The sequence below is a fragment of the Telopea speciosissima genome, chromosome 6 (genome assembly GCF_018873765.1).
Source record: "Telopea speciosissima isolate NSW1024214 ecotype Mountain lineage chromosome 6, Tspe_v1, whole genome shotgun sequence".
In the NCBI taxonomy this organism is placed as follows: domain Eukaryota; kingdom Viridiplantae; phylum Streptophyta; class Magnoliopsida; order Proteales; family Proteaceae; genus Telopea; species Telopea speciosissima.
The window spans coordinates 44,690,597-44,811,341 of record NC_057921.1 but is presented as its reverse complement, the minus strand read 5'-3'; the positions used below and the strand labels follow the sequence as shown (position 1 = coordinate 44,811,341).

At 39.2% G+C, this 120,745-nt stretch overlaps 8 protein-coding genes and 2 long non-coding RNA genes across 13 annotated transcripts; 6 read left to right on the top strand and 4 right to left on the bottom strand.

Annotated features, from left to right (window-relative positions):
* Positions 1 to 2,009: 2,009 nt before the first annotated feature.
* Positions 2,010 to 15,954, bottom strand: LOC122665132 (proteasome subunit beta type-6). Its single transcript, XM_043861200.1, has 9 exons — positions 15,935 to 15,954; positions 15,686 to 15,798; positions 15,402 to 15,478; positions 12,412 to 12,467; positions 11,235 to 11,307; positions 8,357 to 8,468; positions 5,391 to 5,464; positions 2,618 to 2,692; positions 2,010 to 2,247 (listed from the first exon to the last, which is right to left on the bottom strand). Exons 2-9 carry the CDS (start codon positions 15,786 to 15,788, stop codon positions 2,128 to 2,130), a joined length of 690 nt encoding a protein of 229 aa, XP_043717135.1. The 5' UTR covers positions 15,789 to 15,798; positions 15,935 to 15,954; the 3' UTR covers positions 2,010 to 2,127.
* LOC122665133 lies at positions 15,685 to 23,320 on the top strand. The gene is made up of 3 exons (XR_006333437.1): positions 15,685 to 15,892; positions 21,198 to 21,201; positions 23,310 to 23,320. It is a non-coding gene; the product is annotated as an uncharacterized LOC122665133 (long non-coding RNA).
* Positions 23,321 to 30,179: 6,859 nt separating this feature from the next.
* LOC122666333 (F-box protein At3g07870-like) lies at positions 30,180 to 32,022 on the bottom strand. Of its 2 annotated transcripts, XM_043862533.1 has the most exons (2): positions 30,895 to 32,022; positions 30,180 to 30,765 (listed from the first exon to the last, which is right to left on the bottom strand). In XM_043862533.1, the coding sequence occupies exons 1-2, from the start codon at positions 31,999 to 32,001 to the stop codon at positions 30,733 to 30,735; spliced, it is 1,140 nt and encodes a 379-aa protein (XP_043718468.1). In that variant the 5' UTR covers positions 32,002 to 32,022; the 3' UTR covers positions 30,180 to 30,732. The 2 variants fall into 2 exon arrangements, with proteins under 2 accessions (XP_043718468.1, XP_043718467.1); XM_043862532.1 differs by lacking the exon at positions 30,180 to 30,765 and having other exon boundaries at positions 30,824 to 32,022.
* Positions 32,023 to 51,254: 19,232 nt separating this feature from the next.
* LOC122665797 (probable amidase At4g34880) lies at positions 51,255 to 52,660 on the top strand. Its single transcript, XM_043861933.1, has 4 exons — positions 51,255 to 51,781; positions 51,881 to 52,095; positions 52,288 to 52,530; positions 52,588 to 52,660. Exons 1-4 carry the CDS (start codon positions 51,290 to 51,292, stop codon positions 52,658 to 52,660), a joined length of 1,023 nt encoding a protein of 340 aa, XP_043717868.1. The 5' UTR covers positions 51,255 to 51,289.
* A 155-nt stretch (positions 52,661 to 52,815) lies between these two features.
* On the top strand, positions 52,816 to 54,240 carry LOC122665796 (probable amidase At4g34880). The gene is made up of 2 exons (XM_043861932.1): positions 52,816 to 53,058; positions 53,661 to 54,240. The coding sequence occupies exons 1-2, from the start codon at positions 52,816 to 52,818 to the stop codon at positions 54,039 to 54,041; spliced, it is 624 nt and encodes a 207-aa protein (XP_043717867.1). The 3' UTR covers positions 54,042 to 54,240.
* Positions 54,241 to 57,886: 3,646 nt separating this feature from the next.
* Positions 57,887 to 60,000, top strand: LOC122663808 (major pollen allergen Ole e 10-like). 2 transcript variants are annotated; one of them, XM_043859457.1, is made up of 4 exons: positions 57,887 to 58,045; positions 58,258 to 58,285; positions 58,385 to 58,641; positions 59,869 to 60,000. In XM_043859457.1, exons 1-4 carry the CDS (start codon positions 57,961 to 57,963, stop codon positions 59,895 to 59,897), a joined length of 399 nt encoding a protein of 132 aa, XP_043715392.1. In that variant the 5' UTR covers positions 57,887 to 57,960; the 3' UTR covers positions 59,898 to 60,000. The 2 variants fall into 2 exon arrangements, with proteins under 2 accessions (XP_043715392.1, XP_043715391.1); XM_043859456.1 differs by having other exon boundaries at positions 58,258 to 58,292; positions 58,389 to 58,641.
* A 2,988-nt stretch (positions 60,001 to 62,988) lies between these two features.
* LOC122665795 (probable LRR receptor-like serine/threonine-protein kinase At3g47570) lies at positions 62,989 to 66,580 on the top strand. The gene is made up of 2 exons (XM_043861930.1): positions 62,989 to 65,692; positions 66,177 to 66,580. Exons 1-2 carry the CDS (start codon positions 62,989 to 62,991, stop codon positions 66,563 to 66,565), a joined length of 3,093 nt encoding a protein of 1,030 aa, XP_043717865.1. The 3' UTR covers positions 66,566 to 66,580.
* A 9,244-nt stretch (positions 66,581 to 75,824) lies between these two features.
* On the bottom strand, positions 75,825 to 109,321 carry LOC122666226 (probable amidase At4g34880). Of its 2 annotated transcripts, XM_043862380.1 has the most exons (6): positions 108,745 to 109,321; positions 108,435 to 108,649; positions 107,994 to 108,242; positions 107,474 to 107,672; positions 106,532 to 106,805; positions 75,825 to 75,955 (listed from the first exon to the last, which is right to left on the bottom strand). In XM_043862380.1, the coding sequence occupies exons 1-6, from the start codon at positions 109,231 to 109,233 to the stop codon at positions 75,840 to 75,842; spliced, it is 1,542 nt and encodes a 513-aa protein (XP_043718315.1). In that variant the 5' UTR covers positions 109,234 to 109,321; the 3' UTR covers positions 75,825 to 75,839. The 2 variants fall into 2 exon arrangements, with proteins under 2 accessions (XP_043718315.1, XP_043718314.1); XM_043862379.1 differs by lacking the exon at positions 75,825 to 75,955 and having other exon boundaries at positions 106,245 to 106,805; positions 108,745 to 109,320.
* On the bottom strand, positions 76,296 to 98,484 carry LOC122666228. The gene is made up of 4 exons (XR_006333513.1): positions 98,472 to 98,484; positions 95,265 to 95,270; positions 89,909 to 89,915; positions 76,296 to 76,971 (listed from the first exon to the last, which is right to left on the bottom strand). It is a non-coding gene; the product is annotated as an uncharacterized LOC122666228 (long non-coding RNA).
* LOC122666227 (dirigent protein 4) lies at positions 93,919 to 114,056 on the top strand. Its single transcript, XM_043862381.1, has 3 exons — positions 93,919 to 93,925; positions 95,008 to 95,018; positions 113,448 to 114,056. Exon 3 carries the CDS (start codon positions 113,469 to 113,471, stop codon positions 114,042 to 114,044), a length of 576 nt encoding a protein of 191 aa, XP_043718316.1. The 5' UTR covers positions 93,919 to 93,925; positions 95,008 to 95,018; positions 113,448 to 113,468; the 3' UTR covers positions 114,045 to 114,056.
* The last annotated feature ends 6,689 nt before the right edge of the window (positions 114,057 to 120,745 follow it).

The window sequence follows — 120,745 nt, the reverse complement described above, 5'->3', positions numbered from 1 at the left end:
TGATACCCCTTAAGGTGTCAGAATTTTCAAAAAAAAACTTTTGTTTTACTTTAATGTTGTTTTTCAGTGAGGGTAAAACTTGTCATTTTACATTGATACTCAAAAAATGTGCAAGACATTGGCAACTCTTGAAAATTACATAATGGTAAGTCAATATCAAATAATTTTGAAAATCATTTTTTACCCAACTTAAAAAATTTCTAAGAATAAAACAGAGGGTAGTAAAAAAGATTGTTAAATATTTTAATACACCTATAGAAGTATCATTTAGACAACCTCAAAGAAAATATGTGAACATTTTGTCTACACCATAGTTTTTTATGTAATACTACATTATTTATTGGGCATATTCTTAAAATTTTTTTTTTATGGGTAAGATAACCCTAACTAGTCGTGTAGCCCCTGCACCAGCACAAGAACCACATGACAGTTAGCGTTATTTTTCCCTTTTCTTATACTCCTCAAATTGACTAGGGGTCAAACACTCATATGGGTCTTTGTCTAAAACCCATGTTATTTTTTATTTATTTATTTTTTTTATGAAAACAAGCAAAAATATATTATTAAACATTAAGGAAAGCTACATTGTCTTTGTGGTAAGCATTTTTTGCCAAGTTTTTGGCTATAGTTAGACATAGATTATCCTTAGTATTCCTAAAATTTATATCCTGAGTAAGATCTGAAATATAGAGTAAGTCTTTGAACAAGTTCCACGGCCATGGACATTTGGTTGGAGATGGAAGAAATTCAGTGATCCACTTATTATCACACCAAACTTCTTTAATCTTCAACCCAATGTAGGCAGCATGGTCTAATCCTTTACGAATTGTTAAAATGTAGGAAGCCAATTCTTCCATGTATCGAATATTTCCTGCAGCAAAAAATTTAAGTGTCATCTACCAAAAAGATATAGAACCACCCTGCAACACTTAGTCCAGATATATTGTATCCTGCACAGATTAAAACTGGAGAATCGCAAACAGGTAAGTTACATGATGAAATGTTGAGAGGGATCACATCATTATGTTCCATTACATCCTGGGACGAAAAAGAGGGGGGGGGGATTAAGTTTTGATCAGAGATCCATTTGTGGATAATATTCTGTACCCACATTGGATTAGGCTTCTCCGAGCCAATTACCACTTTGTTTCTAATTGTCCAAACATAATAAGAAGTAATAATACAAACACTAAAAACCCAAGACACCAAATGTTTATCAATCCTGAGCTGAAGAAAAAAAAACCAACAAAAGAGTTTCAGATTACCAAAATGATCGAAACCCTAACTGCCATATTCAATTTAGTTTCATACTTGTTCATTTGGATCATATCCAATAATTTAATGTTGGATGCCAAATACAGATATTTTAATTATTTGGTATCCATATGATTAAGATACTTAATTCGGATCATATTCTTATCCTATTTACCATCATTTATTGCATATTTTTCATTGTAATTTCAACAACCGAAATTCGTCGCATTTCAAAATTGTAAAAGTGAAGGATGAAATTTTCCTCCCACCTTCAAATGACTGCCCTAAACAATATTTCACCTTCTCAACCATGCCTCATTGCACTAAGAGAGTATTCTCTTTCCAATCTGTGCAGCCCATATAGCCCTAGATTTTTCAATGCTTTATTTTGCCACTTAACCATAAATTAGCCTGAGACCAAAAATATAAGGAGGGGACTTGAGGTCCACTTGTCCACAAAACATCAGCACCCATCCGAGCTGCCATGTTGTGGTTATTAGGGGTTTGCTGTTATCGAGCGCATGGCAAGTACATTGCTCAGATCTGGGTGTGGTGAGACACGAAATACTAAAAGATCCTCTCTTTGCTTTCTCTCTCGACTTCATATAGGTTCAACAGAATCCAATCCAAACCACATGGGCAGGTTTGTGTTGAGAACATAGCCTGTAAAACATGGAAGAAAAAGAAACAAAAGGGAAAAGTCCCAAGAAGAGGAGGAAGGGAAGCATGGTCTACGAGGTAACCAACAGCAGTTTATCCACAAAAGTGAGTTAAAACAAAAATGGTTCAAACATGGTGAACAAGCATAACCCCACTAAAAATAACATAAGTGTTGATTGTTACTAGCGTTTCTTGGCTTATGAAACAATCATCTTATTGAGAGTCCTCTGGCATCAGCGTGTCGAGCAACGAATTCTGGGGCTCCAACTCTTCATGCCATATGGGAAGGGTGTCTCCTGGGTGGAACTTCCTCGACACCCCTTCTGAGTTTATCTGCAAGTCACAAACCAAATATCGGAAACAAACAATAATTGACAAAACCAAAGCATATAGAAGTGATGACTCCCATCTGAATGAAGTTCAATGAGAACTAAATGCATTCTGCGAAAGAGGATCCTTCAAGTATGATGCACAATTTTATAGCATGGGTGAGATCCCCATGATCTCAGAGAGTGAACAGAACTATATCAATTTTAAAATGCACCAGATTAACAGAGTCCAACAGTAGCTCATCATTTCAAATTGGTATTGGACAATGGACATAGACTTGGTTTTTAGCCTACCAGCCCGTTTTTTCTTTTTATTTTCCTTTTTTTAGCTCGAGATGCTTGTAAACAGAATGCAACAGAAAGAATAGACTCACAGTGACGGTGCGAACAACACCTCCACTAGCACCATCTCGAGCAATGGCAAGGGAGACTGCCTTCACCACTAGTTCCTGCAGCAAGTTAAAGTTTCCATTTCAAGATAAAAAGAATACTGAAACCTATTAGAAAACATTTGGATACAATTTCCAGCTAGCAAATAACAGCCACCATAATTTGGCAAATTGACAGTTGCAGTACCTAAAATATATAGAGCAGAGATTTTGTACCTGGTTAATTAAGCAACAGTCATTCCAAAAGTCATCATTTCGATCCTAATTCAACTTTTTTGTGGATAGGATATGTCAAATTGCTATAGCTAAAATATATTGTAAAAGGATGGGCTACTGACAAGGGTATACACAGTTGGAATAAATCACTTGATTCAACCAAGGCATTGAGCTAAAGCACTAATTTAAGCTTAAGAAGGCCTACAAATTTCTGCCCCCCCACCCCCCACTCAATCCACAATGTACATCAAGTCTTTAAGGAATTTCTTACTTCTCACAACCGACTGCATGAAAACATGAGTGGGAAGTGTGTGTGTGTGTGTGTCTGTGCAAGTATTTTTACCACATTGGATATTAATCTTTCTATGGGCACCCACTTTGCACCGATATTTAGCCTCAACTGCAACCTTACTCAAGGAATCTGGGATTTCTTGGAGTTTGGCAGTTTATCATCCTTGGCAACAGCAGTAAGCTTGTGTGAAGACTCAGGTTTTCGGTAACTAGATTTATGGAACGAGAGGAATAACAGTACATTTAGAAAATGGCAGAGATCATCCAGGGGAGTGATGAAGCTGCTTATGTTGAGGACAACTAGATGGGCCAGTACCTTGGAAGCATTCCATGTCATAAACATTGATTACTTTCAAACATTGGGATTTTGTAGCATTTTCTAATGTGATAACTATTCAATCCATCATACAAGAATGACTCAACCACCTGATATAATTGAGCTCAATGCTGATGATAGTTCAATTGGCATCATTGGCCAGCTGGTATTTGAGGTGTATTCAGAAATCACAATAGGCAGGACGGCAGCTCATGTAGACTTTTATAGGTTTTGTTGGGTGTACTGTTACTGCAGAGCTGACAGAAATCATTAAGGACTGGAAGTTGTGCAATGGATGAATACAATCATTGAAGATCCAAGGTGGAAGATTACATGGCTTCAAGTCCTTCTATCGGGTCTTAGCAATATCATTATCTTATTAAAAGAGCTAAATCACTGTGCCGTCAAGGGTAGTTTACATTTTCTTGCGAGGAAGCAATCTACCAACTCCTCACTAAATTACTGCATTGACTAGACAATCCTATTTTGTTTCCTACCCTATTTTGTAACTCTCTATGAGGATTCTTGGCTTTGGTGATGCACTTACACAGAAATATTTACGCTATTTTCTTTTGTGTTTATTTGTAATTTTTTTGTCCTTTTATTATGTTGATTAAGTCATACAAGGTAAGGTTGTGGAGTTCGATTCAAACTCTACTCTTCATTCATTGTGTTTTGGTAGGATTAGCTTTTTTAACAAGTCTTTAAGTACATGTATGTAACCAACAGTTATACATCGTTGCCGTGGCAACGTGACCGAGTTCTCCTTCTCTGTTCCCAGATCCCTAGGTTCATCTTTCTCTTCATTTCTTCTTATGCTCTCTCTCATTTCTTCATTATTATTCTTCCTCTTATATTTCTTCTTATTATCGTGTGATTTATTCTTGTCTTTACTGGTCGTTCCCTGTTTCTGGTTAACCTAACAGTCCCAATATAAGTTGATCGATCTCCTCAGGGAGCAATTGGTTTAACCTGAAATTTTGAGGAAAAAGAAGCTCTTCCATAAACAACCTAAACCCTAGAATCTTGGCCCCTCTAAGTCACTCCGCTTTGAACTTTGACATGAAATCAAACTTGGTTGCTACAGTAGCACCTCCTCTGGTTTCAGTAATTTTTTGTTCATTTTTAGCTTGCTGAGAGTCCTACAGGTTGACAACCTTGCCTGAAATTTTGAGTCGAGCAGTGGTATATCAATTGAGATCCTTCACTTGAATTAAAACCAAGTTTACTGCTGGTTTCTAGTCTTCGAAAGGAATAAGAAACATACTTTTGATAGTTACAAATAAGTCCAGCAACTTTCAAGAATTACTTAAAAGCCCCTCCTGAAGGCAGTGACTATATCAACCGCAGGTGGGCTTAGCTTGCCAACCCTATCAAACCATTTGGAGGAAAAGGGTATCCAAGGGTATTGATGTAAATACATTAAGGATAGGTAATCATCTAGAAATACACCTTCCGAAACATCTGCCATGTGGCAGAGTTTCTGGACATTTGTTCTTGTCATCATATCCATCTTTTAAGTTTCAGCCTGATGGTGTTCCCCCACATGGCAATATAATAAAGCTTTGAGAAATGGTTGAAAATCATCAATAGCATCTTTGGTTTAACAGCTATAAGATATATGGTGGACCATATGGTTGAAATGGGACCCCAAACATGTAATCTGGGTAATCCAAGGGGCATAAGATACACCCAACAGTCATTTTGATCAAATCTGTCACTCCGCATGGCTCAAGAAGGTGGACCATGAAGAATATTATTAACTTCTTGGTTACTGATTTGCATCAAATATCATAAAAAACAAGAGACTTGTTCCAGATGCATCTACCTATACTAACACTGATTCAATTAACTAAAATCAATAAACAACCAAATAAAAGATGAAGCAAACAAAAAATAAGACTTTTACAACTGCAACCACAAGAGATTGCATACCTCCGCTTCATTCTGGGACATTCCTTCCCTCCATGCTTGATCAAAGAATCCATACAAGTAGCTGGAGCCAGATCCTTAAAAACATAAGATTATTTTTAGAAGAAGTCCAATATATGATTGCAAGGATTTAACTAATATATTTTTAGAAGAAGTCCAATATATGACTGGAAAGATCTAACTACCAAAGCCAATTCCAAAAAAAAAAAATTGAAAGTTTTCATCCTGTAAAAGGACTTCATCAGCGTTGGAAATGTGTCAAACCACTTTTAACTGGAATTGTACTTCCATAAAATAATTCATGATCACTGACAAGGTTTACAAGTTTGGAACATTCAAACAGCAGTTGCTATATTTCAGATAATGAATAAATAATTCAATCGCAATATTTGGATTCGAAATGCTTGCGAGGAAACAAATCTTAGATGTGGATATCAGATCCAAGGAAGAATTGGTATTACAAAAATAACAAGTGTAATAACATAAGTGGCAGACATTTTACACAGATCTCATGGGAAAAAATTGAATAGCAATTTTCAGTTGCACATTTTGTGCAGAAAGTTTCAGTCAACTACACGAGCATGAGAAAACTAACAAGGCTACATGGAAGTACAGAAAATGAAGATTAATTGAGACTCGAGGGAGACCATGATCTCCATACATCTGCATGGAAACTCCAGCTCTAAGCCTCTAACACTATAAACTAAAAACACAGAAATGAGTAAACAAATTCACTACCAGTTTCTTATACAGGATTCACATGTACTCAGCATGTTAAGCCATTTGGCAAGAATAAGGATAACAAGTAAAACCATGGCAATACAAACTACAAGTAAACAACAATGACAACGAAATGATGTCATTGATACTTCCTCTACTATAAGAAGCAAGAGGTACAATTTGGCCAGGTGATCCTAGAATCAGTTTAGCATTTCTCTTCCACTCCACATTGAACTTTTTACTAGTAAAGGCAACAAATTGGCACCCATCATCTTTTTGGTTGGGGAGAGCCAGATTGAAGGATTTTACAATTGGATGTGGCACTTGGCCCAAATATCATGCATGTGGTGCTAGGCCCATAGTGGTTCAGGGTTGGACTTCAACTTCACATAGTTGTCTTCCTTTTCCTTTAAATGTAATAGGTCAGATAAATGTAACAATCACATACTATTATTTCTGTAACCTGGGTGCTTTTCTCTCTTTTCCTTAATAGTGTTATTTTTATAATAATAACTAGACCCTCAATGGGCATTACTGCCCCTTCTGCCAATCTCTTCACAAGTACATACCTCTTGTTTCTCCCACCATAATTTTTCTTTTGGCAACTAACTTTATCCACCGTATCTATTCACTTGTTTGTGAAGTAGAAAAAGAAAACCCCTTAACAGTTTTGATGGCTATCTGCTTTGTTTGGAAGGAGAGTAATCAATCAGGTGAACATGCACCAAACCATAGCTCGACACATTAAGAATTAAAATGGAGAAGCACTGTTTTAATGGTTCGAAATATTATCTTTACTTAAATTTTCTTCTGTCCAATGCATAGTTGTCAAGGCGGCAAGGCGACCCAAGGCGGTGGAGAGGTGCCTAAGCGCTTAGGTGACAAGGCGCCTGCCTAGGCGTCACCTAGGTGACCAAGGCGCGCTCAAGTGTTATTTTTTATTTCCCCCCTTTTCTAACATTATTTAGTGTGCTACAATATTTTAGTATGCTACAATATATACCTTATATCATCAAAAATCAACATTAAGTCTCCTTAAGTCATCAAAAATCAACATTAAGTCATATCAAGTCATCAAAAATAATATTAAGCCACATCAAGTCATCAATATTAAACCACATCAAGTCATCAAAAATAGCATAAAACTAGAAGACAGCAGAACTGAAGAAGCAAGCTATTGGAAGTTTGAAACAATTTAAACATACATTTGGTTTATACTGTTCTTAGAAAATATGATCTTATCCATAAGTAATTAAATTGCTCTCGATTTAGAGAGATGTTCTTGTTCTCTAAGAAGTTTGACTACCCAAATGATTTTATTTTTACATAAGACTTTTTGTATTAGTTAAAGCACAAAACCAGCTTTCCAACAAATCCAAACTTGCTTAAATCTGATTTATATTGAAGAAGTTATGTTCCGGTCAAACCTTATTTGGTATGTGTGAATGCTGTCAAAATCGCTCTAAATGAAAATTATTTTTTTATATATCAAAATAAATGAATATTTTACCGCACTTTTGGTTTTATTAATATTTATAGAATTTTTAGATTTGAGAAAAACCCCAGCATTTGGAAGTTGAACATTTCACCTACCTCCAAAAATCCAGCTTTTGTTCTTGAACTGGGGGTTGACTTTTTATCCTTTTGGAATTTGATTTTTTAATTATTTTTATTGGATTCAAATAAGGGGGTATTTGCTTCTTTATGAATAATATCTTAAGTAAATGAAATTATAAACATTTACTTAAATGATATTTGGCGTAACTAAGGGCCAATACCGGGTTCAATACCAATAAAAGCCAGTGCAAGGCGCTCTGCAATAAGGCGACTGTCGCCTAGGCCCCAACAAAACTGCCTGGACACCTTGACAACTATGGTCCAATGGGAATGCAAACATTTTACATCCATAAAGACTACAAATTCTTGGGGCGTAATTTCACAGTAAGCAGTACTTTTCAGTACAGGACATGGACCAATTTTACAAAAATGTTAAGAGACTAAATGGGGGCCTGTAAAAAAGTGGACCTATAAATTCCATATTCTGTAGGGGTACATGTAGTAAGTATTCATCTACATCCACCCCTCCATTGAATTCATTTTGTTCTGTTTGGCGACCTTTAATTAAAACAAATATACCTTTCAGACCCCCTTTCACTTGTTCATTCAAATTAAATTGAATTTATAAGAATCTTATTTAAGAACTACTTTTCAACAAAATCTTCTCTTAGAACCAGGTAGCAATGGCATACCTCCAATTGCAAAAGGTTGCTCCAAAATTGTCCCACCAAGAGGCACTGAATAAATTTTACCTCCTTCATACCGGTCCCATCCACCAATAATCAGGCCAGTTTGTAGCATATTCTGCCAATATCATCAGACAGAGATAAAGTACATTGGAGATGGAGATTGGGACCGCAGAATTTAGTGTAAAGTGATGGACACAAAACACATAAAATAAAAGCAATTTCTCATTATAACATTCCAGTAACCCTTCAAAACAAAAATGGGGTGGAACCAACCTATGTCCACAGAAGACATAGGGATTAAGAGATGGGACGTTTATACTCTTTCGGCAGTGCTCCCGCAAGTGAGGTATCACAAATACGAAGGAACATCCTCCTTTCTCCTTTGATAAGAGGATGATCAGCACAGAGTGTCCAAGAAAGCAAAAGAATTTTTAGGAGAACATAGATAAAATCCAACCTTAAAGGGTAAAAGAGTGAGTCAAGATTCTTCTCAACTCTTCAGAAGGTACCTCATTGGATATAATAAAATGGCCAGCCATAAGTATTCGACAGTACAATATTGAAGCCATCAAAGCTTGTAGTGGGGATAGGGTATCAGGTATAGATATGTAGCAGAAAAAACTTCAAGGGAACTGTATGAGAAAAATTATCTAACATTTGGTCTACAATTTTTAGCATTATAATCCAGCAAGCATGAGAAACACTAGAAGAAAAATAGAAATAGGAAATTTTATCAAAACTATAGCCAAGAGAGTTACTTTAAATATGGATAGGCTGCGATTGAAGTTTGGGAGTAATTGGTTAGGATGTTTTATAGAAAGAGATATTAAAAGTTTACAAATAATAGTAACTTACGAGCTTCAGCAGACAGTTTTAAAAGGTGAAAATAGGGTTTGGGATGAGATAAAATAATAGGCTTAAGTTTGAGAGTTTTTGAAAGAACAAACAAAGAAAACTACAAGGAACAATAGAAGCAAAAGAAGATTAGAGAAGAAAGAAGGAATATGTAAGTGAATTTCTACTGATTAAATTAACTTCTGATACTTCTAAATCCACAAGGCACTTCGACTAATCAGTCCTATATGGAAGCAAAAACAGCAGCACCAACCAAGAAAACCTTTTATTTATCCATACAAAAAAAGGCTTTTCATTTATCAAAAGAAATGACAGCAGAGTTAGTGATGTAGATCAAAGCATGAAGAAAAGGGCAAAATAAGGTACTGTTCACATGACCAGTGATATGGGCCTCATCTGGGCTGTTAGGTTTTTATATTAATAGACTTTTATTATGTTTCCTATTTGAATTGCAATTCTAATTGGGAATCCTAGTTAGACTCTAGTTTCTATTTTGTTGGGATCCTAGTTAGACTGTAGTTTCTATTTTGTTGGGATCCTAGTTGGGAATCCTAGTTAGAGTCTAGTTTCTATTTGTTTATTTTGTCTCAGCCATTGGGCTCTATATATATGTAATCAGCTCTCAGGAGCAGGGAAGATTTGAGTGAAAAAAAAAATTAGAGTTGCTTTGCTTTGGCAAGTGATTGTCCTGTGAGAGGATTGGCTGTGAGAGCTAGGGTGAGAGACCTACTTCCTTATTTCCCCTTCCATCATTCTAATCGATCCCCCTTCCATCCTTTATTATGTGAATTGAGTCGACTAATGTTGCTGTACTACTGCTTGGTTACATACATACATCATTCATCAATCAACAAGTTACTGGAATATCCATCAAAGTTGCTGAAGATCAGAGAGTTCTCCACCACATCGCGATCTAAACCTTTCAGGGTTTTCAAAACCTAAAAAATTCAAATTGACTTCTCAGATCTATTTGAGTTTTGCTTGGATTTCTTACAAATTGCCTTCAGCAATCTCTTGGGGATTTATCTACAACGACTGCTTCTAAATTGCATCATCATCAGATCATTATTTCTCTTTCAGATCACCCATATCGACTTCACCAATTAGGGTTTCAGAACATTGACAGCCAAGATCAGTTCTGTTACTTGGCTGATCAGAATTGCATCAGGTTTTGGGTTTCTTTCCCTCATCCAGGGCCCTACTCAACTAAAATAGCAGTTCCTCATTGCAGTTAGTTTGTGAGTTATTCCTACTTCTCTTACTTCACTGCTGTTTGGGCCTATATTTGTGATCCTGCCTGGGATTAGACCCTTTCAGATTCTAGTCCTACATTAGTTAGGATGCTAGCAGAGCAGCAGATAACAAAGAAAACCCTTTCATTTACCAAAACTCATATGACAGAACAAAGTAACAATAACTTGATTTTAAATTCATGAAATGGATAAATTTGGGAAAACTTGCAAATTTAATGGTATCATTTAAAAAATTCACTAATAAACTATTTAACATACAGGTATTTTGAAGGTTGGAAGGCATTTTTACTCTTATTCAATGAACTCTCTGTCAAGGGAGAAAAAGGAAAAAAGAAACGATTAAAGGGAGTAGAAATATAACTTAGACTTTTCGAAGGTTGAAAGGTATTTTATCTAATTAACATTCACTAGGAGGAGAAAAATCTGTCAGAAGAGTATTTGAAACCTATTTTTCACCGTTCAAGGATGAAACCTTTTAGTTACAGTAGCCAAAAACTGTACATGAGAGATACTATGCCAAGAGTTCTAAACATTATCTAACACAGGAGAAGATGGATCCAGGGAAAACAAGATAACAGTAGAAGTTAGATTATAGTTTTTATTCCTTCAGTTTTTTCCTCTATTTTAAGGAATTCTTTTGTACCATTGCATCTCTATTTTTGGATGTCCATAAATTCACCGAACAGAAAGGATTACTATAATCTTCCAATATAACTTTGAGGTCCACACGTATATTACATAAGATCCAAACTAAAAGGGCAGTTTAGTCAAACCTTATTGCTATATGACAAAAGCCTGACTAGGTTTGCAGCGACTTTGACAGTTGCAGGCTGCCCAAGTTGTATTCTGAACCAAAGGACAGCATGTCAGAGTCAGTAAATAAAAAGGTTGAAAAGGTAACTACATAAACTTGATGTCTAAGTACCATGCCAAACTAAACATATTAAAATACAGAAGGAACAGTTCACTAACTCAAGCAATCTCATATGGTTGGATTCATGGGGGATGTCCTCCGGACAGGTAACATGAAAAAATTTGTGGCCCACCTGGCACCTAAGAACCCATGTATATGACTCTTCTCTTCTCCTAGCATTTTTATTGTGTCCCATTCATTCATTACAACTGGACTTATCAGCCAATTCTCAGGCGTTTATTCTCACACATTTGAAGTCTGATTGGAAAAACTGACTAATGGGTAGAAGATAAGGTGGACAAAATGTCCACAAAGTTTGAGTGCCAAACAAACTTCCATGTGGCGGATTTACCCACCAGACAAGGAATAGCTTCCCTGTGACCCTGTCCACCTCCAAGAAAAATCAATCCCTTACATCAATGATAATGCAACACATTATCAGAACATGCAATTGCAAAACGTATCTATTCACTGTAACAACTGTGATTAGTCTACGCTTTGACAGCATCTATCAAAAGGCCATTATAAATAGAAACCTAAGAACAACTAGCCCATGACCCAGAAAACCCAATTGGGTTTTGAATTTGGACTAATCAAGCCTAATCGAAGAGTTTTTCAGCCTCTGCCTGCATCATTATCTGGAAGAAAAAAAAAAAAAAGAGAACCCAAAATGACCTATTTTGGAGATTTCCATAACTAATGGACCTCTTTCTGTCTTTTTGGGGGCTTGGCATGTCGGACGCTCTGTCCATTTGCCCAAATCGTTCAGGAAAATAATATCATAATTATAAATATATTTACACGTGCAGAAAAATGCCAAACCACAAAATTATTCATGTAATAATCTACAGGTATATGTGCATAAAATTTATGGAATCCTAAAACCCATAAATCCATTATAAACATGCATACACACATCCATGAATCATTAACCATCATTTGATCAACTGGGTCCAATCAAACCCTACTCTTGTTTGCACTCCCAGTTCATTATAGAAATAATTAATTGCCACAGGAAATAACATAAATTTGCTCACATGTGCTGATGAAGAAAGTAACGGACATAATCAGAGACAATTTGAGAGTCTGCAGCCTGCAAATGACAAAATTGCAAATGATTAATGATCACCAAGCAATTGAGCATTGTTGCTTAATCCACCAAATATAACAAAAAAATAAATGATACCACATGGGAATAGGTGACATTGGAAATAAGAAGACAATAAACAGAAAAAACATTAAAAATTAGAAATTCAATATAATAATAATAAAAGATAGAAGAATCTTATGGATAGAGAGTTAAATAGATAAAGCGGTAATATAAATGGCAACACTCAATGAGTAGAATACCTTCCATTTGCTGCTTCAAAACTGAAACATACAAGTGCTTTGCCGATACAAACCAATACTAATAGATTTCACATCTTAGATAAAGCAGACAATTACACAAAAATGCAACACTGTTAGCACCATTTCACAATTGTCCAATAAAAGCTATAAGCAAGCCAAAGTTGTTTTTGCTATTTTTTTTATTTTAAGACACTGCATGTTGAGAACAAAATTGTGTAAAATATTGAGCCGCTGAACCCAAATTATACAGAAACGGAGCACAAATTGTCCCAACCCAGTGAATATCATGAAGGAAAACCCATCTTTGTCAACCAAATATGAGAAAACAACTGGTTAGCTAAAGCATCCCATGCTAAGTAAGTGACTGATATTTCGTTGTGATGTCTTCGGAACTTGACATAGCAGCAAAATATTGACAGGCAAATGAGTGGGAAAGTTTGCCAGTGGAAGATAGGTTTCTCAAAGGGAATTTGACCAGCAGCACACATTCAAGTTGAGAAGGAGCTTATACATTTCCTGGCAACACTTAACTTCTGACGGCCATAACTGATTGTCTACAGGCTACAATCAATGCTATTTAGTTTAGTTAATAATAAGGATTCCCCAGAAACCAGTTGTATGAAAGAAGCTGAAACTCAGTGATGTCTCCTACTCTCAGATGGCATCTTAACAAATGGGATTATACCAATATGGAACAGTTATCCATTCTGGAAGGGGTTTGAATTGAAAAGTGTGTTGATGATGACAGAATATGGAGATCTCAACGTGTCTAATCATTCCAAGCTCTTGTTCTCTTTGATTGGGGTGATGTTGGTCCTTGTGGATTTGCTTATGAGGTATGAACAGAGACGATTTTCTTGGATCATATGCAAAAGATTTTATTTTAGTTAGAAGCCCACAGGGTATAAAACTTTGGGTGAACTTGCTGATGCCATCATGTCGATGTAAAGAATTGAAGGACATATGAAGGTTATACTCTACCTGATTAGCGGCTACATCACCAGCATACTTCAACTTACAAGTCATACCCATGTCAATTACTTCATGTAAGCATTGAGAATGCAAGGAATGGAATCTTTGAAGCAACCTTTTTTGTATCAGTTGCTGTGTGTAGGTAACATAACTTAAGGGATGGTGGCATGCAGTAGATTTGGCATTTCATGGCCATCAAGTTCAAAATAATCCAGAGATATACAAAGTACATGAACATGTGGAAACTGGATAAACTTCTTTGCCTCCTGCTTTAAATGGCATTTTATGGCCATCAAGTTGAAAATCATTCAGAGACAAAGTACATGAACAGGTGCAAACTGGATGAACTTTTTTGTCTCCTGCTTTAACTCACCCCGCTTTATTCCATTTATCTAGGTAAGCTAAATCTGCCATTGTACTGTACTCAAAGCCATATAAGCAGGTAACCTTTGAGCAATCAAATTCCTGACCAGCTACCATTGATCACATAAATTCCTCCCTATTACATATAAAATCAACTCCAATTAAATTTTAATAAACTAGGTTTTTACTGTACTTCTAAACTAGTTATTCCAAAGACACTGTTTGTTTCATTCCAAATTCAGGCCCAAAAAAAAATCCAATAAAGGCTTTTAAGTATTCTGATTTGCAATTGGTCCGTCTTTCTGTGGTTAGGCCCTTGCTGAAGAGGGGCAAGGGAGGATTTGGTGCTAGCATACAGAAACTTGATACCATACATGTGATGCTCATAAAGTATGTTTTTGAGACTTAGATGTCACAAATCTAATCATGTAAAAGTGATACAAAGGATCAAGGGTGAAGTTCTAATCTCTCAAGAATGCAAACGGGCATGGATGACTTAGCATGTGGGATGGGGAGGTAAATCCCATCCCATCACATGCATTTCCCACATTGTACACTTCACCACTACAGAGATGGAAACTCACAACTTAGGGCACTGTCAAGGACGAAACCATGAGAAATAAAGCAGATTGCAGGGTAATTATTAACCAACTAAATCAAATGAGAATCAAAATGAAAAATGAGGAAAAGCCCAAATCAGGCTTGTGTCACTGCAACATGTGCCACCCAAAGCTTAAGAAATGTGACTTATTTGTGAATTCCAGGATTGGATTCCATTCCAATAAAAATTTCAGCAAGATTTGGTTGTTGATTGGATACCAACAATTATCGATTTCCAAAGTTAGTTGCTTTATTTCAATATTTTCTGGTGAGATATATCTATTGTAAAGGTACTATACTATGAGAAAAATATAGCTGTCTACAACCCTAACTCAAATTTCTTGTAGTAACAATGCAGAAAATTTGACACATCCTAGAGAGTGGTATGAAGAACAATCCACCATGGTTAACCAAATATATAAATGGGAGTATTTTGAGGGCATCCTATGGTAGATTATGTGCCCCCCCCCCCCCCCTCCAAGAACCCCAAATCAGTCTGAGTCAATATTTACAGTAGGCATGTATCTTAAAACCCCACCATGAATTAGACAATTCTCCAGAAAAATTTAGCTCAATGTACGAAGCAACTATGATAGACTAACAATAAAAGTGAATTATAATAGAACTACGTTCAAGATCAAACTATGAATACAAATCCAGAAGACAATAACCAATAACAACTAGGATGTCATAACACAAGCATTCAGAAATAAAAAAGAACAATGAAATCTGAGGACATTACTGAGCCAGAGCGACACAGGTAAACATTATCTGTCAACTGAGTGATTTTGTCTGATGCCCGATTAGCAACGTACATTCCTAAAACACAAAAGAACAAAATGAAATATATATAACAATATAAACTATCTACAAAGACAGCAACTATGAATTGAAACACAATTTAACTAAACCAAGCCTTTTCCCAACTAATTTTTTTCGTGGGCTTTCATATATGCAAAAACCCATATGAGAAATAAATGTAAAATTAAAATATCAGAAAGAAAAAAGGGAGGTTAAGATCAATACCTGTGCTTGTCCTAGAATCGGCACCGAGGACAACGCCTCCGTTATAGGTTACTCCAATGATGGTCGTTCCCATCGAATGAGGAGCATCTAGATGAAGATCCATTGAAGCAAATCGAGCGTCGAAAACCCTAGATAGCAAAGAAATCCAAAGCCCTTGCAGCTGAGAAATTGATATCGATCGAAAAAAGAGCCCTCAAAAAAACCCAAGTTGCTGCAGAGAGACCGGTTTTATAAAGGGAGAGAGCTTAGCTTTTCGCCCAAGTCACTGCAAAAGTGCTCAGCCCCAGTGGTATCTCCTAATACTCAACAAAAATGGGAGCGCGCGCACGCCCTGGGCGGGATTTCCGCTTTCATGACCGACACCCATTTTTTACCGATACGATACTGGTCCAGTGATCTGAAGGTCGTGCTTGGCACGTTGGTCCAGTGCTCACTTGCTGAAACCTTGGTCAGGGTTCAAGTCCTGGAAACAGGGTAAGGTTGCATACATTTGACCTTCCCCAGACCCTGCTAAACGCGGGAACCTTGTGCACTGATACGGCCTCTGAAATTTAAGGGTAAAAATAAAACTAATGTGCAATATTCACTACCAAGTCGGCGTGGAACGTACTCAGCTACACAACTTTATTTTCTATACAGAGTAGGAGGTCCCTTCAGAGCTTCGTCGTATCACTTGGGAGGACAAAGCAGGTTTACTATTTACATGTGTTTAGATTGTAATTTCTTTTGGCTTTGATTAAGGGTTAGTTGTTTAGGCTGAGAGTGTTTATCCTTTACTGGGTTGGGGTAAGGCGGGTTAAGTCCCTCTTGTATTGTTTTTCACAATTATTAATAAAATTTTAAGAGTTTCTCCGGGTCCCAAATAATATTCGAGTTGAAAAAAGTAAAAAAATAAAAATAAAATCGTTCAATCTAGATTGATACAGACCAATCTAGATCGGTATCGTATCGATATCGGCCAAGAGCAATACCGATCCCGATAACAATTACTATACCCTGCTCCAAGTTGGTAAGAAAAAGAAACGGTAGAGCTTTATGGTGATTTGTTTATTGAGTAGTGATTAGTGTTGTATCCATGGGTGTTAATTTAGAAGTGAAAACGAAAACTACCATTTAAATCCAAATTGAAATAAACCGGTTCTATTTTGATTTCAAAATCTGAAATTTGTTCTTCTTTGGATTTCAAGATTGAAACCGTCAAAAAATAATATAGAACAATACATAACATCACAATAATGATATATAGAAATATATAAACAGAGAATTAAAATATAAAATTTATGGAAAAATTAATATACCAAAAATTATGAAAATGCCCCTAACGCTACATGTTACCCTAAATATCAAAAGAAAAAAAATATATATATATATATATATTATGATTACTAGAAAACGTCAAATAATACATGAAGAAGGATACGATAAATGATGAGTATGAGGATATAAAAAAACATATAACAGGAAACTCAAATTACCATGCGGAATGAGGATGAGATAAATAGATGAAAGAACATGAAGTATAGAATCCTACATGCAATATGCATTGAGCGGTGCATATAACGTAGGGTTTTTTTTTGTTCATGCATGTTTTCTTCATCTAGTTTCAATGTTTTCAAGCATTTTTTTTCATACATGATATTTTGGGATCTTTTACATTGATGTCTTACATATCGATGTCTTGCCTTCCCTTTCATTCATGATTTTTTTACCATTAATATAACATTGCATCGGTGATTTCTCACTCTTTTCCGACATTATATTTTCATGCTCAAAACTAAGTGATAATGCACATAAAACATATTACTAAAATCAAATTGAAGTAAATAAAATGTATACCACTAGTACCTAGTGAGATAACAATGACATACACCCCTTTAGAACAAGGTAACAAGTAATATATTCAACCAAATAATTTAAGATCAAAAGAGAAGTTGAAGAAGACTCACCTAAGATGAAAAAGAACATGAGTATTGGGGTAGAGAACACTCACAATCAATGGAGATTCAAACTTCTAATGAAAACCCTAATTCTCAAGATTCAGTTTTGGGGCTCACTTGTACTCTCCAAGAATATCTAATGACATGGGGGAATTCTCAATTCATAGACTTGGGAGAACTTCTTAGCCTTTCAACGATATAAGGGATCGAAAACCATCAGATTTCAGATGAAATTAGGGTGATTATTCATCTCTAGTCAGAATTGGGGATAAACATTTTAATCTAATTAAAATTGTGTTTGATTCATGAATAATCATGGTTTTCAACTTGAAATCAATCTTAAGACTCTAAAAAAGCAATCCAAACCATCTATATATCGGCAATGGGAACCTTGGAATGGAAGAGTCCAACTTATGAAACAAAAAAAAAAAAAAAAAAAAAAATCAGAAATCAATGTTTAAATGGCTCAGCTCAACGTCTAATTCATGAACTTCGACATCGAGCAAGTGTCAACAGAAGTACGTTAAACGTCGACTCGGGGTTGCTTGGCAAAAACCAAGGATCATCCAATGTCGATTTTGCTTAATCCGCTACACTTTTGGATCTGTTTGGTTCGAGTTTTGAATTAGGCCAAACTTGACCTAATCCAAGTCTATTAAATCTTTGAAAATTTGTATCTTTTGCTTACCCAAATTCAAATTTAATGATTGAATAGACATTTTGAAGCTTGTTCCAAATACTTATAAATGATATGAAATTTGCAGACTATTTTGGTGAATAAAAATTACCTTTAAACCAAGCAAAATTCAAAGGGGGATTTCTACTATAGGATCTATAAACAATATTATATCTTTGCTTAATGCTTAAGTTTTCTTTTATCATAAAAAAATACCTTTAAAGAAAATCCCAAAAGGCTAATGGAATCTTTTCCAATTTAAGTTTCAAATGAACACATTTTAATTTTTGAGTATGAGGATATTGATTATGAAAATATTTTTATTCAAAAACTTGGATCAATTTTATAGTAATTAGACTATGTTTTAACATTGCGAACACCTTAGAGGTATTTTGGTCATTTTACTAAAATGATTATCAATACATCTGAGGTTATGTAAAATCTCTCAAACCATAAAATTAGACCTTCCCACAGCTCTCAATTGTTGGACATGTATGGTAACCCATGAGGGGTGAATTGGATGTTGGTTAAGCAATTGACGCTTTTTCAACTCTTTCTCTCTCTCTCAAGGAAGGTAGAGAGGGAATAAAAAGCAAAAGACAAATCTGTCGGGGGAAGACAATGATTTAGAGTGGTTTGGGCCTCTTGCCCTACATCCACTACGAAGTGCTCCTCAGTCTTGGCTTTCCATGATCTCAATTGGATTTTCTAAAGTTGCCAATTAAACCTTTACAAAAGTTATTTCCCGAGCTCACAATAAACCCATTTGTTTTCTAGAATCATAACCAAACCTAAGAGTTTCCAAGGCTCGGTGTCAACCGGTCGGGCTCGGTTGGTCACGGTCGGGCCTAGCTGGGCCTCACCAATTTTACAAGCTGCACCATGTCCGACCGTTTAGGCATTTGGGCTTGTCTTGGACGGGTATAGTACAGTTTCATTGCGATCGATCGGTGTTCGGTCTTTAATCGGGACAGCCTTATTCGGGCTAAACGGGCCTAAACCAGATCTAAAACGAGCTCATGAGTCGTTTAACTCTAAATGGTCTCTAAACAGTGTGGACTTACTAATTGACATAAAAAACCTAAAACTAAGCCTCATGTAACCTACGTTAAGTGTATCTAACCAACAAATGTCAGAGACCAACAAAGAAACAAACAAAAAAAGGAAAATTTGGAGGGAAGGGAAGGGGAAGTTTACAAGTTAAAGGGTCAATTGGGTCGGGCTATAGTAGGGCTGTGTAGGTCAAGCTTGGAATCGGTCGGTCCAGCCGGGCGCCCGACGGGCTAGGAACCCTCATCGGGGCCGCCCGATTACTAAATGTGTCGGGCTTAAGCCTGACATGTTTAGTAATCGGGCCGGGCCGAGCCGGGCTTTAACCGGGCGGGCTAGGTCGGGCCTGGCAGGCCGAGCCTAGAATTGACACCCCTAGCTCACACCTAACCCAATCTCCACACAATTTTTCACTAGTGTATGAGTTTTCAACTCAATATATAATGCCTCAAATGTAAGCGGATAGATATACCAATCAAAGAACACAAATAACCCTCTTAGTACAGTGGATATACAAATATAAGAAAACTAGATTCCCACAATGCATTTGGCTTTACAATGCTAAGTATAGCATAAGTTGATGTGTGGCAAAATGACCTTAAAATTTATATAAGCCCATTTTCTAACTGTTTGAGGCTTTCAGGGTCTACCTCAAACTCCTCGCAGTCGGCCTAAGCAAGAGCCATTGCTCAATGAATTTGTTTTTGCCACTAAAGACCCTATAGTCGACCTCACTTTTGTTGCTATCCACCTCGCTATTTCATGGTCGACCTCGGCCACTTGAAGTCCAACCCTTTAGCCACGGGACTCTTTCTTCTGCGGCTGGAGTTTGCCCTTGTCGGTCAACCGCCAATTTGGCAATCGACCCCAGGTGCTCCCTTGATGCTTGAATGCCTTCATATATTTCAGATTTGGGCATTTCTTCAGGTGGGTGACTAGGCAAAACTTTTCTGATATATCTTAAAACATGTTAGGTCATTTTGACTGGTCCAATTATTGTCTACCATTTTATGTGAAATTGGTCAAGTTTTGATTAAATCCCAATCCTGGGAGGGCTTCTACCTTTAGTCCCAATTGGACAGATTTACCAACTCACTATGTAGGGCATATTAGGTTGTGTGAACCTCTACAATTTAGGATTACAAGAGATTTACATCATGTAGAATTAACCCCAAGTCTAGAAACCTAAGTGAACTCTTCTAGTCTTGATTTCGTATATAGCTTGATGAAGAGACTTGACATTTTGGTTCTTTGTCACTTGGTCTCCAAGATGTTCTTGAATATTCTTCCATTCAGATGTGTTGGAAATGTTCCACTTGAGCTCCTAGCTCAGTGACCAATTTGACTTTGCTTGGCTTGGTGCTTGATGTCTTGATACTTGAGAATGATCAACTTGAAGTCCTAGTTTTTCAACACTCGATCAACACACATTAGAATCACCAAAACAATAATGCAATATTCCAACATCAAACATTTGTTCTTCATCGTTGTGCATACGTAACTTCCAAGGGGGGGGGGGTGAAAAAGAGATGTTTACATAATACCTTTTTTTGACGAAAATTATAGAATAGTGAGAGGGTCAAAGAAATGATTCATCTCCTTAATTCATCAAGATGATGACCCATAATCCTCCGTGTACCTTAGTCAAGGATACCAGGGGAAAAGCAGCCTATAAACACAAGCACTTCAATGGTTTAAAATTATCAAAAGCAGTAAGGCAAGGTACGGGCTGCAGTGGCCTTCGAGCATGCAAGGGTAAACTCATAGCAGATATGGCCTTCATGACCCTCAACACGTCTTGGGGTACTTCACAGCCTCTTAACTGTCCAAGGGTAAGAAAAATCACAAGAAGCGTGAACTCCACAACCCTCAACCCTCTAGGATTCAATTTGAATGAGATACTCCGGTTGTATACCACTATTAACAAAGAAATGAATCGGCAGATGTATTGTCTCCTTCCGATGAATCCTCTGATTCCTTTCTCAGTTTTTGGTGGTGGTATGTCTCTTATAAGTTACAAGTTATACAACAGTAACCTAGTAACTCAAACAACCACAAATCAAATTAAAAAGCACAACATTTAAAAAAAAAAAAAAACCCATAAGTTTTATTTCTTAGAGACTACGACATCATCAATAGATTCCTAGTAGGCACAATCAAAGAACATTAATGTGAAAGAAGTTGAAGTTCCATAGACTGAAATTCACAGTATGGATACGAGTTCCAATCTTGACCTCCAACTTTAGCTGCATCTTCCCTGGCTTGCTGCGTTACACTGAAGCGATTTCCTAAAGGCCTAGTAGGGCATAGCTATGAGAGTAGTTCTATCGAATAACCAGACAATCGTTACGATACTTCAACTGAGGAAAAATAAAATTAACCCAAATTTTTGGAAGCAAAGAAGAAATATAGAGTTTTCACTTTGAGATTCGACCACAATTGGAGATTTGTTTAGAAGAACTCTTGTTCCCCTAAACTGACTAGCGGATTAATCCAGTCAATTGAAAGAACGTTCTTCTTTCCAGAAATATGCTTCACTGTGAATGACCATTGGGGGAACCATGACACCCATCTTAACAACTGTGCTTGGGGAAGACCTTTCTTTTTGAAATGTAGCATAGCAACCATGGGAAATGCTCCCATGTTCATTTCAACCTGGAAGTATGTCCAAACTAATGGAATTGGAAATTTTCTATCCCTCTTTTGACTGCAAGGAATTCAGCTGGCTTGAAAGATCCACACTTGTATCCAGAAATTCTGCTTTCCTTTTCCTTTTCTTCAAGCACAGCCCAATGTGTATCACTGGCGTCTGTTTCGAGGATCCAAATGCCATCTAAAGGAATTTGGAGAGGAGGGAGATTTTTGAATATCACATCTGGGACCATTTGCAAAGAAGTAACAATATGAGGCTGTAGATACTACCCATCTGATATAGTGATACCCAAGAAATCTATGTTTTCAACTCCAATGATCATATTCTTGGGTGATAGCATAATGTGATATTGACGGACAATCTGATGAAATTGTTGAACGAGTTTGCCGTGAGATTCTATCCTTTTGAGTAGCGCAATATGTAGTGAATATATATCAAAGGTTGAGACTATATAGGTGCAAAGACACGCATCATGGCTGTTTTGTAAGACACAGGGTGTGTTACTCAGTCCAAAGGGCATTACTGTCCATTGATAATGCTGGCCCGGTATGCAAAAAGCTGATTTGGGTCTATCTGCTGGGTCAATTTCAAGTTGCCAAACACATGCCATGAGATCAAGCTTAGAGAAGATTTTTGCTCCAGTGAGCTGCATAATGGAAACTTATCATCAAGGAAGTGGTTTAAATGTTTAAAGGTTGAAAATTGATCACACAAGCCACATCTTACCATGAACTTGCTCAGACTTTTTATTTACATAAAAGATTTTACATGCCCACTAAGGTGATGTGGGTTCAATCAATCCTTCTTGTTGGAGCTGCCTTTTAACTCTTCGGTGGCCAAAACCAGATGCTCTGGGTTCATGCCTGAATGGCTGGCCTGCATGGGGTTGGCATCTCATTTTTATTAAATGGCAATTTGATATAAAAATCAGGATTTTTCCATAAAGATGAAGAGTGCTTGCCAAGGAACTTTGTGTGGGAGTCTACACATGAATTTTGCAAGATTTCTATTTTGATTGGATCCAAGATACACCTGCAAGGAAAAGGTTAGATGTCCATGTCCAAGGAAGAGGGAATTTCTTGTACGGAAGATCAGATGAGACCATCTGACATTGGGGAACTGGTGCAGAAGGTCAAATCCTATAAGAAGGTCTTTGCCTGGAAGGGAAGAACCAATGACCTAATGGAAACCTATAAGAAGCATATTTGGGTTCATGATGGTAATGGCTGCTCCTGTGTCGAAGAAAGCGATAACAGGGATGGGTTTTTCACAGGAACCTGGATTGACATGAACTTTGACTAAGGAAAGTATGGCAGAGGATGAGAAGGATGGTGATAAAGGATGCTGTATAGGAAGTGGGGATGAAGACTGGGTCTGAAAACCTGGTGGGATTGGGTAGAGCGAGAGCAAGTCATCATTCTATGGTTATGTAGAGGAGCCATCAGATTCATTGAGAATAGAGTTTGAAAACTCGAATGCAAACAGAGTTTCTGAGGTCAATTCTTCATCCACAGAGAAGACTGATTCGACAACTGAATCAAAGTCATATGCCTCATGTTTGGCGAGCATATGCATGAATTTCTGCCGCCGTTCTTCGTTTGGACATTTCTTGGCAAAGTGTCCCTTTCTGTCTGTAGATGTAGCACCAATCTGTGGTTTTTCCTTCAACTCGTTTCTTTCTGAGGAATTTCCAATTATTTCTCTTCCTGAATTTCTGCTCATGCCGTGGGAAGAATTGCTTGGTTCTTCTGAAATGCGTCTTCTTTCATCTCCAAGGGGCTCTGGGAGTGAATGGAGGAATGTCTGTTCAAGGTCGACATCATCCATGCCATGTAGGATGTAAAATGTTTAGGATATTCTACCAGTGTTTCTCAAGATCCTTTTTCAGGAAAGAACAACATTTCATCTTGAGAAATTCTTCACGAAATCGTGTGGAATAATGCTCTATGTTTCCCACGAATTCAGAATATAGAGTTGTCAGCAGTAAATCAATACTGGTAGCATGTAAGACTTAAAGCTGTCTGTTCGTATTCACTCTTAATTCCTGTACTGGTGGTAACTAGTCAAATAAAAGTTCATTGAAATTCCTGCAATTGAACTCCGTTCGACGTGAGATTTTGATCAAGGGAAGGGTTTCCATATGCGAACTAAACCCTAGAGTATCCTACCTGAAAGTCCACTCTGTTGTGAGTTGCAGACAGCAACTATTGCTGGTTCTAGCTAATCCGCCAACCCTAATTTGCACAAATATTTTCTGCTCTAAACCTCGCTCCTTGAGACTGTAAATGGTTTGGATTTGGTAGGGCCAAGTGTTATGATTCTATTCTTAAATTTTTTTTCCTATAATTTGGTTCTTGGTAGAGGGGTTGGATCGATCGCAAGGGTTCCATCATTGCTGGTTTCATGAGGAAGAAGAACTCTTCTTCTATATGATATTAAAGGCTTATTTTTAGTATTTACAAATAAACCCTTCCTATTTAAGTTGCTTTTCATTATACCTTTCTTTCCTGGAATTTTAAAACCCCTCCCTTTTTAGCTTTAATTGCCATCAAGTCCTTGTTACCATCCTCCTTGTTTTGAATTTTGGAATAATTATCGCTACTGCTTTCTTGTGATTGGATTTTATTTATTTTTTGGTGGGCCCATAGCAGCTTACAATCAAGGTTATTAAACCCTAGGTTGCATCAATTGGTGTCAGAGCCAAATTTTTTATTCTTTTGTAACCATGATAGGACCCTCTCATATCACCAATCCTGAGCTCTACAAGATATACAAGGAATTACATGAAAACCAACAGAAGAGTGAGACACAATATTACAAGTTCATGGAAGAAACTCAAAGCACTCTTGCTGAGATTCTTGCTTTTATGAAGAGAACTGAAAAGTGAGATGAAGCAAGACCATCTATCTATACCAGTTCCTCAGTTGGGTACTTTACAGATTGCAGATGTGACCTTAAGATAGTGACCCAAATCAGTTATTCCCCAGGGCATCACACGATAGTTCTCAGACAAGTATTACCTCATCAAGGTTGAGGTTCCCGAGTTCGATGGTGAGAAAGGACTCAGGGATCTCCTTGATTGGCTAACCAAAGTCAAGAGGATTTTCTCTTCCAAATCCTTTCCAGAAGATGAGAAGTGTGAGCTCATCCTCACCAAGTTTACTGGTTATGCTTGCTCATGATAGGATTACGTGTTATAGTCGAGGTTCATCAGACGACTTGGACTTATTACTAATTGGGAGGCTATGAAACAAATATTGAACGATAAATTTTTTTTCTCCCAACTAGGAGAAAGTTCCACAAGCTGGTCAACTTCCATCTAGGCAGTAGAGATATGGATACTTACATCACGGAGTTTCAAAAGCTATCCTCCAGATGCAAACTTCAAGAGATGGACCAGCAACGAGAAGTTGAGGTACATTAGTGGGTTGAACACCGAGATCCAGTTAAAGCTTGCTAACGGGGAGTTCCGGTCAGTTGACATGGCAGTCGCATACACCAAGACCGTTGAAGAAAAGTATAGTCACTTGAAAGAGAAGATCAAGAGCCCTTCAGCTTACAGGTTTGCACCTTGTACTAACGAAAGGAAAGTAGAGCCCGGCAAGATTGAGGAAAAGAAGTCAGAATTCTCCAAAGGCAATGAGTGATTAAAGAGCATTGTGTGTCACAATTGTGGTGAGAAAAGTCACTTTAGCAGTAAGTGTCCCAACAAGATCTGTCCTTCAACTACGGTTGAGCAATTGATGGCAAATACGAACAAGGATGATGTGGAAATTCTTGAGCCTATTCCACCTTATCCAAATGATGGCCCCAATGATGGACATGATGATGATATTGAAGCTCATTCTGCTAGTCTCTCATCATTCTCAAATAGACTAGTCGAAAAAGGCTCCCCTATTCAAGCAGAAGGGTATCCTGCTGCACAGTGATGGTTCTACAGATGTTCATACAGTCGATGCTGGGGTAGAAGCAATCCCAAGAAACAATGAATCTCCCCCACATTCTTGGGAGCTTCCCATTCCATTACTGCCTTCACCTTTCCTGGATCAACCTTGATCCTTTCCACTGAAACCACATGGCCCAAGAAGGCCACTTGTGAGAGCCAAAACTTGCTAAACTTTGCATACAGCAAATTTTTTTCTGTTAATTTTGTTCGAGCACTCAACCTCCCATAGAAGCAGGTCTTCAAAAAGATTCATGTGCGAGGTTTCGGACCTACAACTCAAGAAGAGACCAATGCAATAGCTTAGGTACACCTATAATTTGGGTATTACAATACCATGTGCGTTGCCTAGTGCACAGAACACCATCAGAGTTAAGCATGGAGGCCCTATGTACTTGATGCCACCCCACGCGTTATCAGACATGCCTCGTCAACGATAGTCTCCTCCAGTGATACATCGGTGTACTCTCCCTCCTCGTGGAGTCATATTCTACTCATCTACCTTGAGATTTGTGCCACCTCATCGACGAGCGATTTACAAAGGTATCTTGGGAGCACAACCTAATTCGACAGAGTCGAAATCTTCTACGGACGGAAGAGATGATGCAGTTACACGATAGTAGATGAATGGAGGAGAAGCATCGTCATTCCGATTTACAAAAATAAAGGTTATATTATATGTAGGAGATTTGATTGTTATTTAATTTCCCAGTATGGTTTGGTTACTATATTCAGCTTACATAGGAGAATAGCCATCATGCTTATGTATAGTAGATGCCTCTGGTTCAACCTTGGCCCCTCATGTACAATCTCATTTCCTTGAACCTCTCCTTTTCCTTTACTGTTCTGCTTCCATTCTTCCTTCCCTAGGTTTTATTTTCTTTTCCTTGGTATTCTGGTTCATGAGGGCAGACCATGGCGCAACGGTAAGGTTGCTCCATTGTGACCTAGTGGTCACGGGTTCGAGTTGGGAAATAGCCTCTCCACGAAGTGGGGGTAAGGCTGCATGCATTATGACCCTCCCCAAACCTTGCAGTGGTGGGAGCCTCGTGCACTGGGTACACCCTTTTTTTTTTTTTGGTATTCTGATTCATATTCACTCTTATTCCTGTAATGGCAGTAACTGATCAAAGAAGAACTCCAATTGAACTCTGTTTGCCGTGAAATTTTGGTAGAGGGTAGGGCTTCCATATGCGAACTAAACCCTAGAGTATCATACCTAAGAAGTCCACTCTGTTGTGAGTTGCAGAACAGCAACTATCTCTGGTTCCTGCTAATCTGCCAGCTCTACTTTGCAGAGTTTTATTGGCTTACTCCTCAGCTCCTTGAGATTGTTACTCGTTTGGATTTGTTAGGGCCAAGTGTAACGAATCTATTCTTAAATTTTCCTGTGATTTGGGTTCTTGGTAGAGGGGTTGGATTGATCGCAAGGGTTCATTGCTGGTTTTGGGAGGAAGAAGAAGAACTCTGCTTCTATATGATATTAAAGCCCTATTTTTGGTATTTACAAATAATCCCTTCCTATTTAAGCTGGTTTTCATGATACCTCTCTCTATCCTGGAATTTCAGAACAACCCCTCCTTCTTAGCTTTAATTTCCATCTAGTCCTTGTTACCAACTTACCATCCTCCTTGTAATTTAGGAATAATTACCGAATCGCCACTGCTTTCTTGTGCTTGAATCTTATTTATTTTTGGTGGGCCCAGAGCGAGCTACATAACCCTAGGTTGCATCAGAAAGTCAGTTTTAGAAAGGCAAATGATCCTGCAAAGTTGGATCACAATCTTGTGGACAGATTCTCAATTATGAAGAAATCCTGTTGGTACTAGGATTCTAGTTCAGAAAACCAGAATTGCAGAGTTCAATGGCAGGATTTAAAGGAAATAAACCAGAGTTTAGATAGGCAATAGCAGTGATTAATTAGTGATGGAAATCCAGAAACAGGATTAGTTACTGATTTAGAAACCAGAATTTTAGAGAGTTGAAAAGAAGGTTTTGGAAACTAGAAACCAGTACTTAGAAACTGATGGAGAAATTGAGAAAAGAAACAGGAAATCAGAAGGGAAACCAAAAATTATTAGGCAGAAAACTAATTAGCTGCATAGCATTCAATGGAGCAAAACAGAATAAAAATAAGAGAGAAACGACCATGCACGGGATGAAGAAAGTTCAGAAACTGACCTGACATGTGATAGAGAAGAAGAAGAGAAATAGAAGAGAAGACATGGTCAGGAATATACCTGATCTGTAGGGTTGGAATCCACCAGGGTTCCCTACTGAATTCACAGCGATTAAACACTCAAAATCCACTGAGTATCTCCTAAATCCACAGACCAGAACAAAGCAAAGCTTCTTTTCGTTCATGAAATCATTGGGAGGCTTATGCCAGTACATATATTCATAATATTAGAAACAGACCAGAAAAGGAAACAAAAAAGAATTAGAAACTGACTCTAAATCCCCCCAGCCAATAGCTGCTTTGGAGGTTACCTAAACAAGACTGGACTTATAGTAACCTAGTCCAGCATGACTACTAACAGTTTAATAACAATAAAACAAACAAAATAAAGAAAATAAGAACTGAACATGAACGGTAGCCACAGGCAGTCAGGACAACTAGGTTTTGTCTGTCATGGTGTCCGTCGGTGGCTTAGACACTGATAAATGTCTGTGATGTCACAGTCCGTCTTCAAAAAACTGTTTTCTTCTCTTTCCCCTGCTGGAACTTCCTAATTTCTGCAACAAACTGCATCTCAAAGTGCAGTAGGAGAGGTTTGGTGTTCCAATCACACTCCATATATCCACTAAGCAGACTGAACATTTTACCATAAATTTAAAGAGGAAACTCCACAACCAACTACAGAAAGAAAATTAAAAAATAAAAAAAGTGAAAAGAAAAGGTCAATAAGAAATCAAGAGAATTTCAAGATTTGGTGTTCTGATCATGCACACTATCTATGAGCTGCCACAAACTGCTGGATCCAGCAAGGGTGGTACCATTCAAGCTCTCTAAAGCATATTCATTTCTAACAACCTTCTTTAAGAAGGCAGCAACATGGTATATGCCTCAAGTAAAATCACTTTAAGGATGATCCCAAGTGACCAGTTGGCCCGAGGGTAAAAAGATCTCCTAAGTGCAACAACAAACAACAACAACAAACTCAGCCTTATCCCAACTTAATGGGGTCGGCTACATGGATCCAAACAAAACACGGTCAAGAAAACTGAGTTCTAACCAAAAAAAAGGGGAAAGAAAGACTGGAAAAGAGGGATGGGGAAAGAGAAGAGACATGAAAATTTGAATATGACAAATGAAATATGAAAGATAGTAAGAGGCAAGAGGCACAACCGCACAACCCAGTACTTCAGGAGAATTTCAACAAAATGGGGTCTGCTACATGGATCCTTGCCCTCCAATAGGCTCTATCCCAGGTCATACTAGGTACAAGACCTAGACTATGCATGTCCTTCTTCACCACTTCTCCTATGGTCATTTTAGGCCTGCCCCTAGCTCTTTTAGCTCCTTCAAGTGCATTATAGGATATTTAACCATACATTAGTAAAAGGATGTTAGTAAGGGCACGCTAGACCAATTTATTACAGGTTCAAGTTTGCATAAAGTTGACAAAGGAAAGATCTCTATATACAATAACACTTCTCTATTATTAGCAAAATAGCAAGCATTTCATTTTCTCAATTGTCAGACAAAAATAAAACAGGAAGTTATGATGCTGCTATAAGTTTATTGATGTATGGCCATCCTTTTGGATGGAATTGTACTTTCTTTAGAAAACTGTGGATACCTGTATGCCAGCATGTCTCACATATGCATGTTAAGAACCCTCCCCACCCCCCCCCCCCCCACCAAAAAAAAAAAAAAAAGAAAAGAAATCTAACATTATGGGAAAAAAAATACAGGGGAAATATGTAAAACAACTTTACATTACACTGGGATAACAAAAGCTACAGGCCTAGGACCATTTAGGCCACATGCTCTGATTACCTTCAATGTTAACGACAATGTAAAAACACATTAAATTTAAAACAGATTTAAATTGTGATAACAAAAGCAACAATCCTAGAATTGTTTAGAGCAACATCCAATGAAGACATTCAACTTTAATGACAACGTGAGAACATCCAGCAACACAAATGAGAAAACATAAACAAAATGTATCTGTTAAATCAAAAGAAACAAAATTTCAAGTTGTAAGGCTTTAATATATGACAAGCAATTGGGAAACATGAAACCAATCTCTCACGACATTAGATTGTCATTTCACATTCATACAGATTATAGACTGCTCCCCATTCGAGTTTCTGAATGTGTTTACTGAAATTAAATCACTGCCCTTCAGATAGCTAAAACAGAAATCTAGTTCGGGCATTTTATTCAATCCAGAATGAGAGGATTTCTCCCATTTTATTCAATCCAGACTACTTTTCTCTGACACAGGAAGAAATGTATCAATCATTTAATTCTTCTTTTACACATACAGATGGCTAATAAACCACATACACTGGCAACCACATCTGGACATTTAAATAAACTAACATTTGATAAGACTTACAATTCAATGCAAGACAATAATGCACTTTTTACAACAAAACCTATATAGGAAATAGAACCACCCATGAACAAGTTATGAGTCAACATTTTATCCAAGGGTACAAAGGGCGGGAAAAGGTAGACAACAGAATGTGTACACAAATTATAAGAGGTCAATATAGGACAACATGGCATAAAAAATTTGTAATTACCTCCTCTTCTTATTCTTGTTCCTTAGGCTAGCCAACCGTTAGTGAAATGAGGCTCTCAATGTGATTTCCAGAGTACAATCTCTGTGGAAGCCCCTGAATTCCAGGCTCCCTCTCTCAATTACTTTTTACCTCCTCTTCTTATTCCTGTTCCTTTGGCCAGCCAACTGTTAGTGAAATAAGGCTCTCAATGTGATTTACAGAGTAAAATCTCTGTGGAAGCCCCTGAATTCCAGGCTCCCTCTCTCTGTTAGTTTTTGTATCATACAAAACCAGCAACCTGTGATCCTTCTCCAATAGAATTTCACCACCCGTCCAAAGTCCCAACGGCTGTATATAGACGAACCAAGATATTGTTGGTCCTCCAATAACAAACTGCTTAGTCCAAGACTCCTTCAACCCATAGTCCTTCATCATCCAAATCTCTATGCGTTCATCTGAGAAATGGCAAAAAACAGAGAGGCATCCTCCCAGAACCCCAACATGCTTGATAAACTTCTGATTCTTATCTCCATAATTTGGTTGCGGTAACTCTTTGAATACCTCTTGCGCACTATCGAAAGAAATGACTAATTCAGACATTCTACGTAGGTAACTGCAACTGGCTGTCCAATGAACAACTCCATTCACAATTGCCATTGACACTCGTTCATTAATATGGTAAGAAATATCTTCAATTCTTCTCCACTCATCAGTACCAAGAGTATACACTCTCACATCCGACTTTAACACAGCAGTGTTTGTCTCAAAGCGATCGGAGAAGTAAACAACTCTTACCACTTTGTATTCATTAACAATGGGATCAAAACCAAATCCCATGGAAACATAATGGGAAGTGGAGTCAATCTTTGGAAGGAACTTTTGTTCTCTAGTAGCTGGATTCCACAAACAAATAGTGTCCCAACAATACTGCCCCTCAGAGAAACCCAAGCATACCAAACCATTACATGAACCCACAATATCAACCCGATCAAAACATTTCGCAAACGACTCGAATGGGAAATCTAGTTTCGTTGCTTGATTGGAAGACCCATAATCTAAAGTGTAGAGTCCATGATCGTCACCGTCAAAAGCACATCCATTAAGAATTAGAAGAGGGTTATTCTCAGTTGTTCTCTGGATTTGCTTGCTAATGAAACGAGGGCTCTTAATTAGAACACACCAGTTTTTACATACGCACCTGAATCGCACCAGTGACTTAATAGGTAGTCTTAAGAGGATATCCTCCACCAAATCTTGTGGGAGAATTGTATCTCCTTGTTTCTCTTCTTCCCTCTGACCCTTTTTACTGCTCTCCATCCTTCCAAGGTTTCCCCTTTTTTTGTTGGAACTTTATGGCCACTACCGATCATTCAAATTAAATAAAAACATAGACTTTAATTATCTGCAAAACAGATTGTTATCAACACGCAACAATTCAGAATAAATGGATGATCCATATGGTTATAGAAAGAAATGCAGAAACCAATAAAAACAGAGAAGGTTTACAAAGAAAATATCAAATTTTGGGAAGGTATAAACAAAGAAATAAGAGCAGAAAGAATGATCAAACCCACCAGAGGTCGCGACTCGCGAGAAAGAATCCCTATTGCCACTCCTTTGCCATTGTATCTGCTGAAGAAGAAAGGATTCGATCGTTGTACTCAGAGAAGTCTTGGAGAGAAAGCTGAGCTCCGGATCCTGACATGCATTCACCTGTGTCCACTAGTTTCCTGCCACGTGCCAAAAGTCGGAAACGTTGACCAGAAAATCAAGCCACAAAAAAAGAATGGGTCCTACTGATTCAATGGACGGGATGATCGGACCCAATTACCTATGAATAAGCTGCTAAGGTTGTGTTTGGAAGGCGCGAAAAGAAAGAAAAATACAGAACACTCTAGGTTTTTGGTTTTTGTTTTATGAAAGTGTATTCACACAAACCACACATCAATCCCAAAAGGTTAATCGTTTTCTTCAAAAAAATTAAAAAAAAGGATAATCGATTTTAAAATTATAAAAAAAAAGGAAAAACACTCTAGTTATTCACACACAAAGGAACCAGGGACCAATAATACTATATCCCCTTTTTCTCCTTTCTAAAAGTAGAGGAAAGGGATTTTTTTTTTTGTGAGGCAAGAGATCGTTGTCGGGTTGTGTGACCCTTAATCTAGTGCAAGGGCTAATAAGAGCACACGTGAGAGCATTGACATGGATGAGATTTTATATTTCATGGGGTAGAGTAGTAATTTCGTGTACTTCTAGGTTTAGGTGCGCATTGCGCAGGGATCTTCTTCCTTTTTTTTCTTTTATTAAGCATTTGTTGTCAATTTCTAGCTTTCACTTAATTCATTGGGAGGCATTTTCCACACAAGGGAACACCAATGAAATTTTACAAGTGATTGGAATATCATAGAGAGTACAAGACAAAGGAGTGATCAAGCATGAGCTCCCAAGCTCACATTACCATGGCTTCAACAGAGCAACCTTTGAAGAAACATAAGCTATACGAATTTGTTCCGGAACCTCAAATCCCCCATCTCAGGAAGGAGTCATGAGAACCCAACGAAACAGAGTGATTAGTAATTTGTATAATTGTTACAAGAAATTAGGTTTCGTATCTCTCAGAACATTTGGTTGGGATAGTTATGGGACAAGTGGCATTATGTGGTTCTAGCTACAGAATGACATCCTTGGTAGGAGAAAGTTATTGGGGAAGCGTGAACAATACTTCCTAGATTAGATGGAGATCACGCTTCACCAATAACATTAATATATCATAGCTTGTCATAGTTTTATATGTATATATAAAATATTGGGTATTTGGTTTGTTCAAATTTATCATTCTCTTGTGAAACTAGGTTGTGGTAGACTGGTAGGTACTTGGATTTTATTGATGTGGTTATTTTCTTTTTTGGCTTATTAAAACTGTAGATTTTCCTCTCTTTTCATTTGTCAAAAATTTCATTACTTAAGACAAATATAAATATCATGTAAAGAAATCTAGTCAACCTAAAAATTTGTCACATAACATAACAAATGGGACCCAAATTTAGTAGATACCTGACCTCAAGGTCCTTTGCCCACTCTTCAATTTTACCTCAATGGAAGGCATCCAAGTGGCAAAAAAAGTTGAAAATCTAGATCTACGAGAAGACTACATGACAGTGCATGCCAATACATAGATAATTGAAAATACATGGATGCATGGACATAGAAGGGTATTTAATTGAATTTGGGTCTAGAAGTTACATGGTCAATCCAAATGTTGCCCTTCTAACCAATGGTGCAAAATCACATCACCCAAATTACATGGACTGAAAATAAATAAATAATAGGATAAGCTTATAATGTTGAGCTCAGATTGGATTGAACCATGGGCATGGTAGATTTAAGTCCAACCCCAAAGTAAACTTTCATTCCATTTCAACAATAGGATAAGGGAAAATTATCCTCTCGGGTTCTTTGCCTGGTACAATTCCCTAGTGCCTCTAATAAGAGGGGGTGGACCTCAGGTGGTAGTGTGTTCAGACAGGGGGTAAGGTGGCGATTTCAGTCCCCTATGAGAAAAATCTGACGAACTGTACCGGGCACAGAACATGAGAGGATAAAGATCCATAATGAATTTTTCATTGTTTTTTTGTTTTTTTTGTTATTTATATGATTGGTTTTGAGATGTTTGTCTTTGCCCCTTTTTTCTCTTCCCTCTATTTCTCAGCAAACAAACATTTAAAAGAAGCTGTTTCGTCCAAACAGAAATTCGATTCGCGCGGTATTTGAGCTCCACTAATACAGAGTCTCATAGTCTCCTACAATTCTCTGAAACTCAACAGACCCAAATCGTTCTCTGCAAACAAAATTTAGAGAAACTCTCAGAGCCACCAATCTTCACCATCGAATCATGTAAGTGTCCTTCGTCTTCGTCTTCTTCTTCTTTCTTTGAAAATCTTGAACAATGGAAATGAACTTGTTATACATTTCTTCTTTTTTTTTTTTTTTTTTTTCTGATCAGATTTCTTGAAACTATTTATTGTGTGAACTACGAAAAACAGATGAATTTCCCTTCTTTTTTTGGGTGTTTCTCATAGATTTAAAGCATTATACTAGCTTTCTGTTCATCCGTCCCCCCTACCCTGGTTCTCCCTGGATGAACATTTTGTCAAGATTGAAATTGAAAACCTATAAGAAGCTTCAGTGAAAGAAACGAAAGCAAATGTTGCAAGATGCAGGAAGGAACCGTCTCTGCTTTGACTCTGAATTGGGTTCCGATCAAGATTTGAATATGTAATCAAGAAAATAAGATTCACGGTGTATTTGAGGAGCTGAAGTTGAGATTTCCGCTATTTCAAAACCTCTCTCTCTCTGTTTATTGAAATACTGTAATGAGACCCCCATTTATTCATAAAAATCAGATTCTCTGTTTTTTTTTTTTTGCTTCAGTTCCTTGTTCTGTAGGGAATGCCAAATTAAGTTTACCTTAATCTGTAATGCTTTCTTGGTAAAAACTCTGATAATATCTTCCTGAATATTAATCAAATGGGATTGTTAAAGGGATAATTCTCACTCTTTCTAGTATTGTTATTAATTCCTGAACTGTTCTGAACTTTTCCATCTTAGATTGTAAGCAATTAAAGAATTTAAAAAATGGTGACTGCAGACTGCTGGTGATTCTTTAATTCACATGAAATGGAAGATCCAGAAAACAACAAACAAGCAGGAGATGGTGTTGGACCCAATGGCTCCACATCAAGCTCAGACTTTTTTGATTATCTTTTGAACTATAGGAGTAACAGTAATTCATTGGTTGGTCTTGATGAAAGTTACAATCCAATCACATTCAGTGGTTCAGTTAATACAGCTACTGGAACTCCCAGTTCCGACCAGAATAGAACTTTATCATCAAGCTCTAACAGTCCCTGGAACGACTGGGACTTAATGCCCCCCCTTTGGGGTCCCTACGACTCACAAGGTACCCCTGCAAGCATCAGCACCGGGAGAAGTTTCCCACACCCCCCATTCGAATTTGGACCCCAAATTTCATCAAGTCCTAATAACAATCCCCGGGGCAGAAGGGGCAGAAGAATTCCATCGTCAAAACCTAATAACATTCCCTGGAGCAGAGGAAATTCGTCGTCAAGCTCTAATAACAATTCCCGGCGCAGAGGAAATTCATCATTAAGCTCTAATAATAATCCCCGGGGCAGAGGAAATTCGTTGTCAAGCCCTAATAACAATCCCCGGGGTAGAGGAAATTCGTCTTCAAGCCCTAATAACAATCCCCGGGGCAGAAGAATTTCGTCGTCAACCCCTTCTAGGAGTATCCGAGGCAGAGGAAATTCGTTGTCAAGCTCTAACAAGAGTTCCCATGCAACAATGCCTGGCACAAGTAGTGGCCAAGCGCCTGAAGGTAGTCCAGTTACAGGTATGATATCTAAATATGTTAAATAATTCATAATTATATTCTGTGTTTCTATGAATTTGTATTAAAGATTCAGAGAGAGAGAGAGATTGAAAAAGTTACACAAGTTCAAGTACACTAATTTCTTGTAACAAAGCAGTTTGGTTAATGATGGTATGGTTTTCCCAAAAATGCAGGGTATGCTGAACTCAGACACATTGAGAACAAAACTGAAATCACAGGTCCAGATGAAGTGAGACATCTTCTATACCAAGGGCCTTCGAAGGAGAGCAAGGCTCAAGCCGTATTCCATCCTGATATTGGCAGTAATGTTCAATCACAATGGCACCAGAAATAGAATGCTACTCTTTACCTAGTAGCTCCTTGTCCTCCTCAATTGTTTTGGTATTCCATTATGAAGTTGTTATACCCATTAGCAGTTCCAGTGTTAATAGCATAAGCTTCAGTCTTTTATAAGTTAAATGATGGGTTTTACATAGAACAATGGTGAATAGAGACAATTTGATTGTTTTGTTTCAGTATTTGTCAGAAGTTAGTGATGTATTTTAATGTAGGACAAAGGTGAATTTTTTTTTTTTTGGGTTTAAGAACATCTGGTGATTCAGAGGAAGAGAGAAATGTAGAGAATATGAAATTTGTAAATGGGTTTATTACAGTAAGGCTAGTCAATTGCAAATCAATTCAGCTGAACTAATGGAGCAAAAGAGAGGAAATATATTCTTTGGATCACTCAATGTAGTTAAAAATCCTAGTACATGTCATGATAGTATTAATGGTTAAACAAATCAATTTCATGTGGATCAAATTCATGAATGTAGCAACCTCACAGAGTAGTCCTGATGAAAATCTTGGAATATGTCTTTGATCATCGTCTTTTAGACATGTGGTTCAAATTCACAGAAACAATGGTTTGAGACTAAAAATGTTTGTATGATTCATTTATTACCAAAAACAAAAAAACTGTTTCCTTGAAGTAATTTCAAACATAGTTAAACTCCCAGGTGTGACTGTCATATTCCAGGAAAGCTCTCAAATGTGTCTGTCCAATTGAATTCTTAATATAAGTTTGATCCCAAGAGGCCAGTGGGATCTCCTTAATCTTTATATAGGTGAATGAATAGTCACAGAAATTGGGAAAATCCTATTAGACTGTCACTTGCCTTTCAACTCTTGTGTAAGAAATGAGAATATTATCCTATATGGTGGTGGACTAACTCTGTAACAACCACTTCAGTATATATGCTAAGCCACTTGAGCCCTCATGTTTTTTTTTTCCGGGTAAACAGCCCTCATGTGAGTCACTGTCAAATATACCTGGTACACAAGTCAGGGATTCTTTTATTTTATTTGTTTTTTTGAGCAAGAGAAGGCCACCTGGTTGCGGTATCAGCACTAGCACGGAGGCCAATGGGGGGCATGCGCAAGCATCATGGGGACTTCCACCTTTCCATGGGGGTGGGGTGGTCATTTTGTGCTCCTACGTCTAGGTGCAGGGGGCACGCGACCTGGTAGTGTTCTTTGTAATCTTATTTTTTGGAATTGCAGTCTTTTTGGTCAAATTTGGCAAAGCAGGTTTGAACCAGAATCAGGTTCCTTTTTTGGTTCCTCTAGTCCAGTTTTAAAAAACTATTTTAACAGGTTTTTATAAAATAATATAGGTCCAGTTTTCATACACGGTCATGTACATGCACGATCACCCTCATCCTCTAGGGGACTGAACTAGTATTACACGATCACCACTTCATGCGCATCCAACCGTTTTAGTGATAACCATATACACACCGAATAAGGGTGTCAACTCATACCGCATACCGTATATCGATACCAAAAATGTATCGGCTATACCGTACTCTACCATACCGAATTTATTTGGTATGATATTGGTATGAGATACCTGTTCCGAGATGGTATTCGATACGATATTGATATGGACAAAATTGTAAAAACGAACCATTTTGTACCGATACCATTTCAAGCCCAACAAATATATGTCATGCATAAAATAAAATAAACACTTTATTGATTAAACTGGAGTTGATGGACACAAATATCCAACAGCATGCCCATTGGGTTCTATCTACTAAACTCCATTGATGCTTTCGTATTAGCAATGGCTAGTCATTGGGTAGAGGTGATGATTGAAGAGGGGAGGTAGAGGGACTTGAGAGTAAAAATGTTAAAATATTTGGATGAGGGAGAGGTCCCTCACTATTTTGTATAATTTTGTAAAACCTATCTTTATTTTGGGTAATTTAATTGGAGGAAAGATTGACAAGGTAATTTGGTAAACTGAAACCCATTTTTATGTACTTGTGTAATTTTCTCTTGCTTTAATTGTTAAGAATTAACAACGTAGCAAAACAACGATTACAAAAGAAAAAAATGAAAGAGAATCACACACACACACAACAAATTCATATAATTCGCCCAAGATGAGCTCTACAATCGAGCAATAAATCAGAGCTTCAACTATTCTATCTAAGAAATTACAAAACTCTCACACACCTTGCCTCATAAGGTAACCCCCTATATTGAACGTCTCATGTATTACAATATAGAGAAATCATAATTCCTGAAAGTACAAAGCTGCCACCCTAGTATAAACAACTCCCAAAAATTGACTCCCCTCGGCCCATTATTCAGTGAGTGAGACCGTCGGTATTGGGGAAGAGTGAACAATACTTCTTATTTTACTAAAAAAAAAAAAAAGTACTAGTACTTCCTACATTAGATGTAGATAAGGCTTCACCAATAACAATAATATATCATAGCTTCTCGTAATTTTACATGTACATATAAAAATATTGGGTATTTGGATTGTCCGGATTGCTCACTAGTTTTTGGTAGGTACTTAGCTTTTATTGGTATGGTTCTTTTCCTTTTATTAAAGCTTTAGATTTTCCTCTCCTTTCATTTTGTTGAAAATTTCATTACTTAAAACAAATATAAATATCAGGTAAAGAAATCTAATCAACCTAAAAATCTGACACATGACATATCAAATGTGACCCAATTTTTATGGATAGATAGACTCAAGGTTCATTGTTCACTCCTCAATTTACCTCAATGAAAAACATCCAAGTGGCCAAAAGAAAAAAAAAAACATTGAAACTCTAGATCTACAGAGTGGACTACATGACGGTGCCTGCCAATAAATAGATAGCTGAAAATACATGAGTACATGGAGCTATATAGAAGGGTAATTTAATTGAATTTGGGTCTGGAATTTACATGGCCAATCCAAATGCTGCCCTTCTATCTTTTTTTTTTTTTTTGTTTTTGTTTTTTGGGGGGTAAAAGAGAGTCTATTGATTGGCCCGTGACATATACGTGGCAGGAGAATTATAGTTCTCAACCAACCACGGAGTGGATTTGTCCATTCTGTCATACAAGGCATTGACAGGGCCTTCCGAGCTAGGCGATTCCTAAGGACAAAAGAGAACTTACAATCCAGAATACAAGAACTAAGAAATCTGATGTCATGAACAATAGGCTCCACCGTCAAGGGTACCACCTAGGGATGTAAATGAATAGCCGAAATCCGTCCGAAAACTAAACGGATGCGGATATGGATAGGCTATAGGTATCCGAAAAACTATATTTACATGTAAACGGATAAAATATACGTTCCGTATCTGTGTCCGTATCCGTTTAGTACTATCCGAATCCGTCTGAAAGCTAATCGGATGCGGATGCGAATATAACACTATCCGAGCCGAATCCGATCCGTTTACATCCCCAATACCACCTTCTCATGGTTCTGTAAATAGGATATAACGTTCTGGTTATCAGACTCCAAGATGAGACCGCAAGAGCAATTCCCTCTAAGAAGCCTTCTTGAACAACAATGGCTTCTCCTTCCTCGATGTCTCTAAAGAGGACTGGGATAGATTACACCATTGCCCTTCTAGCCAATGCTGCAAAATCACACCATTCTATCATGTGTTAGAATTACATGGACCTAAAAGGAAAAAAAAAGTTTAGCTTATATGGTTGGGCTGAACCTTTTTTTGGCTATTTCCTACTGTTTTGTCCAAACACAAATTCGATTCTCGCGGCATTTGAGCTCCACTGATACAGAGTCTCATAGTCTCCTCTAATTCTCTGAAACTCAAGAGACCCAAATCGTTCTCTGCAAACAAAATATAGAGAACTCGCGGAGCCACCAAATTCTCACCATCTAATCATGTAAGTGTCCTTCGTCTTCTTCTTCTTCTTCTTCTTTCCTTCCCTGTTCCCTTTTTTCTTTGAAAATCTATGAACAATGGAAATGAACTAGCTATATCTCTTTTTTTTTTTTTTCTTTTCTTGATCAGATTTCTTGCAACTGTTTATTGTGAACTATGAAAAACAAGTGAATTCCCCTTCTATTTTTTGGGTGTTTCCCATAGATTTAAAGCATTATACTAGCTATCTGTTAATCCGTTCCCCCAACCCTGGTTCTCCCTGTATGGACATTTTTGTCAAGATTGAAATTTAAAACCTGTAAGAAGCTTCGGTATGAAGAAACGTAAGCAGATGTTGCAGGAAGGAACCGGCTCTGCTTTGATTCTGAATTGGGTTCTGATCAAAATTTGAATATGTAATCAAGAACATAAGATTCATGGTGTATTTGAGGGGCTGAAATTGAGATTTCCGCTATTTCAAAACCTCTCTCTCTCTCTCTCTGTTAGTTGAAATACTGTAATGAGACCCCCTTTTATTCATAAAATCAGATTCTCTGTTTTTTGCTTTCGCTCCCTGTTCTGTAGGCAATGTTAGATTAAGTTTACCGTAATCTGTTATGCTTTCTTGGTAAAAACTCTGAAAATCTCTTCCTGAATATTAATCAAATGGGATTGTTAAAAGGGATAATTCTCTCTTTCTAGTATTGTTATTAATTCCTGATCTGTTCTAAACATTTCCGTTTTAGATTGTTAAGTGATTAACGATTTAAAAAAATGGTGTCTGTAGACTGCTGGTGATTCTTTTATTCCTATGAAATGGAAGATCCAGAAGACAAGAAACAAACAGGAGATGGTGTTGAACCCAATGGCTTTACTTCAAGATCAGACTTTTTTAGTTATCTTTTATATTATAGGAATACCAAGAATTCATTGGTTGGTTTTGATGAAATGCCAATTGGTGAAAGTTGCAATCCAATCCCCTTCAGTGGTTCAGTTAATACAGCTACTGGAATTCCCAATGGCTTTACATCAAGATCAGACTTTTTTAGTTATCTTTTAAATCATAGGAATACCAGTAATTCATTGGTTGGTCTTGATGAAAGTGGCAATCCAATCCCATTAAGAGGTTCAGTTAATACAGCTACTGGAACTCCCAGTTCTGACCTGAACAGAACTTTGTCACAAAGTGCCCCACCCAGCATCAGCACTGGCGGAAGTTCCCCACGACACCCATCCGAATTTGGACCCCAAATTTTGTCGTCAAGCCCTTCTAAGAGTGTCCGAGGCAGAAGAAATTCGTCATCAAGCCTTAAAAACAACTCCTGGGGCAGAGGAATTTTGTCATCAACCCCTTCTAAGAGTGTCCGAGGCAGAGGAAATTCATCGACAAGCCCTAATAACAATCCCCCGGGCAGAAGTATTTCGTCGTCAACCCCACCTATGAGTGTCCAAGGCAGAGGAAATTTGTCATCAAGCCCAAACAAGAGTTTCCATGCAGCACTGCCTGTCACATATAGTGGGCAAGCTCCTGAAGGTAGTCCAATAACAGCTATGATATCTAAATATGTTAAACAATTCATAATTATATTTTGTTTTCTATGAATTTGTATTAGAGATCCAGAGAGAGAGATTGAAAATTTTCCACATGTTCAAGTACACTAATTTCTTGTAACAAAGCAGTTTTGGTTAATGATGGTAAAAGTTTTCCCAAAAATGCAGGGAATGATGAACTCACACTCATTGAGAACATAACTGAAATTACAAGTCCAGACGAAGTGAGACATCTTCTATACCAAGGGCTTTCGAATGAGAGCATGGCTCAAGCCCTACTCCACCCTAATATTGGAAGTAATGTTCAATCATAAGGGCACCAGATATATAGTCCTTGTCCTCCTCATTTGTTTTGGTATTCTCCTTCCCTTAAAAATTTATTACTTCTATGATGCTTTTTCCTACTTCTAACTTATGTTTATGGTGGGAATAACAGATCCAAGAAGAAGTTGCATATACAAAAAGATGGTTGCCAATTCTGCCTCATAGCAAATATTGAAGACACTGGTGATGGTTCTAAGCTGGATGAATTTTCCTTTACTTTTCCCTTCTCTTTTCCATTATGTACTTGTAATACTCATTAGCAGTTCCAGTGTTTATAGCATAAGCTTCAGTCTTTTATCAGAAGTTAAATGATGAGTTTTACATAGAACAAAGGTGAATAGAGACAATTTGATTGTTTGGTTTCAGTATTTGTCAGAAGCTAGTGATGTGTTTTAATGTAGGACAAAGGTGATTTTTTATGTTTTTTTTGGGTTTGAGAATATCTGGTGCTTCAGAGAAGAGAGGAATGTACAGAATATGAAATTTGTAAATGGGTTTGTGACAGTAAGGCTAGTCAATTGCAAATCAATTCAGCTGAACTAATGCAGCAAAAGCAAGCAAATATATTCTTTAGATCACTCAATTTAGTTAAAAGTCTTATTATCCTATATTATGATAGTATTAATGGTTAAACAAATCACTTTCATGTGGGTCAAATTCATGAATTTAGCAACCTCACAGTGTAGTCCTGATGAAAATCATGGAATAGGTCTTTGATCATCTTCTTTTAGACATAGTTCAAATATAGTTAAACTCCCAGGTGTGACTGTCATATTCCAGGAAAGCTCTCAGATTGGGACACAAGCCAAGCCATGTGGTAAAGTTTGGTCCCAAGAGGCAAGTGAGTTCTCCTTAATCTTTATATAGGTGAACAATCACAGAAATTGGGAAAACCCTCTTAGACTATCACTTGCCTTTCACCTCTTGTGTAAGATTTGAGAGTATCATGCCAAGCCCCATGAGCCAACATGTTAATCAATGTTAAATATACCTGGTACACCAATCAGGGATACTTTTGTCTTAGTCCTTTTTCGGAACTGCGGTCTATTTGGTCAAATTTGGCAAAGTAGGGTTGAACCAGAATCAGGTTCCTTTTTTGGTTCCTCTGGTCCAATTTTATTTTTTATTTAAAAAAAAAAACCTATAATAAATAAGTTTTTGTGAAATAATATAGGACCAGTGTTTGAGTTAAAATAGTACCGCAAGCGTACGGATCAATCATAGCTACGGGTCGAACACGAGGAGATATACGCCACTCTATTTAACTAACTTAATAGTAATGCAAAGTGAACCAAATTAAAGTATTAAATTAAACTAACTAATTAAACTAATGAAAATTAATGCATCCTAACTCATAAGGATTTGACAAAATTAAGGGATTAAATTGGCGTCCTAACACATGAGCATCTAACCTATCAAACTAACGCAAATTGAAAGGAATAAAAATGCAGTCACACATAATAACCACATAAAAAGGAATAAGGGAATAAAAGTGCATCCACAAACCACAATCATATAAAAAAAATAAAAGAAATAGAGGGAGAAGAAGAAGAAGATAGAGAGAGAGAGAGGAGAGGGAGAATGAGATTAAGGGTTTAGAGAATGAGATACCTTGATGTGCTTGAATAAACTTACCATGGCTTCCTCTTCTAAATCTCCAAGTCTTGTCATCAACATAGGAACTTAGACTAGGAAGCTTTAAACTAAAACTATTACAACCATTAAACTAGACTTATGAAATCAAAACTACGAACTTGAAGTCAAAACTAACAATTTAGAAGGAAAAGAAGAGAAGAAATTTCACTAATTAATGAGCCAACTTTACAAGAGAGGTAGGGGGTATTTATAAGGGAAAGGGGAGAAGAAGAGAAATAAGGAAAGAGGGGGAGGGGCTCCACGATTTTGGGCTGCTCTCCCACTAAAAATCGTGGAGAGGAGAGAGAGTGTGAGAAGGGAATCCAAAAATAGGAGAAGATTCTTTTCTCCTTCCTCCTTTACAATGCCTTGGCTCCTAAGAAAAAGAAAAAAAATAGAAAGAAGAAAATACAAAAAATCCTAGCTACATAAATCTTCTATTTCTAGAAAAGTAAACTTCTAATTCTAACAAGTGCTTCATTTTCTTTGTAGATATCTTCTCCAAGCAATGAGATCAAAGCATCTTTGACTTTTCAACCTTCCATAGGTGAGAGAATATCTTTCAAAATAAATCTATCCCAAGTAGAATTTCAAAAGTGCCCTTGAAAAGTTGGAGGAGAGAGAGAGAGTGATGACTAGGATTCCACTCAACCAAATAACAAAATCCCCAATGTGTCCTCTAAAAATCTTGGGGCATTAAATGCAGCCCAATAAAAATCGTGGATAGTAGTGGGCCTTCGAAAATAATGGAATCTAGTGGCAGTGTGGGTTCCTCCATGTGGGTAGCAGTCCTTCTCTCTCTTCAAGAATGCAAAATTGCCGAAATGGCCTTATACTTGCAGTAGATTTTCACCATTGCTTAGAAATATCTTCTATAATGTCAAAAATGTTCTTGGACAGTAGTAGAATGACTATGGGCTTGCACTACAGCTTCTTTCTGACCCATTATTCTTTCTTGGGCTGAAAAGAATAATCAACTGTACAGTGGGCTAGACGAATGCATACTTGCAGTCCGTCACATCCAACTTGCTCCAAATTTAATCCTCTTTACAGCTATGGAAAGAAAAATTGATAACTTTACGTGTAACTTGGGACATGCAGCTCCCGATAGTCCAGAATAACCCAAAATAGCCCAAAACCTTAAAAGCACAAGAAAGCACCAAAGTAACTCTGTCCAATGTGGTAAAATGTATGCTTTATGCCCTAAGATTTCACCCATAAATGTGCTCATCAACTAGTTTTCATATACAGTTGTGTACATCCACAGTCGTCGCCATGCATCCTATAGGGGACATAACTAGAATTACACGGTCACCACTTCATGCCCATCCGACAGTTGAAGTGTGATGTGTAAGGGTATTTATGTAATATCCCTTCATATGTTCTAATATAATCTTATTTGTATTAATACTCAGGCTGTGAGGGGCAATCTAGTAATTAGTCCATCTGACCTAAACCCTAGTTTTCCTATAAATACTAGCTGGAGGCAGCAGTCTAGGTATTCCAAACTAGATACTCAGAGTGTAATGCTTTAAGTAACCTTGTGCTTAAACCCTAAACCCTAACAATCTTAAAGCATTAATATTTTCGTTTCTTTGCGATCAAGATCGACTTTGGATTTTCAGATTCACAATTTTGGTTGTGAGAGATCGGTTTTGGCGTGGGCATATCATTCACGAAGCTTTCATGGCAAATATTAGGTGTTAATTGCTAGTGGATATCGCGAAGAGGAAGCCGCAGTTGATTCTTGAAATCGGAATACGGTGGATTCTGTTTGCACCTTTCAACTTTGTAGCTTTGGTTATCGTGCTTGTGCGTGTGTATTCGTAAGTTTTGCCTTTTTATCTTTTGTGTCAAAGATATTCATTGGACAAGAAGGTTCTTGATTGCATTGATTATTGAAAAAAAATAAATAAAGAAAAAGGCCAAATCACGTTGGCAGAGAGCCATCTCTTCAACGAATTGTTTTGATTTGTTTGAGAAAAAAAGAAGAAGGAAAAGTACTTGCAATCCATGTGACTTTACTCATCAAGTAAGTCTTCCTCATCGAGATCCAGGTTCAACTGTTCTTCTCCATCTTCGCCATTCTCTATAATTTGTCAAATATGAATTTCATAAGATAATATGAATTCAATCATTTGCACAATAGTATCTAGTTCAACAATAAGAACTTAGTACATTCCATATATGGCTGAAGATAAATAAAAAACAATAAGCATTATCATCAAGTTTCTTTACAAGAACTTGATCCTATATAGTCTCTATCATAAGGACCATACCATGTTTTCATTTGGAATACTGTGTTCGTCATATCAGTCATAGATTTATGTTGTATCATCAAATTTGGAATGGTACACCATACTATGAAAGGCATAACATCAAATTTGGAATGACATAAAGACTAGCACTTTATCATTGAAACATATCAGATATTTTTCATATTCCTTTGTAGAATAACAAAGTAAGAAAACTTCACATGAAGAATTTACGACACCATCAAATTTGGAATGGTTTCACAAACCCTCATACTTAGTAACTTAACTAAGTTATTTGAAACATGTAAATTGTCCTGAATGCTTACCAAGGCTAGATGAGATTCGAATAATTCAAAATAATACTGGGTTAGGTTAAGACCTGACTAAATGGTCTTTAACCCCATCTCCCCCGTAGTTTTGAATGTTCAATCGTTGTTCAATCCATTTGTAAGGGCATCTGCCGTATTATCCTTCAATCTCACATCAATTAAAGTAATAATTCCTTGTAAATTAAACAAATCTCTCTATGGTCTTAAATAAGCACCTAAATTCTGGCATGAGAAGTTTGACAAGACAGTGAAGAGCCTTGGTTTTCAAACCAGCAACTCGGATAAGTTCCTTTATTTTTTGTCTGAGTCAAACAAGGTCGCGATTATTTGCTTATATGTAGACGACAAGTTAATTCTAGGTTCTAGATCTGGTCTCTCTGTAGTGAGTGACATTAAAGAAACATTGCCCAAAGAATTCAACATGAAAGATCTTGGTATGGTAGACACCATTCTTGGAATGAGAGTAAGCTTCGATGAGCAAGGGATCACCCTTAGCCAATCTCATTACATTGAGAGGCTACTTTCTAGTTGGGGATACCGTGATTGTAAACCGATTGAGACACCCTATGACTATAACAAACGGTTGAAACCTAACACAGGCGACACCGTGAATCAGTTATAATATTCTAAACTTATTGGTAGTCTCATGTATGCAATGAGTTGCACTAGGTCAGACATAGACTTTACGGTAGGCATGCTGAGTCATTTTACTAGTAATCCTGGAAAAGAGCATTGGGATGCCCTGACGAGGCTGATGAGATACCTTAAAGGTATTCTAGGTTATGCTTTATGTTATACTGGACATCCTCCAACTTTGGAAGGATATTTTGATGCATCTTGGTGCTCAGATTTGGGAGACAGTAGATCCACTAGTGGTTATGTATTTACACTAGGAGGAGTAGCTGTAGCATGGAAATCCAAGAGACAGATTGGTATTGCTCTGTCATTTATGGAATCAAAACTTTATGCTCTAGCTTCTGCAGGAGATGAAGCAGAGTGGATAAAGGATCTGATCATAGATATTCCATTGAGGAGTTTTAAGTTAAACTCTATATCTATATTCTGTGATAATTAAGCAATAAAGACGATAGTGAATAACTCACTCTTTAATGGTAAGCGGAGACACATCAGGTTGAAACAGGTCATGCTGAATTATCGAATAGAACAAGGGATTATCATTTTGATTGATGTGAGATCGAAGGATAATACGACAGATGCCCTTACAAAGGGATTGAACAACGATCGAACATTCAAAACTACGGGGGAGATGGGATTAAAGACCATTTAGTCAGGTCTTAACCTAACCCAGTATTATTTTGAATTATTCGAATCTCATTTAGCCTTGGTAAGCATTCGGGACAATTTACATGCTTCAGATAACTTAATTAGGTTATTAAGTATGAGGGTTTGTGAAACCATTCCAAATTTGATGGTGTCGCAAATTCTTCATGTGAAGTTTCCTTACTTTGTTATTCTACAAAGGAATATGAAAAATGTCTGATATGGTTCAATGATATTGTGCTACTCTTTATGTCATTCCAAATTTGATGATATGTCTTTCATAGTATGGTGTACCATTTCAAATTTGATGATACAACATAAATCTATGACTGATATGACGAACACAGTATTCCAAATGGAAACATGGTATGGTCCTTATGATAGAGACTATATAGGATCGAGTTCTTGTAAAAAAACTTGATGATAATGCTTATTGTTTTTTATTTATCTTCAACCATATATGGAATTTACTAAGTTCTTATTGTTGAACTAGATACTATTGTGCAAATGATTGAATTCATATTTGACAAATTATAGAGAATGACGAAGATGGAGGAGAACAGTTGAACCTGAATCTCGATGAGGATGACTTACTTGATGAGTAAAGTCATATGGATTGCAAGGATTTTTCCTTTTGATTATTTTTTTTGGTTTAGTCACCTGCATGTGGAACTTCGGATTTATTGTTGGGTTTAGTTTTGACCTAAAATCCTAGTTTTACTTTTTGATGTTTTCTTATTATTTATTTGATTTATTAGATTATTGATATTCGATTTATTCAATTTATATTGATTCAATTACTGATTGAACAATGGTTTCTATACATGTGTGGTGGATATATGTAGAACATAAGAGGAGATTGTAAGGGTATTTATGTAATATCCCTTCATATGTTTTAATATAATCCTACTTGTATTAATACTCAGGCTGTGAGAGGCAATCTAGTAATTAGTCCATCTGACCTAAACCCTAGTTTTCCTATAAATACTAGCTGGAGGCTGCAGTCTGGATATTCCAAACTAGATACTCAGGGTGTAATGCTTTAAGCAACCTTGTGCTTAAACCCTAAACCCTAACATGATGACCATGTACATACATACATGGCCATATACACAACTTTTCACCAATAATATATGGGAAAAACCACGCTTGATCATGTGGCTCCTGCGCCCAGACACAAGAGCGCATCACAGTACCGCCCTGTTCTCATGAAATCAAATCATATCTATGTTGATGTCTCTGTATGCGTTCTTATTTGCCTCCTGCTGGTGCAAGCACTACACGGCCAAACAACGATCTCTTGCCTTACCTTTGCATGGTAATCAACAGAGTCACAATTGGGAAACCTGAAACAACTCTGAAAGTCTGAATTCTAAAACTGCAGCTAGCCAGCCACTGCATGGAAATGCCCTAACAAATAGTCATCATTTACAGACCACATTATTAAGAAATCTTTTTGTTTCAATGCATTTATGGTGCATTTTGAATTTGACCAACCTACTCTCATGCCTTTTCAAAACCCCACATCTAATTACATGCAATATTTAACACATGAAGGGGGTAATATGGCCATTTCATGATATAAACTATGGACACCTTGGTTTGGTAGGTTTTTTTGAAACGTTTAGCCTCCTTTAGAGTTGCCAGTTGCAACCCACATGCAGTCCATAAAATGGTGATTTCTATTTTGGAAATTCAGCAAGCCTTTCTATTTTAATATTATTGATATTTTACTTTTACAGTGAAGAATAATGTCTTATAGTAATGATGTAAATTATGTAAATCTTTAATTTGAGATTACTTTGATGTACGGACTACGGAGTCAAGGGTAGTTGCAAAAGAAGGAAAGCATGTAAGTTTGTCTTTGTCCACCTTTTACCCTTTTTCTGAAAGCATGAAATTAAATCGCAATTTTCCCCTATTGGTAATTTCATAAATTAAAATTCTAAAAATGCAGTAAATCCCAAAAAATGATGAAAACTGTTTTTGATGCATTACATCCCGCTTCAAATGATTTTTGGAAAGTTTCCATATACCGACATGTCCATTCAAGCTCTTCAATGCATAAAATTGCATTTCTCTACCCTATAGGAGCATTTTGGTAATTCTATCAAGTTAGGAGAAATGTAGGTTTTTACCTCGAAATGATGCACCTTTTAGCAAAACAAAATGTTTTGAGCATAAGGGGGTTTTTCAAAGTCATTTTGGAAAGAAAAACAACATGTCTAGTTGTATTTACCACATTTACCATTCAAGGGTATTTTGGTCATTTGGCCACTATTTTACCGTGGAACTTCAAGAAATATTTTTCATTCATGTTTAATGGCATATCATTTCTAAGTTTAGGTATTTAAACTCTTTCCTATTCGTTTAATGCATCTTAGGGGGTTTTTTTTTCCGCTTTTGCCCTCCAAGGACATTTTGGTAATTGCGTGTGTGATTTTTGTTAGATTTTTTTAAAACATTTTTTTTCCATATTCTTTATATGTTTTTAATAATTAAAAAATATTTTGGCAAATTTTTTGCATCCAAACGAAGTTTTAAGCCTTTTTCGTGCATGATGGCCCCAAGGACAATCTTGTCATTTTATAAATTCCTATGTCTAGTTTCATCTCAAATTATATGTTGCTATCTTTCTTATCATGCTAAACCTAGATTAAGTGCTTAATCATTTTTTCAAATAGACCCTTGACCATAGAGTTAGGATTTCTAATTTAGGAAAATGCCTTAATTACATCAATTAGGATCCATAAATGTACTTAATCATTTAACTTAGAGTTAGTAATTAAGATTAAGACATTTATGTGTCTAAGTGTAGGAGCCACGTAACATTCTTTTCTCCTTATATAATATGTATTATATAATATAGGATGCACGTTCTCTATCCGGGAGCGCATCTGGGTGCAGGTTGTTCCCCCAAAATCGTTTTTTTATGAATCGGATCATGTATCGGCCAAAGTCGGTGGGTGTTGTGATCTCAGGATCGGATCGACTGATATTAATCGGATCAGATCGATCAATATCAATTGGTATTGGTCAGTATCGATCAAGATAATATTAAAAAAAAAAAAAAAAAACTTGAAAACTTTAAAAAATTCCAAAAATATTTAGTCAGATCGATCAAGGATCGGATCGGATTGACCGATCTAGTCAACAATCTAGTCAAACCTTGCCGTATCAGTCTACTATTGGGATCGACCTCGATCGATACTGATCTAATTCGATCGATATCGACCAATGTTATTCAAGATTACGAACCATGCTAGGAGTATTGTGCGCTTCCAGTGGAGAGAACTTTATTCCTGTAATATAATCTGGGGAGAAAGAACTAATTGAAAAAACTAATTAAAATTAGGAAGAAAGTTCTCTTTCCGGGAGTGCGGCCTATACCAGTCCCATAAAAATATTACCCAAATCAAAGACTGCCCAAGTGATGAACACTGCACAGGTTGACTATTATGCTATCATAGTTCTACCAAGTATTTTAGATCGGGAGCTTCAGATTTATTCTCAGTTTCTTTTGGACACGTCATGACTCATATAACTCATAAGGCACAAAAAAAGAAAACATTTACTAATCTTCTCTCATTCAGGGAATCTGCTAAAGAATAGTACGGTATTAAAATCTGTTCATTCCTGAAAGTTTCTTCAATGGTGTTCAAGTTCGAAGAAGCGACCATTGAAGAGATTCAGTCAGCTTTCAAACAAAATTCCCTCACATCGAAACAACTAGTCCAGTACTACAAAGATGCCATTGACAAATGGAACCCTATAATTCATGCTGTGATCCAGGTGAACCCTGATGCTCTAGCCCTGAGCGAGGGAGATCAACGCCTACGAAGATCACAAACCCGCTGCTTCCCAGATTGTGATTGTGAAGAACCCCCAGTCCCAGATTGTGCTAAACTACGAGGGATTCCAGTGCTGCTTAAGGACAATATTGCAACCAAGGATAAACTGGAGACGACATCCGGATCATGGGCACTCTATGGTTCTGTCGTCCCTCGAGATGCAGGGGTTGTTGATAGACTTAGGAGGGCAGGAGCTATCATATTGGGGAAAGCTGGCCTTACACAGTGGGCGGGTGGGAGGTCTTTAACAAAGATCCCGTCCGGTTGGAGTGCGAGAGGTGGATTAGTGCAGGTGAACTTTTATTGCATTAATTTGTATTGGGATATCATTTCCATTGCTTTGATTCCTGACATTGTGTTTTCTTTCCTTATTGGATCCCGATGATGTCAGAACCCATATCAAATAGGCGGTGACCCGGGAGGTTCAAGCACAGGATCTGCAGTTAGCGTAGCAGCAAACTTGGTGACGGTTTCCCTGGGTACAGAAACTGATAGCTCCATTATCAATCCTTGCAGTTTAAATGGTGTTGTGGGCATCAAGCCAACTGTGGGTCTTACTAGTAGGTCTGGGGTTGTACCATTAAGCCTTAGACAGGACACTGTTGGGTAAGCTTGGATTCAAATTTTATATTCCTTTTTGCCCTTTTACCTTGTGATTTTGATGAAATAAGCTGTCAAATTAGAGCTGCTGTATCTTATGGGAAGCTATTTGAAGTGCTAAATCAATTTGTTTGAGGAGAGTCAAATACATAGAGTACATGTTGCTTATTTGATTCTTTCTATCAATTCCCTTGGCAGTCCCATTGCAAGGACAGTGTCTGATGCTGTGCATGTGCTTGATGTAATCGTTGGTTATGACCCTCGAGACCAGATAACCCTTGATGCTGCCCAATACATTCCAACTGATGGATACAGGCAGTTCTTGAGAATTGATGGACTCAGAGGAAAAAAAATAGCAAACCTTTGGTACTATTTCAAGAATGCATATGCAGAGGATTCCCCAATACCGGATATCTTTCAAAATAATCTCAAAACCATAAGGTAAGGATATATTTGTCATGTTGTTGCTCCTTCAGGTTTCTGTCTTTCTTATATTAGCATCAAATCTTCCGTCCGCATTGCACCTCACGTTCAAAACAGCATTCTCTTACTACTAAGGGCTAAGACCTGATCCAGCAGTTCATAACCTCACTGGTGTAAACATTGCGGTCATTCATTGTCCTACATATGGCTCACATCCCTTGGATTTTTAGTGTTAGGACTGTTATATAATGGCACTAAAACCCAGCCACTGCCACTGCCTAAGTTTTTGACATTGTGTAATTCATGCTATCTGATTATGTTTTATCTCCTGTTCGTTTTGATGTTAGGGAGAAAGGAGCTGATGTGTTAGATGATCTTGTGGTACCTGACTTGGAAACAATCATGAATGTTTATGAAAGTGGTGAATTGGTAGCTCTTCAGCATGAGATCAAGCGTGATCTAAATGCTTACTTCTCCAACTTGCTTAAATCCCCAGTCAGGTCATTAGCTGATGTCATTGCCTATAATAAAGAACATGCAACAGCGGTGAGTATTCATGTCATTGGACCTTGTCACTTATTTCTTTAATAGTTTCTTTACCCACGACACAGAAGCAGCCTGTGTCAGTCATGGTATCCTGCACCCATGAACCACTGCCATATGAATTGTTCAACAACTTGATCGTATTTACATCAATACAGTGTCGTTGCTTTTTTATTGTTGTCTATTTATACTTATATTATCAATATTATCAAATCTTGGTTGTTTAAGATACTGAACTCTGCTGACATAGATTGCTGTTTGGAGAACATTTCAGGGAGATGAGTTATTCTTTATGATAGACCCTGTCTGGATTCATAACTTTTTGTTTTTTAATGACCTTTTGATAGCATCCTGCTGGCAATACAATTTCTTAGCATAAAATTGGTCGGTTACACAAATTGAGGACAATTATGCTTCAGAATACAATTATACAACCTTACACTCTACACAAATTTCACAAAGATAAGAGGGGACAAAAGAAGAGAGGTTCAATGCACTCATTCTGTTTAGACAAAAATGAAACTTGGAAGATAAATTTCTTCCCCGTTCAAATACTGAAATCAAATCCTCATTGCCCCCTTACAAATTATTTTTCTTACTTGCAGGAAATGTTGGAAGAATATGGACAGGATTTTTTTGAAGATGCCCAAGAAACTGTCCTGCCAAGTAATGCATACACAGAGGCAATCCAGAAGTTAGAAAACCTTGTAAAGGGCTTTGAGAAGTTCATGATGGATAATAATTTGGATGCATTTGTGGCTCCAGAATCCAATGGAGGATCCATTCTAGCAATTGGAGGGCATCCCGGCATAACAGTGCCTGCAGGTTTTAACCCTAAGAATGTTCATGCTGGTTCTGATCCCAAGGGTGTGCCCATTGGGATCCTGTTTGGTGGGGTTAAAGGATCAGAGGGAACACTGATAGAGATTGCTTATGCATTTGAACAAGCAACCAAGATAAGGAAGCCCCCAATTATACCATCTTAAGCTGCATAATTTGAATTGCTTCGGAATTCTTGTTTGAGGTAAGCAGGAACTCATTTCCATTGCTTCTTCTTAGCCAATATAGTTGAAAGCATAGACTCTGTTCTATCCGAGGGAAAAACTCAGGTACCAACATGTGATACAGGTTCTTGTCTTATACATGACATGATTGCTAGAAACCTGTAGGGGAACTCTTATATCATCAAGAGTAATTATGGCAATTTTCGTATCCCTTTTTTTTTTTTTTTCAGTTTTAATTATGTGACAGATCATAATCTGAAAGATTTAAACAAAGAAAAAAAGTTGTATGACATTTTTAAGTTTTAAATTAAATTTTCTGTTCTGCTGATGTTATGAAATGTATATAGTTTCATTGGAGAATCAATGCAAACTCCACCATTCATGGAGACTGTATTAGGGTGGCAACTGTGATGTTGTGTTGGTTTTGGATTTTGACACAAAATGGCTTGACCTGAACGAACATAAGCCCAAAGTAAAATGGGTCTAGTAGGTCAACTCAAACATGACATGAAAAGTACCTACCCAATCCAAACACAACATGAAACTTCACTTTCAATGAATGAGAATCATTTCTGGATTTCTGTTGCATTAAACAACATACAATGCCACAAAACTTGGAATAATATTAAAAATTGTTAAAACAAGGCCCCCCCAAAAATTGGTTAAATTGGTCCGTTTTCTTCTCAAACCAAACCAAAACCACCCAACCCAAACGCGGATTTAACGGGTCCCTAGATACTGGTGTTTTTTTGTTTGGTCTGAAGGATGCAAGACATTAGATTGATTGGCTTTTATAGGTGAATGATAATTTGAGTCTGAAAAGCTCAAGACTCTTAGGTGGTAGCTGAATTTGCAGTCCCTCACCAGGTCTGGCCAAGAAGCAACTGATTGGGTGATTGTTTTTGTTACTTTGATTTTATTTTCTTTAGGTTACATTACTTTTCATTCTATGACAGTGCTTCTGATTTCTCTGTTTACCATCTATATGAAACTATTAGTTGGCTCCCAAACCCTTGGGCTTGGCCTGGTGGAATGATTAGTCAGAAAGTCATCTGGCTGAATGACTTAGTGAGCTACTGTATACCAGTTTTTAGGCAATGAAATAGAACCTTTGGCCTGGAACTAGCAAAAAGGGAAGTGAAATAGTACTCCCCTTCATCTACCTTTGCCCATCGAATTTCGAATCAAACAGTTTGTGCAACATATCAAACTCAAATGAACTTAGTGAAAGGTGAGTAATTATGACAGTAGATTCATGGATGAAGGAACACTTTCTCTCCTTCAAAAAAATGTTACTGTTTTTTGGTGTTTTCAGTTCTTGTTTTTTCAGGACTAGGCCAGTTTTTTCCAAAATTGGGAATCTAATCGGATTAGCAGAAACTGCATACATGGCACTTGTAATCTGGTTCAATTGACTGGTCTGGCCACTTTTCGAAGTTATTATCTGACCAAGTCTCTAACCTTAATTAAACTTGGAATTAGGACTTCAACTCTATTTAAAATTGGGTACTGTAACCATTATTCTTGATGTGAACCCAAACCTCACCACCGCTAATTAACACCAGATCGAGATGTTAAAGAGGCTTGGCTTTCTATTCAGTTCGTAGTGATTATTTGAAATGAAATACAATATTCCAGGCTACCATAAACAAAATCCCCGTGGTGGGATGGAGATAGGAAAGACATCCCACTTGCTACCTACAGTTGCAAGTCTATAATCCAACTGGTCTAAAATCAAGCCTAAACAGTCGTTAATCGGTCTGAATCGTAATCTGGCCAACATTATACCTTGGTCGCCCCGATAACTCTTATTGCGGTGGAAAATTGCTCGATTTCTATTGTTGTTATCAAGCTTACTTTAAGGAGAAGGAGAGGTAGCCAGAAAAAATATTCAAAAGGAGATCATCTAGAGCCTTGGCTAGCAAAGATGATCGGGTGACCTGAAATATAAGAACTGGTAATGGTGAAATCATCAAATAGATCATCTAGAGCCTCTAGGAACTAGGATGAGTATCGAGTGTTAAATGACTGATCAGTTAGAGCCAATTGTGATTCCATTACCGTTTTAGTTGGTCTTCTTTGACTTGTTCTTTTGCTAGCCTGCTCTGTTTTTGGGTGAATCCCAATCCGTCTAGACAATTTAAGGTTGATATATTAAGGCCTTCACTATATGATGTATATTAGTAGGGAGTGTCTGAATGTCACCTCTATGTGTGTATTTTACATCTTGACAATTTTAATTGTCCCTTGTCTTATTATGATATTAGCAAAAGGTTTCACTGTCATGTACTTTTTTCCGAGTTTACATCTGAAATGATACTATCAGCCTCGTTGAATTGTTTTTTTGTATCATATCAAAAAGGTAAAAAAAAATACGGTTACAAATTATTTGACACCATAAGATTATTGACCCCTAGAGGATTGTCAATAAAAAAAAGCCCATATTAATATAATAATTATCTATATTTTATATGGGAAAAAGTTCTCTGTCTAGGAGTGTGGCTTACGCCAGCACTCCCATGAGTCTATCTCTCTCCTCCCCATGTGAAAAGACACCTTTGCCCCCTTGTTTTAAGGAGGAGAGAGATAGACACATGGGAGTGCTGGCATAGGCCACACTCCCGTACAGAAAACTGCTTCCCATTTTATATATATTCTCGATCAAGCGTCTAACGGCAAGGATGTAAACGGATCGGATTTGGCTCAGATAGTGCTATATCCGCATTCGCATTCAATTAGCTGTCGGACGGATTCGAATAGTGCTAAAAGGATACAGATACGGATATGGATCGGATATTTTATCCGTTTACATGTAAATATAGCTTTTCGGATAGCTATAGCCTATCCATATCCGTATCCGTTTAGCTTTCGGACGGATTCGGATAGTGCTAAACAGACACGGACACAGATACGAAAACGGATTTCGGCTATTCATTTACATCCCTATCTAACGGTTCTGCAATCAAACGGGCCTTGACTCTATGGCGGACATGTTTTGGGATTTCTGTAGTCGGTTCCGAATTGGAGTACTAGTGCGGGCCAGCTTTTGACATCCCTATATGAGGGATTATCTGCAGTGCACCGATCTACTGTGGTGCGGCCTTGCAAGCTTGACATGTGCACTGCAGTGCACTGATTTGGCGGTGCACTGCAGTGCACCGGTGTGAGTTCAATTGCATTTCATTTTTTCTTCTTCTCGAGTTTGGCACCGTTGGATATCGCATCATCCACGTGTTGAGCTTACAAGACCGCACCGCAGTGTACGGCCAGATTGGTGAGGAATTTTTTTTTTCCTATAGGAGACCTTCCAATTCTTCTAGATCTGATCGGTTTTTATCAAAAAAAAAAAAAAAATCTTCTGATGAGTAAGCCTAATGGGTCATTCATTGGCTTACCTTTGCATCTTTGCCGGGTACAGCAGAAGCTGACCCGTGAGAATGCGAAGAGTCTTTGGGAAACCTGAAACAACTCTGAAACTGAAAGTCTGAATTCTGAAACGGCAGCCAGTGCATGTAATTCGTTTTCTTGCATGGGATGTACAAATGGCCACCATTTACTGACCACATTATTAAGAATCTTTTATGGCTCATTTAATTTATATATATATATATATATTTTAGAATTTGACCAAACTAACCTCATGCCTTTTCAAATCCCCACATCTATAATAATAATACAACAATATTTTACTCATATAGGGGGGTAATATGGTTATTTCATGATACACCCATAAACATGTACACCTTGGTCTTAATAGTTTTTTGAAACGTTTACCCTCCTCCTTTAGAGTTGGAAGTTACAACCCACAGATCCTTCTATCGTCTATTTATTTTCTCAACTCTCAGACCCTTGCAGAAGCTTATTACCCATCTCTCTCTTTCTCTCTCTTACTAAGAGAACTATGGAGATAGCAAAAGCCTTCAATCAGGCACTGAGGTTTCTTCCTATGGCCATGGCTTTTTGGCTTTGTTTTGCTGCTTGTACAGGTAAAAATAATACCCATTTCACTTCTTATGAGCCATTTAGCTTTGTAACACTTCAATAATTCTTCTTCAAGGCTGGTGGTAGTTAGCAGTAAAATTTACTTCCCTAATTCTAAAACTATGATGTAAGCAGTAATATTTTACTTTTATGGTGAAAAAATAATGTCTTAAGGTATGTAAAAATCTTTAATTTGGGATTACTATGTGATGTGCAGAGTCAAGGGTAGTTGCAAAAGAAGGAAATAAGCATGTAAGTTTTGGTTTTTTACTCACCTTTTTACCCTATTATCTGATTCCTTTCACTCTCATCATATTTCTTATTCTTGATGATGGGAAGGGATTGCAGGGGAAAGAGATTAATACATGGTGCATAGTTAAACCTTCCACTAATGAAATGAAGCTGAGGGACAACATTGATTATAGTTGCAAACAGGTTGGGGTCGATTGCAGCTTAATTGCAGAAAATGGAATTTGTTACAATCCTATCAATCTTGTTTCCCATGCTTCAGTAGCCATGAACCTCTACTATAAGTCTGTTGGGAAGCACCATTGGAACTGTTATTTCAATGGAACTGCTCTTATTGTTACTCAGGACCCTTGTAAGTCTCTCTACTTCTCTCTCTAGAGCAATCACTCCCTTCAGTTTTTACTTTTCAGCTACCTAAATAGTATTTGGTCTTGCGGTTTACTGGATCTTCGTCCCCTCCAGTGCCCTACCAAGCCCAGGTCCCCCAGTGCCCGTAATGGGGTGGGGGTGGGTAATGACCACCTACCTCTGCCCAAACACTCTGTCGGAGTGGGGTCCACCCCTCCCCCATCTTAATAAAGGCACTGAGGAAACTGAAGGAGATAATTTTCCCCAGTTTACTAGATTCCATGTTTTTTAGTTAAAATTTGTGGTTAAACCAAAAGATCAAATCCAAACCCAGTTTCAGCCCTGCTCTCAAGTTATTGAGCAAAATTTGTTATCTCACCATCCCATCCCCCATGAAATAAAGGATCTCATCCATGTTGATGTCCCTCCACACCTTCTCTTACCCCCCCCCCCCCCATTGGTGCAGGAGCCATGTGACGATGCAGCAGTGATCTCTAGGGGGGGTGGGGGTTGGTTTGGGGAAGGGGAAGAGTATCCTCGCATCTTAGCGATCAAATTTCAACCCAAAACAAACATTTGAAATGGTTTAAATATTCATAAAATTATTTATCCTAAAAGAATTTTATAAATGTAAAATGAAAAAAAAGAAAAGAAAAGTCCCTATAATAGAATTGAGTGGCATTTTCATAATTTTCTATTCTTTGGACTTTTTAAGCATTTTCATTCATTGTTTTAAACGTTGGATTAGAATCAGCTGAATTGGGTGATTCGGTTTAGAATTTTTGGATTGATCGAGGCTGATTCTGATTGAAACCCAATTCTATGCAAACATAATCCGAACAAGTTAAGCCAAGTTAGACCAATTTCCAACTGATTTTAACCGATTTAGCTTGGAATCAGATCAGAATCGATAGAAATCAATTCCATACCCGATTCCAAGTTTTACAATCGATTGTGTTTGGCTTAAAAGTTGAGTAATGAGATTGATGTTAATCCTCTATCACATGGACCCAACCAGTAGATTTGGAACCTTATACCCATGCAAACTGGAAGACGGAAGTCATTTCTCGAGATTAAAAGATTTGTAGTACAAAACTGACCCGAATTACAAAAAACCAACCCAAAGGTTGACCAAGACAGCCACTGCTATAGATTGCATATTTAGTTCAATTTATTATGTTTCTTTATTAAGATAGTTCTAAATATGTATCTGTATGACTTTGTCTTGCAGCTGTAGGTCCTTGTATGTATCCGGTTTAAGTATGGAGAGAGAGAGAGTTTTAACAAAGGAACGAGATCAAAGGATCAATGCCATGTTTGGATATCTGTAACTGGAATTACTTCATAATCCATTTATCCAAAGTGTTTTGTTTGATTCGAAAAGATAATGGTGTTTTATGGCTATAAACTTTGATTATTATGGGGTTAATGAAGTGCAAATGGTAGTTTGAGCCTACATCGAATTTCACTTTGAGAGGAATGGGTTGGCCCATAAAGGCCCAAAATTATGGGCCTGCCTGGTCCCAATTGGTTTGATTCTATGTATCTTGTGAGGTTGTCTTGGGCCTTTTATCCGTCTTAGGAGTGATCCTCTTGTTTTTCTACATTGTTTTACTTTGTTTTCAATAAATTGATATTACCTATAAAAAACAAAAACAAAAACAAAAAAAACACATGAAACCCTAGTTTCAAGGTAAATTGGCTCTAAGATCAAATCTACCCTATTTGAAATAGGAAAGCTAAAGCCAAAGCCTTTGGCCCTTGGCTTGACAAATATTTTGACTTTGATTTTACATTTTCTTTCAAATTAGTGGTGAAACAGGACAGGGTTGGGTTGGGCCGGATTTTTTTATAACCCTAGCCCAATCCTGAGTACTCTTAGCTAAGGATGAGTACCATATGAAATGCAGCTTGGTTGGAAGATACAGATCGGGAGAGTCAAGAAGACATTTCAAGGGGTTTAACGTGACTCTTCAAGGACATAGAAAGATTGCAATTCTTCAAGGGGTTTAACGTGACTCTTCAAGGACATAGAAAGATTGCAATTCTTTAGTGATTCAATGTAATTTTCCAGGATTACTGGGATAGAACACGTACTTCAAGATTCTAATAAACAACTCAACGTTAAATAAACTAAATTCAATTTCTTTACCGTTGAATGAGCATAGCTCTTACATATTTAAAGAGAAAAATAAACTCAATCCCTAATTCTCAAGCCATAATTGCAATCTATCTTACGGTTATGATTAAAATAAAGGAAAAGTAAATAGCAAAGTAAATCCTAATAAGCTAGACTCCTTGGCAATTACGAAATGATAAAATTAATAAATCCTAAATTAAGGAAGATGAGGAACTTGTAGATCGAACTCGGCTACGACATCGCTGCTCTCTCTCTCTCTCTCTTCTCAAATCATCCCAAGTGCGGATCGTCCACAAAAATCGTCCCAAGAATGTCTATGTGGCATGGATGGTGGTTAGGTTTTCTTATGAAATTCGTCCAAGCTAAGTGTCCTTGTCTAAGTGCTTGAGAATTGGTGAACTTCAAAATAAATTTCGACTCTTAATTTGCAGGAATTAGAGACAAGCCTCTCCAAAGATAATGTGTGTGTGAACTTAGTTTCTAAAATAGTAGAAAACTCTTTCTTATATTTTTTTAGCAATCTCTAGTTTTTCCTCAAAAATAAAAAAATGGTTCTTCTTGTAACAATCGATTGAGGGGACGGGAGACTTCTTTTGCCAACAATTTCTAGCCTACTAGAAAGCTGAGTCAGTCTCCACTTGCGATTCGTTGTGTTCACACTTTTTAACCAATTTCGACGATGATGCATCAATATGTTGGCAGTTCTTAGGGCCCAGACAACTAACTTATGTCATGTAATCACGGGAGATAGAGAGTAGTCTTATGTCTGTAGCTTCTATGGTTTTTGACTTTTTGGTATATAAGTGTGTACTTTTAAGTTTAGAGTAAAATCACTTTATCAACAAAGGAACGATTTCCTTACACAGTTACTCCTACAGCTGATGGGGTCCACTTAGGATGCCATTTGTTATATTCTGATTTGTTGTTAAAGGAGGAGGAGGAGGAGGAAAGACAAGCAAAAAAAAAAACTTTATAGACAAATAATGACTTCAAACTCAAATTGAATGCTTATTGATCTTGTCTACGGCAATTTCCATCAACATCCCATCAATCACAAGAAAGAGGGGAAAACCCTTTACAAAAACGCGTACACAAGGCTAATCTTAGTGCTCATCTCCAATTCTATAACACTCCATATCTGACTATAACAATGGGAAACAATGGGAGGAGGAAGTCTATCTTCTCTTGTTTCTTTCTCACCGAAGATGATACACCGTTGTATAAAAAACCATTATTTTAAATATAAGAATACAAATGGACTTGCCTTTCAACTGATGGACATTAATCCATCTCCGTTCTCTTTCAAATGACGGTATGGGATTATAAATTGGACTGAACTCTTGGACAGTACATCCAAATTGACTTTGACGAGCGGGAGGCACATGCCAAGAAATATAGGTTTCTCCAACCATCACTCATGGTTCTAACTTCTAAGTATCGGTATCGTATCGTCTGTATCGGGCGATACATATTGATTTTGCTAGTCATCAATATCGATATCATGTCAATACCATATTGGTAACACAGTAGGGACAAAGGGTAAAATGATCAAAAAACTCATTTTTAAAAAAATTTAGAGGTATTTTTGTTTGATACAGTCGATCCAGACTGATACTGTATCAATATCAAATCGATTTTACGAGTTATCGATAGCCGTTTCGATACTATGCACTAAAACCATGCCACCACCAATTTGGATCCTCTATTGCTTAGTTGCTCGGTAGGACCGTGCTGCCTAGACACGGCAAGACGTGCAATGATTGCCTCACCCCTGCCCTAGCGTCTTACTCAAATGGAGGTAAGGTGATCATTACCTGCCTCACCTTGTCTGGCAGCACGATCCTGCCGGACAGCTCGGTAGTGGAGGATCTGAATCCTACCACCACTCCTTTTCCCATTTTTGTAGACTTGGACTAAAGATAATGAAATCATCAATATGTCAGAGCAGCCAGAGCTGATAAAAGTCCAATTTGGGATCCAATTTTTCAACACTTATCATTTAGAAAACCTTGTCATCAAAATCCAATTGTGGATCCAATTTTTCAACACTTACCATTTAGAAAACCTTGTCATCACTCACATAATTGTTAAATAATAGAAATTCATTGACCGACCAAAGAGGAGAGAGAAACTTGATTATAAGATACTTGTTCTATCGAAGACATCAACAACAAGAGTAGCTTACCTTGCTGCAACTCAAAATTACATGCAATGGTTTCGGCATTTGCATCCCAACATTTGATTCTGATGGCAGTTCTTCAGTTTATTCTAGCTTTCATTTTTCTTATCGGAAGCTCATTAAGGATCGTAGCAGGGAACAATGAGACCGATCGACTTGCTTTGGTGGAGTTTAAGAAACAAATATTTGATGATCCGAATGGATCACTGAGTTCTTGGAACGATTCCATCCCTTTTTGCAACTGGGTAGGGATTACATGTGGCCATCGTCATCAACAACGGGTTATCAGCTTGGATTTACAAGGGAAGGGCTTGGTTGGGAGCATTTCTCCTTCCATTGGGAATCTCACTTTTCTGCAGTTCCTCATCATTGGAAACAATAGCTTCCATGGCAAAATCCCCAAAGAGATCGGCAATCTGATTCGAATAAGAGTCCTAAGTTTTCTAAACAACACTCTCGATGGAGAACTTCCTACCAGCTTGGCCAACTGCACTCATCTAAGAAGAATTCAGTTCTACAACAACAACCTTGTGGGGAAGATTCCGGTTGAACTATTTACTTCTTTGTCAAAGCTGGAGGTAATTTCTATTGGTGAAAATGGATTAACAGGAGAAATATCAGCTTCTTTTGGGAACATTTCCTCCCTCCAAATTATCAGTTTGGGTGGAAATAAACTGCAGGGGAGCATTCCAGAATCCTTTGGCCAGTTAACAAACTTATACTATCTATCACTTCATCAAAACAAGCTATCTGGTATGATCCCTCCCTCGCTATACAATCTCTCCTCTCTTGAAACTATTTCTCTTGGAGATAACCAACTACATGGGAGCTTTCCACTAGACATAGGCCTTGCTCTTCCAAATCTCAAACAACTAGGAATTCATACAAATCTTTTCTCAGGGAGAATGCCGAATTCCATCTCCAATATGTCAACACTCGAAATATTTGATCTTGCTGAGAACAATTTTATTGGACCAGTCCCTAATAACTTAGGAGGTCTTCAAAATCTTCAATATTTCTTTATTGGTGGAAATCAATGTGGAGCAGGGGAAGTTGATGATTTAGATTTTTTAAATTCTTTGGTCAACTGTACACATCTAGAGGTTTTGGACCTACAAGGTAATCTTTTTAAGGGTCTCCTTCCCAACTTTAAAGCCAATCTCTCAACACAACTCTTGGTACTTTTACTAGGAGGGAATCAAATATCTGGAACCATACCTGCTGGGATTGAGAACCTAGTCAACTTAACTTCATTGGGCATGGAGCTGAACTTTCTCGAAGGTAATATTCCGTCTGGTATAGGGAAGCTTCTGAACCTTCAAAGATTGACCTTGAATGAAAATAGACTCTCAGGACCGATACCTTCCACTATAGGCAATCTCACTCTTTTGTATGAACTCCATTTAGAATACAACAACTTGAATGCAAGCATTCCTTCCAGCATTGGAAATTGTCAACAGTTATCGGTCCTAATCCTTAATAATAATAGCCTCCAAGGTTTAATACCTAAAGACCTCTTTCTTATTTCCTCCTTATCAATATCTCTTGACTTATCTTATAATTCTTTGGTCGGTTCCCTACCAATTGAGATTGGTAATTTGAAGCGCCTTTCTGCATTAAATATCTCCAATAACAAACTGTCCAGAGAAATTCCCTCCTCCATTGGTGGCTGTAATAGTTTGGAATACTTTGTTATGGGGGGTAATTTGTTTGAAGGAACCATTCCTCAATCTTTGACTCTTTTGAAGGGGCTTCAAGAGTTAGATCTCTCACTTAACAACTTATCAGGACAAATCCCAAAAGATCTAGAGAAACTTTTAGCATTGAAGAGTTTGAATTTATCTTTCAATAATCTCGAGGGGGAGGTACCAACAAAAGGAGTCTTTGGAAATGTAAGTGCAATTTTAGTGAATGGAAATATTAAGCTTTGTGGGGGAATTGCAGAGTTACATTTGCCTGCATGCATAAACCATGGATCTAGGAAAAGAGAAAAGTCTAATGTTTTAAGAATAGTTTTGGTGATAATCGGTGTGGTTCTTGGTTTCCTTTTGATATCTTCCTTTCTTACTCTTTATTGGATAAGAAGATCAAAAAATAAACCTCTATCCATACCATCAATCAATGATCGATTCTTAAGGCTTTCTTACAAAGAGCTCTTCCAAGCTACTGGAGGATTTTCTTCAACTAATTTCATTGGTTCCGGTAATTTTGGCTCTGTATACAAAGGGATTATCAGCAAATATGAAAGCATTGTTGCAGTCAAGGTACTCAACCTTCAAAATCCAAGAGTTTACAAGAGTTTTATGGCTGAATGCAAAGCATTAAGAAACATTCGACATCGAAATATTGTCAAGATTTTAACTTCTTGTTCAAGTCTTGATTTAGAAGGCAAAGATTTTGATGCCATTGTTTATGAGTTCATGCCCAATGGGAGTCTAGATGATTGGTTGCATCTGCCGATGGAGGCACATAATCATTCAAGGAATTTAAGTCTTCTTCAAAGATTATACATCGCAATTGATGTGGCTTCTGCATTGGATTACCTTCATTACCATTGTTATGCGGTAATTGTTCATTGTGACTTGAAGCCAAGCAATATTCTACTTGACAGTGATATGACTGCACATGTCAGTGATTTTGGTTTGGCAAGGCTACTTTTAGAACCTGAAGACAATTCATCCCAAGGTCAAACTAGTACTATTGGGATAAAAGGATCTATTGGCTATGCTGCTCCAGGTAACAAATAAACTATCCAATTTTATTTTTGACGTATCAATCAATATAGTATATTTTGATTCTATCTAATGCCCTTTACTATGTTGTTTCTATGTATTTTAAGCAGAATCTGTTGTAGGCTGTTAAACATGACTCAAATCATTATTTAGAAAATGGATCTAAATCTAAAGATTATGTTTATTAAGTTAATATTTCAATCAAACTATTATTGGATATTTAGATCTTATTCTTAATACTTGATTGAGTATATCAACACAATTTTCTATCTTAATCAGAGTGGATCATGCATGATTTTAGCTATATTCATTTCAATTAGAAATTAATTATGCTATGAACGCATTGGACCCTGTTATCTAATTGGACCAAAATTAGATTGGATAGTTCAAAATTTCCATATTACCAACTGTAATTTCTTTTGTTACATTAAAAAAAAAATGCAATTCACTTATTGTAATACTAACAACGAGAGGTTTCTAAATTTCAGAATATGGCATGGGTGGAAGTGCAACTATACAAGGAGACATGTTTAGCTATGGGATCCTTTTATTGGAGATGTTCACAGGAAAAAGGCCTACAGATCAGATGTTTATTGATGACTTAAATCTCCATAACTTTGCAAAGGCAGCTTTACCTGGACACATGATGCAAATTTTAGATCCAACACTCCTATCAAAGGAAGAAGATAGTGCAGAAATTGAAGAAGATTCTATCAACAAAACTGAAGGTCCTAGTCATAGGACAGATAAATTGCAAGATTGCATAACGTCAATAATTGGAATTGCACTTCAGTGCTCCATGGAATCTCCAAGAGAACGTATGAACATGAGCGATGTTCTGAGGGGACTACACTTAATCAAGGGAAAATTTTCTTGAAATGCTTGATTAGGAGGTGATTCTGACTTTATTACTTTTGTAGATATTGTGTTGTCTTGGCTGCTTAATGTTTGTAAAAAAACTAGGAAAAAGAAAGTTATAGATCATGCAACAAACAAAGGTAGGTCGATGTTGAGTTATTAGCATTTGAGCCAACTTTATATCAAGGTTGTATCAGCTCCTGGACAGGTAACTATATTCTGTACTTTGGGGAGGGGGTTTAGGCTTTAAAAGGCAAAAATTCAAAATGGAGTCATGGCCTTGAAATTAGGTAGGAGACTCCTCACAGAGGGCCACTCTCTGTGGATGGATTCAAATGATCTAAAGGAAAAAAAGCACTTTTCAATCCTAAGGCTAAATTCCTTTTTAACGCCTCTTGGTCACTATAAAAGATCTGCTTTGAGTGACGGTTAGGTCTTATCTCTTATCTGGAGTTCCTTATTCCCCTAAGATTTTATAGGAATCTATTAGAAATGTTATCATGCATTTTGACAGCCTTTTAAGCATTTGATGATAATGGCTAACTATGGTCTTGGCAGCCTTTCAAGCATTTGATGATAATGGCTAAAATCTTGTTACTCTTCCTTTGATTTCAAAATTGAGATCATTCATTGTTAGTCATACATCATCAACTCTTTAAAGTTACCAACAACTGCTTAGCTCAGTTGGTGAGCCGTGGTGCGCCTCATGCCCATGCTCACCAAGAGGTCTCGAGTTCGAGTCTCTTGGCTGATATCTTATCCCCCTCCCCGGTTCGATCCCCCCCTCCCCCCTTCTATCAAATATATATGTAAAGCTCCCAATTCCCCCCAAAAAAAAAAAAAAAAAAAAACTCTTTAAAGTTCATAAAAACTATGAACTTTTTTTTTTTTTTGGGTAAATTCAAAAACTATGATTTAAAGCATGCTTAGCTATGCTGCAATTGGATGTTATTACATATGAGAACTAGGAATAGTGTTTGGTTTTTACAAAAAACAAAATTTTTTTTTTAATCCTAAGAGTATTATAAGCAATTCTAGCTATTTTGTTGTTGTGCAGTATATGGATTTCAATGAACATGTTCAAGATCAGCCATAATAATGGATATCAGGGCTCTTCAATAAGGATTGCAGCAAGGCAAAGCATGAAAATTGATGAGCAACTGGTGGAGTCTGATACAAAGGAGACAACTGTTTGATGGAAGACAGTTATACAGACTAGCCATGTCTCTACTGTAACCTTGTCATTTAGATGTGAATCTTTAATCATCTTTTCAGTTTCTTTTCGTGTATGTGTTTATACAAAACACTTAATATGGGTAGCTTACTAATAGAGATAACATATCTCAGGTTTCTTATGGTTTAGATTTTTTTTTTTATCTAGCTTTTTTTTATGTGATTCAATAATATGAGTGCTTGCATGTAAGAGCACCAAATTTCTGAAGTCATAAAAGATTTGTTATTTTCACATGAATATGAAGGCAGAAAAATTAGAGTATGGATTTTTATTATGGGATTTTGCTTCCCTCCAATGCCAATAGAATTTCTGGTTCATGTTAGGTGTGTCATTGGGATGGTTTCAGTTGATTGGTTCTACCTTTATGGAGCTAGGACTAGAAACTTCCCACTACCAGGTAAGGTGTCCTCCATTCCACACCTTCCTAAAATCCCACTAAATTGATGATACTTTGAAATTGTTCACTGAATGGAAAAGTCTACATACTTTTGCTCCACAATCATGGTTTTAGGTATCATTATTAGACCGATACATATCATATCGGAACCAATACCAGTATCGTTATGGTCAACAGAGACAGATTCCGATTCCAATATGGCCGGTGTGATCTATACACACTGATATTGATACTGATATTCCCTTTCCACAATACTGCTTTTCCCTCTCCTCGTGGAGCCAATCAAACATTTGCACTATTCATGGAAATGGAAAAGTCTGCTTTTCCTCCTATTTCTCATTCCTGTCTTTCACCCAACTAACTTTTGGGACCCATTTGTCAGGGTTTTACATTCTAATGCTCTCCTCTAAACATAGAATTTTTATCTCCTCCAATGCTGACACCCTCCAATTCCTCCAATTCCTCTTCGAGATACGGGGTCTAAGTGATGTGGGCGTTAGAATCTAATTCCACTGCATGAATCTGTAAGCATTTGACACAAAATATGTTTTGTGAAGTTTGACAATTCATCATTCGCCCCACTGAAGTCACCACTATGAGGACAAAGGGAGTCGGACCCTCACTCTTGATAGGAAAATAGATCACCTTAAAAGGTCTTAAGTGACTAAGAGTCACCACCTAAATAGGTCTAGGATCCTAAATAAAAAATAGGGTTTTTGACAAATGCCCCCCTACAAGTGCCATTTGTCCAAATGCCTTCTTACAACATTTCTAATTGCAAACTCCCCCTAGTTTCAAAACAATGTAGTATTTTAGTCCTTGCCGTTAATTTGGAACGTGAGATGTTAGTTTAAGGATATTTAATGACCAAAATGTCTTTTTGATAAAAACCCACCAAAATTAAAAAATTAAATGACCAAAATGCCCTCATCTTTTCCAAATGGTTTAGAGTTTGAAACTGAAAATCAAACCCTAAACCATTTGGGGAAGATGAATCCTAAAATCAAACCTCCAAAATTGAAATTGCAATGAAGAAATTTGCAATGGCAGGTACACCATTTCAGCTGCTTATGCTTGTTTCCTCGATGAAGAGCTGGGATCCTTATCCACTGGAAAATTGGCAAACTTTGCAATGACAATATAACAATAATCGCCACCGTAACCCGCAGCTCCTTCGCTGTCACACAATGGATCTCGTTAATCAAACACATCCACCGCTGTCGTCTGCACAAGCTCGTCGTCGGCTTTGACATCGAATGGCGTCCAAATCGCCGTGGCATTATCAATCTTGTAGCAATTCTACAACTCTATGTTGGTCGGAGATGTCTCATCTTTCCAGTCCTCCACTCCGATGACATCCCTCATTATCTCTACTCTTTTCCCAACAATCGTAACTATACGTTCGTTGGGGTTGGAGTCAGGGAACACGTCAACAAGCTTTATCAAGATTATGAGTTGTGGGTGGCTTGCAGGATGGATCTTAGTAATTTTGCTGTTGAAAAGCTGGACATAAAAGAGCTTAATATAGTTGGATTGAAGAGGCTTGCAATGGTGGTTCTTGATACAGAAGTTGAAAAGCCTCCTCATATTACGATGAGTAACTGGAACAGTTTGTATCTTACCGATACTCAGGTGCATTATGCTTGTATTGATGCCTTTCTTGTTAGAACAATCAATCGAATCCGTTCCCATACAGATATCTAGAACACGATTGAATCTAAAACAGCAGGAAAATAAAGTGTACCTGACACCCACATATGCTGATGAAGAACAGATAAGAACGCATCCAATAGTAGCAACAATCCGTCAGATAATGAATGCAAGTCCTCAAATAATCTCGGACAACCACGATGGGGATCTTCTATAGTCTCCTAGACTCTCCCACAGAGTTCCCTTTCTTGTGGAGAAAAGAGAATAGTGATTGCAGGGACCCCTCATCATTAGTATTTATAATATTCCCCAAACCCTAACCCACTTCCACAATGGGCCAGGCCAGTTCGGTCAATCTTAATAAATAGTAACAAGTCACGTCAGCCCTTGTATTTCTTGATCCCCATCAATGATCGACCCGATAATTAATTAAGGCCACATATCGCAATTTGAAAAATTCTTAACAATCTCCCACTTGGGCTAGATTAATTATAAAGTCATCATTATCAGATGTGGCCATGGAATCTTAATACAACAATAATGCAACTAAACCTTGATCCAGTTAGCAAATATATCGATGTCGAGCAACAACAGAAAATACACCTCAACATACGGCATATCACTTTCTGTCAGCTACAAACAATGGTTTACTTACTAACATGAACCGCCTTGAGATAATTTTGTACAAGGAATGTGATACACGTCTGTGATCACATAAATATTATCATCATTCCTTGTGGGTCCTTGAACGTATCATAAGCATCGTACGACTCATGCATTACCTTTGAACATCGTCATATTCGTTGGTAATCGAACGACTTGATTTATCACCAATTGAATATCCATGGCTAGAAATAGCCGAACGACTTGGCTCGTCGCCAATCGAACATCCTTAGACCAAAATGGCCTTCAACACATCAATCATATGCATGCATACAAATGCTATTCATCACACCAAGCAGAAGCATCATAATCGAAATAAAATATATATATTTAAATTCTCCCACTCAACATGCATATTAATCATGTAAAGAAGTACTCCCACTGATCAAGAGAATCGAGCAAACTAAATTGACCAAATTTGAAAGTAAAAATTCAAATCACAATTCTACACCAAGTAATCAAAACCATCAAACTACTCGAACTGATTACTTCTTTTGTTCTCAGTTAAGTTATCATTCCCAAGATTCTTTCTTTCTTGTGCATAATTAGATATCAATTCCTTCAAGGGCATAATCGTAGTTTATTAAGTGCATCAATTTCTTTAATATGTTCTTCGTGATTTTATTCGCTCATCCACGCCTTTTATTATTTCTTATTTTATTTCAGTGTTTAGCCTTATCATTCTATATTATTGATATACTTTCAATCTATGCTACCGAAGTAGCTTCCGTTAAATGGCTCAAGGCCGGTTATACCCCATAGGTTACAGATTGATATTAACATAATCTTTCATTATTACAATTCTTATTGATGGATTATTTCGTTCCTGGTTCATTATACACGTTGGTTAACCGTCAGTTACTATAATTATTCACTTATTATTTCATCTACCATAATAAGTTATCATTCGTCAACAACATAACATTTCTATCAACATATTCTTTAATCATCGCGTGTCCAATCATCATTCAAACATGCATCAACATAACATCATAAAATCAGTGGTTCTATACATTTATCATCAACACACCAAATACATGTATGTATACAATCTAGATGATAAATATCAATCAACAATACTTCTTCACAATATTACATTCTTGCTCTTTCGGGTTAAAATGCACAAGTCTTTATCGTACTGCAAGTACTGCGAGATAGCAACAACTTTCGAAAATCTCCCTCCACCTTTGGGTGATAGAGAAACCCTTAGGTTATACACCTCAATTTCATAATGATTTATCGCACTGCAAATACCGCGAGATGTCGATGACTTTCGAAAATTTTCCTCCACCTTTAGGCGGTAAGAAAACCCCTAGGCCACGTATCCCAAATTCTTTGAGTATACTATCTTTGGATGGACACACTGCATTTCCATGAAAAGATCAGTAGTTTTCAGAAATCCCAGCATCTTTGGGCAACTGGAACCCTTAGACCACTATCCCTTCCAATCCATGTGCATATCATCTCGTCAGTCTTTGGCAACATCGTCTTTGGGCTAATGTCACCTATTCCGCTATCTTGACAGAACCATAAAAAGATTCAATGGGCCATTTTGGTGGATCCCTATTTTACCCTCTCATAATTCCTTAACCTGATATGCAGTAATATATATGGAAGTAAACACATTGATTGTCCATAATGTGTCGTGATATGCACATTTATCGTCCAAGTGGCAATGGTCAACCCAAAATAGTCCAAATATGCTCAAAGTAGCATAATCGTCCAAAACAGGTCCCTGAAAGTATTAAACATCCCAAAATCAGGTATTAGTAGGTAGGTCTTGAAATTACAAACGAAATAAGACCAACCGGAGCCCAATTAGATGCTCCACTCGCCCATACGTCACTTGAAGGTGACACAATTGTCATTAACAGGTCTCATAAATTCAACAAAATATTCAAACAGGATACCCAAAACGTCGGCCTTGAAAAATACAAGTAAAATGGAGCATCCCAGGACAGAATCCAATCAATACGGCATTCCAAAATAGGAAAAACAGCTTCTGGAACAATAAAAATGTTCTAGAATAGTTCCGAAATACAAACAGTTGATTTTGTTCCCAAAACAATTAAAAAACGCAAAAACCACCAAAACCATAGTCTCTGCTTATCCAAGATATGGCGAATTGCATATCAAAACGAAGAGCACGAAAAAACAGACACACAAGAAAAATCCGCGTCTCAAAATTCATCCAAACGAGCCCACACGATCCATTTGAAGTTTTCTGGTCATTTCCCTTTTTTATTATTTTTTTTGCTTAAAAGACGAACCGAACCAGTTTAATTCAATCCGAACCGGAACAATCGAACCAAATCTGACCGAACCTGGTTCACCTGAAACGGACCATCGATCCACCTAACCGGGTTACAGAGTAAAAAATCCGAGTCGAAAAATGGGTTAGACTTCGGGTTTCGGGTCGGGTCAACTATCCGGGTTTGGGTCAAGTTTGACCCAAGTCGGGTCAACTATGACCAGCTCAAACTTGACCCGCAAGCAACTGCTGACTTCAACACGTCAGCCCTATGACGTCATAATCGTTATGATTTTATTTTTTTTTGAAATAACTATCGCCGGCACGTGGATCTCACTCGCGGCTTCGATGGGCACGTCCGGTAGCCGACAGTGACGATCCACCCACCAAAGTTCTCGTCTCTTCGAGCCCTTCGCACCCACATAAAAATATTTGATTTTTGTCGGTGAAAAAATCCGACAACGGCCAAAACGTATGATTTTGCCAAAAATCCGATCAAAAATCCCTATTTCCGCCCTAAAAAACATCGATTCATGTTCTTAAACTGACAATCAATCGATCTCAGGTCTGTATAGTCGGCTCTGATACCACTTGTTAGAACAATCAATCGAATCTGTTCCCATACAGATATCTAGAACACGATTGAATCTAAAACAGCAGGGAAATAAAGTGTACCTGGCACCCATGTATGTTGATGAAGAACAGATAAGAACGCTTCCAATAGCAGCAACAATCCGTCAGATAATGAATGCAAGTCCTCGAATAATCTTGGACAACCGTGATGGGGATCTTCTATAGTCTCCTAGACTCTCCCACAGAGTTCTCTTTCTTGTGGAGAAAAGAGAAAAGAGAATAGTGACTGCAGGGACCCCTCATCATTAGTATTTATAATACTCCCCAAACCCTAACCCACTTCCAAAATGGGTTAAGCCAATTTGATCAATCTCAATAAATAATAGCAAGTCACGTCAGCCCTTATATTTCTTGATCCCCATCAATGATCGACCCGATAATTAATTAAGCCCACACGTCACAATTTGAAAAATTCTTAACATTTCTTTCCTTTGAGATTGATAGGACTTTGATCTGTACTAACTCTAGATGAGATCTGTTCTTCGAGTTTCTTTTTTAGTTTTCCCTCTTCTCTGATGACTAAAGAGGGTTTAGGGGTTTCGTTAAGGTTTAGGGTTTAGGAAACATTGAAAAGAAGTTATGGATTTACAAGAATCCAAATCTTGAATGTTTCTCTTCCTGTTCATCTCTTCCGTTTTTTGTGGATTACTACTGGAGCAAAATAGACTTTCTTGGTTTCTGTAGAATCTGTTTTGATTAGTTAATTAGTTCATGAAATCATTTTGATCCAGATTTAGGTTAGGTTTCAATTGCTGGCTACAGAAAAAGCCCATCTGGTATTTGATCTTTTTTGCTTTGCAAGAACTTCATTTAGTGCAGCCTTCTCTCTTTTATGGATTAATTCCAACTTCGTTCTCAAGGTCTGAAATGGATAAGGATCCCAGCTCTTCGTTGAGGAAACAACCATGAGCAGCTGAAATGGTGTACTTGCCATTGCAACGTCAATTTTGGAGGTTTGATGTTAGGGTTCATCTTCCCCAAATGGTTTAGGGTTTGATTTTCAGTTTCAAACCCTAAACCATTTGGAGAAGATGAGGGCATTTTGGTCATTTTATCTTTTAATTTTGGTAGGCTTTTATCAGAAGGGCATTTTGATCATTAAATATCTTGAAACTAACATCTGACGTTCCAAATTAATGGTAGGGACCAGAGTGCTACATTGTTTTGAAAGTAAAAGGGAATTTGCAATTAGAAAAGTTGTAAGGGGGCATTTGGACAAATGGGCATTTTCAGGGGGGCATTTGTCAAAAACCCTAAAAAATAATAATAATAATAATAATAATAATAATAAAATGACTATATTCTAAACTGATCTAACCACAGTTCAGGGGTTGAGAAGATCACCGGTATACCCGACATGACCACGGCCACCAATCCAACATGACGTTTGGGTTGATGGTTTTGGTTTGGGTTGACCGGATGAGAAGGGAGGGGAAACCAAAACCAACACAACACCACAGTTGCCACCGTAGTAGCACTCTCCATGAAGTGTAAAGTTTGCATTGCTTCTCCAATGAAACTAGATATGTTACATCTCTTGTGCTCCACTTCTTGTGTTTAATTGGTTCAATTACCTTCTTCCTCTGCAGTAACCTCAGAAAGAAAAAGAAAAAGAAAAAAAAAAGTTACAGGCTCCACAATTAGTTTGCATTGCTTGATGAACAGTCTGACAGTCCATGCCATACCTGAGAAACCTCACACCCACACAAACAGAGAGGAACTCAGCATCAGATACACCAGAACGATGGGCTTGGTTGATCGATGGAAGCACAAGGAAATATCTTCATCAGATGGTCCAAACAAATTTCTCGAACTTAGAACCTTAAATACATTTGATTAACTTTCAAAGCTTACTCGGCTATTGAATGGAATTGAATTTATCTAGGGGAATTAAACTCCATGCCATGGAGTTACAAGGTCAGAAGATGGATCTTAATATACCAAATTAATTAGTAATGCACTACAGGCAACGAACCAATTGCCAATTGATTGTACGTGCTTTATACTTTTCAACATATCACTAATACAGTAGTAGTGGTAGTAATTCATAGATATGCAAACTCATGCTAAGTATAACCTCTATCACAACAAAATCAGCTCAAATTGTACAAATATATCAGCAGAACAGAAAATTTAACTTAAAACTTTAAAATGATCATACAATTTCTTGTTTGTTTAAATCTTTCAGATTATAATTTGTTACATAGTTAAAAAGAAAACAATTTTCTGAGAAAATCTCTCCTTGAAATTCTTTTTTCTTATTTGTACTAAAGTTGTCATAATACTCTTAACGATACAAGAGTACCCCTACAGGTATCTAGCAATAAGGTCACATGTTGGTACCTGAGATATTTTCCATGGATAGAACAGAGTTCATGCTTTCAACTATATTGTCTAAGAAACAAGCAGTGAGAGTGTACTTGAGTTCCTGCTTACCTCAAACAGGAATTTTGTAGCAATTCAAATTATGCAGCTTGAGACGGTATAATTGGGGGCTTCCGTATTTTGGTTGCTTGTTCAAATGAATAAGCAATCTCTATCAGTTTTCTCTCTGATCCTTTGAGTCCACCAAACAGGATACCTATGGGGTAACCCTTGGGATCAGAACCTGCAGGTACTGTTATGCCGGGATGCCCTCCAATTGCTATAATGGTTCCTCCAGCGTGTTCTGGAGCCACAAATGCATCCAAATCACTATCCTTCATGAACTTCTCGAAGTCCTTTACAAGGTTTTCTAACTTCAGGATTGCGTCTGTATATGCATTACTTGGCAGGATGGTTTCTTGGGCATCTTCAAAAAAATCCTGTCCATATTCCCCCAACATTTCCTGCAAGTAAGAAAAATAATTTGTAAGGGGGCAATGAGGACTTGATTCAACTATTTGAAGGGGGAAGAAATTTATCTTCCAAGTTTCAATGAGTCGTATTGAACCTTTCTTTTTTAGTCCCCTATTATCTTTGTGAAAACTGTTTATAGTGTAAAGTAGTATAATTGTATTCTGATGCACAATTTTCCTCAGATAACCAACCGATTTGATGCTAAGAAATTGTATTGCCTGCAGGAAGCTATCAAAAGGTTATAAACTTCAAACAGGTTATTAGATATAGTATATATTTCCTAGAACTACTTTAAGAATAAATTACAAAATGAAAAAGTTTTTGAATCCAGACAGGGTTTATCATATAACTCATTTCCCTGAAATGTTCTCCAAACAGCAATCTATGTGAGTAGAATTCAGTATCTTAGACAACCAAGATTTGATAATACTAATACTATAAGTATTAATAGACAACAATAAAAGCAACAACACTGTATTGATGTAAATACGATCAAGTTGTTGAACAATTCATACGGCAGCGGTTCATGTGTGCAGAATATCATGACGGACACAGGCTGCTTCTGTGTCGTGGGTAAAGAAACTAGTAAAGAAATAAGTGACAAAGGTCTAATGACATGAATACTTGCCTCTGTTGCATGTTCTTTATTATAGGCAATGACATCAGCTAATGACCTGACTAGGGATTTAAGCAAGTTGGAGAAGTAAGCATTTAGATCACGCTTGATCTCATGCATAAGAGCTACTGATCCACCACTTTCTTGAATATTCATGATTGTTTCCAAGTCAGGTACCACAAGGCCATCTAACACAACAGCTCCTTTCTCCCTAACATCAAAACGAACAGGAGATGAAACATAATCAGACAGCCGGAATTACAAAATGTCAAAAACTTGGGCAATGGCTTGATTTTGGAGCCATTATATAACAGTCCTAACACTGAAAATTCAAGGGGTATGAGTCATATGTTGGACAATGAATGACCGCAATGTTTACACCAATGCGGTTGTGAACTATTGGATTAGGTCTTAGCCCTCAGTAGTAAGAGAATGTTGTCTTGAACATGAGGTGCAATACGGCCAGGAGATCTGATGCTAATATAAGAAAGACAGAAACCTGAAGGAGCAGCAACATGACAAATATATCCTTACCTTATGGTTTTGAGATTATTTTGAAAGATATTCGGTAATGGGGAATCGGACTCGTAATCATATGAAGGTTTGAAATGGTGTCATAGGTTTGCTATTTTCTTTCCTCTGAGTCCATCAATTCTCAGGAACTGCTTGTATCCATCAGCTGGAATGTATTGGGCAGCATCAAGGATTATCTTGTCTCGAGGGTCATAACCAACAATTACATAAAGCACATGCACAGCATCAGACACTGTCCTTGCAATGGGACTGCCAAGGGAATTGATAGACAGAATCAAATAAACAACACACTACTATATATTTGAATCTCCTCAAAAAAATTGATTTGGCGCCTCCAATACTTTCCCATAAGATACAGCAGCTCAAATTTGACAGCTTATATCATCAAAATCACAAGCTCAAGGGCAAAAAGGAATAGAAAGTTGGATCCAAGCTTACCCAACAGTCTCCTGTCTAAGGCTCATTGGTATAACCCCTGACCTACTAGTAAGACCCACAGTTGGCTTGATGCCCACAACACCATTGACACTGCAAGGTTGAATAATGGAGCTATTAGTTCCTAGGGAAACCGTCACCAAGTTTGCTGCAACGCTAACTGCAGATCCTGTGCTCGAACCTCCCTGGAAAGCGTCTTCTTGATATGGGTTCTGACACCATCAGGATCCAATAAGGAAACGAAACACAATTTCAGGACTCAGAACAATGTAAATGACAAATACAAATTAATGGATTAACTAACAGCTCACCCGCACTCTTCCACCTCTCGCGCTCCAACCGGCCGGCATTATCCTTGGAGGTCGAGACCGCCCATTCGCCCACTCTATAAGGCCAGCTTTGCCCAATATGATAGCTCCTGCCTTCCTAAGTCTGTCAACAACCCCTGCATCACAGAACCAACGAGTGCCCAAGACCCAGATGTCGTCTCCAGTCTATCCTTGGTAGCAATATTGTCCTTAAGCAGCACTGGAATCCCCCGTCGTTCAGCACAACCTGGGACTGGGGGTTCTTCACAATCACAGAAGCAGCGTGTTTGTGATCTTCGTAGGCGTTAATCTCCCTCGCTCAGGGTTAGAGCATCAGGGTTCACCTGGATCACATTATGAATTATAGGGTTCCATTTTTCAATGGCATCTTTGTAGTACTGGACTAGTTGTTTCGATGTGAGGGAATTTTGTTTGAAAGCCAACTGAATCTCATCAATGGTCGCTTCTTCGAACTTGAACACCATTGATGAAAATTTGAAGAATAAGCAGATTTGAATACCGAACTACTCTTGTAGCAGATTTTCCTGAATGAAATAAGATTAGTTAATGTTGAAACTGATAAGAAATTTGAAACTTTGGTAGAACAGTCCTTATCTAAAATACTTGATGAACTGTGATAATCAGTTAAGCCAATAGGTATGCGTTTGTCAACCAAAACAGGTTGATTGAGAAAAAGAAGAGGAACATGGCATAAGTTCACATCTTGGATGTTAGAAATTTTTAACACCAATTTCCTATCCATTCTTGGCTTTCTGCTTCATGGAAGAATCATATGACTGCAAGTATGCAATGGATGGAAGTAGTTTTAACAGAAACTGATAATAAAGCAAGAGAGAAGTGAAGTACGTACCACTTCAGTCACCAAGTTTTCTGATAGAGCAAAGGGAAGAGACAGATAAGACTCCTTTCTTACAGAGACCAAAACCCAAAAATCAAAGCAAAGATTACCATTTCCCTTGATGATTTGGGGAAGATGAGGGCATGATCGACAACTTACTAAATTGTCAAGGCTACGAAATTTCCAGTCCAAAAGATACGGAGTTATTTCTTATTTGTAACGCTAATCAGCCCTCAGACCTTTATTTGCTCCATCTCCCCCCAAGTTCTTCTAATAGAGAGGGGCAGAAATGACCCAATTCAGATCATTTACGGCCCAGCTGCCCGTAGCGGCCTGTGCAGTGCAGATTGGGCCACATGTGCAAAGACCACCTTACCCCTGCTTGGATAAGGTGTTTAGGCAGGGGTAAGGTGGTCTTTGCATGCGCAACTCAATCTGCGCCGCACAAGCTGCTACAGACAGCGCGTCGTAGAGAATCTGGATTTGAAATGACCACCCTACCCATGCTTGAACACAGTGCCCAGTTAGGGTGCACCCCCTTCTATTAGAAGAACTTGAGAAAAAGAAGCGTGCAGGAAATGGAAAGATAAAAATACATAAGGCCTCTGGTTGTGGGGGAGCTGGACTCAGCAAGGAACTGGAGGAGATAATTTTCCAGTTGTGTGGTGGTGCTTTGGAGGATTAAGGCTTTGCTGCGGGCCTTAATGCAACGGTAAGGTTGCTCCATTATGATCAAGTGGTTACGAATAAGGCTGCGTACATTATGACCCTCCCATGGAGCCTTTGGATGGTTTGAGAATGCTTTTGGGAACATGGTCGTGTGGTGGTGCTATTGGGATCGATTAATTGTGGAAAGCTAATTGAGAGAGAGTGAGAGGTGGCCTTTATTCTATTTTTGTGGCAATTACCTAAAAGACTATGAATCCACACTAAAAGCGGCAACCCAGAAATCATTTTGGTGATGAGATTTATTTTGGAAAATTTACTTGATTACCCAGCTATATTTCAAAATCACCAAACTACCTAATGCAAATAGACATATTATCAAAGGATTGGCGTTCTCTGTGAGGGAGAGTGGCCCCTATGTGCATACAAGGGCCAACAAGATCAAGCACAAACGTTGACGTCATGGGGATAGGAATTCCGTCTTCCATGGTGGCGGTGGTGGGGTGATCATTTCACCCCCTTTGTGTATAGGTGTGGGTGATACACTCCCTCACATGGAACTTTTTTCCATTATGACAGTAGGCTAAAATAAACATTGCCAACCCTAAGTTACGGACCTGCAACATATATTTTGGACTCTTATGCCATTATTTAAACCAAAATCTGATGTTACTCACCTTATCGCTAATTTCATTTCCACTGGGAGGAAGGGGTGACTGCTATTATGGCACAAACATGAAGCAAAAGAGTCGATCCGTGACCTCCTGAGGGCATGCACTCTAATGGCAAGCCATCGACCAACTAACCGAACATTTGTTCACATATAGACAAAATTACCCCTCCCTAATGCAATCTAACAATATCGATGACTATGGTCCCTCACAACAGGTGAAGGAATACTTGATTTAATAATTAAATAACATGGTTAAGACAATGGATACTTCCAAACCAAAGTTTTCTTCTTTTTTCTTAGTTAATTTGTTAGTCAATACATTAAATAAATAATAGTGTCCATGGCAAGGATGTGATCACTACCTTGTATAAGCTCTTGATGTTATCAAGAACAGATACATCTGACCGGAAAACAAACAAAAAACAAAAAACAAAAACAAAAAAAACAAAAAAACCCAAAAAATAAGAGAATGAATAAGGAATCCATTGAATGTGTAATAAAATTTAACATATTTTTTTTGTAAGAACAGCTTCATAGTTTCATTAATTTAAGCAAGAATAATCTATTATGTTGCATGTAGCACATTCCTAAGCAAAACAATTTTCCGATCCCATTTACAAGCTTGACAATTTGGAGGTTCTTCATCTTCAATTGATAACCATCCAGAAGAATTAATCAATCCATTTCTCTTATTGCAGACTAAACTGGTACAAATGGGTTCAGCTGGTTTTGGAAGAGAATCAATACTAGTCCACATTTCCCTGATTATCTCTTTCGATCGTTTACGGTATTTTTGGATCTTTGTTGATGATGATGGTGAACATCCTTGTTGCTCTACTTTTTTCAAAATGTCTAAACCTTGATCTTTTAGTGGGTAATTAGTGCACAAGAGGATTAATCTGAGCATGTATGCAGCTACTTCATGTCCAAGATAAGTTGCTTTCTTCAGTAATTCCATCCCTGACTCTTGTTCCATTCTACTAAAATATTCCACCTGAAAACAAATAATTATATTTCTAAATCCACAAAGAAAAATTCCCAAAATTTTGAATTACTGTTTTATTAATCACAAAAAAAAAAAAAAACTCACCATACCATGCTTGAACAGAGCTTCTGGGTTACCTTTCTCCTCGCATTGTCTTATGAAAGAATGATACTCAGATGAAACCCGCCATGGAATTGCCGGTAGCTTTTCTAATGAGACCCTTCAAAGCACTTCTGTGTCAACACCAGCCCTGTAGAATTCTTTACAACTGCAAACCAATAAAAAGAGAAAATTTAGATGAGTTGATGTGCATGAGGGAAGGAAGGAGAGCTAAGGTAGCTAGTTATGAAACCATTAATGGTTACCTCTGTTTCAGGTTGAAGAGGTCAGTCACTACAGAAGATCCAACTCGAGGTAATACCTCTGTGAGCAGTTCCTTTAGCAGAGTTCCAATGGATGGAAGCAGCTGTTTCTTAGCTCTTTTCATCATCTTTGAATGACCCATTATGAGTAAGACAGAGAGTAGCGGCAGCAGTAGCAGCAAGGAGGGTTTGTGTTATACTAGGCATATACTGTAAGACAAAGCAGATATACAGAAATAGAGAAATACATGTTATCGCACACCAGTTGCAGAGTGAAACGAACCAGAAAGGAAGAAGCACGGACAACCAAGTTGAGTCGTATATAGATGAACCACGGGTGAACCAAATCAAGTTTTAGATAAAACATTAAAACTCCTATAAGGTTTTGCCCACACCCACACCCCGACCCTGACCTCGACCTCGGCCACGGCCCGGCTCGGCTCGACTCGACGCACGCGCGCGATTCAAAAGCACCCCAAGGACCCCCCCACACACTAGAGAGTAGGGTGTCTTCCTCTCCAAAAGGCTCACACCTTAAGGAAACAATCCTATATATATACCCCTCAAGTAACTCTCCCACAACCAATGTGGGACTATTCTTGAGCTCAATTCTAGCCTCTTGCACACAAGAGAGTACAACCAATTTCAAACAAAATAGAGGAGGGAAACAAAAGAGGAGGGAATGAAACAAAACACAATTTTGAAACTTTGACACACACTTGAAAAAGTGTTTTTTGAAACAAGTGCTTTGACCCAAAAGTGCTTCTATAAAATAATAATACAACAATTCCCCCACAAGTTTCAAAATATGGATACATATCGAGTGATAAGTATGTTAGACATAGTAGGACACATCGTTGCAGGTGTTTTCAGGACTTGAACCTACACTAGGTCTGATGAACTACGCCACAGAGTACAGGTGAAGTCAGACTTCTTAAACCTTTCCTCATCGGTGTAGCCGACTAGTTCACCAGCCACATCCTACTAGTCGACCGTTTGTGATATCCCTTTTATAAAGATGGACATTTTTTTAACTGGCCTTGTCCCCTATCCTGGTCTCATAGATGTTTAGAGAATTCACCTCTAAAATTCTCATCGGTAGGCGGCCTCACCTCCTACATCTATTTAGGTCAGTCCATAGTATGCACCACAATTAACACACCCCCACTTTACATGAGATCCGACTAGATTAAGAGTCTATAAGACTCATCCTCCTTCCTTTGTGGTGGTAATACTTTTCCTATCTACCTAAAATGAGCAAAAAATGTAGTAGTACTAGACAGATCATCTAGTGACTTCGTTTGTACCCTTTGAACCTAATTCAGGAATTTACCTCTTCACATAGGTTGGGTGTCCATCACATGACCTATGTCACAGGCCTTAAGCTCATTCCCTTAGATGAATCATGAATTATTTTTGTAGGCAACGGTTTTGTGAAAACATCAGCTAAGTTGCTTTTAGATTTCACAAAATCAATAGCTATTGTTCCTTCATTAATATACTGCCGTACAAAATTATGTCTTAAGCGGATGTTGTGCTTCTTTCCATTGTACATTTTATTCTTAGCTTTAGCTATTGTCGCTTGATTATCACAATGAAGTGATATTGAAGGCAATGGTTTTGGCTACAATGGAATATCTGCCATCAAAGTTCTAAGCCACTCTGCTTCAGTTCCCGCCTTTTCCAAAACTATAAACTCAGCTTCCATGGTGGATCCTGTACCACAGGATTGCTTTACCGATTTCCACAAAATCGCTCCACCTCCTAGTGTGAAAACATATCCACTAGTTGCTAATGTTTCCTTGGTATCTGAAATCCAGTTAGCATCACAATAGCCCTCTAACACGGCTGGTTTTCCACTGTAGTGAAGGCCATAGGCTATCGTTCCCTTTAAATATCGTAATAATCTTGTCATGGCATGCCAATGCTCTATACTTGGATTATGAGTGTATTGACTCAATTTTCCAACTGCTAAAGCGATATCTGGTCTGGTGCAGTTCATTAGATATGTAACTGAACCAATGATTTGTGAGTATTTCTTTTGGGAGACAGGTTCCCCCAAATTCTTTTGTAAAAAATAATTAATGTCCAAAGGTGTTTTAACCGATGATAAATCATTATAACCATACTTCTTTAGTATGGTTTCAACATAATGGGATTGGGATAATATAATCTCTTTTTCTTTTCTGATGATCTTAATTCCAAGAATTACATCAGCCTCCCCCATGTCCTTTGTATCAAACTTAGACATTAAGAAACCTTTAGTTTGCTTTACAATGTCTAAACTTGTTCCCATTATCAATATGTCATCTACATAAAGTACGATGAACACACCTTTGCCTTTATTGAACTTACTATTCAAGCACCTATCAGCATCATTTATGAGAAAACCATTCGATACAAGTACCGAATCAAGTTTTTCATGCCACTGTTTTGGAGCTTGTTTGAGTCCATAAAGTGATCTAACCAACTTACATACCTTGTGTTCTTGTCCAGGCACAACATAACCTTCAAGTTGCTTAATGTATATTTCTTCTACCAAGTCGCCATTTAGAAACGTTGTTTTCACGTCCATTTGGTGTATAATCAAATTATACATAGACGCAACAGCCATCATTACTCGTATAGTAGTTATTCTTGCTACTGGAGCAAATGTGTCAAAGTAATCTATATTCTTCTTTTGTCTAAAGCCTTTTACTACTAACCGGGCTTTAAACTTATCTAGTGATCCATCTGATTTTAATTTCTTTCGAAATATCCACTTAGTGTCCAACACTTTGGAACCTTTAGGTAAGTCAACTAATATCCATGTGTGATTGGCTAAAATGGAATCTAGTTCACTTTTGATGGCCTCTTTCCAAAATACGGCATCTAAAGATGTCACCGCTTCTTTATACGATAAAGGATCATTGTCTAAAAGATAGACAACCCAATCACCATCCGAAAAAGTAGCTTTCTTTTGCCTTTTACTTTTCCGTAATTGACTTGAATCACTAGATATAGGTTCAATATTCTTTAACACTTCTTGTCCAAAAGGTGATACACTACTATCAACCTTCCTTTCTAATAGGTTAGACTTAAGAGAAAATACATTCTCAAAGAATTCTGCATCCCTTGACTCAATGATGTCATTTTCGTCAAACACATCATCTATGGTTTTAAAAACCATAAATCGATATGCAGTACTGTGAGCTGCATATCCAACAAAAACACAATCACATGTCTTTGGTCCTAGTTTCCTTTTCTTTGGTTCTGGTATAGCCACTTTGGCTAGACAACCCCATACCCTTAAATGCTTTATAGTAGGTTTTCTTCCATACCATAATTCAAAGGGTAACAATCCGATTTTCTTGTGCGGAACTCTATTTAAAATATAACATGCCGATAACATGGCATCCCCCCACATGTCTAGGGGTAACCCTGAGCTTATGAGCATTAAATTTATCATTTCCTTCAATGTTCGATTCTTCCTTTCTGCCACCCCATTAGACTCAGGTTGATAAGAGGCGGTGGTCTCATGAATAATCCCATGGTCCTCACAAAATTGAGAAAGATTAGAGTATTTAGTACCTCTATCAGTTTTAAGCCTTTTCACTTTCCTCCCTAATTGATTTTTCACCTCTGCCTTAGAGGATATAAAAGCATTACTTGCTTCATCCTTGGACTTAAGAAGGTACACCATGGTAAATCTAGAGTGGTCATCTATGAATGTAACAACATATTTTTTACCTCCTCTAGATTCAAGTGACTTATAGTCACAAAGATCACTATGCACCAAATCAAGAAGGCCACTTTGTCGTTCCATTGACCTATGTGGTCTTTTAGTGAATTTTGCCTCCACACATGTGGGGCACTTTGTCAATGGTTGCTTAATATGATTGTCTATTAAGCCTTTCTTATGCATATAAGAAATATAAGATGCATTGCAGTGACCTAATCTACCATGCCATAAATCTTAATAATCAATAAAGTAAGCAGAAGAAGCACTAGGCTTTTCTTTTATTATCTCAGAAACACTTAGTACAAATAAACCATCGCTAAGATACCCCTTTCCCACAAATACATCATTTTTCAGAATTACAAGCTTGTCAGACTCAAAAAGTAACTTCATTCCTGCCTTGTTGAGAAGTGGCCCTGAAATAAGATTGCGTCTTATTTCTGGCACATGCAGCACATTGTCCAAAATAAGTATCTTTCCTGAAGAGAGCTTCAAGGTAATTTTCCCTTTGCCGATAACCTTGGTTGACTGAGAGTTGCCCATATAGACCTTATCATCTAAAATAGAATAACTCAAAAAAGAGTTTCGGTCCCCACAGATGTGCCTCGTAGCACATGTGTCTATTATCCAGTCATTTGGTTTTTCAACCAAAAATACTTCGGTTATCATCGCTGCAAAGACTTCCTCTTCTGCAAGATTGACTTTTGCCTTATCTGGCAAAACCTTCTTCTTGTTCCTGCAGTCTTTCTTGAAGTGACCCGGCTTGCCGCACATGAAGCAATTTCCTTTCTTCCTCTTTGAGTTTGAACTTTTCTGAACAGGATTGCCTTTCCTCTTAAGATTTGGTTTCTTCTCTGTTTCCACCAGATGGGCATTGGATCCAATGTATCCAATGGGCTTTTCACCTTTGTCTTTAATGCAGTTCCATTCCTCTATTTTGATGCGAACTACCACCTGATCAAAAGACCAGTCCTTCCTCTTGTGTTTTATAGTAGTTTTGAAATCCTTCCAAGAGTCAGGTAGTTTATCAATTAAAGAACTTGTGACAAACAGATCTGGTAAAATCATGTTCTCTTTAGCCAAATTCCCAACCATAACCTGGAATCTGTCTACTTGAGAAGAGATGGTTTCACCTTCAGTCATCTGGAAGTTCAGAAAATTTGACACCACATACTTCTTTAAGCCAGCATCTTCCAGAGTATATTTGTTGACCAAAGCATTCCAAATCATGTAGGCATGATCAAAGGAATTGTAAACATTATACAATTCATTCGATAGAGCATTCAAAATCTTGTTCTTGCATTGAAAGTCTGCTTCGATCCAAGTAACCCTCTTCATATCGAGATCAATATCCTCACTGTCCGGAGGCTTGGGATCAGTCAATGCAAACGCTACCCCTATTTGCGTTAATGCAAATAGCATCATCTGCTTCCACTGTTTAAAATTCTGTCCGGTGAACTGTGCTATCTTATCAAACTCTGAAACTATTCTCAGTTTCTCCATACTCGGTTGTATGGTAGCAGCAGTATTTTGGGCAGCGGCAGCAGTAGGTGGAAGGTCCACAGTATTATTCCCAGCCATAGTCTTACACAGAAAATAAGCCAAATAAGATCTAAATCCTTAAGATTGTTATACTAGGCATATACTATAAGACAAAGCAGATATACAGAAATAGAGAAATACCTGTTATCACACACCAGTTGCAGAGTGAAACGAACCAGAAAGGAAGAAGCACGAACAACCGAGTTGAGTCGTATCTGAAAGATACTTTCCTTAAGGATTTAGATGCCCCCTCTTCTGCAACGGGGTTGACCTTGCACCTTACCCTCCAAGATAAATACAACTCCTAAACGTATAGGTTGCAGAACCTAATACGAGTACCAAGGATACCAAACGGCTATACAACCCTCTTTTTACTTAAACGAAAATACAGTAAGTATCTGTCTCTGGAACGGACTGTTGCAGGGACAATACGTTTCTGTTGTCTATATGAAATGCAGGCATGACATGATGTATATATAATGTTGGAGTACCCTTTCATGAAGGGATACATCCGTATGAATATAGGTGATATATGTACAGGGGTGTAACCCTTACATGGGAGGAGGTGTGACCGTATGTATACCTCCACATACAGGGAGGGGGTGTAACTATTCATATATATGTACGAATAGACAAGTGTGGTTCAACCGTATAGATGAACCACGTGTGAACCAAATCGAGTTTTAGATAAAACATTAAAACTCCTATAAGGTTTTGCCCACACCCACACCCACACCCCGACCCTGACCTCGACCTCGGCCACGGCCCGACGCGCGCACGCGCGATTCAAAAGCACCCCAAGGACCCCCCACACACTAGAGAGTAGGGTGTCTTCCTCTCCAAAAGGCTCACACCTTAAGGAAACAATCCTATATATATACCCCTCAAGTAACTCTCCCACAACCAATGTGGGACTATTCTTGAGCTCAATTCTAGCCTCTTGCACACAAGAGAGTACAACCAATTTCAAACAAAATAGAGGAGGGAAACAAAAGAGCAGGGAATGAAACAAAACACAATTTTGAAACTTTGACACACACTTGAAAAAGTGCTTTTTGAAACAAGTGCTTTGACCCAAAAATGCTTCTATAAAATAATAATACAACAGTTTGGAAGGCAGCAATAGCAATAGCAACAGCAACAGCAGCAAGGAGGGTTTGGAAGGCTTCCTCGTGCTTGTTGATACTCTTCTTCAGGTTGGGTGGGATATTTATAACCAACGTACATAAGTTACTAAATAGTAAATCCTACTAAAACGAGGAAGATAGAATTCTTTCTAAAAGCCGAACTAGAACTAGGAATTGCAATAAGTTACTAAATCTGGAAAAGAAGGAATTCCTTCTAAATGACGGACTAGGAATTGCAACCCTTTTTTTTTTAAAAAAAAAAAATTTCTTGATATAGTTTTTAGTCTAAATTACACTTTCCCCTGTGTTTCTCGAAATTACAAACGTAACCCCAAGTACCCAGGCCCCAAAACGTTAGATAAAATTTCTATATGACCAAATTGCCCTTTATTCTAATGACTTCAATCATAGTTATTGACAAAGTTTAGGGAGTAGATCTGGGAATTGCTAGTTCAGGCCCATGAACTAATTAAAGAAGCCCAATTTGTGGAATTAGTTCAACACCTGCAACACCTGAGATAGTAGCCAGGCTAACGATTCTAGAAAAAAAAAATAGAATACAAGATGGCCAAAGGTGGAGAGTCGAGAGAAGAAAATGGGCTGAAACATCTCTTTTATCTTGACATGTGAATGATGAACCTTAATGTCCAGACACAGGAGTGCAAGAAATTACTACCCTACCCACAATGAAATCAAATATGTCATCCATGTTGATGCCCCTACACGCGCTCTAATTGGCCCCCCTGTAATGGTGTAGGAGCTACATGACTAGGCAGTGATCTCTTGCTCATTTTTAATATCTTCCATCTTCCTTCTCCGAGTAAGGAGAGAGTGAGCCTATGGTTGCTTTGCACGTGATAAAAGAAAAAGGCTAATATTGAAGACATCAAACAAAAATTCTAGTGTTTTGTGTAGTTGTAGACCAAACTCATGATCTATGAATAGTATATTGCCCAATAAAAAAAACCAGACTTGGTGATTTTCACATGACTTGGGCAAAAAAATATCGAAAATCAATGAAAACTCAAACCGGCTCGAACCTAAGCTAGTTATTTCTTAAACATGGGTGAGTCTTCATGACTCATGACTATGTTTCATGATTTCTTGACTCTACTCGGGTGATTCACCCGATTCAAAATCTGGTTTTCCAACTATAGTAATAAGCATCATTACTAAATATGATAAGAAATTTTTCTCAGGTTCTATCCCAATAATACAGTTTCCCTTGATACATACTACTGATGGTAATATTTTGAGAGAGTTAGTCGTGCTATTATAATCGATCATGTGCTCTTGTCGTCGATCACCTCTCCCTTTGTTGCTAGTAAGCCCTTGTTATTGTGTCGTTGAACATGTATTGAAAGTTGTCGATCATCTTTCAATGTATCGATCATGTGCTCTTGTAGTTGATCACCCTTCTTGGCATTTAATCCATCCCAATCACATGTACTGGCACGTCTTGCTGCAATTATTGATTTCTTCTACCTGCACTTCTTTGGTCAGCCCAAAAGAGCGCATGTCGAGCTTGCATCATATTTCATACGATGTGTTTAGCTGTATTTTAATTTGGAGAGTTCATGAGTTCCAATCCATATATATCGTGTTTGCCAATGTAGCCTTTCTTGCACCCTTAGGAGAGGTGTAGGTAGTATTTACCTGGATGTGACAAAATGTCGAGTCATTTTCTGTGACTTTCTTGTCTTCAGCATTGCCTCACTTAAAGAGGGGTTTTTGTAGACACCTCATTTTCGTCACCCTAGAGGACACTCTATATGATGATGAATTGAGTTTGATACTACTCTCAGAATTTGTGCAACAAAAATAACTATATTGCCCTTGGTATGAATTGGGTGACTGTTTGCGGCCCAAACCACCTGGCTCTGAGTAGGGTGGGCCAGGCGCGAACCGAGATAGGGCCATCATCGTGGGGCCGAGATCGAGAAGGAATACGGAGACGTGGCTGCACCCCTGACAATTAGGGGGGATGGCCCATGTGGCAGAAACACAGGCGGTACCAGGCGCAAGTCTGCGTCTCGCAGGGAACGAGGTTGATGGCAACGTTGGTGGGGCCCGCCACTGCTATAGCAGTTGGAGTGAGAGCAAGGATGATGGCTTGCGTGGCAGCACCTGATTGGAGCCAGGGGGAGATGGACCGAAGAGGGTGGCCTTGGAGGGAGCAGTTGCGTAGACTAATAACTGCCAAGGCTTATCTTATATAAGGGAGAAGGCTTATCTGTAGGGACACATAACACATCTGACAACCAACATTTCGTCTTTATTCATTTTGCATTTTACTTTTACTTGTTTGCTCTGCATTTCGTTATTGCTTTTTGTCATTTGAGGTTGAAGAGAATGTACAGTCACATACTAAAGACAACAGGGGTGCATGCGCAAGGCTCACACTTGTATCTGGTATGACTGGTTAATGCATTTATTATTTCAGTTCATTGTTGTTTGTGTCTCAAGGTTCTTTCCCTTTTTATTTGAGCAATAGCATTTCGGGCTGCAGTCCATAGTTTGTTGGCTTAACCCAAAAGACCTTAGAGCTACTCAGGCAGGAGGCAAACCTACTAGCCTGGTAAGAAGTCAGATCAGGCTATTCTCGGCCTCGTTTGAACCTACGCAAAGGTTCTGGCATGCCCGCACTATTCGCACCTCATGTGTATCCCCGCGTGTGAGTGTTGGGGAGTTTTACCACCAACATATTTTGGCACACCCGGTGGGACCCTCATAAGCCAACGACTGCTATGGTCAAGCAAAAGAAAGGACCAGGACGTCCTCGTATCCAAAAGGAAAATATGGTGGATGAAGAAATGGAGAATCCTACGTCGACTGAGTTTGTAGGCCAAGCCGAGGACGGACCATGCGGTTCACATGGCAGTAACGCCAGCCATGACTCAGCACATCAGCTGGAGGTTATGGTGCATGACACTGTAGACCCCCTCGCGGGCAGTATACAGCAGCTTGTGGACGTCTTTAGACCCATTTCCGATGACTTACGTCACATGATGGCTATGATTGATAAATCCGCGGCCAGTCAGCAAAGTCAGTTTGAAGAGTTCCGTGAAACCCTTGTTGCCTTGAGACAGCAGGCCACGTCAAGGGCAAGACTAAACACCACGGTCACACCACCTGATGGGACTGCAGCAGGGGCTGAAGGTGGAGGACTGGAGGTGGGCTGGTAGGCTTGCTGGCTCAGGCAGAATATGGCGGCAGTTCGAGCCAAAATCCCATTATTGGGGACCGGCCTAGGGTCAGTCTGCCAATGACAACTTTCATCAATCCCCTGTATCAGGCCACCCCGCTTGGCGTCCCTAACCCGATTGGGAGCTATGTGGCCAGCAGCCCTCCCACAGGCGTCCAGGGGGCGCTAATTAGGCAACAACCCTAGGGGCAGGCCATGCGCCTGTAGCAGTTATCCCAGCGGCGCTGCAGTGGCCAGCGGCTGCGAGTGCTGCCCAGACAAGGGGCATCAAGTCCATCCTGGGGTCCAGTAACACGGCCGCCATAGGGCCAAACACTGTTCCCTTAGGGGATACCCTCCTCCAGGACGTGGCAATGAGACAACCGGAGTGCCTGGGTACAGACCCATAGGGGCGAACATCAGGGAGAGTGTGCTCGGATTCGAACCAAGGCCAGAGACATTCCCAAACGCTCAGCCCGACCTGACCTACCCCGGTAACCCATGGCCGCCAAACGAGGCGGGGTATCCAGCCACTCAAGGGGCACCATTGATAGTTGACAGAGGAGAGCTGGCCAGGATCATCCAGGACAGCATTAATCCCTTCTATAGGATGACCCCACGTCCTGCGTATAGGAAGCCCTACCCCGAGTATTTTGATGTAGTGGACCTCGGGAGGAATCCCAAGATACTAGAGTTCACCAAGTTCTCAGGCGAGAACAAGGTGTCCACTATTGAACACATAGCCCGCTATACGGTCCAGTGTGGTAATTTGGGTGGACTGGAAGCGGCCAAGCTCAGGTTGTTCCCCAACTCCCTTACGGGATCAGCCTTCACTTAGTACTTCAATTTACCCGCCAATTCGGTCTAGAGTTTGCAGGCAATGGAGGACCTCTTTCACACCCAGTTCTATCGGACCGAGCCTGAGGTCACCATAGGGGACCTGGCCAAAATGACCCAGGAGTCGGGTGAGGCTGTCGAGAGGTTCGTTACCCATTTCAAGACGGCCAAATACAAATGTCCGACCACTTTGCCCGAGGTCGAATACACAAGGATGGCCTTGGGGGGACTAAGCTTTTAGCTCCGAAAAAGGTTTGTTGGTCAGTACTTTGCTGACCTCGGTCAGCTGGTGCTGTAGGCCACACCCTATGAACAGCTCTTAAAAGAGGAGGGTCAGCAGAAAGCGGCCTCTATTGGAACATATTATAAAGATACAGCTAGCCACGCCTTCCCGCTGTTAGGAAATAGTGAGCAAAAACAGGTTGACTACGTTGAGTTTGAGGTAGACGCTGCGAAAATCGCAGAAGGAAAACCCTATGTATGTAAGGCTCTGGCTAGGCTGAATGATCAAGCCAAGTAGACCGAGCCATCCAAGGCCGCTCCTCAGAGGACCTATGATTCGAAGGTAATGTACTCCTTCGATATTTCAAAGGCCGAATTGATCTTTGACCAGTTGCTTAAGGATAAGCAGATTAAGTTGCCGCCAGGACACCAGATACCGCCCAGTCACGATCTAAAAGACCAGAAATACTGTAAGTGGCACAACACTCGCACCCGCACTACTACTAATTGTGTGGTTTTACGTAATGCCTTGCAGAAAGCTATTACAGCTGGACGTTTGCAGTTTCCTGGAAAGGAGAAGGGGGTCATGATGGTTGATGAAGACCCTTTTCCCGCCAACATGGTCAGCGTCGACTTTTCAAGGATGGTCGGACCAAGAGAGGATGTAGTGCCAACTGTGAGGATCGGGCAGGGGAGCCATCCACCCAGGCCGAATCTAGAGGCGCTGTCGTCAGGATCCCGTTTGAGCCCATGGACCACTCCTTTCTGCACCCAGGCCAACAGCGGCCGGGCAACTAGCAATCTGGGGGATGCATCGGGCGAAATTGTGCAAGAGTGCTTGGCCCCACCTGACCGACCCAGGGCACCTATCATGGGCCGATCCAGTAATGTGCTAACTCGGTCTGAAGAGCAGGTCAGGGTCCAGAGACGGCGAAGGAGGGGCAGACGGCCCACAGTGAATCCCCGCTATGAGTTTAGTCTGCAAGAGGAACCAAGAGGGGCAAAGGACTTGGGACTGGCACACCCAGGCTGAGTGAAGCACCAAGGATCCACCAGGAAGTCTGTCCCAGTTGCAGTAGCCCAATCAAGGGATGACGGAACAAAAACACAGCCTGGTCAGGCCGAGCGCCGTCTGATCAAGACACACGGTCTTCCCTCGGGGTGCGAGAGGAGATTAATCCAGCGGACAGGAGGCCAGTTCTTTATCAGGCATCACACACTTCCAGGCCGTCCGCCAAAGATCGGCTTGGGAGGGATTCAGTTAGGAGGCGTTTGACATATGAACAGAGTGGACTTGGCTACTCGCGCTCAGAATACTCTGGATGGGAGGCCGCTCAGCACCAGGAGGGCCACAGGCCGAGGATGGTTGTTCCTAAGACAGATGAAGAACGATGGAAGGTTGCAAGCCATCCAAAGTTCCCGGCTAACCCTGATCCAGCTCGCCTGTCCAGAGCACAGCAAAGAAGACGACAAAGAAAGAGGGCAGCCCAAAGATGGCACCAGCAGGCCCAGACCAACGAGGGCCATACTAGGGGATTCCCCTAGGTCTAGGTCGAAGAGGGCATAAGCTCCGAGGTACAGAGCCAGGTGATCAAAGGGGCATCAGGGGCACAAGAACCAAACAATGTCGTAGGCGGAGAAGGAGCTCTGGAGCCAGAGGTGTCAGACTACAACACTGAGGACAGTGACCCTGAAGTCTTCGGGGACATAGTGACGAGCGCCAGCCTAAGAGTTGACAATACGGACAACAGTGGCCCCATCCACTCACCAAATATCGACTTCGGGGGGTTGGTTGAAATGATGTTCGGCGTGATCCCGACTCAGGTACATATCTCAATGGTGTACATCCTACCAAAGACATTCCAGTATTAGCCCGGCCAGGTGACACAGTTAGAGGGAGACATAGACGAGGGAGGCTCGCATCCAGAGATATTGGGGATAGAACTAGCACCCAATCAAGAACATACAGCGAAGAAGGTGGACTGCAGTGAGCCAGACTAGCAGGGCCCCAAAGACAACGTTAGGACAGTCATCACCAGAGAAACAGAGTACACCTTCGATTATCCAGTGCCACGGGGGAAGGTGACCGACATATTCGAGGAGCCAACTCGTGAGATGACACGGCACCTGAAGACGTTGTACATATAGTCTCATATGGACGGCAAGCCAATAACCAGGGTTTTGGCCGACAATGAAGCGGCTGTAAATATTTTACCCTCACGGATGATGAAACGTCTCGGGAGAGACGAGACCGATTTGCTACCCGCCGATGTATTAGTCACAAATTTCCTGGGCGGCTCCACCAGGCCAAGAGGAGTACTCTCGATCGACCTAAAGGTGGGGAACCATACATCCTTAACGGATTTCTTTGTCATGGACGCCATGGCCAACTACAACGCCCTCCTAGGACGAGACTAGATCAACGCAAATTCATGCGTCCCGTCGTCCTTACACCAGTTCCTAATACTGTGGCGAAAAGGGAATAGTTGGTGATGGCTGATAACTGGCCGTTCATGGTCGACGCCAGCCATACGGAGGCTATCTTGTACGATAGATGCATCAACCCTATCCAGTTCACTAGAGCAGATGAACATGAGAGGCCTACGTCTCTGATTACCTTGTCTACGATCTTAGAAGAAGTATTCCAGTTGAAGGAACCGCAGACGAAAGCCCAGCCGAATCTTGGAGACCGACGAAGGAAGACTGACGAAGACTACCTATGAAGACAAGTGAGAAGGTTGTAGCAGACATAATGCGCCGGATGACAGTTGCAAGCCTGGAGCAGAAGATGTCTCACGAAACAAGATTTGTGGCTAAGGTCACGGCCAAGGAGCAAGCGGTGGCTAGCCCTAAAGTCAAGCTGCAAGATCTACCACCAGCACCGCCGAAGATGGAGGAAACTTTGGCGGAGGTCCAAGATCCCTTGGTAGAAGCAGACTTAGGAACGACCGAGGACCACCGGCCTATTTATGTTAGTGGTCTACTCTCACCTGAGTTAAGGGGGGATATTGTAAGTTTATTGAAGGAATTTAAAGACTATTTCGCTTGGGACTATTCTGAGATACCTGGTTTAGACCGAAAGTTGGTCGAACGTCGGTTGCCCATCAAAGATAACTACAGACCCGTAAAACAGCTACCTAGGCGATTGGCATTGGACATCGTCCTAAAAATCAACGACGAAATTGAACGATTGCTTAAGGCAAGCTTCATCAGGACTGCCAGGTACGTGGAATGGGTGTTGAATATGGTGCCGGTCATAAAGAAGAACGAAAAACTAAGGGTGTGCATTGACTTTAGAGACCTGAACAAGGCCACCCCCAAGGACGAATACCCGATGCCAGTGGCCGACATGCTGGTTGATGCGACCTTAAAAAACCACATCATGTCTTTTATGGACGGCCACGCTGGATATAATCAGATCTTCATCGTGGAAGAGGATGTCCCAAAGACAGCCTTTCGATGCCCGAGCGCTTTAGGGACGTATGAGTGGTTGGTCATGCCGTTGGGGTTGAAGAACGCTGGCGCCACTTACCAGCGAGGAATGAAAACCATTTTTCATGACATGATTGGCACCTTTGTTGAGGTTTACATTGACGATGTTGTGGTCAAGTCGAAGCAGGAGAACGAGCATTTGGAGCACTTGAGCGGGTGTTTTCCAAAATGAGGAGTCACGGCCTAAAGATGAATCCGTTGAAATGTGCCTTCGGGGTAACGACTGGTAACTTCCTGGGGTTTTTGGTTCATCAAAAAAGAATTGAGGTAGACAAGAACAAGGCCGCCTACAAACAAAAAGGAGTTACAGAAGTTCCTGGGATAGGTAAATTTCCTCAGGCGTTTTATTGCCAACTCCGTAGGACAGACAAAGAGGTTTTCTCGTCGTTGCTAAAATTGAAGGCTGACGAGGACTTCAAATGGGAGGTAACCCTCCAGGAGGCATTCGACCAGATAAAGGCCTACTTAACGAAGCCTCCGGTCCTAATGCCTCCAAGGAAAGGAGTACCTCTAAAACTGTACGTGGCCGCAACGGAGGGTTCAATAGAGAGCCTACTCACGGAGGATAACGAGGCCGAGAAAGAGCAGGATGTGTTCTACCTAAGCAGGGCTTTGACAGAAGTAGAGCGGAAGTATCCTACGATCGAAAAGCTTTGTCTGGCATTGTTCTTCTCCTGCAGCAAGCTTAGGTACTATCTATTGCTGGCAACGGTGGACGTGGTCTGCCAGAACGACGTCATCAAGTACATGCTCACACGCCCAATTTCCAGAGGGAGGGTTGGAAAATGGACTCTCGCACTTACTGAGTTCGCCCTCCAATATGTGCCCCAGAAAGCAGTTAAGGGGCAGGCGCTTGTAGATTTTCTGGCAGATCACCCACCCATCGAGGCCGCCAGGGAGGTGATGGAGGTCTCCCTCCTCGGCCTAATGCCGTGGAGGCTTTTCTTCGATGGGTCCATGACCGAGCAGGCGGCCGGGGCAGGAGTTGTCTTGTGGTCACTGTAGACGCTGAATTTTGGCACCTTGGAAGTGTGACTCGACGATGATGATTAAAGCTCGACTGGCTTGCGTGGTGACCAAATGGTAGAAAATTACCAATTTACCCTTACCCCACTTTTTGTAACCAAACTGTCTCAAGTAGAGCCCAAATCTCTAGGATAGCCTTGTTTAACCATTTTAAGCCCACATGTAAAATTTCACTCCAATCTGACGCCTTTTGTCAAAATGACTGTCTTACCCCTGGCCTGGTTCTAGGTATCTGGACTGCCCGATTTGGCCCAAAACACTTTGGATGACCTTATTTGGTCATATTAAGCTTTCACGAAAAGTTTCAGTCAAATCGGATAACTTTTATGAAAATGACCATTTTGCCCTTGGCATGGTTCTTGGTACCCAAGCCACCCGATGTGACCTGAAACCATTTGGATAACTTTATTTGGTCATATTGTGCTTACACATAAAATTTCATGTAATTCCGGTATCATTTGGACCTTGATTAGTGTGAAACACCATTTACGTGCTTTCCTCGATATCCATGCCATTTTTAGGCAAAATCTAACCATATCTGCCACACGGATGGAAAGTACATGTTGAGACCTTTGCGGCGATATGTGGGGCATCAAAATCGGCCATTCGGATCAAAAGATATTGATGTTTGAATGTGGACCTTTAAAATGGAATCTCTAAAAGGAATATATAAAAAAATAAAATAAAATAAAAAATGGGACAAACTGAGTTGACCCGAACCAGGTCAACCCAGCCTGACCCGACCTAGCTAGGACTGTCGGCGGGGGACAAAGCCCCACCATTTAGGCTGAGCCACACAAGGCCCATCACCCATGCCCACCTACCCAGCAGGCCTAGGCACACCCATGCCCAGGCTGCACAACAAGCCTAGGCACACGTAAGCCCAGGCCATCACTCACCTTATCCCCAACCTTTAAGGCCCCAAGGGTCTTTGAGACCTTTCCTCGAACAGATTTTCTCCTATAAATAGGAGGCCATTTGAAGGGTTTAGGGACCGAGAAAATTCATGAAAAAATTATCATTGTGAAGTTCGTTGTCCCCTCTGTCCATCCATTCCAGAAACATCTCCATATCATGCTTCCATAGACATATAAAATTCCTCAAATACCCCTTGTTCACCACTCTTGCCATTCGGGGCAAACACACTTGGAGTGGCTTTCAGTGCCTTCCGGCGATAATTCCGGCCATCCAAGGATATTTAGACTGAGCCCAGAAACTTCCACGCTTCAAGAGTAGGTTTTATATATCTTTATTTAGTTTTTATGTATTTCTTTTGATTTTCTTTAGTTAAAAGAGACTGTTTTCAGTTAAAAAATCTTCAAAAATAACACAAGAGTGGTAAATTTTTGAAAATTTTAGGGAAGATGTTCCCCACTGTGCTTGATGTCCATTAATTTTCTCAAGCTCCAAATCATGGTTTTTGTGATATTTTTGCCCCTGTGAAGGATTTCGGATTATGTAAAACCTGAACCTGTGGGTGGGGATTTGGACAAAATCATTATGACCATGTTAAATATCATGTTTTGATTAGTGGGTGTGGGCTCCGGTTTGATCCAATTCGGATCTGTGATAGGGATTTTGTATTTTTCTTTGTTTTCCCTTTTTTTTAGCATTTCAGAAAATATTAAAAATAGTATAAATGCATAAAAATTCACAAAAAAATTATGAGATACATATTTCATCAAGATTGATTTTATGGGATCATTAATCACTGACATGAATGTTTGATCATTTTCATAGGTGTTCCTTACCATGTTAGGGATGTAGATGTCATTTTTGTATTTGTTGTGAAAATCCAAGAAAATCAGAAAAAAATACATTTCTAAGCATTAAATTCTGTTTTAAGTTGTTTTAGAATGTTTTCATATGCATACTTGCCCACCATGAATCATAACCATGCATGAAAAGTCACTTCTGCCCTCATGGGTATTTTGGTCATTTTGCGACCAAATCATATTTAGGGCCCTGGAAAGGTTTCTATCACTTTATTTGCATGTTTTAACTTTCATAAGCATGTTTTAAGTATAAGTTTGCATTTTCATGCATATTTGTATTTTTGCCTTAATAGGGGCATTTTGGTAATTTTACCACTTTGCAGTATTGTATATATTTTAATGATTCACATGCATGCCATTAATCATGTTTTAATCATTTTAGCATTTAAATGTGATTTCTTGCCTTTGTACATATTTTGGTCCTCTAGGGGTATTTTCATAATTTTGGCCATTTTGGCTCTACATAATCACCTAACTTAGGGATAGTAATTAGGATTAAAACATTAATTTTAATTAGCCTAATTAGGTCCATAATTTCAACAAAGATAATCAAAACACAAAAAATAAAATAGTTTAATTAGGTGCATAATACGCATAACACAACAGTATACAATAGAGTATGGTCTAGGAAGACCGGCCGTCGGCCGGGCGGTTGTTGGGTGCCTAACACCTTCCCAGCCCGTAACTTGACACCTACCCAGAGATCTGGAGCAGACCATCCATTGAGTCATTGGAGTTAATTAGCACCCTTCTCTGAAGAACGGGCACCATTTGTGGGTCCTAGACCCTGATCTAGGTGGCGACTCCCTACACCATCAACAACAATCCCCGCACCGCTCCCACACTCGGGAGCACCACGCCAGAAAGAGGTCGCGGATCGATCTTCATCCGTTGCGCCTACAGTCACTTGAAGGAACGGAGACTCAGGTAGCCTTTCGGCTCGACTTCCCTTGTTCGAACAACCAGGCCGAGTACAAAGCTCTCATATTGGGATTGGGCCTGCTTCTGGGCCTTAAGGCCGACACCGTAGAAATCATCGGAGACTCGCAGTTGGTAATTAAGCAACTGGCCGGGGAGTATCGGTGTGAGAGCGAACACTTGGTGGGCTACCTTGCGCAGGCCAAGAGGCTAATCGAAGGATTCCAGGACGTAGGGGTGCATCACGTCCCACGATCAAGGAATCAGGCCGCGAACGGGTTGGCACAGGCGGTGTCTGGCATCAGTCTGCCAAAGGGCAGTACAAAGAAGACCATCGTCATCAAGAGGCAGGCACGGTCTGTGATCCATGAAGGCAGTTACTTAGAGGTTAATCACGTCGAGGATACACAGCCTGACTGGCGAACACCGATCGTCCAGTACTTGAGCAACCCCGGACTAGGGTTTGACCGAACGATCAGAGATAGGGCCACAGGGTACGTGCTGATTGGGGAAGATCTTTACAAGAAAGGAAGGGATGATCTGTTGCTCAAATGTGTCAGCCTGAATGAGGCAACACTGGTCATGGCCAAAGTTCACGAGGGCATCTGTGGAGCACTCCAAGCCGGGCTAAAGATTAAGTGGTTGATACGACGTCATGGGTATTACTGGCCAACCATGACCACAGACTGCGTCAAATACGCTAAGGGGTGTTGGGCGTGTCAGATTCATGGACTGGTGCAGCGGCTACCAGCAACTGAGTTCAATCCTATGGTCAAGCCATGGCCATTCAGGGGTTGGGCGATGGACCTCATAGGGAAGATTACCCCGCCCGCAACGCGGGGGCATTGTTTCATTATCGTGGCCGGACCATTTCACCAAGTGGGTTGAGGCCATGCCAATGATGGGAGTCAGTCAGGACGAAGTCATCCAATTCCTCAAGAGTCACATCATTCACAGGTTTGGGCTGCCAGAGACCGTTACGTGCGACAACGGGAGCATTTTCGTTGGGGATGAGGTGGTAGTGTTTGCAGCAGAGTTAGGGATAACATTCACCCATTCCACCCCATATTACGCACAAGGCAACGGTCAGGCCGAGGCAAGTAACAAGATTCTCAAGGGATGTTTAGCGAAGGTTGTGGATGACAACCCACGAAGATGGGCAAACATGCTTTCAGAGGTATTGTGGGCATTCAGGATGACACAGCGGACCAGCACGGTCACTACGCCCTTTGCATTGACATACGGTCATGACGCACTGTTACCTATTGAGGTTAGCGTAAGGTCAGCACGGGTGGCATTCCAACAGGGACTCACGCCAACTGCCTACAACGAGGCCATGATGGCTGAGCTCGATGACTTGGAAGAAGAGCGCTTGGCCATGCTAGATAGAATGCAGGTCCAGAAGAGGAAGGTTGCAGCTATTTACAACAAAAGGATATGCCCAAAGCACTTCCAGGAAGGGGACATCGTCCTGAAGGCCATACTCCCGATGGGGACGAAGGATCCTAGGCTGGGCAAGTGGTCCCCAACATGGGAAGGACCTTTTACGGTCTGCCAGGTGCTTCGGGGGAGCCTACAGGTTGCGCGACTTGGAAGAATGCATCCAGATCAGGCCTATCAATGGTAAGTTCCTTAACGTTTTTCATCCTACGATCTGGGATTTGGGGTAAGCAAGACAAGGGGATCGCACCACAGGGGAGAGGCCGCGAGTTAAAGGAAAGCGGGCTTTACTCCTAAGAGAAGTTTAAACACGGCCTGAGTAGGCCGAACAAACAAAGGCTAAAAGGCAAATAGAGTATCATTGTTCTTTTGGCAGGGGAAGGGAAGGCACGCAGGCCTACTTTAAAAAGTCCTGGGGGGGTGGTCTCTTGCAGTTCACTCCACTTCTTTTCCATCACGGTCAGACGTTCCTTGGCTATGGCCAGATTGGCTTCACGGCTCGTCCTCAGTAACTTCAGTTCCTTAACTTGGGCCTTGGCGATCGTTGCATCCACAGATAGGGTCCGAGAGCCAAGGAGTTTTTGCTTGTTGTCCTGGCTCAGGGCGGTCCTCTGCGACCGAAGAGTTGCGAGCTGAGCCTCCAGGTCCAGAATATCCTGATCCATCTGGGCTAAACGATCTTCTCCTTCTTTCACTTCATCCAACACCTTCTTTAGGTCGTCTCGCAGCTTCCGAAAGTGTTCATCCATGGTGTCGGTCTCCTTGAGAAGGGCTTCGAAGCGCTAAACGTTCTAAAGAGCAAGAGGTGCTGAGGTAGTCACATCAAACATAAATGCAACGGCCCCATCCAGCCATTCCACGGCCTCATGGGGACTGAAAGAAGGACTGCAGGAGCACTTTTGCCTCGATCACCTGTGCAGGGATGGAACTGGAGCCCGAGGCGTCGCCTGCATCTTTATCATCCTCAGAAGAGCTCAACTCGGCCAGAAGTGCCTCAAGGCCGACGATCTGAGGAGAAAGGAAGGGTCAGCGTCAACGGAACATGAGAGGGAGCGATGGAGTTAAGAGGCATACCGTAGGGGTCACTGCGGGAGCATGGCCTGGGGAGGATAGAGGCTCCGCATCATGTATCGGGGTTTTGGACCCACTGAGCTCAGTCTCTCCATGACCGCCGGGGGCGTCGCCATTGCTTTCTCCTTCTTCCTCTTCTTCTCCTTCTACTTCTTCTTCGGAGCTAACCTCTGATTCGTGGTGGGAGGAGGAAGCAGATCCAGAGGTGGACGAGCTGGTAACAACGACCTGGGCCGTCTGACTTGGCACGGCCTTTTTTAGGCATACGCTTGATCGTGTACGGTCTTTCACAGAACGGGAAGTAGCTGGAGGAGGTGCAATTGAGCTGAGAGGCTTGGTACTTACAGCCTGACCATGTGAAAACATGCTAGGAACTGCGGCCCGGAGAGGGAAGGCTTTCGCCGGGCTGAGACTCTTGGATTTCTTGCTGACTGGAAGGGGTTCCTCTTCTTCATCGGACTCTTCAGTGTCCTTTGGTGATACACCGTCGTCGCTCCGCGTTGATTGGGCCAAGGAGGTTGGTCGGGCTGGAGACTTGGCTGCGGCCATAAGAGGTGTCAGTCCAAAAGCGGGTAAGAGTGATAAAGAAAGGGAGACCAGGCATAATGCTTACCTGTGGCTGGCTTAGGTTGTCAGTTTTTTCCACTTGGAAGCAGTTGATTGATGGTTGGCAGTGCCCGAGGCCGACGGAGGGCGCTTGTTGCCTTTGGGGTAAGACCGGAATGAGAGCAGAGAGGCAAAGTATTCACCCCACCAGGCTATGAAGTCTTCTGTCACTATGGGCTCCAGGAGGAAGTACTGCAGATCAAACTTGGAGAGAACCAGGGCATTCAAGGCCGAGGAGTGGAGAAGGACAGCCACCTTTGAGTAAACTACTCTTTCGAACTCACAGTCTATAACTGAATAGAAATTGGGACAGGGGATCATCTGGCGCAGACCGAACTGACGCGCATAAAAGTGGGGGTTGTACAGTTCAAACCCACATGTGTTGTTGCCGGATGGTTCCAGAGTCACGTCAATATGCAAGTCTCGGCAAACTAGAAACCTGGCCCACAGGACCTGGGTCGATGGAGGACAGTCCATGGCCAGGGAGAGCCATTCAGGGATGGCATCCCGTGACTCGAAGGGAAGGAAGAAGCTACCGCTGGAATCAGGCTTAAAGGAGGAGAAGAACTGGTAATACTCTTGAAGGGACTTCAAATCATGAGAGGGAGAAGAAGCATACAAGTACCCAGCCACAGAGCAAACTGGGAGTGGTGAGGGTACAACATACAGGTCGATGAAATAGGCGCGAAGCCACATTTGGAGTACCCAGAAGGGGCCACCACCATAGTCAAAATCAGACTCTGTAATATCATGGCAGCCCCAGAAGAAGGCGGCCAGGGCAAAGGAGGCCAAATCAATCACTCGGCCTCGTGCCAGAGCATTGGTGAGGCGGAGATAGGTCTTCAAGATTTTGTTAGAACGGACACAGGCTACATAGCGACAGATCCAAAAGAGGAAGAAGGCTGTGAGCTCCCGGGCTGAAACAGAGCAGCGGGTCTGGCGGTAGGTGCGCAAGTAATGGCTATAACTGGCCGACTTAGAGAATTCCAGGCCGTGGTCAACCTCGTTGTCATGGGCATCGGTCTGACCTGCTGATGAGCAGTTGAATTCCTCCCCTTCGGCCTTCAGGCGGGTCAAGGCTCCAACGTCCAAGAGGGTAGGGCCTGTCGAAATGGAAGGTGTTGGATGACCGTGACCAGAATTGAAGGGCGGCCATGAGCAAGGGATGATCTAGAGGGACTGGAGTGGTCGAAAGCTGTATGGCATGGAGGACGCCGAGGTTGATCAACAAGTCGAAGCGATCACAGGCCACCCGGTCAACCCAAGTCTTCCAATCTGGAAGAAAGTGAAGCCAGAGTCGCGCGAAAGCCTTCTCCTTAAGCTGCAAGGGGGTAGGGTTTTGGAAGAGTAGTTGCTCCTGGTCGTATTTGGGGAAATTCGATACATCGGTAGGGCGAGAAGTGAATGCAAGGCCTAGTGTGTAGACGGAGGGCTTGGAACAAGGAATCAGTACCTCAGGCTAGACCGAACGGGGCAGGAGCGAGCGTTTTTGCGCCAAAAGGTTTTCCACCTCTTCTTCCGTAGACAAAGCTACAGGTTTTCGGGCCATGGCAAGCAGAGGGGAGCAAGAATGTAATGGTGGAGGATGATGCGTCGAGTGGAGCAGAAATGAGAAGAGGAGAAGAGTTCGTTGACCTCTCGGAAATCGGCGAAGGTTTAAATGGGAGCTAGAAGTTGTGCCATCATTATGGTGCCAGGGTTTAAAATTCAAAACCCTAACGGCTCGAGGAGATGAAGCGTCGAAGGACCGAAGAGGGTGGCCTTGGAGGGAGCAGTTGCGCAGACTGATGACTGCCAAGGCTTATCTAATATAAGGGAGAAGGCTTATCTGTGGGGACACACAACACATCTGACAACCAGCATTTCGTCTTTATTCATTTTGCATTTTACTTTTACTTGTTTGCTCTGCATTTCGTTATTGCTTTTTGTTATTTGAGGCTAAAGGGAATGTACGGTCACATACTAAAGACAACAGGGGTGCATGCGCAAGGCTCACACTTGTATCTGGTATGACTAGTTAATGTATTTACTATTTCAGTTCATTGTTGTTTGTGTCTCAAGGTTCTTTCCCTTTTTATTTGAGCAATAGCATTTCGGGCTGCAGTTCGTAGTTCGTTGGCTTAACCCAAAAGACCTTAGAGCTGCTCAAGCAAGAGGGAAACCTATTAGCCTAGTAAGGAGTCAGATCAGGCTGTTCTCGGCCTCGTTTGAATCTGCGCAAAGGTTCTGGCATGCCCACACTATTCGCACCTCGTGTGTATCTCCGCGTGTGAGTGTTGGGCAGTTTTACCACCAACAGTGACATAACCTTTTCAAATCACTTGAAACTTTTAAGATAGATGTGTTTTATCATTTTGAGCATATTTCTAGCCTTTGGTGCAAACTGCAAAGACGGCATTGTTTGGCTATTTTTAATATATATAAAAATCTTATTTGTGGGTCCCCCTCTTCTATTGCAAATTTGGCTATGTTCCTAGAAGACCTTTTGTCTATCTCCACATCACTATACAGTAGTTGGAAATACCTTATTTCCAACGTTATATAACTCGTGAAAATCCGACAGCAAGATTGCAAGATAATGTCGTCTCAAGTTCACTGCGCTGAATTAGGTTTTCCGGCAAAAATTGGGGTTTCTGGTTTGCAGCCACTCGGGGACACTGCCCCATTTGCCTTTTTGACTATTTTACCCCTTCCACCTTGCTTTACTATAAATAGAGCTTTCCTCAATACAAATAATATAGTTCAGAATTCCATAGTTCATAAAATAACTCTGAAACACCCAGAGAAGAGCAAAAATCCCAAAAACTAGGAAAATACCCAAGATCTCCATTGGACATGGAATTTTGCCAAAAATAGACTAATGTCATCTATTAAAGATTTAGAGTTGATTTTCTTCCCCAAAAAGGAGAAACATTTATGGTCTTAGAGGTATTAGGAAGAATCTCCCCGCAGGTACTCTTGTACCTACGTACAATAACTGATATAGTAAATGGATACGAATTTGCATACTAGTGAATCCACTCCAAATTCACTCCATTTGCATCCTTACTTGTCTATGAAACCCAGCCTGCTGGTCATTCAAATGGTCAAGACACCTCCCCCCACCTCAGTATAAAAAAAGGATACCAGGTAATATTTTTGTTGTCAATGTTTCAAATTTTAAAATCAAATTTAGTTGTGTACCCTCTCATTCGTGGATTCGGATCCTCTGTAGCCGGCAATTGTGTTGCGTACAACCCACAAACCAACACGTGGATTTCATTCCAATCCAATGGTTGGTAGATGAGCTCAATTCAAACTTCAAAATTACCGCTCAAAATCCAATGGTTCGTCTCCAGAGAAGAGAAGTCAACATTGTGAGGGCAAAGGGCATCAGACCCTCCCTCTCCCCCTCCCTCTCGAAAGGAAAAGAGATCACCTCAAAAGGTCTCAAGGGACTGAGAGTCACCACCTAAATAGGTCTAGGATCCTAACTAAAAAAGTAATAATAAAATGACTTCATTCTAAACTGATCTAACCCACACACACTTCAGGGGTTGATTTGTTACATAGGTAAAAAGAAAACAATTTTCTGAGAAAATCTCTCCCTGAATTCTTTTTTCTTATTTGTACTAAAGTTGTCATAATACTCTTAACGATACAAGAGTACCCCTACAGGTATCTAGCAATAAGATCATATGTTGGTACCTGAGATATTTCCCTGGATAGAACAGAGTTCATGCTTTCAACTATATTGTCTAAGAAACAAGCAGTGGAGTGCTTGAGTTCCTGCTTTTACCTCAAACAGGAATTCTGTAGCAATTCAAATTATGCAGCTTGAGACGGTATAATTGGGGGCTTCCTTATTTTGGTTGCTTGTTCAAATGAATAAGCAATCTCTATCAGTTTTCCCTCTGATCCTTTGAGTCCACCAAACAGGATACCAATGGGATAACCCTTGGGATCAGAACCTGCAGGAATATCTCTAGGGTCAAAACCTGCAGGTACTGTTATGCCGGGATGCCCTCCAATTGCTATAATGGTTGCTCCAGCGTGTTCTGGAGCCACAAAGGCATCCAAGTCATTATCCTTCATGAACTTCTCGAAGCCCTTTACAAAGTTTTCTAACTTCTGGATTGCCTCTGTATATGCATTACTTGGCAGGACAGTTGCTTGGGCATCTTCAAAAAAATCCTGTCCATATTCCTCCAACATTTCCTGCATGTAAGAAAAATAATTTGTAAGGGGGCAACGAGGACTTGATTCCAGTATTTGAAGGGGGAAAAATTTATCTTCCAAGTTTCATTTTTTCCTAAATAGAATGAGTTGTATTGAACCTTTCTTTTTTTAGTCCCCTATTATCTTTGTGAAAACTGTTTATAGTGTAAGATAGTATAATTGTATTCTGATGCACAATTTTCCTCAGATAACCAACCGATTTGATGCTAAGAAATTGTATTGCCTGCAGGAAGCTATCCAAAGGTTGTAAAAACATGTAAACTTCTAACAGGTTATTAGCTGTAGCATATATTTCCTCGAACTGCTTTAAAAATAAACTACAAAATGAAAAAGTCTTGAATCCGGACAGGGTTTATCATAAAGAATAACCCATTTCCTTGAAATGTTTTCCACACAGAAATATATGTCAGCAGAATTCAGTATCTTAGACAACCAAGATTTGATATTACTGATACCATAAGTATAAATAGACATCAATAAAAGCAACAACACTGTATTGATGTAAATACGATCAAGTTGTTGAGCAATTCATATAGCAGAGGTTCATGTGTGTAGGATACCATGACTGACACAGGCTGCTTCTGTGTCGTGGGTAAATAAACTATAAAAGAAATAAATGACCAAGGTCCAATGACATGAATACTTACCTCTGTTGCATGTTCTTTATTGTAGGCAATGACATCAGCTAATGACCTGACCGGGGATTCAAGCAAGTTGGAGAAGTAAGCATTTAGATCACGCTTGATCTCATGCTTAAAAGCTACCGATTCACCACTTTTATCTGGTGCCACGATTGTGTCAAAGTCAGGTACCACAAGGTCATCTAACACAACAGCTCCTTTCTCCCTAACATCAAAACAGACGAGATAAAACATAATCAGACAGCTGGAATTACAAAATGTCAAAAACTTGGGCAGTGGCTTGATTTTGGTGCCATTATATAACAGTCCTAACACTGAATATCCAAGGGGTGTTAGTCATATGTTGGACAATGAATGACCGAAATGTTTACACCAATGAGGTTGTGAACTATTGGATTAGGTCTTAGCTCTTAGTAGTAAGAGAATGTTGTCTTGAACATGAGGTGCAATACGGCCAGGAGATTTTATGCTAATATAACCAAGACAGAAACCTGAAGGAGCAGCAACATGACAAATATATCCTTACCTTAAGGTTTTGAGATTATTTTGAAAGATATTTGGTACTGGGGAATCAGTATCGTTATCATATATAGGTTTGAAATGGTGCCATAGGTTTGCTATTTTCTTTCCGCTGAGTCCATCAATTGTCAGGAACTGCTTGTATCCATCAGCTGGAATGTATTGGGCAGCATCAAGGGTTATCTTGTCTCGCGGGTCATAACCAACAATTACATCAAGCACATGCACAGCATCAGACACTGTCCTTGCAATGGGACTGCCAAGGGAAAATTGATAGACAGAATCAAATAAGCAACACACTACTATATATTTGAATCTCCTCAAACAAATTGATTTGGCCCTTCCAATAGTTTCCCATAAGATAAAGCAGCTCAAATATGACTGCTTTGTATCATCAAAATCACAAGCTCAAGGGCAAAAAGGAATAGAAAGTTGGATCCAAGCTTACCCAACAGTGTCCTGTCTAAGGGTCAATGGTATAACCCCAGACCTACTAGTAAGACCAACAGTTGGCTTGATGCCCACAACACCATTAACACTGCAAGGTTGAATAATGGAGAGATCAGTTTCTGTTCCCAGGGAAACAGTCACCAAGTTTGCTGCAACACTAACTGCAGATCCAGTGCTCGAACTTCCCTGGAAAGCGTCTTCTTGATATGGGTTCTGACACCATCAGGATCCAATAAGGAAAGGAAACACAATTTCAGGACTCAGAACAATGGAAATGATAAATACAAATTAATGGATTAACAGCTCACCTGCACTGTACCACCTCTCGCACTCCAACCGGGCTGCATACTTGTAGACCGCCCATTCGCCCACTCTGTAAGGCCAGCTTTGCCCAATATGATAGCTCCTGCCTTCCTAAGTCTGTCAACAACCCCTGCATCTCGAGGGACGACAGAACCAACGAGTGCCAAAGACCCGGATGTCGTCTCCAGTTTATCCTTGGTTGCAATATTGTCCTTAAGCAGCACTGGAATCCCTCGTAGTTTAGCACAATCTGGGACTGGGGGTTCTTCACAATCACAATCTGGGAAGCAGCGGGTTTGTGATCTTCTTAGGCGTAGATCTCCCTCGCTCAGGGCTAGAGCATCAGGGTTCACCAGGATCACAGCATGAATTATAGGGTTCCATTTTTCAATGGCATCTTTGTAGTACTGAACAAGTTGTTTCGATGTGAGGGAATTTTGTTTGAAAGCCAACTGAATCTCATCAATGGTCGCTTCTTCGAACTCGAACACCATTGATGAAACTTTGAAGAATGAGCAGATTTGGATACCGAACTACTCTTGTAGCAGATTTTCCTAAATGAAATAAGATTAGTAAATGTTTAAACTGATAAGAAATTTGAAACTTGGGTAGAACAATCCTGATCTAAAATACTTGATGATCTGTGATAATCAGTTAAGCCATTAGGTATGCGCTTGTCCATCAAAAAAGGTTGATTGAGAAAAAGAAGAAGAATATGGCATATGTTTACATCTTCGATGTGAGAGAAATTTTTAACACCAATTTCGTATCCCTTCTTGGCTTTCAGTTTCATGGAAGAATCATGTGACTGACAGATACAATGGATGGGAATTGGATTAACAGAAACTGATAATAAAGAAAGAGAGAAGTGAAGTACTTACTACTTCAGTCACCAAGTTTTCTGACAGAGCAAAGGGAAGAGACAGATAAGACTCCTTTCTTACAGAGACCAAAATCCAAAAATCAAAACAGAGACTACCATTTCCCATCAAGGAGGCTAAGAAGTGTTTTTTTATGAAAGAGGATAAGAAGAAAATTGGAAAGTGAGCTTGGTGAGACAAATCTGAGTCGTATTGTTTTGTTTTGAGCAGTTGTCCATACTCCATAGGGTCTCTTTATACAGGACCACCTATTAACATGTTTGATAAAGCTGAGATTGTTAAAATAAGACTTCCAAAAATCTAAAGACTACAAAGGATGCATAACAATGGGGTACATGACAATAAATGAGAGGCTATAAGATTGAATTTAAGTATAGAATTTAACAAATGACCCATCCAAACCATTCTCTAGATATCCAATGGTCAGATTTATCATGTTACCTTGTATTATTAATCCACATGGCACAACTAGATGGGCCACCCAATCACCAACAGATATTCAATAGACAAACCTCTTGCCTTGTTTTATGTTTAGTTTATGTGAGGAAGATCGTTGACAGGTTGCACAGCCCTTGCACCAACGCGAGGGCCAATCTGCTAGATGCCCAACGCTCGCCACAAAGCCTAGAACTTTCTTTTTCCTTTTGTTTATTTACTTTTGGTGTTGATTAGGATTGGAGTTTATTGGGCACTGAAAGTTGGGATCATGCATAATATAGTAAGGATGTGGATCCAATATAGTAATTGTCTACAGACAAGCATCCCCCTTCTCTCAATCTTCTCAGTCATCTCAGTCTTGAAGTATTGAAGAATTTTTTGGGAAAAAGATCTCTACTTGGTATTGTTTCCTACGCTCTCTAATGGGTGAGCACATCTACGTATCTACCCAGGGGGTAGAGGCGTCATCTCATGGTGTCCTGTGAGAGAGTCTAGGAAAAACCACCAAATAAAGATCTCTTGCCCGAATTATTCAAAAAAAAAAAAAAAAAAAACATTAACTGGGCGAGTGCTGCAATGTATTGCCCCTGCACCCAGACACAGGGTGCGCGAATAAGGTATTGAATATCCATCATCTTCAAATGACTACGATTATGCTCCAGCTCCACATTTGAAGGCACATTAGGTGACTGGGATTTATGTGAGACACCGTATTGATTCAGTTGAATTAAAGTCCATGTCCGTGGAGTCACTTAACTGATCCCATGTAAAAGTTGTGCAATAACGGATTGTGCTGAGGAGTCACATTACTAATCCAAATGAGGTAATGAGTTGGCAAAGGGTCTCTAGTCTAGAATCTAGATCAGCTGAATTTTTAAGGATTCTAAAGAATCATTTGACTGGGCCACCCAATCAGGAGTGGTTTAACGTATGGAAGACCGACGAATTAGTCCATTGCTAGGAAAAAAAAAATTTCCAATTTTATTTTAATAAGATTATGAATTGTCTTGTTTTAATTCGATGATTTTTAACTGTAAATTTTTCTCTGATTCTACTCCGGTAATACAGTTTCCTTTGATACATACTACTGATGGTAATATTTTGAGAGTTAGTCATGTTATTATAATCGATTGTGTGCGTTTGTCGCCAATCACCTGTCTCTTTATTGCTACGTGGATCATAGTATGCTCTTGTGGCCAGTAACCCTTGGGAAAATATCTCTTGTGATTTCTTGATCGGTATAGTTTTCTTAGTACCTTTAATAAGAGGAGGGTAGACCCATCAAGATAGAGTTTGCGATCAAGGGTGGAATGGTCATTGTGCCCCTTTGTTAAGAAATCCCAAAAATTGTACCGGACAAAGAATTGTAGGGAATAAAGATCCAATAACCCCTTGTTTTGTCACCACGTACGTCGATTGATATTGATCGAAAATTGCTATGCCATTCAATATTGTGTCGTTGACCATGTCTTCATGGCATTTAATCCGTGCCAATCACATGTACTGGTGCGTTTTGCTGCATTTATTGATTTCTTCTATCTACAACTCTCTGATCATCCCAAAAGAGCGCATATCCAGTTTGCATCATATATATTTCATGCGTTGTGTTTAGCCGTATTGTAATTTGGAGAGTTCATGAGTTCCGATCTGTTTATAATGCGTTTGTCAATGGAGCCTCTCTTGCACCCCTGGGTGAGGTGTCGGTAGTATTTATCGGGATGTAACAAAATTCTGTCGTCCCAAGTTCACTGTGCTGAATTTAGGTTTTCCGGCAAAAATTGGAGGTTCTGGTTTGCAGCCACTCGGGGACACCGCCTATCTGCCTTTTGACCATTTTACCCCTTCCCCCTTGCTATACTATAAATACAGCCTTCCCCAATACCAAAATAAGAAAGAAAAAAAAAGAAGAGTTCATATTCCATAGTTCATTAAAAAACTCTGAAACCCCACCCCCCCCCCCCCCCCAGAGAAGAAAAAATTTCCTTATTCCAAAAAATAGAAAAATACCCAAAATCTCCCTTGGATATGGAATTTCGTCAAAAATTCAATGAGAATGTATTTTTCTACATTCTTTTTCCTGTGTCTTTTCATCTTGGATATAGAATTTCACTGAAAATAGACTAGTGTCATCTATTAGAGTTCATTTTCTTCCCCCAAAAGGAGAAACATTTATGATCTTAGACCCTTATCTACGTCGAGGGCGGTATTAGGAAGAATCTCCCCGCAGGCACCCGTGTACGGTTGTACCTACAATAACGGATATAGTAAATAGATATACTAATTTGTATACCGGTGAATCCACTCCAAATTCACTCTATTTGTATCCTTAGTTTTCTACGAAACCCAGCCTACTGGTCAATCAAATGGTCAAACTACACACCTCCCACCACCTCACTAGAAAAAAAAAAAAAAAAAAAAAAAAAAGAAGGATACTAGGTTTTTGATTGTCGATATTTCAAATTTTAAAAGCAAATTTAGTTGTATACCCTCTCATTCGTGGATTCGGATCCTCTGTGGCATGAGGTTGAGTAGTAATTATGTTGCGTTCAACCCACAGGCTGGCACATTGATTTCATTCCAATCCAATGGTTGGTATGTGGTTGCCTGACATTTTTTAATTTTGATCTACCAACCATTGGATTGGAATGAAATCAATGTGCTAGCTTGTAGGTTGAATGCAACACGATTGCTGCTCAACCCCAGGCGGCAGAGGAACCATATCACTCATTCATTGGTGTTTTACGTATCCTTTTTTATTTTTTACTTCTAATTTCTTGCCAATATCCATTTGGACTGTTTTACCAACAAAAAAAAATCCATTTAGACTGAACCATTCCATAATTAGGGGATTGTATTAGATATTTAACTGATACACCCAAAGCTTCAGAGCTATTGGAACCCGTTAAGCCCTTAACCTATCCTATACTAGGTTAGATCGACCCCATTAGGCATATAACAATTGTGGCATATCTTTAATCCTTCTATAGTTTCCATAGTGGACATACTGTCTGGAAAATTACCATATTGTACATTTAAGGAAGGAATATTTTCCTTATTGCCCCAAATATTCTACTACATCTTCTGTAATCTAATAATTTAATGGACACGGATTAATCCAATAAAGACAATCTTTGACCGAATATTTTATTTCTTATTATGTGTCTCAAACAATTATCAACATCCAAAGAAACGTCAAACCCCTCTCTATATTACCTTTAAAAAAAATTAATAGCTTCCAAAAATAAAAATAAAAATTTGAAAATGAATATTTAAAATCCCATTAATAATTAGTTTCTTTTTTGAAGCAAATCAATTATTAATAGCTTTTAATCTAATACTTTGACTTATATAAATTCACAAGCCCCCCTCTCTCAATTATTCATTCTCAAAGAAGAAGAAGAAGAAAAAAGATGGACATGAAAGAAGTGATGTTGGCTATTCTTTGTGGTTTGCTTCTCTGCTTGTCAACACTCCCTACCCACTCAGCATACTACACAGAGAAATTAAACCATGAGGAAATGAAAGAAAAAGTGACAGAGCTTCACTTCTTTCTACATGATACCCTCAGTGGCAAGAACCCAACTGCAGTTCTGGTTGCCCATTCCAACAACACCAATGGTGATGATCTCAAGTCTACAACACCATTCGGAAGCGTTTACGCCACTAATGATCCTTTAACAGAAGGTCCGGAATTGACATCGAAGGTGATCGGTAACGCGCAAGGTTTATATGTTTCATCTGGTCAAGATACTTTGTCACTTGTTTTATATGTTGATTTTGGGTTCACAACAGGGGAATACAATGGAAGCTCTATTAGTGTCTTTTCAAGAAATCCAGTTACAGAAGGTGATAGGGAACTTGCAGTTGTTGGTGGTAGAAATAAGTTTAGAATGGCTAGAGGGTTTGCCAATCTTAAGACACAGTACTTGAATGTCACTAATGGAGATGCTGTAATTGAGTATAAGGTTACTGTGTTCCATTACTGAATTTAGATTTAGGTTGATGTGAAGGGTTGTTATTGAGACCCTTTTTTTTTTTTTTTCTTTCTTTCTTTTGGGTTGAATCCATCAATAATATGAAGCAGTTTCTTGCTACGAGGCAGCAGTTGGTCTAATTTTAGATGGGTTTCTCATATATATTAAGCATTGTTCTTTAAGAATGTTTCTTTTAGTTCTTCTATATATCAATTTTTAAGTATGATTTGATTTGCTTAGTAAGCAATTAAGCTATACAACGGGGATTAATGTCATATTCAAATCTAGAAATGACTTAGCTGATTTTTAGAGCGGATCTTGCAGGAAGATTCTGTTATTGGTGAGGCCTGATTTTCAATCCAAATGTGACGTTGGGATTTTCGGAGGGCCATTTCAGCCTCGAAACGATCTCGGATTGTCGAAAAATGACGAACATCCCCGCCTAGGGCAAAGAGTTGTGTTGGGTTCGTCGACCTCCTCGAAACGGTATATTTTGGGATATATGTTATGTTTTGGTCCGACCCTGTCCAATTTGGCAATTTCTGGGTCCAGGAGTATTTTTGTACTTCCTCGAATTAGGGTTTTTCTATATAATGTTCTTATCTCTAAGAGGACATATGAGAGGTTTTGTAACATTTTCAAAAGATAGTCAGATATGTTCTATTGCTCGGCCGTAGATGTAGTTTTCCATCTTGGGGGTAAACCACGTAAATCTCTGGTGTTGTGTGTTGTGTGTTGTGTGTTTTCTCTGTTTCTGATTTTCTTCTGCAAATCTCCATTTTGGGCGTTGTTTTTTTAACAGATTCAGTTGGCTTACCAGTTTTTATATTGTAATCTTTAAATTATTTTTGCTGGATGGGTGAGTTTAATTTGCTCTTTTGGGATGGGGTAAGGCGGGTTATGTTCGGATTAAAAAAAAAATCTATAAATGGTTTTGATTTTTATTATAGGCAAGGTTCCAGCCAATGTTTCATTGTATGTTTGTTCATTTTAAGTATGATTTGCTTTAATTCATTTTAATATTTTGATATTGTTACTTGATTTCAAATTAGTTGGTCAAGAAGACTCAAGACTAAATTAGAAAATAATCCAACTCAGGATTGTTTTGCTATTCTGTCTCTATTTAATTAATAGGGTACGACCGTTCATGTACGGAATTTGTAATCGAATTTCATGTGCCCTTCAACACAACTGATTTCATTTTTAACATATGGATAAACAATGTAATTTCACACATGACCATCTGAAAACGGCTTAAATGTTTAAGATTCTTTGATTTAAAGGGTAGGTAGAAAGGGAAATATGCAACCTTAATCAACCCTTTATGTTAATCGAAGTTATTGATCAACGAGTGGAAGCAGACGAACCACATCCTTGAAATCACTTTTGTTAGGATTTGGGTTGCACCCAAGTCTCACGCCTGCTTTGTTTTTTTGTTGTTTTTTTTGGTGCAATTCAAGGGCCCACCGGCCATCAACCTCAACAGGACCTCACAAGGAGGCAATGAGGGGATCCACAAGGGGTCAAATATGGTACCCAAAGACTCCACTTCTTGGAAAGCAAATAAATGTGGATTAGGTGTCGCTAAGGAGATTTGAACCACCGATCAAACGCCTGACACAGATCTCCCAAGGGAGTAGCGAACCACCAGGGCAAGCCCTGGATCGACACGCCTGCTTAGGAGACGGGTTTGAGTGCAACTCAAATTCCGAGCCACATAGGAATCGGGTGGGGTTCACCCGCAGGGTTTTGAGTGCCCTAACTGACCCCTTTCCTTTGTGTATGTTAGTAGGCAACCACGCACAATGTTGGTGCTCGTTAACTGCCCCATCTTTGCGTGGCTCTTCTTCTCTCTAAACTTTATCTCTCCTAAATTGTGAAGGCTGGCTCTCTCCAAGAATCTCTGTTACTATTCTTGGATTTGGAGGGTGTATTGTTATGAAGAATCATCCTCCCACAAGCTAACGAGATCGTCGCAAAACCTACATGATTGGAGTTCATACGGATCAACGCGTAGAGCAACTAGATACTTTCCGCTACGTGGAAACATCAACGAGATAAATACGCTAAAACCCGTGTGTCGTTTTCGTTTAACAGCTCCAAATTTCTTTGATCTTAAAATTTAATTGAGAGACATGACTTTGACTCTACGTGCTGCTTGCCACAATAGTCTCCAACAACTGTACCTGTATTTAAAAAACCTGAAAACAATTACTCCACCCTAATCTTTTTAAAACTAGGTCAGTAGATCCAGTCCAAATCAAAACAGGAAAATGTAATATAGGCAATTTGGCATTCCAGCAAGAAACAATATCATGAGTGATATTCCAATATTTATATTATTGGGAATAATATGGGCAGGGGGACTAGTTAAGTCCAATAGCCATCTAAGCACATTGGGAATAACCCAATGAGGATCTGGCTTGACTAATCCATGAACAACTCTATTCCAAAGACATCATATAATAACAAGTGGTAATAAACACAGAAAAATACCAACTAAGAGATTGAGCAACCATGATGGCTGCTAGAGGAGCATAAACAGGTTCCCACTTGTTCAGAATTTTGTTTCTTACTACGTACGTCGACCCCAGGTTGGTCTTCTGTTGTCCTTTTCTAGCCTTTAGCCACAACTCTTGTCAATTTTTCACTACACCAGTGTTAAGTCTTTGTTGAACTCGACAGAATCCATCTATAAATGTACTTCTCTGTATTACATTGAAATGTTTGGATTTCAGGTGAGGGTGGGGAGTAGAGTGGCCGAGGGTAAGGGCAAGGATGACTGCAGGACGATGAGAGGCAGAGAGACGGTATTGGGTTTAGCAAAGGCAAAGGGGTGGAGTGTAGAGGTGTTGGAATTGTGTGTCCATCAAACCCGAATTATTAAATTATTGAGTTTAATTTTTGTATTATATTATTTTATTTGGGGATTATAAGAATGTCCCATAGGTGTTAACCTAAAACTGGTCTGAACTGGGAACGAGACTGGACATCCTGTTTATATGGTTTTCATATCGCATGTCACGAGAAATGATGATTTTGGTGCATGGATGTGAGTACACGTCGAGAGCGTGTATAGATAAGAATCTGGTACGTATATCTTATGTAATGCTACTGGTTGTGTGAGTGATACACGTACCCGCCACTCGATGACCCTTAGACCTGAGAGATTCCATTTATTGTAGTGTGGCATTACGGATTTTGATAAGCCAATGGTTGATATCCAATCGGACTATAAACCAGTACATTGGATTCATGATCCTGCATTGTAAGCAAAGAGGTTTCTCAACATGGAATCCACTGTCTATTTATGGGAAATATCCAGGGCAGAGAAAGTCAGTGAATGGTCGGATAGAAATCTGAATCCAGTGTTTATTTGAAATGTTTTATAAATTTATTTTTAATATAAAATTAATATATAATATATTAAATTTTGATTTTAAAGTTTTTCGATTGTTCGATCACAATCACATATTCTCTCGATCAACGTACATGATGAATTGGGGATAAGTAGCATTAAAGTACATACCTTATAATTCATTATGGGATATTAGAAAAATAGAAAGGCTTATGTGTAATAAAAGAGTTTATTGGACATGTGACATTATATGGGAGAACAACATATTTATGGTTGAATATCTTTTTATATTATGGCAAGAGATATGATGAGAATATCTCATGAACTATAGTTTAAAAAGATTGTATCCCTTTTGAGATTCTATGTCTTCACTTTCGTAGAAAATTGGAGTTGCAAAAATTAAAAAATTCATAAAACACCAAAATAGAAAATTAAGCCAAGGCCAAGATGGAAGGGGAATACTTGAGATCCAATGATCTCTAAAATTATAAATGAGGGAGAAGGAGGAGTCTCTCACGATTTTGGTAGTGCTCCTTCCCCTCTCCACGTTTTCTCTCTCTCTCTCTCTCTCCCCTCTCTCTTGTAGTGTGTGATTGAGAGAGACTTGAGTTTGAGAACTCAAGAGGCTTTGGTGATTTGGCTTCTTCTACAAATTGCAAGGATTGATCAAGATTCAAAGTGTTGAACAAATTTTTTCAACCATCATATTTGCACAAGTTAGAAGACCTGTTATCTATAGGAGGAGTTACGCTTGCGACTTGAGATCCAATGATCTCTAAAATTATAAAAGAGGGAGAAGGAGGAGTCTCTCACGATTTTGGTAGTGCTCCTTCCCCTCTCCACGTTTTCTCTCTCTCTCTCTCTCTCTCTCCCCTCTCTCTGGTAGTGTGTGATTGAGAGAGACTTGAGTTTGAGAACTCAAGAGGCTTTGGTGATTTGGCTTCTTCTACAAATTGCAAGGATTGATCAAGATTCAAAGTGTTGAACAAATTTTTTCAACCACCATATTTGCACAAGTTGGAAGACCTGTTATCTATAGGAGGAGTTACGCTTGCGACTTTAAGGTAACCATGATTTTACTTTGAAATTGTTTTATCCCTACTTTTGATCATGAACAACAATCATTGACCCGATCCAAATTTCGCTGCGCATCGGATTTATTCCCAACAAGAGGGATATCAGCAAGGGTGGATTGTGGAGGGACGATGGTGGTGGGAGTCGCCTTGAACAATAGGGGAACAGGGAGGGAGAGGGACATGTCGAGGATTGGGAGGGGAGAAGGAGAGGAAAATGGAAAAATTATATTAATTCCCTTATAACAGATACTTTTATATCTTTTTTTTCCAATCTTACACTCCAAGTGAAATGACAATTTAATCCCAATGTATAGTGGTTATCTAAGATTGGGTATAACAGTCCGGTTACAAGTTCTAACCACTTTGGTCTTGAACAGATTTTCCCTTTATATAATGTCTAATAGATCGTGTTTTTTATCCAAAATCTTCATCGAATAATTGGTAAAATGGAGAGGGGTTGTGGATACTCTCGAATGAGTTGGAGAGCCCAGTGAGGCATCCAACGGCTAGGCTGTGCCGCACACATCCCGATGCTTGCCCAATCAGCCATCAAGATGTGTGCATTGCAGCCCATCAGTTGGATGCTCATTGGGCGGTGGCTGGGCGAGTGTCTCATTGGAGAGGAGCCTAGAGCTAGCGAATGTGCCCAATGGAGAGGGTATGATGGGGAGGACAGAGGGGTCATTTCCATGAGGGTTGGGAGAAAGACAGACTCAGCCTAGACTATAGATGTAAATGGATTGAATACAGATCATACACAAATTGGATGTGATCAGATCTGGATATTTTATGATTGAATACGGATATCCCTAAACGGATATGGATGCGAATCGAATTTGGATTTTCGACTATCCGTTTACATCCCTGACTTGTGTAACCCAAACCTTCCTCCCTCGAAAAAAATGGATTCACTCTCAATCCATGTCTTTTTTGCCTTTTCCTCATTCCTCATTCCTTAGAACTTGTTGAATCTCCAAAACCCCCCAAGATAATTAGCTATATAATTTTTTATTATTGGTTGGATATCTATTCGGATAGGATAAATATTTTTTTTTCGGATATCTTTAAATGATAAAAGTCCACTTAAATGAATACAGATTTGAATCAAATTCAAATTTTCAAATATCCATTTACTCGAATATCGATTTACATCCCTAACGTAGACACAACTTAGCGTGCCCAACCTTTACCCATAAATTTGATTTGGCCTTATTATGCTAGAATGGCCAAGGCCATGGAGGCATGGGAGTATGGGACCTTCGACCCAAAATTATTAAAAGAAGGGTAAATTACACATTACCCCCTAATTTTTTAAAATACTCGTCCTTTCCCCTCTACAGTAACGGTGTTAGTCTGCTGTTAATTATTGATGTGAAAGGACAATTTTACCCTTGTACTAAAACATTAGAATTAAATTTACAACACTACCCTTAATCCCTTATTTCATCTTCAAGGATAGTTTAAGGAGTTAAATTTATTTAACTGGCTGACATCTTCACTTAACAGCATAAAACTAATGGTAGGGACTAATTTGTTATATTGGCGCCTAATACAAGGGTGATTTGAGTATTTTAAAAAACCAAGGGTGATTTGAGTTTTGTTTGAAAACCAAGGAGGGTGAAGTGTAATTTACCGATAAAAGAAAATGGAGGATTTCTGAGGTTTTAACAAACCGAACAGGCTGAATGGTTACAACCTTAGTTAGTAAATTCGCGTATCATACGCGTATTATATGCGTCTCCGTATTTTTAAACATATAATACTCCCGTCCCCGTATTTTTCCGTATTTTTATAAAAAAAAAATGTATTTTTTAATCGATCGAGTATTATACTCATATAATACGCGTATTATACGTTTTTTTTATAAAAAAAAAATATTACCCAAAAGATTAGAATTTAGGGAAACGATTTCACTTTCCCTTTCGTCCCTTTCGATTTGCGTCGAACATTCAATCGTAGCAGGCAACAATAGCCGCCCTCCATCTCCAATCATCCTCGCCATCTCCGTTCAACAAAGCAGCACTTAAGTCTTGTACTCTCCTCTTGTTTCTCTGGTCTTTGAACTTTGATGGTGGTAGTGAAGCAAATGAATCTGGTGTGATATTGGCGAGAACGGCTCAAACTCTATTCTATTTTATTCTTGTTTTTCTGTCTCTTGTAGCTAATGTGTACAGTGGAGATCCATATCTGGAACTCTCCCTCTTGTCTTATGTTGGTTAATTAGTGGGAACTCATCCCCCTTCACAAGAACACATCTGGTTTAAAATATATGGTTATCT

Coding starts and splice junctions, on each gene's coding strand:
- LOC122665132 (XM_043861200.1), bottom strand. CDS start 15,788: ATGGATCTTCATCTAGATGCTCCTCATTCGATGGGAACGACCATCATT. Junction 8,469..11,234: donor TTTTGTCATATAGCAATAAG/GTTTGACTAAAC, acceptor TGATATTGGCAG/AATATGCTACAAACTGGCCT. Junction 2,248..2,617: donor GTGTTGTTCGCACCGTCACT/GTGAGTCTATTC, acceptor TGTGACTTGCAG/ATAAACTCAGAAGGGGTGTC.
- LOC122666333 (XM_043862532.1), bottom strand. CDS start 32,001: ATGGAGAGCAGTAAAAAGGGTCAGAGGGAAGAAGAGAAACAAGGAGAT.
- LOC122665797 (XM_043861933.1), top strand. CDS start 51,290: ATGGTGTTCAAGTTCGAAGAAGCGACCATTGAAGAGATTCAGTCAGCT. Junction 51,782..51,880: donor CGAGAGGTGGATTAGTGCAG/GTGAACTTTTAT, acceptor CGATGATGTCAG/AACCCATATCAAATAGGCGG. Junction 52,096..52,287: donor CTTAGACAGGACACTGTTGG/GTAAGCTTGGAT, acceptor TTCCCTTGGCAG/TCCCATTGCAAGGACAGTGT.
- LOC122665796 (XM_043861932.1), top strand. CDS start 52,816: ATGCTATCTGATTATGTTTTATCTCCTGTTCGTTTTGATGTTAGGGAG. Junction 53,059..53,660: donor ATAAAGAACATGCAACAGCG/GTGAGTATTCAT, acceptor TCTTACTTGCAG/GAAATGTTGGAAGAATATGG.
- LOC122663808 (XM_043859456.1), top strand. CDS start 57,961: ATGGAGATAGCAAAAGCCTTCAATCAGGCACTGAGGTTTCTTCCTATG. Junction 58,293..58,388: donor CAAAAGAAGGAAATAAGCAT/GTAAGTTTTGGT, acceptor AAGGGATTGCAG/GGGAAAGAGATTAATACATG. Junction 58,642..59,868: donor TATTGTTACTCAGGACCCTT/GTAAGTCTCTCT, acceptor TTTGTCTTGCAG/CTGTAGGTCCTTGTATGTAT.
- LOC122665795 (XM_043861930.1), top strand. CDS start 62,989: ATGGTTTCGGCATTTGCATCCCAACATTTGATTCTGATGGCAGTTCTT. Junction 65,693..66,176: donor TATTGGCTATGCTGCTCCAG/GTAACAAATAAA, acceptor TCTAAATTTCAG/AATATGGCATGGGTGGAAGT.
- LOC122666226 (XM_043862380.1), bottom strand. CDS start 109,233: ATGGTGTTCGAGTTCGAAGAAGCGACCATTGATGAGATTCAGTTGGCT. Junction 108,243..108,434: donor CTTAGACAGGACACTGTTGG/GTAAGCTTGGAT, acceptor TTCCCTTGGCAG/TCCCATTGCAAGGACAGTGT. Junction 106,806..107,473: donor ATAAAGAACATGCAACAGAG/GTAAGTATTCAT, acceptor TCTTACATGCAG/GAAATGTTGGAGGAATATGG.
- LOC122666227 (XM_043862381.1), top strand. CDS start 113,469: ATGGACATGAAAGAAGTGATGTTGGCTATTCTTTGTGGTTTGCTTCTC.